The 144,179-nt window shown below is 42.1% G+C and overlaps 1 protein-coding gene across 3 annotated transcripts; it reads right to left on the bottom strand.

Annotated features, from left to right (window-relative positions):
• Nucleotides 1-56,218: 56,218 nt before the first annotated feature.
• NPR3 (natriuretic peptide receptor 3) lies at nt 56,219-143,161 on the bottom strand. Of its 3 annotated transcripts, none has more exons than XM_010588085.3 (8): nt 141,339-142,524; nt 129,815-129,937; nt 117,748-117,914; nt 74,750-74,885; nt 68,148-68,242; nt 64,817-64,952; nt 63,008-63,095; nt 56,219-61,990 (listed from the first exon to the last, which is right to left on the bottom strand). In XM_010588085.3, exons 1-8 carry the CDS (start codon nt 142,093-142,095, stop codon nt 61,879-61,881), a joined length of 1,614 nt encoding a protein of 537 aa, XP_010586387.1. In that variant the 5' UTR covers nt 142,096-142,524; the 3' UTR covers nt 56,219-61,878. The 3 variants fall into 3 exon arrangements, with proteins under 3 accessions (XP_010586387.1, XP_003407977.1, XP_064127161.1); XM_003407929.4 differs by having other exon boundaries at nt 63,008-63,092; XM_064271091.1 differs by lacking the exon at nt 141,339-142,524 and adding an exon at nt 143,082-143,161 and having other exon boundaries at nt 56,220-61,990.
• Nucleotides 143,162-144,179: the final 1,018 nt, after the last annotated feature.

The following is a 144,179-nucleotide window of genomic DNA, read 5'->3' as shown; positions in this document are numbered from 1 at the left end:
TCCCACAAATTTTAGCTTCTACAGAAAGTTGGAAAATTAAATTGCATCATATAGTGAATCTCCAGTTTCTTTTTCAATGAAGTTTTAAAGTAGCTGCAAAGTTACAATTATTTCTTAAAAACGTTAAGTAGCTAAACAATAAGCCCATGCTCCCTTGAATGTGACCGGCTGTCTGAGGATAATTAGAGAATTTGTGTTGAGGAGAGGATGAGAGATATGAGGATGGCAAAGAGAAGGTTCTCACAGGTCCAGGTATAAAACACAGACAACTGAGGCAGAGATTTGACTTTGAATTGAGGATGGGAAGACTGGACCTAGATGTGATTAATTGTATTTTGAAAAATCTCTGCTATTTCTGAGACCCTTCCTCAACAAACTCAATGGAGGATTTGTATGGTAGAAGAAAACGTGTTGCTAGCTGCCATTGTGTTGATTCCAACTCGTGGTGACCCCATGCACAATAGGATCGGACAGGTGTGATCCAAAGGAATTTCACTGGCTGATTTCTGGAAGTAGATGAGAGAAATCAAAAGCCATCGGCATAACCAAGCCAAGCCCGAGTTCATTGCCATCAAGTCAATTTCAACTCATAGTGTCCCTATAAGACAGAGTAGAACTGCTCTATGGGGTTTCCAAGGAGCAGCTGGTGGATTTGAACTGCTGACCTTTTGGTGAGCAGCTGTAGCTCTTAACCACTCCACCACCAATTCTCCCTATTCAGGATAACAGGGCTAAGAATTGGCTGAGCTGGATACCAAGAGTGAGACTGCTCAGAGGGAGGCTGTGAAAATGTGCTTACTGTTTGCTGCAACCCAGCAGTGACTTAGTTAGCCCCCTGGGGAGATGATAAATAGACATAGTCCTTTACAGAGCAATGGTCTCATTGTTCTCCTGCAGTACAAGGGTCCTCAGAGTCAGGGCCCTGGGCTATAACCACTAAATTCTTTTTAACATTCACAACTAAATAATGCTCACAGACAAAGGCTCCAGAGATACCGTGCTACTTTCTCAATGAAAACTAATTGAGACTATGCTAAATTCTGCCCCAATACAGAGCTGGTATAATACATTCCATTATGGATTTATTCTAATACAGGAATTGTCTGCACATGCGAATGCTCTCCTCCTCCATTTGTTTTTCTCCAATGCCCTCTCCTACCCTGCCTTCCTGCTTCAGTGCATTCCAGGCACCAACCAGCAAACATCCTATCCCTACCACCTCCATTTACACACTCCCACCCCACTGGACCTCAGCAGCAGCAGCATGGCTCTTACTGATGGATTCCTTGACTCTCTGCCTTACTACATTAAACCAGTAACCAGCTGCCCTCCAGTCAACTGCGACGCATGGCGACACCATGTGTGTCACAGTAAAACAGTACCCCATAGGGTTCTTAATGACTGACTGATTTTCTCAAAATAGATCACCAGGCCTTTCTTCTGAGGCACCTTTCAGTTAGCAGGCCAAGTGCATTTACCACTTGCACTACCCAAGGACTCCATCTTGCTCAGTTAGTTACCAATAAAAGTTCCTCTCCATGATTCTCCATTCATTCTCCCTTGCTTGTTTAGTTTGTGAGTTCTGTATGTGAAAAAGTAGTAAGAGGCAGGCATCTATCAAAGAAAACAATAGTTATGTCTTTAGAAGTAAAAGCAGATATAAAGAGCAGCAGTATTCACAGCTTGAGAGGTACCCAAAATTCCGTTCCAGAATTTCCATAGAAATTTCCTTCTCTAAGGAAATTATTTTTCCTTAATCATCAGCAGTGAAGGTAAGTTTTTAAAAACTGTTTTTCATTGGATTGCTGGTTTAGTTGTTAACATTATCTTTTTATTCCAAAATTACAATATTTCAGGCATATTACAGGTTAAAGGGAACTTGGCAGCCTGGCCTGGGAACCCAACCACCAAATATGATATGGTATTTCAGAAAATGAACTTTTCAAAATCTGTTTGTAGTTGGTGACAGTTTGTAGAGTGTGTAGAAATGTATCATATGGACATGTGTATGTATGCCTGAAATCTCCAGTCTAAGTCTGTGTAATCTCCTGTTCAAGGCAGGGCAGCAGCCTCCCCTTTCCTCTAGTCTCATGAACCAAAAGGTTCCTGCTTATTTTTTTCCATGAGCATAATTCTCTAAATGTGTTTATTCTCTCACCCCTTTCAGTGGCCTGACTGTTGATCAATGGCTGCACAGTTCATGCTCCTTCCCTTAGTTTTCTGTTCCTCCTCATAATTTCAGTCCCGCTCTGCCACTGACCAGCGTGTTCTCACTGTGTGAAGGGAGGTGCCTGATGTTACGTATAATTAATAGATGAGAGGAGGCCCAGAATTTCATTTCTGGCAACCTAGACTCATTTCTCCGGAGACATGTTTTGGTGTCCTTAGAAACTACATTTTGTCATGAACTCAGATCTTCTTTTGAGTGCCTTCTGTGTTTTATATTTCTCAAAACTGGAGTCCTGGGCTAGGATTTGGGAGAGCTAGATCCAATTCTGTGTCAATACCATTTGTGTGGCCTCAGGAAAATTATTTAATCTCTCTAGTCTCAATTTTCTCACCTGCGAAATAACTCTATAATACTCTCCTCAAGGAGAACCTAACACCATACGTTTGTAGTTATTTCAGCATCTGCCCCCATAAGGCAGCTGACACTGCATGTTGGGAGACCAGATGCACACACACAAAACATCAATGCAAAAATAATCAAATGTTAAAAATTGTCAAGTATCTAAAAATATGGTTGAAAGTCAGAAAAGTGTGTCCCTGTAGACTAACATAATGGGCAAAGACTTCACGGAGCAGTTGGGATTTAAGGCGTGCCTAAAAGCATGTGTTGTTGTTGTTGTTAGGTGCCATCGAGCCAGTTCTGACCCATAGCAGCAGCCCTATGTACAACAGAACAAAACACTACCGGTTCTGCACCATCCTCACAATTGTTATGCTTGAGCCCATTGTTGCAGCCACTGGGTCAATCCACCTTGTTGAGGGTCTTCCTCTTTTTTGCTGACCTTCTGCTTTACCAAACATTATGTCTTTCTCCAGGGATTGATCCCTCCTGACAACATGTCCCAAGTATGTAAGACGCAGTCTTGCCATCCTTGCTTCTAAGGAGCACTCTGGTTGTATTTCTTCTAAGACAGATTTGTTCGTTCTTTTGGCAGTTCATGGCATATTCAGTATTCTTCACCAACACCATAATTCAAAGGCATCAATTCTTCTTTGCTCTTCCTTATTCGTTGTCCAGCTTTCACATACATATGAAGCAATTGAAAACACCGTGGCTTGGGTCAGGCACACCTTAGTCTTCAAGGTGCCATCTTTGCTTTTCAACACTTTGAAGAGGTCTTTTGCAGCATATTTGCCCAATGCAATGCGTCCTTGGATTTTATGACTACTGCTTCCATGGGCGTTGATTGTGGATCTAGAGTAAAATGAAATCCTTGACAACTTCAGGCTTTTCTCCAGTTATCATGGTGTTGCTTATTGGTCCAGTTGTGAGGATTTTTACTTTCTTTATGTTGAGGTGTAATCCATACTGAATTCTGTGGTCTTTGATCTTCATCAGGGAGTGCCTCAATCCCTCTTCACTTTCAGCGAGCAAGGTTGTGTCAGCTGTATAAGGCAGGTTGTTAGTATGTCTTCCTCCAATCTTGATGCCCCGTTCCTCTTCACAGAGTCCAGTTTCTCCAAATATTTGCTCAGCATACAGATTGAATAGGTATGGTGAAAGGATACAATCATGACACACACCTTTCCTGACTTTAAACCATGCAATATCCGCTTGTTCTGTTCTAATGACTGTCTCTTGATCTGTGTACACATTCTTCATGAACACAATTAACTGTTCTGGAATTCCCCGTTCTTTGCAATGTTATCCATAATTTGTTATGATCCACACAGTCGAATGCCTTAATATAGTCGATAAAACACAGTAAACATCTTTCTGGTATTTTCTGCTTTCAGCCAGGATCCTTCTGACATCAGCAATGATATCCCTGGTTCTATGCCCTCTTCTTAATTTGGCTTGAATTTCTGGCAGTTCCCTGCCGATATACTACTGCAGCCACTTTTTAAATGATCTTCAGCAAAATTTTTCTTGCTCATGATAGAGAAAAATTTGAAGTTGTTAATGATTTCATTCTACTTGGATCAACAATCAGTGTCCAGGGAAGCAGCAGGCACAAAAACAATGTATTGCATTGGGCAAACCTGTTGCAAAAGACCTCTTTAAAGTTTTAGAAAGCAAAGATGTCACCTTGATGATTAAGGTGTTCCTCACTCAAACCACCATCTTCTCAATCGCCTCATATATATGTGAAAGCTGGACAATGAAAAAGGAAGACAATAAAGAAAAAAAAAAGAATCAATGAATTCAAACTGTGGGGTGGCAAAGAATATTGAATATACTGTGGACTGCCAGAAGAACAAACAAATCAACCTTAGAAGAAATACAACCAGAATGCTCATTAGGAGCGAGAACGGCAAGATTTTGACTTGCTTACTTTAGACACGTCATCAGGAAAGACCAGTCATTACAAAAGGGCATCATATTTGGTAAAGAAGAAGGCTAACAAAAATGAGGGAAACCCTCAAGGAGATGGAATGACACAATGAACATGACAATGGGCTCAAACATACCAACAATGATGAAGATGGCTCAAGACCAGGCAACGTTTTGTTCTGTTATACATAAAACCAAAAAAAAAAAAACTTGTTGCCATCAAGTCAATTCCAACTCATATCAACCCTACAGGACAGAGTAGAACTGCCACATAGAGTTTCCAAGGAGCACCTGGTGGGTTCAAACTGCCGACCTTTTCGTTAGCCACTGTAGCTCTTAACCACTGTGCCACCAGGGTTTCCATTATAGGTAAGGTGCCCATGAATCGGAGTCGACTGGACAGCAACTAATAACGGCAACAGTGCATCTGTATTGTTAAAAATGGACGTTCCTTGGTCACCCTTTTAAAAATTGCAACCCAACATTTCCTGTTTTCATTTTTTACTTTATTTTTCTCCAGAGCAACATCTAACATGCTATACATCTTGCTTATGCATCTTGTTCATTATCTATCTTCCTCCACTAGAATATAAACATAATTTTTTTCAATTTGTTCACTACTGTATCTCTAGTGCCTAGAAGAGTGCCTAGTGTGTGGTAGGTATTTAGGAAATATTTACTGGATAAATGCATGAAAAGTGAAATGAATGGAGGGAGCAAGGAAGGGGAAATGGAAGGAAGGAAAGGAAAAAAGAAGAAAAGAAAGAAGGAAAGATGAAACTTCTTTAGGAACACACATATCCATAGTGCACTTTACTGCTAAGGGACACAGGACATTCAAACTCTCCAGCCTTTTAGGCTTCATATATCAACACACATAGACACAGACAAAATCATAGAACAAAAATTAAATAAATTAAATGAAAGAACTGTTAATTTTAAAAAACTAAAATCAACTTTTATATATTTATTTCCCATAAATAGTATTGAGTCTGGGGTCATTTTCATTACCCTGGAAGAGTTGAAATCCCGCCAACTTCCCCCACAGGGGAGATAAAATCTACGGTAGAAGTTAGTGAAGCTATAATATAGATCTTTTCCAAATGATTATTAAGCAAATAGATCCAGTGACACCATTCTTCCAAAATATGCTAAACTGTTTCAACAGCATTTAACCAAACCCATTGCTGTCAAGTCAATTCTGACTCATAGTGACCCTACAGGACAGTTTCCAAGGGGTGGATTCAAACTGCCGACCTTTTGGTTACCACCCATAGCTCTTAACCACTATGCAACCAGGGTTTCCCAACAGCATTTAGTGGCTCATAATTCTGTGGCCCCTCACAGAAGAAAATGTGCTACGTGCTTATGTGTGAACTGAAGGAGAACTGGAACTTCAGAGCACAAGGTCGTGACTCAGAAAGCTGGCCTTTCCAACCTCTATATCTCATTAATCAGATGCACTATAGCCAGCAGGCATGACAATGATTTCTTGCTACTCAGTCAGCAACACTGTGTGAGGCAACTCTTCCTACATTTGGAAAGGAATTGAATTGTATGAAGACCCACCCTCAAAAACAACAAATGAATATTCTCAATTAAATCACATGTAACACAAATATTTTGGTTTTCAGCTTAGCTTAAAAGTATATTTTATGTATTTTGCATATCCAGTAGACTAGATGGAACTCCCAGATAAAAGGCAAATCACTTAATGAGTCTTTTTCAGGTCCCTGTGCTGGATATCTTCCATTTGCTACTACAGATCTCTTTTACCCGCTTCCCCACTGGATTCCCTAGAGGAGCAAAACCAGTGAAACATATATAGAAAAAATTTTTTTTTTTTTTTTTTTTATATAGAGAGAGAGGTTTAGTTCAACGAAACGGCTCACACGGTCGTGGAGGCCATTTCCACACAGTTGTGGAAAGTCCCAAAATCCATGGGTCAGGCATCAAGCTACAGGCTTCTCCTGGCTTATGTGGTTGCAAGGGCTGACAAACTCAAAATCAGCAGGTCAGACAGCAGACTACTGGCTCACAGGGCTGCATCCCAAAATCTGCAGGTCAGGAGATAGGCTGCTGGCTCACCTCCCAGGAACAGGAGGGCAGATGACAAGTCAGGTGCAGGAACCACAGGAAGAGTGAGTCTTTCCGGGACATCCACTTACATACTAGAGGCAGGCCATATCCCAAAAGAAACTCCTTTTTCAACTGATTGGCTGCTCATAGCAGGTTCCCCCCACATGTCTGTCAGTCTGTGGTACTGTGGGGGCTTGCGTGTTGCTGTGATACTGGAAGCTATGCCACCAGTATTCAGAGACCAGCAGGGCACCCATGGAGGACAGTATGCAGCTGAGCTTCCAGACTAAGACAGACTAGGGAGAAGGACCCAGCAGTCTACTTCTGAAAAGCATTAGCCAGTGAAAATCTTATGGATAGCAGCGGAACATTGTCTGAATCAGTGCTGGAAGATGAGATCCCCAGGTTGGAAGGCACTCAAAAGATGACTGGGAAAGAGCTGCCTCCTCAAGGTAGAGTTGACCTTAATGACGTGGATGGACTAAAGCTTTCAGGACTATCATTTGCTGATGTGGCATGACTCAAAATGAGAAGAAACAGCTGCAAACATCCGTTAACAATCAGAATCTGGAATGTACGAAGTATGAATCTAGGAAAATTGGAAATCATCAAAATGAAATGGAACACATAAACACCAATATCCTGGGCATTAGTGAGCTAAAATGGACTGGTATTGGCCATTTTGAATTGCACAATCACACAGTCTGTTATGCTGGGAATGACAACTCGAAGAGGAATGGTGTTACATTCTTCGTCAAAAAGAATGTTTCAAGATCTATCCTGAAGTACAACACTGCCAGTGATAGGATAATATCCATATGCCTACAAGGAAGACCAGTTAATACGATTATTATTCAAATTTACTCACCAACCACTAGGGCCAAAGATGAAGAAATAGAAGATTTTTATCAGCTGCTGCAGTGTGAAATTGATCGAACATGCAATCAAGATGCATTGAGATCTACTGGCAATTGGAATGCGAAAGTTGGAAACAAAGAAGAAGGATCAGTAGTTGGAAAATATGGCATTGGTGATAGAAACAATGCCAGAGATCAAATAATAGAATTTTGCAAGACCAACGACTTCTTCATTGCAAATACCTTCTTTCACCAACATAAACGGCGACTTTACACATGGACCTTGCCAGATGGAATGCACAGAAATCAAATTGACTACATCTGTGGAAAGACCCATTGCCATCAAGTCGATTCCGACTCATAGCAACCCAATAGGGCAGAGTAGAACTGCCCCATAGAGTTTCCAAGGAGCACCTGGTGGATTCAAACTGCTCACCTCTTGCATTGGGTAAATCTGCTGCAAAGGACGTCTTTAAAGTGCTGAAAAGCAAAGATGTCCCTTGAAGACATAGGTGCAACTGACCCAAGCCATGGTATTTTCAATCGCATCATATGCATATGAAAGCTGGACAGTGAATAAGGGAGCCCAAAGAAGAATTGATGCCTTTGAATTGTGGTGTTGGCAAAGAATATTGAATACACTATGGGCCACCAAAAGAATGAACAAATCTGTCTTGGAAGAAGTATAACAAGTATGCTCCTTAGAAGCAAGGATGGCGAGACTGCGTCTTACATACTTTGGACATGTTGTCAGGAGGGATCAGTCCCTGGAGAAGGACATCATGCTTGGCAGAGTACAGGGTCAGCGGAAAAGAAGAAGACCCTCAACGAGGTGGATTGACACAGTGGCCGCAACAATGAGCTCAAGCATCACAACGATTATAAGGATGGAGCAGGACCGGGCAGTGTTTTGTTCTATTGTGCATAGGGTCTCTATGAGATGGAATTGACTCGACGGCACCTAACAACAACAACAAGCAGATCTCATCACGGAGGTAATTACATTATATCAGATCTCATCATCGAGGTGATTACATTATATAACATTATGGAAGAGCAATTAGCCCAATGTCTGCCAAACCACTGAGAATCACAGCCTAGCCAATTTGACATATAATATTAACCATTGCACCCACCTTCTCTACCTGATCCAGCCTGCTCTGTGCCTAGGGGATGGCTCTGTTGGCCTGGATCAAGGATTCCCTGGACTTCTGGTTTCTCACTGAACTCTGCCAATGGGCACACTGGTAGAAGTGTAGAGGTCAATGGATAGTAAGACCTGGGTGTTTATCCCTCTGCTCCTTTCCTACCAGGTTTCAGAGCACAGCTGCATCGCCCTAGGCCAGGTCACTGTTCCTTTCTGGTGGCCCCTCTGGGTTCCAGGCACAGCTTGCTCTCCTTGCCCCTTCAGGCCTGGAAGTGGTTACACTGTCAATAGCCCCAAGTACTACACTCTTACTTGTTGGCTTCCTTAAACTCTGCCTTCACTTGGTAAATACACCTGGTTTGGGTGCACCATCTGTTTTCTGCTAGGACTCAGCAATACACACAATTAATAAGTATGGGGAAGAGGAGGACTTGAACCTAGATTAGTTAAGTCCAAGTCCAGGGCTCTTCCCTTATTTAATAGTTGAGGTTATTAGAAGCTTATTTGGAAACTATGTGGGGCAGTTCCACTCTGTCCTATAGGGTCGCTATGAGTCAGAATCGACTCGACGGTACTGGGATTAGAAGCTTTATCCCTTCTAAACGAAACCTGATTGCATCCTTCCTTTTTTAAAAAACAATAATAAACCCTTCTCTCACTTTGAATCTCATTCTTTCAATTTCCCCACCAACGGTTGATGTAAACATATTCTGTGCCGGTCACTTTGCTGAGTGCTAGAAATACAAAGATGAAGGCACAGTTCTTATCCTCAATTGCTCAGATAAGCTGAAGGTGGATATCGCCCTTTGGGACACGGGAAACCCAACTCTGGGATGGAGAGCAGCATGCAGGAGGTTTACTGGGAAACTCTTGGTATCAACACTGATGGTAGACAGGGAGGAAGCAAGGCCCCTCTACCCCCTCAGGACACCAGCTATAAGGTCAAGGGGCCCCCAACCCCCTCAATTCTGGCCTGCTGGCTCCCACTACTCCTTATACCAACTTACGGTACTTGTAGAAAGTGCTATACTTATGATTTTGATTATAAGAAAAAGGATACAAATAAAGAGACGCGTAAGACAGAGGCTGAGAGGGTTCCAAATGCGGAGCTTCCATGTCCCCAAAAAGGCATGCAGAACCTTCCCTTTCACCAACCAGGAAGCCCGTGGAGCTTCCATATCTAGAGCCTTTATTGGGGCCTCATTTTAAAGGCATGCCTGATTGAATCATGCCCCTCTTCTTCGCTTCCCTGAGATCAGCTGACACATGCAGGTCTTTCTGGCCTGGCCAGCCTCCACCCAAGTGGTACCTTATTAGTATAAACCCCCAGGTCTGGCCTGGAAGCCCCATCAAAACACTTCAATCACAGGGAAAATTCCAAGGTTTTGGAGGTTATCTCTCAGGAACAAGGACAAAGAACAAATTATTTGGGTAAAGTTAATGTTAACCCCACATTAGTCATTGGATGCTGACCACCCCAGAAAGGGATTATGACCTTAAATCAAGCAGATCTCTTCAACAAAGACAATCCCTGAAGGGGGTTGACAACTGAGGGCTTTTCCAGTGGCACTTGCGGCAAGTGTTGGAATACATTCTTTACTCCTAAAAGGGGATCAGTGTTTCTCATGGTAGGGGAAGGAGGAGAGATAGATAATTATACAAAAATTTTCAAGTCAGCCAAGGAGATATGCACAGGGTATTATGGGGGCCCAGAAAGGGAACCTAATACAGTCTTGGGAGTTTTGAAGAAACCTCCGAGAAGAGATTATGCTTAACTTGAATCCTAAAAGCTAAAGACGACATTAGCCAGACGACAAAGGTGTGGCGTGGGGTGCAAGGGCTTTTTGGGCAGAGGGTACAGCTTGAACAAAGGCAGAGGCTGAATGAGGCATGCTTCTTTGTGGGTAAAGATTGAGGCTAGAAAAACAAAAAATTAAGCTGGAGAAGTAAACAAGACCATATCAGGGAAGCTTTGAATGCTGTGTCAAAAATGTCTCCTCTAGAATATATAGGCAAAGAGGAGCCAACCGTGGAGTGAGAGAAAGTGGTCCCTCAGGACATTGTCTTCCTTTTAAGGGTTTGTAGTGGCAGGGAATGCCCTGGGGTGGGTGGGTTTCACACTCAGCATGGACCGTGTTTATGCTATGAACCCACACAGCTATGTCCGTCTTGCTGAGCTCCCTTTTCTCCACTTTGAAGAAATGTTCTCATTGAGAAAGTATCTTCAGAATGGAGAACAGTTCTCTATATCATTCATCACCAAAGACAGATCTAGTTTTAGCCCTAGGAGGTAGATGTGGGATGAGGCACAAATACAGAGTAGCAAAAGCTCAGAGAAACTGATCATTCCGGAGGAACCATCATTCCATTGTCTTCAGTTTTGTGGGTGTGAATTAATCCATCCAAGATGCCCAGAAGGAAAGAACCCCTGATTTCATTCTTTTGCTCCCCCACCATACCAGCCAAGCTCAACAAGCTATAATCTTTTCTATATGATGTACAAACGGGTGAGATCATTTAATCTGCCTTTGAGGAATCAGAAGCATGTTAGGATTCTGTAGTAGTAACAGTCAAACACGAAAAGATCTCCCAGTAGACCAGGTGTTAGAGCACAATCCTGGGCTATGACAAATCTAATCACAGCAGTGAAGCAGACAACTGAACATGTTCATGCCTGACATGAATTTAGTTCCTTGATAAATGTTCCTGTCACGTCAGGTTGGCCTGTGGAAAAGCATTACTCTCGATAACTGTGTCTTCTTACAAGTGTATTTAAATGACAGCTTAGAAATACAAGAGATAATCTGATTGTGACCTTTAATTTTGGTTAACAAGCTTGATTTTAGTTGAACTGTATGGTATTTGTGTTTTGTATCGTGATTCTTTTTCCAGGTTTAGCAGAGCCTCTAAGTTTAATTTGCTCAATTGATAGCATTAAAGTGTTAAAAAATAAAAGGCTATGAAAAAGAAGAGGCTGCCCTCTCAGATCCTTCCATTTTCCTAAGACATGCACTTGAGTTCCTCTCCTTACTAGCCATAGAAATTTGAAGATACAATTCCATGCAGAACATGTTGTTCTTTTCCAGGGAGTAAAATGAGAGCACCAAGGAGAAAGAAAGAAAGAAAGAAAGAAAGAAAAGCAACCTTGGCCAGGGAGGAGACTTGTGAGGGTCAGAGTTGAGAAAAACTTCAATTTGTCCCAGCCTTTGCTATAGATTTGAAATATGTAGCCGTGCAGCATTTTTGGCTGATTTCCCAAGGGCATATATGCTCTGAATTCCTGGCTCATCTGTCAAGTGCTGTAAGTTGTTTAATGTTGCTTAAGCCACTTTGGGTGTTGCCAATATATCCTTCGGGGAGCATTTTCTCTTTGAATGTTTTCATCTTGGCTTGATTGAGGCAGAGGCTTTAAAAACACATCAATTGCTTTGCTCTGGGTATCACCACTCCCTGACTGCCCCTCCTCATTCTATAGCTCACAACATATAGAAACGAGCCTTTTCATTCCTTCTTTCATCCGCTAAGCCTTTAAGGGTTGTATTTATTCCGGGTACTAAGCATAGGGAGCTTAGGGAAGTGGGAGAGATCAACAAGTCAACACAAAACCATAATACAAGGTGATTATTACTAAGAGACTTTGGACAAAGCGCTTTTGGAATATTTTTCAACAATCTTGTCCTCATCTCAATTATGGGCTCATCTCTGTGATTTTACCTTGTTAGACTCTTCATTGTGCCCCAAATATAAATATCTATGTTTTAACTCAGCCCTTTCAAGAAGAGAGCATTACTCTCTATTCTTTCTAACAGATGGGCCTAGAAAGTCTAAACATGTTTTACATAAAGGTATTATTCGTTATTCTATTATAGTTCTATTATCACATCCCAGATGGAATACACAGGAATCAAATCAACTACATCTGTGGAAAGAGAAGATGGAAAAGCCGACTGTGGATCAGATCATTAATTACTCATATGCAAGTTCAAGTTGAAACTGAAGAAATTTAGAACAAGTCCGAGAGACCCAAAGTGCAACTTCGAGTATACCCCACCCGAATTTAGAGACCATCTCAAGAATAGATTTGACGTGTTGAACACTATTGACCAAAGATCATGTGAGTTGTGGAACGACATCGAGGGCATCATACGTAAAGAAAGAGGTCATTAAAAAGACAAGAGAAAAAGAAAAGACCTAACTGGATGTCAGAAGAGACTCTGAAACTTGCTTTTGAACGTCGAGTAGCTAAAGCAAAAGGAAAAAATGACGAAGAAGAGCTGAACAGAAGATTTCAAAGGGCGGCTCCAGAAGACAAAGTAAAGTATTATGATGACATGTGCAAAGACCTGGAGACAGAAAACCAAAAAGGAAGAACACGCTCGGCGTTTCTCAAGCTGAAAGAACTGAAGTAAAAATTCAAGCCTCGAGTTGCAACACTGAAGGATTCTAAAGGCAAAATATTAAATGAGGCAGGAAGCATCCAAAGAAGGTGGAAGGAATACACAGAGTCACTATACTAAAAAGAATTGGTCGCTGTTCACCCATTTCAGGAAGTAGCATATGATCAGGAACTGATGGTACTGAAGGAAGAAGTCCAAGCTACACTGAAGGCATTGGCAAAAAACAAGGCTCCAGGAATTGACAGAATACCAACTGAGTCAGGTGTTTCAACAAACAGATGCAGTGCTGGAAGTACGCATTTGTCTATGCCAAGAAATTTGGAAGACAGCTACCTGGCCAACCTATGGGAAGAGATCCATATTTATGCCTATTCCCAAGAAAGGTGATCCAAACAAATGTGGAAATTATTGAACAATATCATTAATATCACATGCAAGCAAAATTTTGCTGAAGATCATTCCAAAGCGGCTGCAGCAGTATATCAACAGGGAACTGCCAGAAATTCAAGCCTGATTTAGAAGAGGATGTGGAACCAGTGATAGCATTGCTGATGTCAGGTCGATCCTGGCTGAAAGCAGAGAATACCAGAAAGATGTTTACCTGTATCGTATTGACTATGCAAAGGCATTCAACTGTGTGGATCATAACAAACTACGGGTAACGTTTCAGAGAATGGGAATTCCAGAACATTTTAATTGTGCTCATGAGGAATCTGTATATGAATCAAGAGGCAGTGATTGGAACAGAACAAGTGGATGTTGCATGGTTTAAAGTCAGGAAAGGTGTGTGTCAGGGTCGTATTCTTTCACTATACCTATTCAATCTGTATGCTGAGCAAATAACCCAGGAAGCCAGACTATATGAAGAAGAATGGGGCATCACGATTGGAGGAAGACTCAATAACAACCTGCGTTATGCAGATGACACAACCTTGCTTGCTGAAAGTGAAGAGGAATTGAAGCACACGCTGATGAAGATCAAAGACCACAGCCTTCAGTATGGATTATGCCTCAACATAAAGAAAACAAAAATCCTCACAACTGGACCAATAAGCAACATCATGATAAACAGGGAAAAGATTGTAAGTTGTCAAAGATTTCATTTTACCTGGATCCACAATCAACACCCATGGAAGCAGCAGTCAAGAAATCAAGAGACTGATCGCATTAGGCAAATTGGCTGCAAGAGATCTCTTTAAAGTATTAAAAAGCAAAGATGTTACCTTGAGAACTTGAGAACCTGACCCAAGCCATGGTGTTTTCAATTGCCACATATGCATGAGAAAGCTAGACAATGAATAAGGAAGACCAAAGAAGAAGTGACACCTTTGAATTATGGTGTTGAAGAATATTTAATACACCATGGACTGCCAAAAGAACAAACAGCTCTATCTTGGAAGAAGTACAAGCAGAATGCTCCTCGGAAGCAAGGATGGGGAGACTACATCTCACATACTTTGGACATGTTATCAGGAGGGATCAATTCCTGGAGAAGGACATCATACTTGGTAGAGGGTCAGCAAAAAAGAGGAAGACCCTCAACAAGATGAATTGACACAGTGGCTGCAACAACGGGCTCGAGCATAGCAACAATTGTGAGGATGGCGCAGGACAGGGCAGTGTTTCATTCTGTTCTGTGTAGGGTCTATGAGTGGGAATCAGCTCTACAGCACCTAACAACATCATATCCCATATCATAAAGATCATTGGGAGATTCTTTACTCTCTCCTCCAAGGGGACAAAACTTTCCAAACAGTTACCAAGAGGCATATGGGCTTTTGTGCCATGGGATTGTCGTTCAAGTGAAAGAGGCCTTCCTCTTGGAGGATTTTATGCAGAATATTAAAAATGTCATCTCAGTCATTGGCCTTTTAAGCAGAGGGTACTTTCAGAACAGGAAGGAATGACAGCTAAATGTTCTGAGTTAAATCATCTGGAAGCATAGACACAGGAATTCCCCTTCCTTATCAATTTATCTCCAATGCCTCCGAAGAATAAAAGAAGGGATCTCACGCTGTTGATTTGGATGGGTATCTATTTTACTTGAGCTTTCTTGCAGCAAGGCTTTATCTCAAGTATGTTAGAGGAAATAAGAAGGAATGCCAGTTCTTTAGAACAATTATGGAGAAACTGCCAACGGAGCTGACATTTTTTAATAAACAGTTGGCTTCCAATGACCCAGAGATTAATTGACTGGAAGCAGGAATGGCCTCATCAGCTTTCACCTTGACGTCATGAAACAACTGTGGCTTGCTCTTCCTTCCATCAAACAAAGGGACTCAAAGCCCTTGGTGAGCCCATATCCCTATTCCTGTCACCAAAAGCCCTCACGAGTTTAAATGTCAATGCCTCTCTAAAGGGACCCCAGCCTGCAGGACCAGGAAGAGGAAGTGCCAATTGACGCTTATCTGCAGGGCCAGAGGAACAAGCTGCTTCTCGGTCTGAGCCTGAGCGCATAGAGAGCCAGGCACCATGAGGATACTGTCTGGCAGGAGGCCATTGTGTGGCCCTCTGTGGAGGAGCAGAGCCCTGAAAGAGTTCATTCACTCCACATGGGTGAGCAATTTCCTCCCAAGTGGCTACTCACCAATGGCAGGCCCAATTACAGGCAAGATTGATGGGTCTGCCTGGCTGGCTGAGTCTACCTTAGGTTTTCCCCACCACCACCCCCTCCTTTTGGAAAAAAAAAAAAAATTCTCACGCACAAGACCTGAAACTCTGGGACAAATCTTGTCTCAAATAATAGGATGATTTCTTTAAATGGAGGGGAAAAAAAGGAGAAAGCCACAAGAAATATTGTAGAAAGTGACCCAGGAAGCACTGATTTCCACACCTCCCTCCTACACTCCCCCCCACACACACACCCCAAAGGCAATAATTCTCAGGGCTAAGAGTTGAAGATTCTTTCTTAGCAGTGTGGGAAAAGCTGTCAGCTCTGCCCACTGGAAGGTTTTCGGCTCTGTGAGCATTCTCTCTCTTCCTGGCTGAGCTCCTGCAGCCTGAGTCTGAGGCTACGGGGGAGAGTGTGCCTTTGTCTCATTTTATCTAGAAGTTCTTGGTGACGCTGCATCTCTATTGGGATCCCAAGGCCTCTGAATTTCATCTGCTAGCACTTTTCTTCCAGGGCTGAGTATGGAATTTGTGGGCCCAGTGTAAAAGGAAAAGGCAGACCTCTATTTAAAAGAGCAGAGAAAAGAAGTTTTCCCTTCTTTCGTGGTTTTTCTCAGCCTGTCAGGTTGTTTTTTGTTTTGTTTTTGTGTGTGTGTGTTTTTGTGCTATTTGATGTTGCTCTCCCTTAGGTACAGGAAACTTGCAGGGTGAGTGCAGACCCTCACAAGGGCCCTCCCTATACCCATGCCCAGGCCACTACCAGGGAAAAGGTGACAGCAGACTCTGGCCAGTCTCAGAGAACCAGAAGGCAGGAGCAAATCACAAGCAAATCACAACTCCAGATCTCCTGCGGCTTAGTCATCTAGTGCTGCTGTAACAGAAATACAACAAGTGGACGGCTTTAACAAAGAGAAGTTTATTCTCTCGCAGTTCAGTAGGCTAGAAGTCCAAATTCAGGGCGCCAGCTCCAGCGGAAGGCTTTCTCTCTCTGTTGGCTCTGGAGGAAGGTCCTTGTGATGTATCAGTCTTCCCTTGGTCTGGGGGCATCTCAGCGCAGGAACCTCAGGTCCAAAGGACACGCTCTGCTCCTATCACTGCTTTCTTGGTGGTATAAGGTCCTCACATCTCTTTGCTCACCTCTCTCTTTTATATCTCAAAAGAGACTGGCTTAAGACACTACCTAATCTTGTAGATCTCATCAGTATAATTGCTGCTAATCCATCCCATTATAGCGTAGTGACAGGATTTACAACACTTACGGAAATCACATCAGGTGATAAAATGGTAGACAATCACACAAGGAAATCATGACCCAGCCAAGCTGACAGGCATTTTGAGGGGACACAATTCAATCCATGACACCCTGTAGTGCTGCACTGTCCCATCAGATTCACTTGCAAAGTATAAAGTGAAGATAAAATTATTAAGAATTTAAAGATGACAACCATAAAGCATTAGGCCCCAAGCACAGGGTCCCCTCCTGAGTTCAGAACCCTGTGCAGCTGCACTGGGCCCCAAGCCAGGAAGCCAGCCCTATTTTCTTCTAATAAAGGAAGTGAGGGTTTAAAAGGAAAAGAGTGCCCCCAAACATATAGATTTATATAAACAGACAGATGCACAAATGTGTTTACGTGCATGTGTACATGACTCTTTCCTGTCATGTATTCTTAGACCAGAAGCTCAGATGTAGGATTATTAAGACAAAGGTATAAACATTGTTGGGGTTCTTGATGCATAGGGACAGATTACTTTACTGAAGGGTGTGGTGACTTCCTGTGCCGCCAGCAAAGCCCAACAGGACAGGTTGATTACATTCCCCTGGGCACTGGGTAAGTACCGTGTGCTGGTAAATAAGTCCGCTGATTTGATATTTTTGAAAAGTTACTGTCATGGATTGAATTGTGTCCCCCCAAAATATCTGTCAACTTAGGTGGGCCATGAGTCTCAGTATTGTACAATTGTCCCTATATGTTGTAAATCCTATCACTATGGTGAGATGGATTAGTGGCAGTTATATTGATGAGATAGACAAGATTAGATAGTGTCTTAAGCCAATCTCTTTGAGATATAAAAGAGAGAGGTAAGCAGAGAGAAAGGGGGCCCTCATACCACCGAGAAAGCAGTGCCAGGAGCAGAGCACATCCTTTGGACCTGAGGTTCCTGCGCTGAGTTGCTCCCAGACCAAGGGAAGATGGATGATGAGGCCCTTCCTCCAGAGCCAACAGAGAGAAGAAGCCTTCCCCTGGAGCTGGGGCCCTGAATTTGAACTTCTAGCCTACTGGACTGTGAGGGAGTGAACTTCTCTTTGTTAAAGCCATCCATTTGTGGCATTTCTCTTATAGCAGCACTAGATAACCAAGATAGTTACCTAATTCCATTTTCATTTAGGTTAAATATTGTTTCTATACTTTCTGTATATAACTGGTGACTACAAATTATGAACATGAAATATTTTGCTATTTTTAAAAACCCTCAATTTAAAAAAATAACGACATATGTTATCTGGTGATACACACAGTTGTCGTTAGTTGCCATGGAGTCAGTTTCAACTCATGGCAACCCTATGTATGATATAACAAAACATTGCCCAAACCCAGGCCATCTTCATGACCATTGGTATGTCCGAGTCCATTGTTTCGACCATTGTGTCAATCCGTTTCCCTGAGGGTTTCCCTTGCCTTTGATGGCCTTCACTTTCCCAGACAGGATGTTATTCTCCAGTGATTGGTTCCTCCTAATGACATGTCCAAGGTAAACAAGTCTCAGACAATATTCTGTGTGGTCCATAGGGCTTTTGTTAGCTAATTTTCAGAAGTAGATCACCAGGCATTTCTTCCTAGTCTGTCTTAGTGTAGAAGCTCCCTTGACACCTGTCCATCATGGGTGATGCTGCTGATGTTTGAAATGCTGATGGCATAGATTCCAGCATCATAGCAATATGCAACTACTACTGCTACTAGATTTATGAGTTTTGGGTAGAATCGTACGGTAACCGTGGATACTTGGATTAAATAAAGTCTCTTTCTCATTTAATCCAAGAATCCTCAAATTGCTCACCTTTTGGTTAGTAGCCGAGTTCTTAAGCACTGTGCCATCAGGGCTCCATAATTCTATCTAAAACCCTAGTAAAAAAAAAGAAAAACCTGATCAATGACTCAGTTAGAGTTAAAGGATTTATTGAGTAAGAAAATTGTTCACAAACAGGAAGCTCCCAAACTGAGGGTTCACATAGTTATAATACTTTTTTTTTTTTAACCCTTCAGCAAAATTTGGGTATTTATTGTTAATTAGCTTGATACAATCTGGTTTGTGTTTGCCCTCTGCTATAAATGAGTAAGTATCTTGCCTTTTGCTTTGATTGGCTAATCACATCTAATATTTCGTTTTGGGCACTGAACGCTAAACTGGCTTATTTTGATTAGGTGAGTGTTGCTAACTCATGCTGATAGATAAGTATTGTTAATTAATGTTAATTCATGTTGATAAGCAAAAACTTGCTTAGGTTTTTATTCTGTTTCTTGTAAATGACCTTATGTCTAATTTTTGTTTGGCTCTTGGCCCAGGGAAGCCGTTTTGCTCAACTATATTTAAAAAAAAAGTTTTTAACACTAGTAACAGCTAAACTATATTAACAAGGAGCAGTTGTTTTGTTCTGTTGTACAGGGTCACTATGAGTCAGAACTGACTGTACGGCACCTAACAACTATATACACAAAGAGAGAGAATATTATGTTTTGTAAAACTGCAATCCCTGCACTATTCAAACTACACAGTGGTTGCATTTTTATGTAAATTATTTTCCTAATCAACACCTAGATTCAGGAAATTAACGCTGTAAAGCAGCAATACTTAGTTTCTAACTTGGCCAAAAAACAAAACTATGGAGCCCTGGTGGTGCAGTGGTTAAGAGCTCAGCTGTTCACCAAAAGGTCAGCAGTTCTAATCCACCTTGGAAACCCTATGGGGAAGTTCTACTCTGTCCTGTAGCGTCTCTATACGTTGGAATCGACCCGGTGGCAATGAGTTTGGTTTGGTTTGGCTTATGCTTTCTTTTATGTTTATATTGAAAGTTTACAAATAAATTCAGAGAATATTACTATGAAGCTAACAAAAAATAAACATTCCTATATTCAAATATCTAAAAATTGAAGGCAATACACTTCTCATATCCATGACCTAGAGTTGAAATCAATAATAATAAATGTGGACAACTTAATAGAAAACACTCTACACATGGAGAAATATATTTTTAAAGAAAATTCCCCAGACATTGCAGTTACTGGACACAAGTGTTTGCCCAGTTAAGCAATTCCTGTTATGATACGAAAATAATACAGGTAGTTCAAAGGATTATCATCACTGTGTTTTCTGTGAAGACGAGACACCATGTGAAAAAAGCTAATACGAAAACAAAGTTTATTGAGTTTTACCATGTGATACGTATCCTGGATTCTTGTATTTAATTCTTACAATTCTAAGGAAATGGAGGCTGCTGTTACCTCCTGTTTGCAGATGAGGGGACTGAGACTCAGCAAAGTGAAGTAAGTTAGTAAGCAGTGAAACCAGGAGATGAACCCAAGCAGCGGAGTCCAACGCTTCACCTCTACGTTTCTCTGCCTCCCACAGCGTTACTGGTGGATTCATCATCCTTAAAGTTTGGCCCAGGCCACCGACTGCTTCTTGCCCAGGAAGACAACTTGTAGGGTTACCAAATTTAGTAAATAAAAATACAGGACTCAGAGTTAAATTCAAATTTCAGATAAGCAATGAATAATTTTTTTAGGGTAAGTATTTTTTTTTTATGTCCCAATATTGCACGGGACATACTTATATTTTAATGAAATATTTGTTTATCTGAAATTCACATTTAATTGGGTGTCAAGTATTTTATTTGGCAATTCTATCAGTCTGCCATCTCTCAGTCACTCTGAGGGACTGTCACAGTTTCTGAAATTAAAGCAATGTGGCTTTTTGAGAAAGATAGAAGAATAATTCTAGGTTGAAACTGGCATCAGGGACAAGGATAGGCTCTGTTTCCATAGACAAAATCTCCACTTAGCAGCAGCCAAAATGAACATCCCTCTTAAGCTTACAGATTGGGCCAAAAGTTCCCGTTGAACTCAACTTCCTCTCCTAGGCCCTGTAAGCCTTAATCAATATTTGCTGAATGGGGGCCTTCTGACCTTCAGACTTCTCACCTTGTAAATAATGATAATCTTTCGCTGGGTTGTTCTGAAGATCAAGTGAGGTTAGATACATAATCATACACTGTAAATGCTATTTGGGGACTCCTGTTTTGGGACATAGGAAATTAAGAAGTTGTGTCATTTTTTCCCTAAGAACTAAGAATAAATACGGTTTATTCAAGCCACTTGCAGTGAACATATAAACTGAGAAGTCTAATATTTAAACAGATTAAGATAAAAATGAGTGTACTTGAAAATGTATAAAAAAGAAATATTTGGATTTTGAAATCAGATGAAAAAATCGCTTAGTATCTGTTCAAATAGTATTTTCAAGTAAAAACAGCCCTTTACGTATGTTCTACTTATTCATTATTTCTACTATTAATGCAATGTCAACTCTTTAAGAATGATTTGAATATAAAAGCAAGTAATATTCAAGTAATATTATTGAAGATCATTTTTTTCTTTTTGTTTTGTTTTAACTGAAATGCTATCAAAAATAATTACATACAACAGAGATTATATAAAGCTGCTAGTAGCCAAAAGTAATATGGGGATGGAAAAGTACACGTAAAATACATACACACACATACAAAATAATAAAACAATTTTTGAGTGAATAGTTTAATTACCAACATTTTTCAGATATTTGCTTAAGTTCTTTAGGAAAAGAAAGTCTTGTTTTTTAAAAACACCCTCCCCCCTCACCTCCCCCCCCCCCCCCCCGCCAATCACACAAATGAGAATTTCAGATTCTTTTCTGCTCAGAAGGAAACTTTTTTCTTTAGAAAAAGGAAAAATACCTCTGAGGAAAAGTTCATTGAACAGAAGTCTCAAATATTCAGTTGGGTTGATCAGCCAAAGCAATTTGTTCCCCAAAATTCCTTTGTAGACTGTCAGCCCTCAGGCTGATCAGGGACTTGAAATATAACTCTACTGCTAGAAACTCGAAACTTGAAGAAAAATGATGGAGACAGAAATATTTGAGGCTGGTGGCCCTGAATGTAATTCCATGGCTTCAGAGAGCAGACACGAAAGAGACTGGGTTTGTAAGGAAAAGAATACACTCCTTACAAGTCAGAAAAAGCTAAATTCTTGTCCTGGCTCCACTACTAACTTGCTATGTGACCCTGAGCAAATAACCCCTCTGAGTCTTCATATTCCCACCTTTAAAATGGAGACAATGATACCTCACAGGGATATTGGAGGAGTAAATGAGAAAATGTGGTGAAAAATGCATTTGTTTACAAACCGTTGTTATAAATGATGTCCTTGCAATATTTGTAAAGAAATAAAACCTAGGGGCTAGATGCTTAGGAGAGAAGAAATTTGGTGCTGGGAGATGTTATAGGCAGAATTCAGGAGCTTTATACTGTGGTATTCGATTGGGTACAAAGAGAAGAAACTGAGGATGGAAAGATAGACATGGAGTTCGGGAAAGGAATTGTAGTTCCAGAAAGTTCTAATGTTAACTAAGACATAGACATGGAAATTACTCTAAAGGCTTCCACAGTCTGGACATGCATAAATTAAGTCATTGTACATGCAGCTTATCCTACATAATTACTTCACATGATTACATAACCTCAGTTGTGCTCCACCTGAGTCTGCTCTGTGGAGAGGGCACAGGATGGAAGCAGTGACTCAGAAGAAGTGTAATAGAAAGGTTTGAAGGAGAAATCTACAACTGGTGTAAAGGAGGAAGGTTTCCCAAATGTCAACCAAACCAGATAGATGCATTCTGCCTGGGTGATTTCATGTTTTGCAACCATTCCAAATTCGAAAGAGTTGGCAAGCAGGCAAAGGAGAAATCAAGTCAAATCAAATAAAATTCCAAGGTCAGCTTCATCTCTTTCCTCTCCTGCTCTTCAGGCAGTAGCAGCCAGTCTTAGGTATGAATGAGATACCAGTCACTGCATCCTCCAAATTCCAGTGGGTTCACACGAGATTCTCTGAGCGGTTTTCTTGAAGCCCCCTACCCCTTTCCCAGGACGGAGGTTATTTCCATCACGCTGAAAATTGTCAGCAACTGACCTTGTCGACCACTTCACCAATTCCTAGCTTTTCCTTCTCTTTGTTATTGTTGTTAGCTGCCTTTGAGTCTGACTCCTGGTGACCCCATGCACAGTGGAACAAATGCTGCCCTGTCCTGTCCCATCTTCACAATTGTTGGTATGTTCAAGCCTGTTGTTTAAGCCGCTGTGTATTTTGAGTGCCTTCTAACTTTAGGGGCTCATCCTCCAGCACTATACTGGGCAATATTTTGTTGGGATCCATAGGGTTTTCAGTGGCTTATTTTCGGAAGCAGGTTGCCTAGGCCTTTCTTCCCAGTCTGTCTTAGTCTGAAAACTCTGCTGAAACCTGTTTAGCATTGTAGCAGCACGTGAGCCTCCATTGACGGGTAGGTGGTGGCTGTGCGGAAGGTGCATTGGCCAGGAATTGAACCCAGGTTTCCTGCATGGAAGGTGGAAATTCTACCACTGAACCACCACTGTCTCCCCCCACCTTTTTTTATATACCCTTTTATATATATATATTTTTTTTTTACATGAGCTGATAAATGGCTGACCTGATTTTGGGTCACTCACTTTGCAAATCCTGCGTAAATGGTCTGATAGCTCATTCTAGAATGTAGGTGTTAACACCTATTGCTTTGTTCTTGACTTCAGGAACCTCTAACAAAACTGTAAACATCACGGAAAAAAATCTCAATTAGCATCCTATTTCATTAGTATATTGATAGAAAAACCTGAAGGACTATGTACAAAACTATATACAGTCATTTCCGGGGAAGGGGAAGTGATCACAAGGGACTTTAACTTTGCACATGCTACAGTGCTACTAGGTTCAAATTTGTATGTGTAGTTCTTACTTGTGCAATCAGGAAAAGAACTGTTAATACGAATACCCCTAGGATTCTAAGTTAAGGTGTTTCTTGGAAATGTTAAACTGAATATAACATCCAGAGGAGAAGAGATCTGGCTTTGGCTTCAAGGCATGGTGAATCTGTAGGTTCAAATGATGACATCAGCTTCCTGCCTCTTCCTTCCACTCTTGGCTTTGTCTTACTCCAGTCCAGCTTTGTTCCCAGGTGGATCCTCTTCACATGGTAGCAAATATGTTTCCCAGAAGTTCAAAGTTCATCTGGTCTCTTGATGCTCACAAAGTCAGGAATAAGAACAGTTTCTCCTTTAGAGAGTTCATATCAATCTCTCCTACCCCCAAAACTCTCAGTGGCTCTGCTGGGCTCTCTGGACAAATCACTGTGTCCAGAGAGTGGGGCACTTTGATTGGCCAGCCTAGGTTATGTGGCTACCCAAGTACCAGGTGAGATAAGATTCACTCTATTGTTGGCCATCTTAAACTCATGTAAAATGAGAGAGAGTGTTCTCTAAAGTGATGTATGACAGACAGACAGATGGCTGGATGGATAGAAAGAAGAGAAGAAAAAATGAAGGAATGAACAGATGAATGAAAGAACAAAGAAAGAAAAGAAGGGAGAGAAAAAAGAGGAGAGAAGGAGGGAGGGAAAGAAAGGAAGAAAGGTAAAATATGTCTACCACACCAGAGATTGAGCACTTATTGGGAGCATTTATTGACTTCCTTGGTACTAAAGACCCATTATATGCATAGTACTAAAGACCCTTTGAAATCTAGAATTTAACATTAAAATTCTTAACTTTCAAGACCTCAACGATCCATGATGTGATGACATAAAATGAATTTTAATGATGATAATATTTCTACGTTAGTGGTTCCCAAACTTCAGTGTGTATCAGAATCACCAGAAGGAAGGGCTTACTAAAACACCATTGTTGGGCCTCAGCCCTAGAACTTCTGATTCAGCAAGCCATGAGGTAGGGCCCAAGAATTTACATTTCTAGCAACTTCTCAGGTAATACTGTTGCTGTGAGGACCATACTCTGAGGGCCAATGTCCTACACCAAAGAGTTTCATGAAGACAAATTAGATAAGTAAAGTGGCTACAACTAATTTGAACCTCTGGTTCACAAGGGTGGTGATCTTATTTAGTGAACAAGTCAATTGAACTTCTCTACATCTCGACTCGACAGCAGTGGGTGGGTTACATGTCAATTAATGGTATTCTTAAGTCTCGGGATATCTCAAAGTCTTTGGATATATTCTTCACAATTATCAAGGGCTTCACGTACAAACAAGTTTAGCCAAGGGTCTACCTTGAAGAATAGTGAGATTTGATGACAGATGTCAGTGCTCCGGCGAAGGCTAAAGCCTGAAGCAAATGACCCATGCTGACCTTTCCCCTCTGCTATCCTATGCAAAACCATGCAAGGCATGGCCAAGTCAAGGACACAACAGAAAGAAGCCAGCAAACAGGCAGGAAAGACATCAAGTACTTTAAACTCAAGATGCTTTCGTCTCCAAAACAACATGTTCTTTCTCTTTGGTTCACCCAGTGTTTCTGATGGAAATGAAATTTTTCTCTGGCGTCCAAAAAAGATTTATGACTGAAAAAGAACAGATTTACCTGGCAGCGGGTACGTGAAAGGTTTGTTCTCTTTCATACCGGGCCCAATTGCTCTTTATTTTGTAGATGCTAATATTAGACCCAGTTAATCACTGCACATTCCTTTTATTAGGTGAGGAGCTACATTCTTGAAACCGCCCTCAGGAAAATAATTCTTCGCTTCCAGACCACCCTGAGTTGTAGACTTGGGTTTTCGGCAGTGGTAGCACTGTCGGGCCATGTGGTAGGTGTCTGGGCAGCGCACAGTCATCTGCTCTTCAGCCTCAACACTTTGGAAGGGGTTCGGGAACTTCCTCTTTTCTTATTCACTTGGCCCAAGTTTGGGTCTTCTACAAACATCATGAAGGTGTTTGCACTACCAGAGTATTGGACTTTATTTCCTCTTTCCCTATGGGCAAAGCTGCCTGTAAGGAAAGCAAAGATGCTGGATTAGGATGTATTCAATATACTTTATTTGAAGACTTTAGATAAGTTAGAGGCATGTGATTAGTGAAAAACCTAAAATATAGAATTGTTAGACCATAGTTCTGCTAATTTTAAATGAATATGACTTGATTCTAGCAGTCATTTCTAAGTTGATTATTGGCAAATTAGTAGCTAATTTGCCATAGAAACTTTGTGGTTAGACTCTGAGCCAACGTCCAGGTGCTCCTTAGTTCATTTTATGTCTGAAGTATAATACTACCTTAATAGTACCATAAAATCTCATCATCACTTACAACTTTGCTTTTGAAATAAAAACATCTCAAGTTCCATCTGAGAACTTCAGGGAGTGGTTGCTGGGACTCCTCTTCTTTCCCTTCTGTTTCAGCCATGGTAGTGAACAGAGCTCCCGACAGTGAGATGGGGATCCCAGAAAACAGAAATGGGGCTCTAGGAGGAGATTTTGGGTGATGGTAGCAGTACAAGTCTAAGTTCTCAATGAACTTCAGCAACCAGAAGAGCTGTCCACATTTAACATGGTGGTCCCAGTCCTTACAGGTGGAACTGGGAAGTGAGAAATCAGAAGGAAAAGGTGGCCCCTCACAGAAGTAGTGATGCCAGCAAGTTGATGAGCCTCTGGCTTGGCTTCCAATTCACAATAAGAAAACCCTTATGAGTCTTGAATTAGTAAGTGGTCCATATGATGACCACAGCTGGACAAAAAACATATTGCCAACAAGATTCTTTGAGGATCTGCTTCACCAAACAAATAAAATAATTTATAATGGGCACATCAGTGAAAACATCAGTGCTTCCAATATGCTTGAAAGCCATTTATTTCCTTGAGTCTTTTAGCACCTACTTTTTCTCTGCCCACCTGGAGGTCCATTCTTAGACCTCTTCCAACAGTTATTTATTGAGCTCTTTATGCCAAGACCAACTGCATATATCTTACTGTATTAGTTTGCACAACATGCAAAACCTTTGCTGTGTATCAGAAATAAACTCACTTGCCTCTTTATTTCCCATTTAATATCTGCTAGATCCCCTCCTTCTCTCCTCATTTGCTCTTTCTCTTCTTTTGTTAGATTCACTGGTTCTGACTGGTCTCCCTAGAGACCCCCGTGGACATTGCTCATGTAGAATCCAGCCCTGATAATAGACCCAAGAGCCGAATAGACAGATCTCCACTGGTCCCAGGACAAGGAAGCAGACAGCAGCCCTGACTATAGCCTGACCATGAGATGGGGGATGAGAATCCTGACTATATTTGTCTGAGTTCTAGTTTCCCAGATCTAGTGGGAATTGTTTCTCTTTCTTCTTTCTTTCTTTTCTTTCTCTCTTTCTTCTTTTTCCCTCTCTCTGTCTTTTCCATCCTTCCATTCTCCCTCTTACATCCTTTCCTTTTTCTTTTCTTTCCTTCTCTCCTTTCTTCCATCATTCATCTCTGAAACCCTTGTGTTTTACTAAGCAGTGTGGAGGCCTGGGGGAGGCATTGAGTACACTCAACCCGCACAGAGGGAGATGCACATATCAGGCTGCAATGATGAATACTAGAATCCAAAATTACATTCCCAAAGGAATCCTACTTGGGAAAGACTCTGTACAGGCATTCGTGGAAGGCTCCAGCCTCTTAGACTTCGTTTACATTTCATAGCTTTTACTGAATTTTCTTCAACTGTCTCTCCAAACATACTTCTGTGCTCCATAAACCGTTTCCAGTGAAACTTGGATCATATTTGGTCTAATTCCTGTAACTATGAGAATCTGAGTCAGGCCATTCATTTCTCAGCAAACCTCTCTATTTAAATGATCACGTGTGCCATTTCTGTCAGCATTCTCAATAGCGCCACACCCTCTTTCTCTTAATCGTGGTGGTCTGTATCTTCCTAGAGGAGCAGTTACTGAGACCCTGCTTGCTGCTTTTAATTTCACGGCTTCTTTACAGAAACATATTTATTAAACTATGTGCAATCAACTCTAGTTACCTGGGACCAAACGTGAGAGAAATGTTGATAACATTTGTATTCCCAGTTTACCCCACCTATTTCTTTATAAGTAAAAATCTCCCGTCCTAAAATTTAGATAATGGATAAGGCTTAGAGGTGACTTCTTCCAGCATGTTGTATTTTAGTTGGGGCTAAAATAATGTGGAATTGCAAGGAGGAAGCATCGCAGGTATCTTCTGAAGCTCTTGAAATATTATTAAGCTAACCACTTACTACAGTGGACCTGAGGGCTCCAAGTAGAAAGAGGAAATACTCACTGGACCACTGCTTCCTGGATTTTCAGGATGTAGTTAGGAGGCAGCCAGGCCCATAAAGACAATTTAAGACAGGCAACTTTACCTTTAGGAGAGGTATTTTCTCTGCCTTTCCTCTCCTGAAACATGGAGAGCACAAAGACAAGCTCCTCTTTAAAGCTACCTAGGAGAAACAAAGACTTTCTCCCGGGAGCCTAGCCAACGGAAAGAACAGTTTGTTAATCATCACTCATTATCAGTTTGGCCAGAGAATTGTGGGTTTATTTTTTGTGTTTGGGTGGCACAGACTCAGGGCAAATTTCATCACATAAACAACGAGTTTATAATTCTGGGTGGTTTTGCTGAGGCAGAAACTCTCAAGCCTGTCCTGAACTTCCAGTGGGGTATATTTTACCTTGAACCTAATAACTTCCAGCATTTTCAGTCATCCCCTTGTCTTGGTGAAATAGAATTCTCCATGCACCTCCACAGAGCTCAGGAGGCTTTAGTGGCAAACAGTTGTTTGCCTATCACCGTCGAATCATAGTGACCCTATAGGACAGAGCAGAACTGCCCCACAGGGTTCCAAGGCTCTATCTTTATGGAAGCAGACTGCCACATCTTTTTCCCCACGGAGTGGCTGATGGGTTCAAATCGCTGACCTTTCAGTTAGCAGCCAAGCGCTTTAACCACAACATCACCAGGGCTTCTATCTTCATGTACACTTATCTGAAAATGGAATTATCATTAAAAACACTTCTGTGTATTTGTCTACTCCCACCTGGTGTCCCGGACTCAAGGTGTCAATTTACCTCTTGGGAGAGGGTAATGCTTTGCAATACTAGCAGTGGCTCTGCTTTTTCTTCTTTGTTCTTTTGCCTTCAGCAAATGGAAAAGTCCAGTAAAAAATTCACGTTCACTCTTGTGGAAGGCAGAGATACTTTATTAATTACTCTAATCCTGAAAGCCGCCACCCATCTGTCAGTTTCTATACTGTGGTGACTTGTGCATTGCTGTGCCACTGGTATTTCAAATATTAACAGGGTTACTCATGGTAGACAGTTTTCAGCACAGCTTCCAAACTAAGACACACTAGGAAGAAAGTCCTGGCAATTTACTTCTGAAAATTAGTCAATGAAAACCTTATGGATCACAACAGAATATTGGCTGACTCCCTTTCTTTGAACACATCATCAGGAGGGATCAATTGCTGGGGGAAGACATTGCAGTGAGATGGATTGGTACAGTAGCCTCAATGATGGACTCAAACAGGCCAGTGATGATGAGGATGGCACCAGACCAGGCATTGTTTCATTTCATTGTACACAAGGTCGCCATGAGTGAGTACTGACAGCAGCTATCTTTATCTAGCTAACCCTCAAAGGTGCTTAGAAACACAAAGTCAATTTCTTATCTCCTATATGGTCCCTGGGGAGATCTCAGGAAGAAATAATTTGCATAGGTAGACAGGAAACAAATGTTAGTACTTCATTTTGTTTTATTTCCTGAGAGGATTTGGAAAAACTGAGAGACTTCCATTCTCTTGATATTGGAACAGGAAAAATCAAAATATCCTGCTTAGAACCCACCACAGCGCAAGCTAGACTAGTCAAAGTTGTCCTTCCAATTTTAAGAGAAAAACAATTTATTTAGGTCAAAATCAAATTGTGCTTTTTTAGGAATAAATTTAAGACAGTATTTTTTTTCAAGCTTTTGTTTTTACTCACCCAAAACAAGAAATATATTTTATACCATGATCCAGTACATCAAAAACTAAACCCACTGCCATCGAGTTGATTCTGACTCATAGTAAGTAACCCTAGAGGACAGAGTAGAACTGCCCCATAGAGTTTTTCCAAGGAGTGGCTGGTAGATTCAAACTGCCAGCCTTTTGGTTAGCAGTCCAACTCTTAACCACTGCACCACCAGGATGCTGTATATTAACTTGTTTACACTACCTTTTGGTATGTTCATATCCAAAACCAAGCCCACTACTGTCAAGTTGATTCTGACTCATACAGGCTGGTAGGGTTTCCAAGGTTGCAAACCTCTACAGAAGCAGACTGCCACATCTTTCTCCTGAGAAATTGCTAGTGGTTTCAAACTACCGACCTTTCGGTTAGCAGTGGATCATTTTGACCACAGTGCCACCAGGGCTTACACACATACAAATACCTTTTATAACACGTAACTTTTTCTTACTACATGCTGTGAACTCTGTTTTCTTTTGTTATATTCCATCCTGTTCCATTTTATTCTCTCCCAGTCCACTCCACTCTACTCTGTTCCATTTTATTCTTTAAAAAAATGCTAGTTGTGACCCTCAAAATTGACTTCTCAATTCTTGACCCACATTGTGAAAAACACATGAATCCTCTATTTGAGACTATACCAAGAACTCCAAAGACAATAGAGATACACGCCCAAAATAAAATCCTCATCCAACAAACCATAAACAAAACATGTTGTTAACTCTCGCTTTCCAGTGGCACTTTTTGCAGGCCTCACTTACAGAAAATATAGTTTTGACTGATAAGAAAACCTGGTTTCTCTTTTGTTTAAGCTCAGTCTGGTTTAGTAGAAAGAGTATGGGTTCTAGAGTGAAACAGAACTAGATTTAAATCCTATTGTCTAGGTGTGTGATCTTAGGTAAATTATTTATTCTTCTTGTTGTTGTTAGTTGCTGTGAGAACATGAATCCTCTAAATTCTTGGTCTTCTATTAGAGATGACCAGAACTTCCCATTAAGGATGCTATTGCTTTGGTTATCTCATTAAAATGCAAAAGAATCCTGAATGGGTGTCAGATTAAACCTGGTCCATCATTTACACCTTTATGAACTTGAGTATATTACATTATGTCACATCCATCACAGTAGAAAAAAGGAGGTCAGGTTGGATAAGGGAAGGGATGAGAGTGAGAACATGAAAGGTCTGAGGAAGAGTGGATCAAGGGGTTCTCCTGAGGAGGTTAGGGCACCTTGTGACCCAAAGCTTTGCCCTCTCCTTCTATGTAGGCAGAGAGAATACAGGCTGAAGTCTCCCTCAGAACACTCAGAGCTCCCTGGCTGCCCTTTTCCACTTCAGCATGTAGGTGGGGCAGGAATGGGACAAGCAGCATGGAAATGGAAGAAACAGAGCCAGAGCACCATGAGAACTGCAGGGGGTGCTTCCACGAGGCAGGGGAGTCACAAAGGAGCAGGAATCCCTACCTGGCCCCACCTCCTTCCCTTTGCTGCAGTTCCACTCTCTGGGGCTGCTCTTGCCATTCGCTTTGCCTTGCTCACAGTTTCCAGTAAGAGGTCTTCAACTATGCCAGCCCTTCTCTGAACTCCAGGAACACTTTCTGCCAATGCCACTCCTCCGACCTTCAAAGCAACCTCCAAGTGTGTCTATCAGAGCATCTCATGCAAAGCATCGTCATCTCTTGATCGGCTGCCTAGTGTCATGGCTTGAATTATGTCCCCCCCAAAATGCATGTATCAATTTGTTTAGGCCATGATTCCCAGTATTCTGTGGTTGTCCTCCATTTTGTGAATGTAGTTTTATGTTAGAGAGGGTTAGGGTGGGATTGTAACACCCTTACCAGGTCATATCCCTGATCCAACGTAAAGGGAGTTTCCCCGGGGTGTGGCCTGCACCAGCTTTTATCTCTCAAGAGATAAAAGGAAAAGGAAGTAAGCAGAGAGTTAGGGGACCTCATACCACCAAGAAAGCAGCACCTTTGGTCATGGGATCACTGCACCTGAGAAACTCCTTGACCAGGGGAGGATTGAGGACAAGAACCTTCCTCCAGAGCCGACAGAGAGAGAAAGCCTTCCCCTGGAGCCAACGCCCTGAATTTGGACTTGTAACTTACTACACTGTGAGAAAATTAATTTCTCTTTGTTAAAGCCATCCACTTGTGGTACTTCTGTTATGGCAGCACTAGATGACTAAGACGGTAGGTATCAGACACTATGCCAGGTATAGGGAGTACTTGTCTATTTGCTAATGAGTAAGTATTTGCTGAATAAATGAAAAGATGAGGGAGTAAATAAATGAATACTGTAATGTCGTATATTTTTGTGTCACTGCTTCAGAATACACACCCATCTATTCCAGGACAACTTTAATTGTGAGAAAGTCCTTGTATTGAATTAGTCTATTGCTCTGAAGCATCTATGTATTAGTGCATATAGAATAGAAGCTGCTGACAACAGTTGTATGTCCTAGGCCTTCTCCCCTCCCATCTAAATAGCCCCAGTTCTTTCAGGAGTTCCTCAAAGTAGCAACATTAACAATAATATGGAATAATTTTGAGTTGTTCTGCCACTCTGGTTGCTTTCCTTGCAAAACCCTCCATTTGGTCTATAAGTTGTTATTCCATTCTATTCTCCAAATGTAATGACTAGATTTGACAACCAAAATGAAAACTCAGCCTCCAGGTGTGCTAACCTCTGTTCTCTAAACTCTATACACCCATGGATGCAGACTTCCACCATATTAGCTTCTCTGAGAACCACATTCTACCACTGCCGTAATATTAAAAGCATTGGCCACATACTTATACTCGGATTTGATGGAGTCATTTACTCAGAAGCCCCTTTTACTTCTTAAAATTTTCGGGCACCATCTTCCTTCTTCCCTGCCCCTCCCCCCTGCCATTTGCTTGTTTTAAAATGGCTGTTTTTTATAACCGCCATTTTTTTGGCTCGACTCTGTCTCCCTGACTACAGAAGACCTCTTACCAGATTTTCTGTTAGAATTCTTCCACAGAATTATTTTGGTTATATCTGAGCTAGCCAGCCTTTACCAAGTCTAGTATTAAAAGTCATAAGATGTGAGACCCAGAAGGATGGTCTGTAGTGAGAGAGAATAAAACTCCCACCCAAAGAGAAGCTGAGACTAGAAATGGAGAAAGTTCTAGGGCTTTTGTGTCCCTCACCCCGTTTATTCCCTGAGGCCCCAAGGCCTCTTTTCCCTTCCCTTAGTCTGGTTGTTCTTGGATTCTGAGCATCAATAAATTCCCTTTTTGCCCTTTTGCCTAATTCCAATTGGGTGTCTGTAAGTTGCAACCAAAAAATTCCTGACTAATACAACCCCTAATTTTTTCTTCCTGAGTGCTGCTGTGCTGTTCCTAAACCAAATATTCGCATCCTGTACTTACATGTTTTTGAACTCAGAGGCAGGATCTTACATTTACTGCTATTGAGTATCATCTTGTTTTATTTAATTCATAATTCTAGTGTAGCTGGTCACAAAATTGCCATCACTACTGTCAGCTGTGCTAAGAAAATGTAGCTTTTGTAAGTTCTTGGTAACAGAGCTAGTCACCCTCATAAGTCCCTGCCGGGTGGCAAGAAAAAAACAAATTTTCAGTAACTGTGTCTCATTGAAAGAAGGCTTTTGAGCTTGAAGAAACAGACGCGGTTTCTTTTGAGTAAATTTTCAGTCCTTTAGAGCAGTCCAACCCCTACTCTCTAAAAGGATGAGCGGATGAAAGAGAAAATCATGAGACCTCACAATGACAGGAAAAGGTACCAAATCCAAATGACATCCTCTGGTCCTCCCCAGTCTATATAAGGGGCAACTTGTCTTACCTCAATCCTGGACTGGCTTCCCTGAGTACCAATGGCCCATCTCAGCCTTGGGGGCATTGTACTTGCATCTACAGCTGGAGTCAGTGACCCTGAGCCTTTGCTTCTGGTCACAAATTTACCATATGCTGTGAACCTTTATTTTGATTCTGAACCATCTCAGCATCTGCACAAGTACTTCCAAGTAAGACAGGGAACAGAGGGCCCCCTAAATCTACAAACAAAGTAACAAGAAATGGGCCAAGGTTCAGAAACAAAGCCATTCCCCAGAACAATGGGGCAGGGTATCTAAAATAGCCCGCAAACTTCTTTAAAGTTGTCTTTCAGAAGCAGCTGGAGAAAACCAGCCCCATGGACATGCGCAGAACATCCACCTGTGACCGCTGTGTGACCACCCACCAGGGACAGTGAGGGGCTGCAGAAGAAGCCAGGGAATCGAACCCAGGGAGCAAGAAACTGCGCAGGTGCAACACCCCATAATAAGTCCTGCTATGAATCCCAGAGGCCTCCGGGACAGGAACCATCTTGGAAAGCTGCTGCGCAGGCACGGTAGTTAACATATCCCCACCTGTGCCTATGAATAAACGTGAATCTTTTCCCTCCCAAGAACTTTTAAAAACCCAGGCCCGTCTTGTGTTCTGTGAGACAGGGGTATGCATTGCTTTAGGCCCTCCTTGTCTCTGCTTTAAGCCTCTTCAATAAAGCTTTGCTCATGTGGGAAACTCTATGTGCCCTACCTGCTCATTCTTGACCAGTGAGGGGGAAGAACCTTATTCCGGTAACGCAAGGACCTGTGAGATTGTCTGGGGTCTGAGAATGACATAGAGAGCTAATTTGAAGCAGAGAGTGATGACTAGCATCCATCGATCAGTGATAGACCATTTTGGAATTATGGGTGACCAGCCAATTGTAAGGCCAGTCCTAGAAGGGTGCAGCTTACCTCAGACTACACCTAAGGAAACTGACCAATCATGCCAAATACCTATCTGGATGTTTTTGCAGTCCTTAAACTTCTGACCTTGAATAAGTCCCCTAAGTACCCTAGCATCTGACTTCCATACCCTACTATGTCTCCTTTCTTTTTCCCACAGTCCACTGGGATAGAAAGGCATAACCTTTTCTCCTTCCTTGGTAAAAGGAGCTTTTCTGCCATCATACCTAAATTCCTTCTGCCCTGTTACTTTTATTAAAATTAAATAATCAAAAATGTTGTTGAGAACTAAAGAAGTTTAGAAAATCTATTTTCTCTTACCCAAGCAAAATATTGTCAGGCTGTAGACTCAAAATTGCCACCATAGAATTTAAAAGGTGAGCATTATCTTTGTGTTTGTATTCCTGCTTTGATAATTCTAATTTTCTCCAAGGTACATGAAAGTCTGTGGCTGGATAGGACAAGGTCACACACAAGAAAATTCAAATATGAAAAGCATTTTAACATACATCAAAAATATCATAGCATAGAAAGAAAATTGAAATTTAGTTGTGTATCCAAATTATTTGCTAACACTCTGATTTCATTAACCCATAAATTAGAAAAACCTCTCTTTTGTATTTTCATAGACATTGATAAAAATGTTGAACAATATAGAGGATAGAGTTCTAGAAACATGTTTGCATGCTGGCTGTCACCCACCATAAAAATATTGTTTGCTTGTAATGTATTCCTTTGTTGTTGTTGTTGTTTTTAATTGCTGTTGAGTTGACTCTGACTCTTGGTAACCTTATGTATAACAGAACAAAACACTGCCTCATCCTGTGCCATCTTCGTGATCGTTGGTATATTCCTGTGTTAGTCCAAGTAAATCATTGTTTGGGGTTGTTGTGGAGAGACCCTAAGGTGACCCCAATGAAAGAAAAAAGAACTTACTCTTAGCCCAATGATTCCTGTTTCCTGGTATTCACACCTGTATAATTCCCTTTTCTTGACTGTGGATGGGACTTGTGAGTTGCTTGTAACCAATTCAATGTGGCAAAGGTGATGAGAAGTCTCTCCACAATTACATTATTTGAGACTGCCTTGCTAGAGACTTCCTTCCCAGCTTGCTTTGACAAAATGTCAGCAGCCATGTTAGGAGACACACATGGCAAGGAGGTACCCCACAAAAATTGTGAGACAGCAAATGTGTATTGTTTTAAGCCACTAAGTTTGTGGCAATTTGTTACATAGCATAGGAAACTAATACACTATCTAATACAGTGGGGAAATAAACCCTTCAGGCGTGTGCCTTCATTCTGATCCCTGCTTCACATTATATTGCCTCCTTGGGCAGGTGGATGAATCAGTACTAAGAAGACCTAGGGTCTAAGGTAAATCCCCATTTGTTGTTGTTGTTAGGGGCCGTCGAGTTGGTTCCGACTCATACCGACCCTATGCAAACAGAGCAAAACACTGCCCAGTCCTGCACCATCCTTATAATCGTTGTTATGCTTGAGCTTATTGTAGCAGCCACTGTGTCAATCCACCTCGTTGAGGGTCTTCCTCTTTTCCACTGACCCTCTACTCTGCCAAGCATGATGTCCTTCTCCAGGGACTGATCCTTCCTGACAACATGTCCAAAGTATGTAAGACGCAGTCTCGCCATCCTTGCTTCTAAGGAGCACTCTGGTTGTACTTCTTCTAAGACAGATTTGTTCATTCTTTTGGCAGTCCATGGTATATTCAATATTCTTTGCCAACACCACAATCCAAAGGTGTCAATTCTTCTTCTGTCTTCCTTATTCACTGTCCAGCTTTCACATGCATATGATGTGATTGAAAATACCATGGCTTGGGTCAAGCGCACCTTAGCCTTCAGGGTGACGTCTTTGCTCTTCAACACTTTGAAGAGGTCCTTTGCAGCAGATTTGCCCAATGCAATGCATCTTTTGATTTCTTGACTGCTGCTTCCATGCCTGTTGATTGTGGATCCAAGTAAAATGAAATCCTTGACAACTTCAATCTTTTCTCCATTTATCATGATGTTGCTCATTGGTCCAGTTGTGAGGATTTTTGTTTTCTTTAAGTTGAGGTGCAATCTAAACTGGTCTTTGATCTTCATTAGTAAGTGCTTCAAATCCTCTTCACTTTCAGCAAGCGAGGTTGTGTCATCTGCATAACACAAGTTGTTAATGAGTCTTCCTCCAGTCCTGATGCCCTGTTCTTCTTCATATAGTCCAGCTTCTCAGATTATTTGCTCAGCATACAGATTGAATAGGTATGGTGAAAGAATACAACCCTGACACACACCTTTCCTGACTTTAAACCAATCGCTATCCGCTTGTTCTGCCCAAACAACTGCCGCTTGATCTATGTAAAGGTTCCTCATGAGCACAATTAAGTGTTCTGGAATTACCATTCTTTGCAGTTATCCATAGTTCGTTATGATCCACACAGTCGAATGCCTTTGCATAGTCAAGAAAACACAGGTAAACATCCTTCTGATATTCTCTGCTTTCAGCCAGGATCCATCTGACATCAGCAGTGATATCCCTGGTTCCACGTCCGCTTCTGAAACCGGCCTGAATTTCTGGCAGTTCCCCGTCGATATACTGCTGCAGCCGTTTTTGAATGATCTTCAGTAAAATTTTGCTCGTATGTGATAATATTGATATCGTTCTATAATTTCCACATTTGGTTGGATCACCTTTCTTGGGAATAGGCATAAATATGGATCTCTTCCAGTCAGTTGGCCAGGAAGCTGTCTTTCATATTTCTTGGCATAGATGAGTGAGCACCTCCAGTGCTACATCTGTTTGTTGAAACATCTCAATTGATATTCCATCAAATCCTGGAGCCTTGTTTTTTGCCAATGCCTTCAGACCAGCTTGGACTTCTTCCTTCAGTACCACATGTCTGTCAATTTGTCGTACTGTGGGGGCTTGAGTGTTGCTGTGAAGCTGGAAGCTATGCCACCGGTATTAAGATACCAGCAGGGTCACCCATGAAGGACAGGTTGCAGCTGAGCTTCCAGACTAAGACAGACTAGGAAGAAGGACCCGGAAGTCTACTTCTGAAAAGCACTAACCAGTGAAAACCTTATGAATAGCAGCGGAACATAGTCTGATATAGTGCTGGAAGATGAGCCCCCCAGGTTGGAAGGCACTCAAAGTACAACTGGGGAAGGGTTGCCTCCTCAAAGTAGAGTCGACCTTAATGACATGGGTGGAGTAAAGCTTTTGGGACCATCATTTGCTGATATGGCACGACTCAAAATGAGAAGAAACAGCTGCAAACATCCAGTAATAATCAGAACCTAGAATGTACGATGTATGAATCTAGTAAAATTGGAAATTGTCAAAAATGAAATGGAATGCATAAGCATTGATATCCAAGGCATTAGTGAGCTGAAATGGACTGGTATCAGCCATTTTGAATCGGACAATCACACAGTCTACTATGCTGGGAATGACAACTCGAAGAGGAATGGTGTTGCATTCATCATCAAAAAGAATGTTTCAAGATGTATCCTGAAGTATAACGCTGTCAGTGATAGGATAATATCCATACGCCTACAAGGAAGACCAGTTAATACGACTATTATTCAAATTTATGCAGCAACTACTAGGTCCAAAGATGAAGAAATAGAAGATTTTTATCAGTTGCTGCAGTGGGAAATTGATCGAACATGCAATCAAGATGCATTGATAATTACTGGAGATTGGAATGTGAAAGTTGGAAACAAAGAAGAAGGATCACTAGTTGGGAAATATGACCATGGCGATAGAAACAATGCTGGAGATCGAATGATAGAATTTTGCAAGACCAATGACTTCTTCATTGCAAATACCTTCTTTCACCAACATAAACAGCGACTAAACACATGAACCTCGCCAGATGGAACACACAGAAATCAAATTGACTACATCTGTGGAAAGAGACGATGGAAAAGCTCAATATCATCAGTCAAAACATGGCCAGGGGCCAAATGTGGAACAGACCATCAACTGCTCATATGCAAGTTCAAGCTGAAATGGAAGAAAATCAGAGCAAGTCCACAAGAGCCAAAATATGACCTTGAGTATATCCCACCTGAATTTAGAGACCATCTGAAGAACAGATTTGACGCATTGAACACTAGTGACCGAAGACCAGACGAGTTGTGGAATGACATCAAGGACATCATCCGTGAAGAAAGCAAGAGGTCATTGAAAAGACAGGAAAGAAAGAAAAGTCCAAGATGGATGTCAGAGGAGACTCTGAAATTTGCTCTCAGATATCGAGCAGCTAAAGCAAAAGGAAGAATGATGAAGTGAAAGACCCGAACAGAAGATTTCAAAGGGTGGCTAGAGAAGACAAATTATTATAATGACATGTGCAAAGAGCTGGAGATGGAAAACCAAAAGGGAAGAACACGTTCGGCGTTTCTCAAGCTGAAAGAATTGAAGAAAAAATTCAAGCCCTGAGTTGCAGTAGTGAAGGATTCCATGGGGAAAATATTAAACGGCGCAGGAAGCATCAAAAGAAGAAATCCCCATTACGGAGTTTCATGTCCAGCAATTCCCTTTCCTTATCTGTGCCTCAGTTTTCTCATCTGTAAATTGAAGACATTATACTAAGTAAACTCTAAGGGAACTTTCAGCTCAAAGATTTTATGCCCTATGGTCCAAAAAGAGGAAGATACTCTTAAAATATACTTGAACTGAGGTGAAGCAGAAAAGAACAAAGTTTGGAAATAATGGAACAGAAATGAGTAAGTGCTGAAGACTACAAGAAAATTCAGCTCTGCATAGAAAGTAAAGAGATCCCATATATTGAGAACCCCATAGAAGTCAAGGAAACGAAATGACCCAAACCAGCTTCAGACATGATGCTGGCACATTTACTAAGTGGACATTACAACCATTAGCACTTTCCAACTTGTTTTATAGACTTTTATTCTTAAAGACATCTTATTGTTAAAAAATAAAAAATTGACTGAAGTCTTTTACAATGAAAGAAAAAAAAGAACTTACCTGCAGCCCAACTTTGAGAAACTTCTCATGGAAATCCTCTTCATATTCTCCACCTCTAATAACAGACATTGCTCATTTATTAGACCACTGTCTTAAACTTCTGGTTTGTCGGTAGAGTGGAGCCAATGTTCTTAGAAGTAAACCAGGGCAACAAACTCAAAGTGAAATAGTTTTGTGGGTCTCCATTTTCTAATGCTACATAAAGAAAGGCTTTGAATAGAGCTGGATTCTGGGAAGAACCATGGTGAGTATTTTCTAAGATTTCAAAGTCAATGGGGGACATAACTGAGAACATAAATTCTAAAACCATCATAAGCTGAATGTTGGAAAAAGAGAAGCAAGTGTTCTTTTCAGTGTGAGGGAAAAAAAAAAAGTCTGCTCATTAGAGCCTTAGAATGAATCTACTCTTACAAGTCTAATCCATAAATAAACTAAGAAATAGAACTTTGCTGAAAAATTCCTCATGGATTTACAAGTTGCTATAAGTCCCCAAGGAGTAGGGTTTGAGCTATAAAGTTGCCTGAGGTACACAGGTCTGTACAGTGTAGTGAGAATTTGGGAACTGACATCTTTCCACAACAAAGACACTACTGATACCAAAAACCAGACCTATCTGGCTTTCTGTCCCCTGTGTTAAATAGTACTTAGTGTGGGTTTAAGAGTAACTTAATGGTTGCTGGCTTAAGAAAGTAGGAATTCTGAGGACTGTTGGATATATGAAAACAGAAAAGTCAATCTGGATTTCTTAAAAACTTGGGAGTTGAAGTCATTGAACTTAATTTTTTTTCTCAATTTTAAATTGATTATTGTAAATAGTCTAATAATATTCAAAACAATTACTTAGAAGCATAAAGTTAAATGAGAAAATATGTGCACATGCATCTCTATTACCTTAGAATAGAGGGTCTCAGAAGAATTCTGAGAAATTAAGTCCAATCTTCTATCCTATAGGTTCTTAAGTAGAAACCCATGGACTGACCGCAGGTGTTCAGAACTTTCTGTCATTGTCTCTCATTCTCTGTCTGCTTTGGAGACTCACCCCCTCTTATCCAGCCGTTAAGTATTGAAGTTCTTCAAGGATTCATCCCAGGCCCATCTATCCACATCCATGACTTCAAAGACACTTAAATGCATCTCCCCAACCTAGGTCTCACTTCTAAGTTCCAGACCCATGTATTTCACTGTCTACTTGGCATCTCCAAGGAGCAAAGTTAAAGGCAGCTTACACTGAACATGTCCAAGATCTATCTCAAAATCTTCCCCCTCGACCCTAGTCCTCTTTTACTCTTCCACCTTACATCCACCCTTAAATCTCTAAAACCCAATCTCCACACATCAAAACTAGAGCCCTTTTTAAAACCCACATCTGACCATGTCACACCTTCTCTAGAACTCTTCAGTGACTCCCCTCTGCTCACAGCGTAAAGACCAAGTTCTATGCATGGCTACATCGTTTAGGATTCTTTGTCTTCAAATAACAGAAAACCCCACTCAACTAACTTCAACAGTAATTATGTCACTGAGCAAGAAGCCTTTAAAAATGGTAGCTCCAGATGGATCGTGGACATCTTTCTTCTCTGCCGTTGAATTTTAAAAGATTTCTGGTCTGTGTTCACCATAGTCTAGGTGAAGAAAATACTTTCTTTCCATATGAATCTCTCAGTCGTATTGGACTGAAAGTGTTTAATGGTGTTTGGTCAAGCATAGGTCAGCACGCTGCATTGCCTTAAAGCTACCTTCCAATAAAATAAAATATTCATCAATCATGAGTCATACTTTCTCCTCTCCCCATGTACTTTGCAGTGTTGAATGGGTAGAGGGCTACAAGTCAAGAGATAATAGGGAAACAAAAACAAATATAAAAAGTGTGATTTCTTATGTTAGAGCCATGCGCTTGAGGAGAGGCACACTGGGCAAATGAGCAACATGAGATACCCAAGGGTGTGACTCTTTCCCTCATTGGGAATGGCATGACGTTGACAGGAACACAAAGCTGCCAAGCCATATAATCTGGGTTCTGAGTCTGTATCAACTCCAAATAAAATGTGATGAACAAAAAAGTAGTTTGTAGTGAAAACAATACGTTGCTTGTTTTCCTTAGAAGTTCCTTAGAGGTGGCCAATGTGACCTTTGTGATTTCCAAAAGAAGCCATCCACCTCATTTTGTGGAGAGATGAATATTTAAGATGAGGAAGGACTGAACCCCTATAGTTCTACCCCAAGCATATAAAAGGTGGCACACAATGACCTACGATGAGTTCGAAGGAGAATAGCAGAAGCCAAAATGAAATAGTCTTTTCATCATTAAGAAAACAGCACAAAAGTCTTGTAAGGAGAGCTCTATAAAGTCTAAATTAATGAAACAAGGTGATATTTTGCAGTGAATGTTAGTCGAATGACAATTTTGGGTGAAAACAAAACATGAATGTTCTGAATGTTTTTCATTCTTAATTCGTCATAACTTTTTTGAATTTTGAAGATCATTTGAATCTCTATCTGCCTTTGACAGCTGAACAGAAAAGAGATTGACTGAATATTTTCAAAATGTCCATACTTCCAAGAATCTTTTGGAGAACTATAAGACATTGTCCGTGGCCGTGTGGAGCTATTAACTCCAGAAGAGATTTGTTGGGAGGCTTCCTCACAGATACAGAAAAATAGGTGGGAGAAAGAATACAGAGAGTTTCTAGGGGTCAGGACTTATTTGTCCTTCCTAGTAACTTGAGAATTATTGAGAGTATGGAGTGTAAACAGAGATAGAACTGAGATAATAACCTTGGAGTCACAAGAGTGACTGAAGAGGCTCATGCAAGACCTCCTTTCTGCTAACTTCATGTCTCCTCAATTCCGAATGTCTTCCATAGATCTGAATCTTTTGAAACCACAGACCCACCGTCTCCTCCTTACAATCTATATAGTGCTTAAACTTTCAAGGCAGAGTCTTCATATGGTTTGCCTCCATCAGTGGTGCAGAGAAGACTAGGGCAAAGTGCTACATCCCAGGATCTAAAGCACAACAGTCGGTAGGGCCTGGGGAAAAACCTGAGGACCAGGTGAGCCATTTAAAGGTGAATATACATGGTTCAGAGCAAGGCAATAGTTTAAAGCAATCAGACAGTGAGAAACCACAAGGATAACACAGAACAAAAAACAAGTTAGTGGGTCAGGGTCTGGGCACATAATAAGAAACAGAGACCAGCAGTCTGGACTGTAGGTATAAAAAGGGGCCCAGATGGGAAGTATGACCAGCAGAGATTTAGAGACTCAGGTGGTCCAGCAGCAGAATGTGACCTGATGCCCCTTTCAGAAAACTGCTTCCAGAAGGAACCCAGTGTGCTGTGCAGAAACTCACCTCACCTAGCAGACCACAATTGAGGATTGCACCAAGGCCTGACACATCTAGGGCATCCACTGTTGATCTGAAGGCATCTATTGTTGACCTACTTCCATCTATACATCAGATAAAGAGCACAATGGTTAAGCATTTGGCGGCTAACCGAAAGGGTTGACGGTTCAAACCCACCCAGTAGCTCTACAAGAGAAAGACCTGGTGATTTGTTCCCATAAAGATTGCAGTCAAGAAAACCCTATGCGGAAGTTCTACTCTGTCACATGGGGTCGTAATGAGTTGAAATCAACTCGACTGCACTTAAAAACAAAAATATACACCAGATTGCAAAGACTTCATTTCTGGCATTATGGAGGTTACAAGTACCTAGAAACTGCCTGTCTTAGTCATCTAGTGCTGCTATAATAGAAATACCACAAGTGGATGGCTTCAACAAAGAGAAATTTATTTTCACAGTTAGTAGGCTAGAAGTCCAAATCCAGGGCATCAAGTCCAGGAGAAGGCTTTCTGTCTGTGTTGGCTCTGGAAGAAGTTCCTTCTTGTCAATCTTCCCCAGGACTAGGAGCATCTCTGTGCAGGAAACCGGAGTCCAAAGGACACGTCTTGCTCCCGGCACTGCTTTCTTAGTGGTATGAGGTCCCCAACTCTCTGCTTGTTTCCCTTTCCTTTTATCTCTCGTAAAATAAAAGGTGGAGCAGGCCATACTCCAAAGAAACTCCCTTTACATTGAGTCAGGGCTGTGATCTGAGTAAGGGTGTTACATCCCACCCTAATTGTCTTTAACCACAGGCAGAGATAACAATTTATAACACTTAGGAAAATCATAAAGTGGAGGACAACGACACAATACTGGGAATCATGGCCTGAGTTGACACATATTTTGGGGGGATACAATTCAGTCTGTGACACTGCCCATTACAGAATTGCTAGAAATACTGGATAAATATAACATTCTTTTAAATGCTTAACTGAGTTCACCAAAAAAAATTAAGGGAAAGCCCTGTTGTTGTTATTAGTTACCGCTGAGTCAATTCTGACTCATGGCAACCCCGCATGTACAGAGTCGAACTGCTCCATACGGTTTTCAAGGCTGCGGACTTTTCAGAACCAGATCACCAGGCCTGTCTCCCCAGACTCCTCTAGGTAGATTCAAACTGCCAACCTTTCGGCTAGTAGTCAACGCCTAACCATTTGTGCTATACAGGAACTCTTAAAGAAAGCCCTAGGGGCCCAAATTGCAAAAGGAACTGAAGGAACACCAGAGCAGTAAGAGCATACACCAAATTGCTACAGCCCTTGGTACAAAGTGGGGAGACTTTGCAAGTTTGTAGAAACCAGAACTTGGGTTTTGACAACCATGTGGGAATAGAAGAATGAATGTTTCAGAGAAAAGTTGCCATGAATTGGAGTCTAGCCACCTGGTTGGAACCAGTCCCCTCTTTCTTCCCATTGGTTGGTCCTTAGTGAGAGCCTGATAAACTTACCTCAGTGTTTAGCTCTATCAGAAAGCAGAAAACTTTAAACCCAACTACCTACAATGACAACCTTGGAGAACTTTAGAGTTCAGGAAACATGAGTCTTTAAGCTCAATTACTCATCCAGACTCACAAAGTTTAGAGACACATTTCCCACTCTCCCTTCTCACCCCATTTCAAGGCTTCTAGATTCTAGAATCTGCAGCCCAGAGGACCCTAAGCCCCAGGACTTACCTTGCCTAATTAAGGACAGTAAAGCCTACAATATTCTTTCAGAAAAAAATTCAGTATTTTTTCCTTTTAGAAAGAAGAAGCGTGCCTGTTATTAAAGCCAAATATGATGTCTTTCCTTTAATAAATCTCCATAGTGAGAGCTTTGGCCATGGCCACCTGAAGTCGGGGACCAACACCCGGGAGAATTGGAGCTCTCAGAAAATGGCACCAAACTATAAAGTCGGGAAACCAACAGGCATCTGGAAGTAAAAAAAAAGGAGCACATAGATACAGTGAAAGCAAAGATCACTACCTGTGGTGCTCATTCTCCTCAAACAAGGAATTCCGTGTTTTCCTGAGAAAGTCAGTTAGCTCTGAGATGACTCACTGCTATCCACCCAGAGTAGCTCTATGTTCACTGGGAGACCCCCATTGGCATTGCAGGCTGTAAATTATGGTCATTCCTAAGAGGTAACAAGAGAGGTTCTGTCAGCTGTGCAATTACTTTGTTTTGGCAGGACACTTTGGAGTCAAGAAAACATTGGCTAGAGTTCAAGGCCAAGATTTTGGATCAGCTGCCACCATAATTTTTCAGAAATGTGATGGCTGTTCCTCAAGAAATAGTTTCCTAAGTAGGCTGTAGGAATGTCTCCTGTACATGTTCAAAAGTGATTTAAAGAATGAACCCCTTGGAGACCTATCAGTACAGCTGAATTGCCATGAGCTCCTCAAGCAGAGGGCAAGAAGTCTGGGTCCCATGAGGAATCCTCCTCACCAAATGTAGGCAAGGAATTAGAGAATGGATACCATTGAGATAGGACATGCTTGAACTCTATATCTTCAACTCGATGCATGAATGTATCAATATAAAATTTGTCTAGCTTACGTACAGAGATCTTTCTTCATTGCAAGTCCTAAGGTAACTTCCTACACTGCTTGGTATACGAGCTGGATGTGATGACAGCGAGGAGGAGGAATATGTTAACATCTAAATGACGACCTCCTCCCACACACTCCAGAGGGCTATTAAAGTCCTAGACACACTCAGTTTCCCTTTCTTGCCTATTCACAATCCGTCATTTATATGTTAGAAAGCATAATTTAGACTTAAAAGATCCAGGTGATATTTGCAATTTGAATGTTGTTGTTGTTGTTAGCTGCTGTTAAGTTGGCCTGAATCATGGAGACTCCATGCACAAAGGAACAAAATGCTGTCTTGGGCCATCCCAGTTATCGGTTGGGGATCAGACTGTTGTGATCCACAGAGTTTTCATTGACTGATTTTTAGAAGTAGGTTACCAGGCCTTTCTTCCTAGTCTGTTTTAGTCTGAAAGCTCTGCTGAAACCTGTTCAGCATCATAGCAACACTGAGAATGAATGCCTGGTGCCTGAACATGGGGTGCTTTGACCAGAAATCGAACCCAGGTCTCCTTCATTGAAGGCAAGAATTCTACCACTGAACCCCTACTGCCCTCGCACAATTTGAATACCCCAGTCTAGCTGTGGTTTGGCATGGAGAATACTCTCTGCCTTTTTTTTAAGCCATGACATTGGACTCTGTATCTGAACACTCTCTTACTAACACTATATACTGTGGTTGTCAAGGGAAACATTGCAATGTGCCTGAGTTCCTAAGATAGAAAAGAAGATAAAGTTTGGGTGGTGGGAGGGAATGTACTGAGTCAGAAATATCGTCATGGAAGAATAGATATGATGCCCACAGAACATGCTTGGCCAACGAGGGCACTCAGAGAAACGTCAGTCCTTTGAGGGCAGTAGCTGGGCCATGCAGATAATATCGTGAGAAGATGAGGTGGCTATTAATTTATTATCAATTATTACATTTGTTTTATTAATTTAAGGAATTAAGTATACTCAAAACATTTTTGCTCTATAAGAGATTTTTGAAAAGACAGTAGCTCACATCTGAGAATTTACACAGTTTATGCAAATGGTTTCTACCGTGGAGGCTGACGATGGAGTCCTCATTCTTTTTAGGAACTTGTACTCATTACTCCTGTGGACGCCTGTAAAAATTTCTCTGCTTTAATACGAATGTGCTTAAATTGGTTCTACGTTATAAATAAAATATTAAAAATATCACAGAAGCTAATGTTATACAAATAATATGGACTGAAGCCTTGGGTCAAACATTTTTTATCATGTTTGAACTTTGCCATGTCCATCTGTGTATGCCATGTGTGAGTATATGGTATGTGGGGGTGGAAGCTGCAGATTTAGGAGGAGGTGGCAGGTCTAGAAGGTTCAACAGCAAAATTTCCAATTGTCAGATTCCTAATGATTCTCATCCTTTTGTGTTACCCTCCTCTCTCTATTCCCCAACTGGTAACGTACACACAAACCTCAGCAAAATACTAAGGGTTTCTGGGGAGGCAATTTAAGACAATTAGCTGAGACCGTGGACATGTTTTTTTTGTTTGTTTGTTTTGTTTTTTAAGATTTATGCTACAGGAATCAAGACTGTTGATCTTTTGGTAGTCTCTCAGGCCAGAACTTTCTCCAGAGCCATTATTAAGCTGAGAAGTTGGTCCTACAATTCAAGGTTCCTTTTTAGGCTCAGAGGTGTCCTTTATGCTCTGGCATAAAAAGAGCACCAAATCGGCTTTTGAAGCTCAGGGTCCTAGTCCTGGAATTTACTGTTTATCAGTTGTGAGACTTTGAACAGATTTCTTAACTTCTAAAACGTCAATTTGTTTATCATGAAAGGGAAGTATTGATGAGGGATTGAGCTCTGAGTCACCCCGTAGGAAGAAGGAAGTGGTACTCAGTGGTGTGCCGGTAAGTACTTAATAACCAGATGTCTGAAGGAAAAGTGCCCTGATTTTGTTGCTTGCCAATTTCAATGGTGTAACTATCCACACCATGGCCAATTTCAAGCAGAAATGTGACGTCACTCAAAGTGGAGTTGGGAAAAGCTGCACAGAGGCACTTCATTTTTTAGTATTCCCACTGTACAGATACAATAGACATAAATAACTTCAAGAGCATAGATAATACTAAAACGTAATAAAATAATTAGGAATTGAGGTCTTTTGAATATTTATTATCTTTGTGTTTAATACAATTTATTTAATTGTAAGCTTATATAATTTAGTTTCTAATAATGCGTTTGTTTACCAACTGCCTCCAAAAATTTCTGAAAATTTAATAGTTGGGCACATGAGCCTGAGAAAGCCAGCTCCAGCACAGGTTGGTGGGTGGAATGGTTAATCAGACATGTCAGCTTGCCTGGGCTATGATTCCCAGGGGTTTGGCCAAACACTAGATGAGTTGCTGTTCCATAATTTAATCTAATGTAATGTAATCATTACATAAAATAATCTAATGTGATCAATCAATTGAAAGGGGAGTTCCTTAGGGTGTGGTCTGCCTTCAGACTATAAATAGATATTTTGACAGAACTTGCTCTCTCTCTCCACTTTGCACTTTTTCCAGAGACTGACCTATGGATCTTGGAACATGAGTCTGCAGAAGAATCCAACCTGTAGCTTCAGCTATGGATTTTGGACCTGCCAACCCCTACTTTGGCCTGCCTGAGCCAATCCCCTGAAGTAAATCTCTCTCTATATATACATATATATGTCTCACAGAGATCTGGTGGCGCAGTGGTTAAGTGCTATGGCTGCTAACCAAAAGGTCAGCTGTTCAAATCCACCAGCCACTCCTTGGAAACACTATGGGGCAGTTCTACTCTGTTCTATAGGGTCGCTATGAGTTGAAATTGACTGGATGGCAACAGGTTTGGTTTTTGGTATATGTCTCACTGGTTTTTCTCCAGAACCCTAACTAAGACAGTGGGTTTCTTTTATGTGGTAGAGATAAGCCAGAGGAGGACAATTAATTCTTAAACAAAACCTAAGAGTAGCTTTGAGCCAAGGATTTCATCGAATGAGAAGATAAAGGATCTTGAATGGGTAGATAGAAATGAGAACAAATGAGTAAAGCATTCACACTGGTATGTAGGGATTCAAGCAAGAAGAAAATATTTCAGTGTCATAATTTGGAGCAATACACTAAGTAAAAACTCTTTAATGTGTTTTCACATTATTATTACTATCATTATCATTTTTATTACATGTAGTTCCCGACTTATGACAGGCTTCCATTAAGAGGACTCTGTTGTAAGTCATTTTTGACGTAAGGTAGACCCTCAAGGAGATGGACTGACCATGGCTGAAACAATGGATTCAAACACAGCAACAATTGTGAGGATGACGCAGGACCAGGCAGTGTTTCATTCTGTTTTCAAAGGGTCCCTATGAGTTGGAACCAACTCAATGGCACCTAACAACAAAAATCTTTATAAATACAGCAGTGTTTTGCACAGTAAATCATAAAACTGAGGATCTTCAAGTGAACATCTGAGAATGACAGCATCAGCAAATTTCATGCTGCAACATATTACTAACAATAAGATGTACAAAAAAAAGAATGATTAAAAAAAAGTTCCATTTGTTGTAACTCAAATACGTCTTAAGTCGGGGACTACCTGTATTATAAGCTGATAAGTAGCGGTCTGTTTCACTATAGAAGCTGCTTGTAAGTATAACTAAAATTTCAACATTGAGGACTGGTTTTGAGAAATAGCTATAAAAACCTTTGCAGAAAAGAGCAATAGTCTGAAATGTTTGTTTTGCCAAAAGCTCTGGTTTGTTAGTCCCTCTTACTGTAGTCAGAATGTGAGCATTCTTGAAGCAGGACAAAGATAAACTATTAGGAAACTGGGCCAGGACACAGACTCTATGTGGCCCTCAAAGAATCAGCTGACAGGGATTTACTGAATAGAAATCCCTAAATCTCCAGGGATAAAAAAAAAAAAGGTGGGGAGGGGGGAGGCCGAGTCCTGGTGCCCAGAAGACAAGATACTCACGTTACAATGACTAAACAAGAGAACATTATGAAATACCATAACAGACTAAAGCAATGTTTTTCGATTCACAGATTTCATGAATTTCAACCATTTCAAAAGGAAAACTTAGAGTTGCCAACTTTTTATTTTGTCAAGCAGAGACATTTAAAAAAACACTATTATCACTATACTTTTATAAAATATAGGGCATTTTCACAACTAACACACCAAATCACAAAGTTGTAGTCTCAGGAAGAAAGTCAATACTTCAAATAGTGAATCAATTTATGTTTGTGAAAAGTTCCCTGTATTGTCCTAGTTTTTTCTGATTTCAGCACAAACACTGGATTGGCACCAGTCTGCAGATGGGCGTATGGGAACCTCTGAACTACAGTACTAAATTCTGCTGTAAAGTTTTCTTTTTCTTCTCATTGCAACTGCTATGGAAGTGGGTACCAGTGATTGAAGGTAGAAATACTTAGGGTGTGAGGGACAGACTGACGGTGCTGAGCCATATTTCACAGTGGACAAGAGTATGGGCTCTGAAGACAGATTCCCCTTTCCCAACCAGGGCAAGTTTTTTAACTCCTCCTCTCTCGGTTTCGTCATCTGTGAAAGGAGATAACTGTGTGTGGCATGAGGATTGGAGGAAGACTCATTAACAACCTGCATTATGCAGATGACACAACCTTGCTTGTTTAAAGTGAAGAGGACTGGAAGCATTTACTTATAAAGATCAAAGACCACAACCTTCAGTATGGATTATACCTCAACATAAAGAAAACAAAAATCCTCACAACTGCACCAATAAGCAACATCATGATAAATGGCGAAGAAATTAAATTTGTCAAGGACTTCCCTCTTCTTGGATCAACAATCAATGTCCATGGAAGGAGCAGTCAAGAAACCAAACGATGCATTACATTGAGCAAAAGCTGCTGCAAAAGACCTCTACGAAGTGTTAAAAAGCAAGGACTCCACTTTAAGGACTAAGATGCTCCTGACCCAAGCCGTGGTGTATTCAATCACCTCATATGCATTTAAAAGCTGGGCAATGAATAAGAAGACCAAATAAAAATTGACACATTTGAATTTTGGTATTGGCAAAGAATGTTGAATATACCATGGTCTGTCATAAGAACAAACAAATCCACCTTGGAGAAACTACAGCCAGATTTCTTCTTAGAAACAAGGATGGCAAGACTTTGTCTCACTTACTTTGGACCAATCCCCGGAGAAGGACATCATGCTTGGTAAAGTAGAAGATCAGCAAAAAAAAGGAAAACCTCAACAAGATGGATTGACACAGTGGCTACAACAATGAGCTCAAACATAGCAACAATTGTGAGGATGGCGCAGAACCAGGCAATGTTTCATTCTGTTATACACAGGGTCACTATGAGTCGGAGCTGACTGGACAGCACGTAACAACGTGCATCTGCCACATTGGGCTGTGGTGAGGACTTCGTGAGTGACAGGGTGTAGACCAGTGCCAGACAGAGGGTGGGTGACCACATGTGTGAGCCAGCATCGTTGTTCTGTGCCAGGAACTTCATACACACAATCTCTCTTGGTGTCCTTGTCTATGAAATGAGGATAAAGTCACATGTAAGAAAGGCCCTGGGGCCCCCATATTGGGCAGCCTTGATACCAGAACCCAAGAACTTTAGGAAGTAAGTAAGGCCGCCTTGAAGAAATAGTACTAGCTTCCATTTGTTGAGCTTCTAGTGTTTTAAAACCCTACAAGACAGCATTTTTTAAAACATACAAAAGGGGAAACTGAGGCTCAGGACTGTCCATGGCTTGCTAAGACGTCACACAGCTCATATATAGAGAAGCAGAAATTTAAGCTCTAGAGTCTTGTTTGTGGGGATGCCATTTAAGAGTGTCCCAGCTTTAAGTCACGAAGCAGAAATATTACAGAGTGAGTATTTGCATTACAAAAACTCTATGGAGTTTTTCTAAGAAGGAATTCCCCTAGAGCAGAAAATATTTTCTTTTCGGATCACATAGTGCTTGACAAAGTAGCTAAAGGGAGCAAGGCTTAAATCTAAAGTGTCACGGAATCCTTCAAAGACCAGTGATTCTGAAGTTATGATGTTAAAAGGATAAATAAAGCGGCAGTAGAAGAGTTGCAAAGCTTTACGTGATTTTCCCATGAATTGTGCAGACAGGATTTGCAAGCTCCAGAGCATTAATACATATTAGCAAAGAGAGCTGGATGTAAGAACATTGGGAGTGTCAGATTGTGGGAAACATAAGCATATATGCTTATGTTTTTTTAAACACTGACTGGCCAAACACAACACATCTGCAGGCCACCCATTCATCATCCCCTAGACAATTAACGCACAAAGAAAAGGTAGAGCACTTTTGAATTTAAGGTGGACAGGGAGGCATTGTGGAGGAAGTGAGATTCAAACTGCAGATTAAGGATGGACTTGTTTAGAAAGAGAAGGGTTTTCCAGGCAGGAAAGTATGGGAAGTGTTTACTGGGTGATAAGTAAATCCATATGAGTAAGTCAAATCCAGCCCAATTTGACTGAATCAAGAGAATAGTAAATAATAAATCTATAAGGCAAGATTGGGGTGGTTCTCTGTAGGACTCTGAACACTGCATATGGACTACGGAATCCGACCTGTGAGAGACAGGAGTCATTAAAGGCTATTAAGCAGGAGAGGTTAACATTATCATAACACTATTTTAGGAACACTGATGTGGCAGTTACATGAAAAATCAGTGAAAGAGGAGAGCTTGGAAACAAGGAGAAGAGTTAGGACACTGCTCCCTGATAATTTCAGGGTAAGGCGATAAAGACCTTGTTCCATGGTAGTGAGCATGGAAGAAATGGATGGTATCCTGATTGGATACGGAAGGTGGTGAAAAGGAAGCGAGGTCTACTTAAAAAATGCTGAGGAATAACCACCATCTGCTGGATTAAGTAGTTTAGCATCGCCATTGTCTAAGTGCCAGCAGGGCAGCTTCAAATCCCAGCTCTGCCGCGTACTAGCTATGAGATCTTGGGCGAGTCACTTAACCTTTCTGTGCCTCAGGTGACACATATCCAAAGTGAGGAGGATAGCCATGGTTCCTACCTCATAACAGTGCTGTGGGAGTCCCTGGGGGGTGCAAATGCTTAACACTCTCAGCTGCTAACCAATAGGTTGGAGGTTTGAGTCCACCCAGAGGTACCCTGGAAGAAAGGCCTGGCGATCTACTTCTGAAAAATCAGCCATTGAAAATCCTATGGAGCACAGTTCTCCTCTGACGCACATGGGGTCACCATGAGCCAGAGTGGATGTGATGGCAACTGCTAAGGGGTGTTGTGAGGGTTAAATAAACAAACACATTTAAGGTGTTTAGTGCAATCTTGGAAACTCTGGTGGCATAGTGGTTAAGCATTATGGCTGCTAACCAGAAGGTTGGCAGTTTGAAACCACCAGGCACTCTTCGAAAACTCTATGGGGCAGTTCTCCCCTGTCCTATAGGGTCACTATGAGCCAGAATTAACTTGATGGCAAGGGGTTAGTGCAGTCTCAGCATGTAGAAAGCTCCCAATAAGTAGCTACTGTTATTAAATTGAGAAGGGCATACACTATTCATTCTTCATTTTCCTCTTGAATAAAAAGCTAAGAATAGTCATAATGGAGTCCACGGTTAAGACACCAGGTGGCAAGCTCTATTCAGGTTCAGTTTCTTGTTGGATTTTTGCCATAAAGCATAAAATACCTTTGACACTACCAAGCCATCCCTGCTGGGGAACACAGATCTCCTTGAGCACAGCTGGTTCTCCTCAAGCATTCCACGAAGCCCGTTATGTTCTGCCAGAGGGTACCTGGCACTAGCTGCTGCGCTCAGGGATGTGGGGGTATAGCAAGGCCTGGAATGCAGCCTCCCAGATCTGCTTATCCACTCCTCATTCTGAACCGTCGGAGGCCCTTTTGGAAGAGTGAGCCTCGTCTCTAGCTTGGTATGGGGAGCCGCTAAGCCTGGAAGAAGGAGCTCTGGTGGCACAGTGGTTCACCGAAAGGTAGGCAGTTCGAGCCCGTCAGCAGCTCTGTAGGACAAAAGACCTGGCAATCTGCTGCAGTAAAGATGACAGCCTAGGAAACCCAATTTTCTAGTTCTACTCTGTCTTATAGGGTCACTATGAGTTGAAATCAACTCAACAGTACACAACAGGGAGGAGCAGGCCTCTATAAGCTGACCCAGGGAGCTCATGGCCTCTAGTTCAGAGGCATCACTTTAATGCAGACATTCTCTACCAGCCTGTATGATGCCTGGTCTCTCTCGGCCTTTTGGAGTAGCAGGAGAACAAGAACCCCCTTTGTCTACCCTGGAGTCCCTGGGTGATGCAAATGGTTAACACGCTTGACTGCTAACCAAAATCTTGCAGGTTTGAATCCAGCCAGAGGTGCCTCAGAAGAGAGCCCTAGCCATCTACTTGAAAAACTCAGCCATTGAAAACCCGATGGAGCACAGTTCTACTCTGACACACACGGTGCTGCCGTGAGTTGGAATCAGCTCAGCACCAACTGGTTGGGTTTGTCTACCCTGGGAAATTCACTCACAGACTACAACTTTCGTGAGATAACGCTGTTGCATTTGGGGCAAATTGCCAGCACTTCTGCTGTACAACTCATAGTCACGATTAGCCGGAACCCTCTCAATGGCATCTAACACCACCACCACCAGCAGCATTCTTGGGGACCCCTGGGACTGAGGGCAGCCACTGGTGGGAAAGATGTTCCGTAGGTCATGTGGGGGTCCTCCATGTTTTGGGCCGAGCAGTGCAGCTCTAACTCATCACAGCTGCTGGCTTCCTTGTCCCAAAGGGATGAATTCCAGGGAGCCTTCCTTGGACTTCTCAGCCAGGGGGAGAAAACAGGAAGTATATGGCAGGTGTACAACAGCTGGCCCAGGTGTGGCACCTCATACAAGAGTCAGAGGAGAAAATGCCGATTTGAGCGAAGCTGTGTTGGCGCTCTGAGAGCTTCAAATAAACTATGGCCATCGCTGTCTCCCTCTTGGCCCTCGTCCCAACCCTTTTGGTGAGGGATGGTGTGCAGAAAAGGGACTTCTTCCTTCTCTTTGTCTCTCAGCCTCCAAGAGAGTCAGGCTAATTGGCATCAAGGCAACTTAGAATTTTGAGGGGCCTAATAATATTCAATGAAGGATCCCTGGTGGCACAGTGGTTAAAGCAATTGACTGCTAACCAGAAGGTCGGCAGTTCAAAGCCACCAGCGGCTCCGAGGGAGAAAGATGTGGCAGTCTGCTTCCATAGAGATGTACAGCCTTGGAAACCCTATGGAGTCGCTATGAGTCAGAATCAATTCAACTGCAGTGGGTTGGGTTTTTTCTTTTTCTTTTTTAGCTTTCAATGGACGGAGCCCTGGTGATATGAGAAAGTAGTGGGAATACCCTGTGTTTCCTGCCACACTCCTCCTCCAGTCAGCATCCTGCTACAGAATCTTCTCGAACACAGCACCGAGTGGGAATGGCATTTGTGGTATTGCCAGGAGGCCTCACTGATAGTGGTAGCAGAACAAGGGAACATTGCTGCAACCCTGAGAATCACTGTGTGTTTCTCAGACTTGGAATAAATCAAGAGTAACTTCCCAGAATGGGGGCATTGGTATTTCAGTGGCAGAATTGCCACCTTCCATGTGGGAAACCCAGATTCAATTCCCAGCCAATGCACGTCAAACACAGCCACCTCCCATCTGTCAGTGGAGGCTTGCGTTTTGCTATGATGCTGAACGGGTTCAGAGGGGATTCCAGAGTAAGACTAGGAAGAAAGGCCTGGAAATCTACTTCTGAAAATCAGCCAATGAAAACCCTATGGATCACAACAGTCTGATCCACAGCTGACCACAGGGTGGTGCAGGAACAGGCAGTGTTACGCTCCATTGTACATGGGGTCTCTGTGAGTCAGGGTGGAGTAAATGGCAGCTAACAGCTTCCCAGAGTGTGAAGCAGGTTTTTACAACCCAGAGGCAACTTGAGGTTGGTGCATCAGCTTAGCGTGCTGGAAACTGGGGGGCTCTTTCGTGTGACAAAACTGACTTAGGATCTCCTTAAAGTGGGCAAGGAGAAAAAATCTTGAGTTAATGAGGCCAATGCTCTGTCACCATGTGGTGGTCTCCAGCTATAGAGACTTGGGATAATCTTTATTACTTGTGGGAGAGCTCTTCTCTTACCTGACACTTCAAGGCTCACCCCTCATTTGGTAGTACTGAGGAGCCCTGGTGGTGCAGTGGTTAAGTGCTCAGCTACTAACCAAAACGTCCAAACCCATTAGCCACTCCACAGGAGAAAGATGGGGCAGTCTGCTTCTGTCAAGATTTCAGCCTTGGTATGGGCCCTGAGAGTATGGCCCCCAGATACCCTTTCAGGTCAGTAATGAAGTCACTCCTGAGGTTCACCCTTCAGCCAAAGATCGGACAGGCCCATAAAACAAAATGAGACTAAAGGGGCACACCAGCCCAAGGGCAAGAACTACAAGGCAGAAGAGAACAGGAAAGCTGGTAATACGGAACCCAAGTTTGAGAACGGAGAGTGTCGTCTTGTCATGGGATTGTTAACCAATGTCATAAAACAATATATGTACTGACTGTTTAATAAGAAACTAGTTTGTTCTGTAAACCTTCATCTAAAGTATAAAAAAAAAAAAGATTTCAGCCTTGGAAACCTTACGGGGCAGTTCTACTCTGTCCTATAGGGTCACTATGAGTCAGAACTGACAGCAGTGGGTTTTTTTTTTTTTTTTTTTTTTTGGTAGTATATTCATTTATTTTTTCAGGTTTTCCCTTGCTTGCAGAATGTCTTGAGTCCTTTCGTGGATACCATTTGAACACTACAATTCATCACTTTTACTAATTTTAGTCAAAAGAGTTCTAGGAGAACAGAAAGTCCTCAAAGAATATTGAGATGTGCGGTGTACGGTGGCTGAATTATAAACAGGAAAAGGTTTCTGTGGGATGTATTTTTTTAATGAGAACACATTGTAATAGTCTGGGTATGTGGCATCCTTGCTTAATAGAAACATTTACAAGAACACGTACACATTTAGATCCAAACACCAAATTAAGTCGATATTTTAAATGACCAGTTTGCACCAGAAATAAAATATATTGTACAAAACAGGGGTTATATCCACAGTCATGAATTCTCGTTTTCTACACAAAACAACAATAAATTAAATCACATTATATGCAGATAGTTCTACTTTACATTAGAATAATAAACTGCACGCAGCTTATACAACTTTTACTTTCTTTCTTCTACCAGACTAACGGTAGGGTGTGTATTGTTTGGTAATTCTGTACTTAAATTAACAATGAATCACGTGACCCAGAATTACACCTCCACAGTGTCTGTCCCATGTCCCCTCAATTTCAATTACTCACCATTCGCAAGGAACAAATCTGAGTCCCAGGACCCAATGCTAAGCTCTGCAAACTCACCACATGTCCAGGCCATCAAAGAACGCCTCATTGCTGTCTTAGAAGTAAGACACACCACAGTGAAGATTTTCAGATCTTGGCACCGAATAATAAATAGGACACGCTGTTTCAAAATCCAAATTGTCCTCCTTCTCAGCCTTCTCTGCCCAATTATGTGCTATGATAGCTTTGCTCTCCTCGCACATAAAAAATACCTTGGTACCTACGTTGTAATTTTACAGTTGGTAAGTGGTCCCTTTATTCCTTGTGCATAGAAATTTAGGTCTTTAAAAATCGGAATCCACACCATCCGGCATTTTGGCTAACCCTGAACTCTGCTTGTTCCAATCTCTCTCCAAGGAATCATTCCATGCCTGATACGTCAGAGTCATTACGACCTATGGATTTTTACTTCTAAGACTCGGTTTAAAGTAGCTTAAAACATGAACATTAACACCATTGGCTAGCTCAGAATGTTTGGCCTTTGGAGTGAATTAACATTAGTGGTTAATGAGAAATTTGAAAGAACTCCAAACCAGCACCTTTTGGAAATCATTTTAAAGCCTGCCTCGGGCTGTGGGGTCCACCAGCAAGGAGCCTTTGTGAACTCTACATGCTGAAAACCAAAGTCAGGCTGGTGGGAGCAGACGGACATCACAGGCTCACACTGACCCCGAGGGCATGTGTGGTCAAGTTCACGAAGGGGTTCTGATCAAAAGCCAGCTGCATCCTGACAGATAGCACCCATGTGCCTTTCTTCCCTCAGAGGAAGTATGGCAGTCCTACTCACAGGTTTCTACCTGGGTGGGCAAGATGCTAACATATCTCTGAAGACACAGGTGGATGGGGTGGGGTAGGTGGCAAAGTCAGTGACCATCTGCAATTGGCCCCTTTTCCATTCCTATTTGAGGATCATACTTCTGATTCTTTGTGCTGGGCATGCCCTACGCTTCTTGTTGAGTCTGGCATATAAAAGAGCTGTTGACAAGGGACTAAATTACCGGTTATCCATTAGCTCTAAAGACCAAGTAAAAAAGAAACAGATCCCTTTGAGCAGCATCTCATTCTCTCTGCTTCCACACTGCCCCTGAAACAGATTCCGTATTTCTAGACAGTCAAGGTCTTTTCCACTGAACAAGAAACTCATTACCAGCTTCCTCATGAAGCACCGAACCACAGGGTGTAACTAAACAAAACCCGTGACACACAGATCAGGGGCCTAACTTTGGTTGGCATTTGATTTTATGACTGCATTCACTCAGGATCTTAGTTCTTTGTATCCCAAGAAACATAGGTAGCGTTCTTTCCAGTATATAAATGTTCCCTTGATACCAGTGGCTTAATATTCTGTTTGGTCTCCTAAAGAGACATCTGCAAGTAGCCAATGTATACTCATTGACATGAAGGCCATAATGCTACTGGAGCCTACTTTCTGAATTTTTGTCACTGTGTGTATGAAGTCTATACAAAGGTCACTGCTGACAGAGTATCTTACTGCGCACAAAAGTCAGCCACTACCAGAAAGAAGGTGTAAGTTAAAGGCAGAGAGCACATCTGCATGAGTAAATTAACGATACTAAACCAAAAAAAAAACAAACCTGTTGCCATCGAGTCGATTCCGACTCATAGCGACCCTATAGGACAGAGTACAACCGCCCCATAGGGTTTCCAAGGAGAAAAGAAAACCTTCCCCTCCCATAAGCTTCTCTCTTCCCCCATTAAAGGTAGCTTCTAAAATTTAAAGAATTATTTTAAGGGCTATGTCACTGCATCTGTGACCCAGGACATCACAAGCTGATGGCTTTTCAGAGAAATGGAATTATCACAGGGGTGCTAGAACCTTGTGGAACCTGTGGTCAGTCTGGAGGGAAATATGGACTATGCAAAGAAAATCCTTTCCAAATAAAAGTGATCATCGAGGAAAGCTTTTATTTCTTAGTCCAAAAAAAAAAATCTAAGAAGGTAACAATGATAATCAGAACACCAAAATTTATTTCCAACACCAAATAGTCTATACTCACTTTGATCTGTATCAATGTCAGCTTATGTTTGGCCAGATGGGAAAATACTAATAAAGCACCCCTGTGAAATCTAGACCCAGCAAGTACAGTAAAAATGTATAGAATGAATTTCAGAACTAAAGCCCTGTTTATCTCACTGTATGGTATGTGGCTACTGGCAATGTATGCGTGACTAACTGTCCGAGATGTTGCTTAGCAAGTTAGGAGCTTAAATACCAAATTACGGTCTCAAGCAGTCTTAACCCAAAAAAAAATTGAAAAAAAACACCTGTACTTTTAGGTTTCTCAACTTAATGGAGTTTGTAAAACTTACTGGAGTCTTGGTAACTCGTATGAAGATTTCAAGGCAACAGAAAGGTACACAAGAGATCAACGTTAAAAACAGTGGATTCAAATTAAGATTTGAAAAGGATGGCATCACACACCAGAAACCTCAGAATTTGTTCTGCCGTTTTTGAAAAGCTACGCTTGCACTCGTTTTAAGATTTTATCTAGGCATATAATACTAGTTTTAGGACTATTCTTCCCCCTGAAGTAGAAATAAAATATAATCATTTTTTAAGTGTTAGGCTTAATGGGCCCTATAAATTCTATAAAGGTTAGAAATGTTTATGCCCCAGACTGCAACCAGGTAGAGTGTTTTTCCCTCCCATAGTAGGCACATGGGCTCAAAATTTCATTTTTTTTTTTAAAAAACACTAGATAATAGAAAACGAATACCTCTAAAATAGATGGAAAGCATCTGTGAAAAATAAAAATGAGAAAGAAAGAAGCTCTACAATTTTGGTAAAGACGGATGCACTCTTTCCATTCTGCTCTCATTTTGGGGAGTCCCAAGCTGTCAAAGGCTTTGCTGTCCTGGATTTTACTTCCCAATCTCTCTTCTGCATTAGTCTGGAATTTCTGGAGTTTCCTTTTCTTCTTTTCCTTTTTCATCCTTTTTCCAACTTAGCACTTTTTCCTTTGCATCCAGCGTGGAAGACTATAACATAGCTGCTCCAGTTGATCATGGTTAATTCTTTTCATTCGTTTTGGAGCCCTGGTGGCACAGTGCTTAAGGGCTATAGCTGCTTACCAAAAGGTCAGCAGTTCAAATCCACCAGCCGCTCCTTGGAAACCCTATGGGGCAGTTCTACTCTGTCCTATAGGGTTGCTACAAGTAGGATTTGACTGGATGGCAAAAGATTTGCTTTTCTTTCTTTCTTTCTTTTGGTTAATTCTTTTATTAGGCCCTCCAGCAGCCAGTATTCCATTTTTTAAACTATAGAGGGAAAATGTGCCTCATGCAGAAGTAATCCATCCACAAGGGCTGAAGTGGTGGCAGCAGAGGCAGATTCCTCCAGAGAAGCAGGCATGGCCGAATCCCAGGCTAGCAGCTCTCAGTCACACTGCCTTGCCCGGGACCTTGGGGAGCCGTGGCCTCCATCACTACAGGGAATCGCTCAAGCTCGGCCATTGCCCTCCCTAATGTGGGGCTTTTACAGATATTAAGATAATTTTTAAATCTACTCTTCAGATGCTCAAAATGCTATGAAGGAAAGGCCCTAGTGACCTGTTACGAGGTGGTACACTCGTCTGGCAACTCCTCTCTCTCCCCTCACTGTCTAGTTTCCCCCACAGATTACAAGGAAAAAAGGCAACCTGAGTTCAAACCCCTGTGTGGAGTACTAGGCCCAAAGCAGATATTCAGTAAGCACTTAATCAACGTAGTTCAAACTCCTCATCCCCACACCCAACCCAGTGTTACACAGGCTATTAGTGGATGACCGTAACGCTCTGCGGAGTTGGCTAAAAGAGAATATAGTAAGATGTTGATATTCCCTCTTTTAACCAAAAACATCACCGTGGATTTTGGTAAAATGCCATGCATGCATTTTTTAAATTTATCAACTCTGTGCCTACTGTCATGTTCTGAAGTTGCCCTTGAAGAAAAAGGGAGGCCTCACTTTATAAAACCTGCTGAATTCTAGTAACTTTTCACCCCTAATCATGAATATCTTCATTTTGCCTTAATTGGCGCGGTGTGTCTATCCCTAAAATAACTTGCATTTAAATCAGGTAAAATGAAGGCTAGAACTCTAACTCCTTGAGAGTTTGTAATGTGAATACATTTCCAGATCTCTGTAAGTCAAGCAGCACTTAGCATTTGGCGGTGGCCAAGGAGAAGAGGGAAACAGAGAGACGAAGAGAAGCATCTCTCTTCATTGTTGGTTTGTGGTACACATTACCCATGCTTTTAAAATAGAAGTGAAATTTAATCTTCAAAATGAAAAAATAGACACATTTTCTAATAGCAAAATATAAGATTAAAATACTTAAAATGTTAGCGTGACATAGGGCCTTTTTTTTTACATTAAAAAAGGAAACACTTTAGACTAGCTTTTTATATATGTATATATATATATAAATCCTCTTGTCTCACTAATATTTACAACTTTCCAGAGCAGCTTTGTTAAGCCACTGGAGGAGACAGGGAGAAAATCAATCCCCTTTTGAGATATAAAGTCAGAACCTGAACGTCCACGTTGGCTAGGGCAGTCCTTCACCTCAAATCCATCCACCAACTCTAAAGAGAGGACAGCTGCATTTCCAACCTTGCCATTTCTCATTACATTTTTTTCTTCCTGGGTATTAAATCCTTTCCAAGAATATTCTACCTGTAAAACGATTTTATTCTAGCTATTATTCATTTCATTTAAGAGAACCACATTTTATATGCTTCTGTGAAATACCCCCAAAAGCCATCAAGATATATGGAGACACCAGATTTTAAAACCATAAACCTAATTGTCTACCCTTGAAACAGTATGAACAACTAACAGAGTGACATTATATCCTTATATTTGTTTGTCATGAGATGAAAGGCCATGAGGCATATGGTGATTATTAATTGTTCCTGAGCTTCTAAAGAAATTTTAAAACAAAATGACTAAATGCATAAAAGAATGAGTTCTTCAAGAGTGTCCCTTCTGTTCCATTGATGTCTTTCATCCCATCTATCTCCTTAAAGAACCTCGAGCAGAAAAAAAAAAAAAGTCTTCCTTTAAGCCACTGAAAAATGGGACCTGATGGAATCTTCCCGTAATTCCCGATGTTTTCCAATGTTACTTTCTTCTTGCTGGTTTCGTCTCTCAATGGTTATTCTGTATTTTTTCCTGGGTAAAGAGAAACTGAATGTAGTAATAAAACCTCACTTGGCTACAACATACTATGGTTTCTCTTACAAAGAGTGCCCTCAAGGGACATCTGGGTTTGAGTTGATAAATGAGAAGTGACAGAATATGAAGCCATAGTCAGAGATTAAAGTAGTGTGCCGCAAGGCATTATGCCCTTATTCAAGGAGAAAAATTGGCATTCTTTCCAAAATAGCATAGAACAATCCTCCCCCTTCTTCCTTGGGCGCCTTGCGGGTTAAGTCTTGTCTATTCTGCCACAGAAGCGCTCCCCAACTCCCAGGATATGCCCTTGATAAAGATCAGGTTTAGTGTACTGTGACCAAAGGAACAGGAATACAATTGTTCCCAAAGAGCCACACACACCCAGAGTGACATTTTCATGCAGAAATAAAGAAATCTTGGTCTAATGACTTATGAATAAGCCATAAACTCAACCACCAAAGATTACAAAGGAATGGACCGCCCTCGTGGTGTAGAACAATCAGGATCTTGAGCACATGAAGATATTACAATTTTGCAAGCTTGGGGCTTAACCACAGGAGCAACTAAGCATTTGGGTTTTCCAAATACTAAGCACAAACCAGCCTGAGAGCACGTACTCAGACTTACTTCTTCCTCCTTAGAGGTGAGTCAAGGTACTTATTTGGAATTGGAGGAAATCTGAGGACTGAGAAGTTGATTTCCACCTTTGTCCAGATTCCCCCACCACTTATGCACTTGGTGGGTGATAGGAATTCGGGTCAGGATTACTGGCATCAAGGAATAGTAGCAGCTCTCTGTCCCACAGGGGATGCAATAGAAATCTCTGATCCTACTACACAGTATGCTAACCCACTGACCACCAAGCCTGGGGTCACCCCAGAAGACAGCTTAGGTTTTTTAATCACCGTGCTTCTTAGGTAGGACAAATGGACAAATCACAAGGAGGATTGTGCAAAGGCAAACGACGAAGGCAGTAAAGGAGGGTCCATTTCAAACTTTATAAGCAGTACTAACCTGAAAAAGTAGAAGGCCATTAGCAAACCAGCTCCTAATAAGGCCCCCACAATGATGCCTGTCACTGCAGATTCTTCTAGGCCACCTGCTTGAAAATGAAATGTAAATAATCAGAGTTCCTTCTGAGAAAGAGTTAGAAATGAATGCCTCAAGTTTCATTCTTTCGGAAGGTGCTTCTCAATTTCCCACTTGAGGTAAATTTCCTTTTCTTTTTAAGAAAATTTTTCTTGGGGCTCCTGCACTTTCCTTTTTGCCAAGTACAAAACTTAGGAAGCTTTTGAGAAAGTATTAAACAAACATGCTGTTACAAGGGAAGGAGCACAATGGGAATATAAGCAGATTCAAGAAGGATTTGAGGAAAACAGGAAATAGAAATTTCCAAACTTATCCATGCTCTTTTTTAAAAAAAAAAAAAATTTGAGGTAAATATACACCTAACAAAACATTTGCTGTTTCAACATTCTTCACACATACAATTCAACAACATTAACTGTATTTATTGTGTTGAGCAACCATCACCATTATGTTTCCATTTTTTTTCTGCCACTCTTAACAGATACTCAGTGTCCCCTAAGCAATGAGTCCTTCTTTCTCCCTCCCTTCCTTCTGCCCCTGGTAACTACTAATAAACAGGTCTGTATACATTTGCCTATTCTAGATATTTCATATAAGCGGGGTCATACAATATTTGTCCTTTTGTGGCTGACATATTTCACTCAGCATGATGTTTTCAAGGCTCATCAATGTTGTAGCATATATCGGGACTTCATTTCTCTTTACGGCTGAGCAATACTCCACTGTACGCATACACTATATTTTGTTTATCCATTCTCCTGTTGACGGACACTTGAACTGTTTCCATCTTTTGGCTATTGTAAATAATGCTGTAATGAACATTGGTGTACAAATATTTGTTTGTGTTCCTGCTTTTAATTATGTGGGGTATATACCTAGAAGGAAAACCCTAGTGGCATAGTGGTTAAGAGCTACAGCTGCTGACCAAAAGGTCAGCAGTTCAAACCCACTGGGTACTCCTTAGAAACCATATGGAGCAGTTCTACTCTGTCCTATAGGGTGGCTATGAGTCTACGGCAATGGATTTGGTTTGTTTTTTTAATACCTAGACTTGGAATTGCTGGATCATATGGTAATTCTGTGTTTAACTTTTTAGAGTTTATCCTCAGAGAAGACAACCAGACGGGCCATGGGATTGACCCAGCACTTATTTTCACAGATAGGTGGTGACACTTCACAGTGCTAGAAGATTTGGTGAAAATTTTATTGGGTTCTATTTTTAGATGTTCTCTCACCGAAGCCAGAGTTTCATGTCAAAATGTCCTACATAGCTTTGTGAAAATGTGAATAACAATTTGAAACAATCAAGTTCAGTAGTGTCCCAGTTCTTACGTAAAAATGAGAGATAGGTAGCTTGTATGTAAAGAATTTAGTGTACAGCCTTCAGTGCATTCTCTCACTTTACCACCAAAACAATCATTAAGAGTTGGGTATATTCTTCTCATTTTACATATGGGGAAAATGAGTCTTAATGAGGTTAAGGACCTCTCATACTGTCTACTTTAGGAGAAAGTGAAGGGTAAAAGAGCTGTAAGCCTCTGATAAAGACAATGCCTCTTCGTGAATTTTTTTCCACATGTTTTACTACCCATCAGAAAAGGACATCTGAACTTTCAGAACCTGAGCTCCTGAAGAACACTTACTTTTTAAACTTGCATTATACCAGTGCTATAGATAATGAATTTTTTTTTTATAGATGATGAAATACATAGCAAATTAAGCCTCTAAACTTACATGATTTGCAAGGAGAGGTGTTTGTGTGCTCGACAGTTCTGGTTTCATCTATTCTCAGCTTTAAAGGTCCCCAAGGATATTTGACATTCGGCCGCATTTCAAAACGACCTTCTTTCCCAAAGTAATCACCAATAACCTATATAAAACGTTAAGAAAAAAAAAAATGATACACACACACACACAAACTAAAAAGCCAAGCTATCTGTTTCCAAAGAAGGAAGCTCCCAGCCTTGCACTGTTACTTCCCAAAACCTCAAGGCCTGACCTAAAGGACCTGCCTCTGCATGCTAAGGACACCTGACACCCACCCACCATCACTCACCTCTTGCAGGCAGGAAACAGCAAGTGCCTCCGGAGAACACAAAGCAAAGCTGAGGAGATGTCGCAGAGGAGGGTTCCCTACCGTACACGCTAATTATAGTGGTGTGTTTCTGAAGACTTTGTAAGCCAAGATTTGGAGTCGCCAATGGTGCTGTTGAGGTGGCATTATTTAGTGAGGCAGGGAAAGTGGTTAAAGGGAAACAGAAGGACGTGGGCAGTGGTCAAAGCAAAGCTGCCTGGGGCATGCCCCCACTGAAGGCTGAATCCTGCCACTGTTCTCCCTGGGTCTACCTCAGTCGCGACTACTGAGCAGAAAGGGAGGATTTTCCCTACAGAACAATAACCCAGAAATTCACACTTTTTCCCTTGCTCGTTGGATACTGTACTGCCCCACCATCTACCACAGAGCAGCACGCAGTCAGTCATTTGTGAGTGACCAAGTCACTTCCACTGACATGTGAGAGAGGGACAGCGAGGTACTCGTGTGAGAGATGAGGGAACGAGAGTCAGGGTCCTTTCTATATCAGGTTATACATGTTACAGGTACACTGGCTCATATCACTCAATTAGCTCACGTATAATTTTTTTTTTTTATAAGTAAAGCGTTGCTGTTGTTTGCCATCGAGTCGATTCCGACTCATAGTGACCCTATGTGACAGAGTAGAACTGCCCCATAGTGTTTCCTAGGCTGTAATCTTTATGGGAGTAGATGGCCAAGTCTTTTCTTCCCCGGGAGCTGCTGGTGGGTTTGAACTGCTGACCTTTCAGTTAGCAGCCGAGTGCTTAGCCATTGAACCACCAGGGCTCCATTAGTGAGTATCTTTTAGGAACTTTCTGTTTCACCCTCTCCAGGTTGGTGGACTACTCCTTTTATCCTGACTTCCGGGGTTACACTCTCTTCTCTGATGATTTTACCCTGTTTCCACCCCACTGTCAGGCTGAACTGTCTCTTTAGTTGGCTCCTATGGCCCCTGGAAGCCAGTATTCTTTTCTACCACAGTTCAAGGTTCACCCTCAATTTCTGGTTAAAACAACTGTTCTATCAGCTACCTGGAATCCCTGGGTGGTACAAACGGTTAACAGGCTTAGCTGCTAGCCATAAAAGTTGGAGGTTCGTGTCTACCCAGAGGCACCACCAAAGAAAGGCCTGGCAATTCACTTCTGAAAAATTAGCCATTGAAAGCTCTATGGAGCACAGTTCTACTCTGACACACGTGGGTCGCCGCAAGTCTGAGTCAACTCGACAGCAACAGGTTTGTTTTTTAAATCAGCTCCCTGGGCTCTGATCTAGAAGGATCTTCCCACCCAAGTTCTTAGGATTTGTCTCTCATTTGTGAGAGTGGCCTGTGACAACTCCTTACCTGTGTCTTTCCTGAAGGAAGCCTCCTAGGCTCCCACAGACTATTTTATGTCATAGTAAAAAGAATTCCAGATAATTACCAAAACACAACAGTAGCTGGTGTGTACGGAGCGCTCACCAAGTGCTTGGCGTACATTCACTCCTGAGTCCTCACCTCGACCCCGTGACGACTATGATGACCTCCCTTTTACACATGGGGAAACTGGAATGTGGACGAGACCCAGACCACTCAATAAACAGAGTGAGTGCCAGGTCCTCCTGGCACAGCCCCTCCCACAGAGTCCGTGTACTCCATCAGGCAGGCATGTGTGTTCACTAGGAAAACAGCGAGCACCACAGGCGAGGTCAGATAACGTGCTAGGGGAGCAATGAAAGAGTCATCAAGGAAGCACTCAAAGAGGAAGCGGCACTGTTTTAGTTGAAACGCTGCATATTTGTTTTATATATATACACACATATATATGTTGGAAACCCTAGTGGCATAGTAGTTAAGAGCTACGGCTGCTAACCAAAAGGTCAGCAGTTCGAACCCACCAGGCACTCCTTGGAAACTCTATGGGGCAGTACTACTCTGTCCTATAGGGTCGTTATAAGTCAGAATCGACTCAATGGCAATAGGTATATATATATATGTTTGTTGTTGTGTGCCATCGAGTCGATTCCAAGTCATATCCACTCCATGTGAGAGAGTAGAGCTGCCCCATAGGGCTTCCTAGACTGTAGTCTTTACAGAAGCAAATCACCAGGTCTTTCTCCCAAGGAGTGGCTGGTGAGTTCAAACTGCTGACCTTTTGTTTAGCAGCCAAGCGCTTAACCACTGTACCACCAGAGCTCCAGATATATATGTATGTGTGTGTATAGGTATGGAATATATAATATTAAGTTTATACAGTGCTTTGCTAGGTCTGATTTTAACTGTTCCTCACAATAATCACATGAGGTCAGCAAGGAAGACATGATTTCCATGTTACAGCTGAGGAAACTAAGGCAAAGAGCGTGCACCCAGTAAGTGACAGAGACTCATCTTTGTGTCCAAGGCACTCTTTTCTCTTCATGATGCTCTCCTGAAACTACGTCATCTCCTGAAATGTTAACACACATCTAGGTTGTACCTCCTGCCACACACACAAACACACGAAACCCAGTTTAAAAAGGGAAATAAAATTTCACTTCACATCTTTCATCCAGATGAGCCTCTCTTGCCACTTAGGACTGGAGTATGGTTCTTGGCCACTTAAAAGTTGAGATTCCCCCATTTAAGATAAACGTGGCACTATTTCCTGAAGTTTTCCCTGAAGTGAGCTGTCCCTATGTGGAATCTCCAGTGTTTTCAACTTATTTTTATTTACAGGCTGCTTTGGGACAGCTGGAGCCCTGGTGGTGTGTGGTTAGGAGCTCAGCTGCTAACGAAAAGGTCAGCAGTTTGGATCCATCAGCTGCTCCCTGGAAACGCAATGGGGCAGTTCTACTCTGTCCTGTAGGGTCACTATGAGCTGGAAAAGACTTGACAACAATGGTTTTTTGTTTTCTTTTTTGGGGGCGGGGGGGTGGGAGGGAGATAGCTACTTTGAGGTCAGGACAAATACATTCATTCCTTGGGATCTCAGCAAGCAGGAGGAGCAATTGGTTCAGAAATCCTGGGGTGCTTACCGCCTGGGTGCCTGCCTCCGTGTCAGTCATGGCAATCACAGAGAAATCCCCATACCGGTCTCCATTGGCGTCTATGGACACCTGCCCAGCAATACCTAGAGGAAGATACACGATGAACTAGAAATTAGTTACTTAAAATACCTCTCTCTGCCAATAAAAACAAGAAAATGAATTGACAGGATTTTTTAAACAAACTCATGCCACAGAAAATCTCATCAGACTGAGCATTTTTGTTGGCCTTTGGAAGACATTGTAATTTCATCTGTGTCTGCATTCCTAAATTCTTAGCATTTCTCCATTTAGAAAAGAAAAGAAAAAGAAGTAAGTGACCTTCTTTGGGGAATATGTTTTTTGTTTTTTAAATTACGGCAAATTCTGAAACTAATATGCCTATCCCAGAGTTTTGCATTTAAAAAAAAAAAGTAAAGAATGGGAAGTAAATGTGCTTTCATATGCTCGTCATGCATTCACATGATCATTGGACAAACATGACGAAATACAAAAACATTGTAAGGCTCAAGACTCAGGAAATGTTCTTAAGTATAAAAAAAAAAATAGTCCCCTTTAATGCACAGGAAACAGAAGGATTTGGTTTCATGGGTAATGGTTGCCAATAGCTGAAGGAGAGTTATTTCTCTTTATCCCTATTGTTTTCTTCTTTCATTCTTTACACAGATAATTCCTGAGTGATTTCTAGGTGTTGAATCTGGTGTTATAGCTGAGGCAAATATGAATCAGACAAATTCTCTGTTCAAGAGAAGGGTAGCCTGGACTACAGATTTAGCATGTTCACATCGGAATCCTACTGCTCACACTCAAATCTCAGCTTTCACATTTACAAGCTCTGTGACCTGAGGCAAGGTACATGACCCTCTGAGCCTCAGTCTCCACGTCTGTAAAATAGGCATAATAGGACCTCTTTACCAAGATGTTGGAGGCCTGGTGGCAGAGTGGTTAAGTGCTCAGCTGCTAACCAAAAAAGGTCAGCAGTTTGAATCCACCAGCCACTCCTTAGAAACCCTATGGGGACAGCTCTACTCTGTCCTATAGGGCTGCTATGAATTGGAATCAACTTATTGGCAATAGGTTTGGTTTTTCACCAAGAGGTTCTATCTACTTCTGAAAGATCACAGTCATTGAAAACCCTACGGAGTGCAGTTCTACTCTGAAACACATGGGTCGCCATGAGTCAGAATCAACTCAATGGTAACTGGTTTGGTTTTGGTTTTACTAAGATGATATTGGAGCCCTGGTGGGAAGTGGTTAAGAGGTCAGGCTGCTAACCAAAACGTCAGCAGTTCAAATCCACCAGCTGCTCCTTGGAAACCCTATGGGGCAGTTCTACTGTGTCCTAAAGGGTCACTATGAATTAGAATCAACTCAACAGCACACAACAACAAAAACAAGATGATGCTGAGAAGATTAAATGAGCTAAAACATGTAAAGCATTTTCAACACGTGTTTAAGAGATGTTAGTTTTTTTCTTCTATTGTTATTATTACTATTGTTATACTTAAAATCTGGTCCTGGACACCTGACCATGCCCACACCACTCAGAGGAGGAGCTATCTCATCTTGTTGGAGAATCAGGGAGGACTCAATAAAAGAGAAAGTATCTTATAGGGACTTTAGAGGAAGTCTATGATTTGGACAAGTAGCAATCAGAGAGTGGGAAGATTCTAGGTGTTGGCAAAGAATATTGAATATACCATGAACTTCCAAAAGAATAAACAAATCGGTCTTAGAAAAAGTAAAAGCAGAATGTTCCTTAGAGGCAAAGATGGTGAGATTTCGAATCACCTACTTTGGACGCGTCATCAGGAAAGTCCGATCTCTAGGAAAGGAACATGATATGTGGTAAAGTAGAGGGTCAATGAAAACTAGGGAAACCCTCAGTGAGATCAACTGACACAACACCCTAACAGTGGGCTCAAACATATCAACCATCACGAAGATGGTGCAGGAATGGGCAACATTTCATTCTGTTATATATAAAGTCACTACGAGTTGGATCCAACTCAACAGCAACTGACAACAACAGTTAGTATTTAGGAACACATAGAGGCTGAAAAGAGCCAGAGGGAATGTGAGGTTTCTGGGCGAGAGGAGCCCACATGTGTGAGAGGGAACACTAAGATGCAAGGCTGGGGCAGTGTGGCCAGAGCGTAGAAGGCCCTGAGTGTCCACATGACGGATTTGAACTTACTTGGGCTACTGTCTTAGTTATCTAGTACTACTATAAGAAATTTATTCTCTCAGAGTCTAGGAGGATAGATGTCCAAATTCAGGATGCCAGCTCCAGGGGGAGGCTTTCTCTCTGTCGGCTCTGGGGGAAGGTCCCTGTCATCAATCTTCCCCTGCTTAGGAGCTTATCAGTGCAAGGACCCTGGGTTCAAAGGACATGTTCCACTGGCAGCTCTTCATTCTTAGTGGAAGGAGGTCCCTCTCCTCTCTGCTCAATTCTCTCTTTTATATCTCAAGAGAGATTGACTCAAGATACAATCTAATCCTGTAGATTAAGTCCTGCTTCATAAACATAACTGCCTCTACTCCTGCCTCATTAACATCATAGATGTTAGGATTTACAACACATAGGATAATCACATCAGATCACAAAATGGTGGACAACCACACAATACTGGGAATCATGGCCTAGTCAAGTTGACACATTTTGAGGGGACACGATTCAATCCCTAATAGCTAGCAATGAGAGTTTAGAACACTTAACCAATCAAAGGAAATATGCATCATTAAAAAAAAAAAAGCTGACATTAAATATGTCTAGATCATAATTTTCATGCACTAAATAAGACAATGTGCCTATCTGCCACACTCTAACTATAGCTATTTGTTTTCTTTCATATTGAACTGTGGTAGAGCTCAGTATAATTCTCAATTGGTGTTTCTATTGATTTGGTTCTCGCAGTAAGTACTGATTCCTGTAGTAAAATGGATGTCTGGGAAAAAGGATCCCAAGGGAAAGTTCCATCCTCTAGTGTGGCTTGGAGAGGGCAGGTATTTGGGTTTACTGTCCTTTGGGCTGCGGTTTGAGGGCCCACTGATTTTTTCAGACTTTTGTCTACTTTGCCAGAAACAGAATGGAGCTACCATTCATCTTGGTTTTTTTGTGCCTTAATATAGACTAGTTATTACAAAAGATATACATATCTCAAACATATGTATCCTTGACTCCCTGCAAAACTTTAAGGTGATAAATATCTTTTTTTTTTTTTAATGTATTTTATCTCCAAACCACCCTTTGCCATTCTGTTGAGAGGTGTTTATGAGGGTGTGTCCTGCTAAGTGTTTTGCAGAATATTTTATAAAACGAGGTAGCCCTAGTAATCCAAGACCTCATTACACCTTTAAGCTATTACAATTCTGCCAAGAAGTGGGGTGAGAACTCTTAGGGGGGCTGATTAGCAGAGTGAGACTTCACCTGTGAGTACTGAACATAAGGTGAGATCATCAGGCTGAGAGCAGAATTTTCCTGTGTAAGTTATCCTTATTACCTGGTAAGCAGTGAGGCTCTCCACGCTCATTTCATTTATATGGGCCTGTAGTGGAGCTCAAGGTTTGAACCGGAGTCTTTTTTACCTTGTCACTCTGACCTCACACACAGAGAAGAAATTCAGCTTCTTCCTAGGCCATTTATTGAGAGCTGGTGAAAGGTTTCAAGGTAATAAAATCCAAATTTGTCAAATAACATCCCGAGTATTTTTCCCCTGACAACTTAGTGGTCACTTACAGGCCACTTGTTTTTAATTTTGGGAAGGTTAGAGTTTCTCTTTATACAGATGTCTTAGAGTTCCCCTGGGCCCACCCTCAGATGGGACATTGTTTAGCAAATAAATTTGGCTCTCCAAACAATTCAAACCCAAAACTGACTTTGGCTTTAACTATCGCTACATCTGGACAAATGAAATTCTCATTGTAAACTGGACTATACAGTTGATTGTTTCAGGACTCTTTTCAGATTGCTGGCCCTAAAAAGGACACTCCCAGATCAAGGAAAGATTGATGCATCACAAGGACCTCCTCCAGAGCCGAAAGGGAGAGAGAGAGCCTTCCCCTGGAGCCGGCGCCCTGAATTCGGACTTCTAGCCTACTGGACTGTGAGAGAATAAACTTCTCTTTCTTAAAGCCATCCACTTGTGGTATTTCTGTTATAGCAGCACTGGATAGCTAAGACAGCCCCTTTGCTCTTCAAGGAAAGCTCAGCACTCTCCCATCAAATACACTCAGTGTCTTTGCATTTACTGTTCCCTCTGGAATGCTCTCCCCTCAGTATCTACAGTACTTACCCCCTCACTCTGTTCAACTGCCATATATCAGAGAGGTCTTCCCTAACCACCCTATCTATAAACAGCAATCCCTCCTGTGACTTTCTATCTCCCTGTTTGTTACGGATTGAATTGTATCCCCCCCAAAATTTGTGTTGTAAATCCTAGCCTGTGCCTATAATCCCATTTGGGAATGGGTTGCTTGTCTTTATTATGTTAATGAGACAGGATTAATGTAGGGTGTGTCTTAAGTCAATTTCTTCTGAGATATGAAAGAGATTAAACAAGCAAGTGAGAGAGATGGAGAAGAGAGCTGCAAAGCCACACAGATGACTAAGACACTGTTGTATTGTTAGCTGCCGACTCATGGCACACTCACACATGGTGGCATCAGAACATTGGGATCCACAGGTTTTCATTGGCTGGTTTTTGGAAGTAGGTCACCAGGCCTTTCGTGTCTGTCTTAATTTGGAAGCTCTGCTGAAACCTGCTCAGCGTCGTGGCAGCACACATACCTCCATGGACAGATGGGCAGTGGCTGCACACAAAGTGCACTGGATAAGAACTGAACCCAGGTCTCCCACATGGAAGATGAGAATTCTGCCACCGAACCACCGCCACTGCCTTCTTTCATCTCCTTAAACCAAAAAACCAAACCCACTGCCATCAAGTCAATTCTTACTTATAGAGAACTTATAGGACAGAGTAGAACTGCCCCATAGGGTTTCCAAGGCTGTAATCTTTACGGAAGCAGGCTGCCACATCTTTCTCCCTTAGAGCAGCTGGTGGGTTCAAACTGTTGATCTTCTGGTTAGCAGCCAAGTGCTTAACACCACTGCACCACCAGGGCCTCCTACCCTGTTTTAATTTTATCTCCTTACGCTGCTTTAATTTTCTTCATAGCACTAATAATCCCTGGTGTGTTTATTTGTTTATTGTCAGTTGCCCCCACTAGTATGTAAGCTCATTTTATAGCAAGAATGTCTTTAGTTCACTGGGGAGTCCCGAGCGCCTTGAACAGTGTCTGGCGCATCACAGGCGCTCCGTGAATATTTATTGAACAAATGAATAAATATAAAGTTGGTATCTGCAGGCCTCCAGCCACTAGATCATTCCTATATTGAATCTTATGTTAGCTTTTTTTTAGTGTTGGTGAGGTAAGAGGAAACCAGAGCCTTTTTACGCTGTTGGCAGGAATATAAACTAGTGGACTTTCTGGAAGACATTTGGCAATATCCAATGCACTTTAACAAGCACCAACATTTTAGGAATCCCAGAAATCCCATAACTAAGAATCTTCCCTGTTGGGTGTACTCACAAAAATTCACCAAGATGTGCAAGATAGTCATGGCAACATTTTGCTTAATAGTGAAAACTGTAAACAATAAAGTGTCCATCAGTAGGAGGCTGGTTACAGAAATTATTGTAGAGCCAAGATACATTGGATCTATAAGTGCTGATATGGAAAATTCTTCTACTTGACTATGAAGTAGAAAACCTAAGGTGAAGAATGGCATTCATGGTATGACCCCTTTTGTGTAAATTTTTTTAGATAAGATACACAAATGCACATGTGCTGGCAAAAGGTATAAAATATTTTCAGGAAACTGCTCATAGTGATTATGTTGGGGAGAAGGGGCTAGGGTGGGAAAGAAAGCTTTCACTTTTCATTTTGTACAATTTTGTACTGTTTAAATTTTCCAGCCAAGAATAGTCATCCTTGGGCAATTTTTAAATATCAACAGAGGTTGCCTGAGTGATGAGATTATGAGCTATTTTTTGTTGTTGTTGTTCTTACACTTTTGTATTTAAGAAAACAACTAATATACACTAGTTTAAAAATAAAATAAAAACAGCAGAGGTCTCTAATCACCCAGGTTTATCCATGACAACTGATAACTTCCTGAGTTTGACAAAGATCAACACAGTCAGAATTTAGGAGGGTAAATCTGGGATTACTACTTGTTTTAAAGCTTATCACAGAACTCCACAAACTGATTATTCTTTTGTGAATTAGACTTGTCATAAATTTGATTTCAAGAAGCATGAAGTTGTTAACTCAATAATCAGAAGGAGAACAAGGCATTTTCTGTTTTAGTAAGACTTTTTAAAAGCACATTCACATGGGTTATCTCATTTAACCTTCACAATAAGCCTGTGAGGTGGGTAGATCTTGAATAATTATCCTGACTTTACAGCTGAGAAAAGCAAGATGTCAGCAAGGTCCCACAGTAGTAATAAAAAAAAAAAAATCAGAACAGGGAAATATGCAACTCAACTGTCAGCAAAGTGCCATTGCCTTACAGTGTGAATTCTCACCTTCAAAGGTTCTGTTCCGTGTCTGCTGGATTATTTTCCCTCCATCCTTCTTGCTGTAACCAGCTCTGAGCACTTCATGTAAAGCCAGGACATAGAGGAGGATGGCATCATGGAATCCTTCAACAAACATGTTAACCTGTAAAGGAAATCCCAGTGAAGTGACTCTAAACACTAGGAATAATGGAAGCAATCAGACAGGGTCTGTAAGCAATGTGGGCCAAAAGGTAGTTCTCATAAATTATACTATGGTTTTGAAGGCACTGGCTTAGTGAGGAAAATCCTTTTCTAGTTTGGGAATCTGGAGAGCAGACAAGATATAATAGAAGTCAAGAACATGCTCATTTAAGTATTATAGGTACGTCAGCTTTAGCCTGTAGTTCCTTCAGCTCCATTCCCTCCTTCTCACCACCCTGTCCTCTACCTCAAGCCAGCCTGCCCCTTGAGGCGTTTTCCACCTTCCACAGCCCCCATGATCTGGCCAGACTCTGAATGAGGGACCTGACTAAAAGGACAGAGGGAATCCATTCATTCATATTCAAATGTTTATTGAATGCTTACTAGGTACTTTGAAGGTGCTCATCCTAAGGCTACGAAGAGGAGGGGATCCTTCTTCTATTAGCAGTAACATCTCAGTTTCCCTTTCCAGTGTACGTTTGAGCAGTTCTAATGCATCTAACCACTCCCCATCCCCAAGCTCCAAGGACAGGAACGGGAAACTAGCTTGGACTGTTGGTATATCCCAGTTGAATCTTGACTCAAGTAAGACAGCCCTCAAAAAACTTACAGTCTCTTGAAGGTGTATTCTGGCCCTGCATACCTGTGGAGGAGACCCTGAGTGGTGTAAATGGTTAATGCACTCAGCCACTAACTAAAAGGTTGGAGGTTCAAGTCCACCCAAAAGCATCCTGGAAGAAAGGACTGACAATCTACTTTCAAAAGTAGCCGTTGAAAACCCTATGGAGCACCGTTCTGCTCTGAAACACATGGCGTCACCATACAGCATACATGGTTGGCTGGTACTTGGGGAACCCATTTAGTCTCTTCAAGCCTTGTTTTCTTCATCTGTATATTGACAATAAGACTAGTACCTACTTCAAGAGGTAGTTGCAAGAATTATACGGCATAAGCAGTATAAAGTGTTCAGTATTATAGTGTCTGACACATATCAAGTTTTCAACAAACGTAAGCCAATACTATTATTACTATCTTATGGACTCTCAAGTGTCACTGGTGCTATATTAGAGGTCTGTTCAAGATACAGTAAGGACCACACACACAAAAAAAGAAGTGCTCAGCATTATGGGTAGAGGAAAAGCAGACAGAAGAGGCTTAAGAGTGATGGCAAAAGTTGAACTGAGTTTTGACAGAATAAAGAGGTGTTTCCCAGGGTGGGAAGCTGAGGGAAGTACTGTGGGTGGGGGAGTGAGGGCAGAAGCAGAGTCACAGCACAGCCTGGCAGCAGGAGACCTGCAAAATATTTGGCTAGGCTGGGAGCAGGTAGGGGCAGGAAGGGGCAGGGTACACCATGAGACTTGGCTACAGATGGAAGGAGAGCCAGATCATCGAGAACCAGAATGCCATACTGAGGAACATGGACTCTCCTGCAGGCATTCGTTGTTGTTTTTGTTAGGTGCTGTCAAGCTGGTTCCGACTCACAGCAACCCTATGTACAACAGAACAAAACACTGCCCGGTCCTGTGCCATCCTCGTGGTCACTGTTATGCTTGAGCCCATTGTTGCAGCCACTGTGTCAATCCATCTCCTTGAGGGTCTTCCTGTTTTTCACCATCCCTCTACTTTACCAGGCATGATGTCCTTCTCCAGGGACTGATCCCTCCAGATAACACGTCCAAAGTATGTGAGACGTAGTCTCACCGTCCTTGCTTCTAAGGAGCATTCTCTGGTTGTACTTCTTCCAAGGCAGATTTGTTCATTCTTTTGGCAAACCCCTTTGCCATCGAGTCGATTCAAACTCATAGCGACCCTATAGAATGGAGTAGAACTGCCCCATAGAGTTTCCAAGGAGCATCTGGTAGATTCAAACTGCCAACCTTTTGGTTAGCAGCTGTAGCACTTAGCCACTACAGCACCAGAGTTTCCATTTTTTTGGCAGTCCATAGTATATTCAATATTCTTTGCCGACATCACAATTCAAAGGCATCAATTCTTCTTCAGTCTTCCTTACTCATCGTCCAGCTTTCACATGCATATGAGGCATGTGAAAACACCATGACTTGGGTTAGACGCACCTTAGTCTTCAAGGTGACATCTTTCCTTTTCAACACTCTGAAGAGGTCTTTTGCACCAGATTTGCCCAATGCAATGCATTGTTCGATTTCTTGGTTGCTGCTTCCATGGGTGTTTATTGTGAATCCAAGTAAAATGAACTCTTTGACAATTTCAGTCTTTTCTCCATTTACCATGATGCTGCTTATTGGTCCAATTGTGAGGATTTTTGTTTTCCTTATGTGTTGAGGTGTAATGCATACCAAAGGCTGTAGTCTTTGATCTTCATCAGTAAGTGCTCAAGTCCTCTTCACTTTCAGTAAGCAAGGTTGTGTTATCTGCATATCACAGTTTGTTAATGAGTCTTCCTCCAATCCTGATGCCTCATTCTTCTTCATACAGTCCAGCTTCTGGGATTATTTGCTCAGGCATTTAATTACTTTAATTGACTTTAGTTTGCCTCATAGCTAGATTATAAGTGACCTTTGGCAAGTTCCAATACCACATTTAAACCCATTAAAACATTCATGGAACATGCAGTGAGTAAATACAATCTTGAAACGCTTGAGTAATTTACAACTAAACTTTGTATAAAAAGTACCAAAATGTTCAAGTCTTCTTATTCCAGGAAAAAGTGTCAACAAAGGAATGCCAGTGCAGCAAAATCAATGGGGCATCCTGCAGACGACACTGTGAAGTTTCATGTCAGGCAGCCCTTTCCCCATTCTTAGAAAGAAATCCTGTAGGAAGAGAACTACCTGGTTCAAATGCAAAGATTAATGAACAGTGCAGCTCAAAATCCACTTCTACTTGGCCTCCTCCCACCCCTAAGGATGAGGAGTCCTCTTTGTGTCAGAGAGCAAGTATTTCTGGATTTGCTGAATTTTTTTCATGCTGAGAGGCAGTTGAGCACTGTCATGGATTGAACTGTGTCCACCAAAAATATGTGTCAACTTGTCTAGGCCATGATCCCAGTATTGTGCAGTTGTCCTCCATTTTGTGATCTGATGTTAATTATCCTCCATTCTGTGACGTGCTGTAAATCCTAAACTATGATGTTAATGAGGCAGGATTAGGGTGAAATGTACCTTAACCTTTTTATGAACCAGTTATCTTCTGCTTTGAATTTTTTGTTGATACCACGTATTTTCATTAATGGAAGCATGCTGAATTATTAAGTGTGTCTGAATTTTTGGTAGGTAGTATGAATTTTTTTTCTTGCCCCTTCCCACAAGCCTACCCTAAGTGTTTAGTGGTACATATGAAGTATCACCAATTATACACCAGAGTCCCCACCTCAGTCTATTGGTACATATGTTTAACAAAACTTTTCAAAATTTCTATTTTTTTCCTACCAAAACTTCAGACAATACCCTATAAAAACAGCAATTTGTGGCATACTCTTCATTCTTCAGTTTCAAGCAGTCGTAAAGTCCCCTGCCTCGCCGCAGCAAGCACTGTCAGTGATGCGGCAGCTTCCAATAAACCTCCAAAGGCAGGAAAAGTACTTGGTCCCTAGAGGTACCCGGGAGCATGAAAGGATTCAAGTCACTACTCTTATTCAAGTCACCACCTTTACCCAAGTCACCACCCTTGCTTGAGTCACACCTTTTATCTTACAAGAGATAAAAGGAGAGGGAAGAAAAGAGAGAGGGAGGGAACTCCTACCACCAAGAAGGAAAAGCCAGGAGCGGAGTACATCCTTTGGATCCAGGGTCCCTGCACTGAGAATCTCCTAGACCCAGGGGAAGACTGATGCCAAGACACATGGAGATCTGCAAGGAACACCAGCCCACAGATGCTGAAGGGAGATAAGACTTTCCCCCAGAGACTAAAAAGGAGAGAAAGCCTTCCCCTAGAGCTGGAGCCCTGAATTAGGACTTCCAGCCTCCTAAACTGTGAGGGAATAAACTTGTTTGTTAAAGCCATCCAACTGTGGCATTTCTGTTACAGTAGCACTAGATAACTAAGACGAGCATCATGGGTAAAGAGTTGGGCTCACATCTGAGCTCTGCCACTTTTTAGCTGTGTTTCTGCACCACTCTGGCCTTCATTGTCCTCACCTGGAAAATGAGGATAATAACACTACTGCCAAAAGAATGAGCAAATCAATCTGAAAAGAAATAAAATCAGAATGCTCATTAGAAGGGAGGATGGCGAGACTTCAACTTGCCTACTTTGGACACATCATCAGAAAAGACTAATCTCTAGAAAATGACATCATGGTTGGTCAGCAAAAATGATGGAAACCCTCAACGAGATGGGCTGACACAACAGTCACAACAATGGACTCAAACATACCAATCATCATGAAGATGGCACAGGACCAGGCAACATTTAGTTCTTAAGGTCACTTTGAGTCAGAGCCGACTCGATGGCAATTAATAATAACAACCTCATAGGACTGCTGTTAGGTTCAAATGAGTTAATAAATGTAAAAGACTTCTAACTGGCCTGGCACAGAGTCAGCACTCACTGTTAGCTTTTGTTGTTTTATTGTCTAGAGATGGAAAATTATAAACCTGAAGTTCATGTTCAGCTTCTAACTCTAGTAGCAGTATTCAGAAAAAACATACGAGTATAACCTATCTTATCGCTCCATTTTAAATTTAGTGGAAACGAAGGTTCTTCATTCATGCTTTGGTGCCCCAGGTAGGTCTCTTACCTGCCCAATACCATGCCTTCAATTCCACCAAAGTGTGAAGGGTGCAGCCTAAGCTGGTGAATTCTTTCAAACCTTTGGGAGAGGTAGGAAGCAGAGAGAGTGCTGGCTCCCGGAAGAGCTCTGAGTTAGCAGGCTGGGCCCATAGTCCAATCCTAGCCCTGACACATTACTTACTCTCTCTAATCCTCAGTTTCCTCACCTGTTAAATAGAGCTTTAGTACCTCCTAGGAGATGAGTAAGGTACTAAAACTCGTACACTAGTATGTGTAAAACATCTAAAATAGTTCCTGGGACTATAAAAGCAACTGGAAGATGTTAGCTTTTACTCTCAGCCATTATTTTCACAGGCAAAGAAGAACTGTGTAGAAAAAACATCTACCAGTCAAGGATAATTTCTGCTCATTTGGCTAAGCTAATTCAATTTTGCCCAGGAATATGAAATTTTCACTTAAGCCATGAAGTAATCATGGTTTGAGAAAGCATGCATGTTGTTGAGTCAGTAGGTTTTAATAAATGGACTTTAGTTGTGTGATTTAATTCTTCGGCCACAATTAAAAAAAAAAAAAAAATCAGAAGGTCTATTTTCTTTTTAACGGTTGTATAAAAACCACCTTGCTACAGAGGAAGTCACAGAATCACAGAGCAGTGGACTGGAAGAGAAAGCTCTGGCCTACTCCCCTCCTTCCTCTGAGGACCAGCAGAGCATCCCTCTCCCCAGTCTTCCTGCTCTCTGTAATTGAGGACTACACACCATGCTCCTGTTCTTGTTCTCAAGACAGTCCCTGCTTAACTTGTGAAACACAAGCTGTCCTGTCCACATCCTTCATCCACTGCTCTGCCTCCTCCTCCTTCTGACTCCTCCCAAAATTCCAATGCAGGGCCACCATGCTGACCTTGGCTGCCCAAAACGCTGGCCATGACCTCCAGCACCAGCCCCTGCTGGCCCTTCCCCTTCCTTCCTTCTTCCTGTGCCTCTGAGCTGTCCCTCCATAACCCAGTATGGGAATAATGCTTACCAGGCCCAGAAGGATGAACCTGGATTACTTTTGTCCTAACAGGCTTGAAGAGATGGGCTCTGAACACATGCATAGGTATCAAATCTCATTCTATCTTACTTTGCAAATGGATCACAAAATTCACCTCCTTTCCTCTTAAAGTGGCTGAGTGTCTCCCTCTCCTGCCAAAATTAGCAGAAGAACTGCTGGCCCCCCCCAAGGTTCATGGCACCCCAGCCTGCTGCGGGGGAGGCTTCATAACACCTCCCACCTCATAGCACCTCAAGCCATAAGCAAAACCCTAGAGACCATCTTTTCCCGAGGAGAACATTCACACATCCACACGTGTTTTTTAATAGGAGGAAAGCCCGTTAGCACATTACAGATACTGAAACCTGGAAGTGCAAATTTAAAAAAAAGAGAGAGAGAAAGAGGCAAAAAAATCCAGAGTATTAAGTTGTATTTAAAATACTCTCTACTGGACTTCTGCCTGGAAGGACCTGAGGTCATCTGGTCTGTCCACTTGCCTCTGGTCAGAACAACACTTGAGCCTCAAGATGCTGACAGAGATCTTGCTGCTGTTATTGATCATAGAAAATGGGATTCCCCAGCCTGAGCGGCCTGTACTCGTTGTCACCAGTCTTCCCAGCCGGAAAGCTCTTCCTGACTGTCATTAGCCAGATGTGATGGCTAATTTCATGTGTCAACTTGGCTAGCTATGGTGCCCAGTTGTTTGGCCAAACATTAATCTAGATGCTGTTATGAAGTAGATAAAAATTTTTAAAACATTGCTTGACTCAATTCAATTTGGACTCATGATGACCCCATGTGTGTCAGAGTACAACTGTGCTCCCTAGGGCTTTCAATGGCTGGTTTTTCAGGAGATTGCCAGGTCTTTCTTTTGAGGCACCTCTGGTTGGACTCAAACTTCCAACTTCTTGGTGAGCAGCTAAGTGCTTTCACTGCTTTGCACCACTCAGGGATTCCTTATGAAGTAGCTACATGTGATTAAATCAGCTGGCCTTAAGTACAGCAGATTATCCTCCATAAAGTGGGTGGGCCTCATGCAATCAGTTGATGGCCTTAAGACCGAAAAGGGAGGTTCCCTAGGGTGAATTCTGCCTCTTAAATAGACATCTTGCCAGAACTCCCTCACTCTTCACTCTTGCCATCACTGGACCTATGGATTTTGGGACACTGTTCTTAGGTGCCGTCGAGTCACTTCCGACTCATAGCGACCCTGTGCACAATAGAACGAAACACTGCCATCCTTACAATCATTGTTATGCTTGAGCCCACCATTGCAACTACTGTGTCAATCCACCCCGTTGAGGGTCTTCCTCTTTTCTGCTGACCCTGTACTTTATCAAGCATGATGTCCTCTCCAAGGACTGATCCCTCCTGACAACATGTCCAAAGTATATAAGACACAGTCTCGCCATCCTTGCTTCTAAGGAGCACTCTGGTTGTACTTCTTCCAAGACAGATTTATTTGTTCTTTTGGCAGTCCATGGTATATTCTATTTTCTTCGCCAACACCACAACTCAAAGGCTTCAACTCTTCTTCAGTCTTCTTTATTCGTTGTCCAGCTTTCACATGCGTATGATACAATTGAAAATACCATGGCTTGGGTCAGGCACACCTTAGTCTTCAAGGTGACATCTTTGCTTTCTGACACTTTAAAGAGGTCCTTTGCAGCAGATTTGTCCAGTGCAATGCGTCTTTTGATTTCTTGACTGCTACTTTCTCACAACTGGACCAATGAGCAACATCATGATAAACGGAGAAAAGATTGAAGTTGTCAAGGATTTCATTTTACTTGGATGCACAATCAACAGCCATGGAAGCAGACCAAAGAATTGACGCCTTTGAATTGTGGCGCTGGTGAAGAATATTGGATATACCATGGACTGCCAGAAGACAGAACAAATCTGTCTCGGAAGAAGTATAGCCAGAGTCCTCCTTGGAAGCAAGGATGGCGAGACTGCATCTTACATACCTTGGACATGTTGTCAGGAGGGATCAGTCCCTGGAGAAGGACATCATGCTTGGCAGAGTACAGGGTCAGCAGAAAAGAGGAAGACCCTCAATGAGGTGGATTGACACAATGGCTACAACAATGACCTCAAACATAACAACGATTGTAAGGATGGCGCAGGACTGGGCAGTGTTTCATTCTGATGTGTATAAGGTCATTATGAGTCAGAACTGACTCGACGGCACCTAACAACAACAACAACACTTCCATGGGTGTTGTGGATCCAAGTAAAATGAAATCCTTGACAACTTCAATCCTTTCTCCATTTATCATGATGTTGCTTATTGGTCCAGTTGTGAGGATTTTTGTTTTCTTTAGGTTGAGGTACAATCCATACTGAAGACTATGGTCTTTGACATTTATCAGTAAGTTCTTCAAGTCTTCTTCGTTTTCAGCAAGCAAGGTTGTGTCATCTGCATAATGCAGGTTGTTAATGAGTCTTCCTCCAATTCTACATCCTGTTCTTCTTCATAAAGTGCAGCTTCTCAGATTATTTGCTCAGCATACAGATTGAATAGGTATGGTGAAAGGATACAACACTGACACATACCTTTCCTGTCTTTAAACCACTCAGTATCCACTTGTTCTGTCCAACATAAGACTTACGTGGGACATAAGACTGATGAAATCTCCAGCCTGTTGCCTGAACTACAGATTTTGGACTTTCCAGCCTCCAACAATCACATGAGACAATTCCTTCAAATAAATCTCTCTCTCTCTCTCATTCTCTCTCTCTCTCTCTCGTTTTGTGCGTGCGTGTGTGTGTGTGTGTGTGTGTGTGCGCTTTACTGGTTCTGTTTCTCAAGAGAACCCTGACTAAGACACTATAAGTCTTTGTTAAATTCCTCAATGCATCCGTTCCCATGCTAGATTCTGAACAAGCTGAGTTAAGAGAGCAATACAGGTCATGAGCTCTAGGAGTCTATAATCTAGACCAGACGGCACTGCTGCTCCAGAAGAACAAGCAGATGAACTCTAGGCACAGAAGTTGTGGACAACATTGAGGATAAGCCCCAGAGTAATAATTATTTGTCCTGTGTACCAAATAGAAGAGCTTATCATTCAAATGAGATGGAAATCATTTGCCATCTTCCATCCTGGAAAGTTTATCAGGAAAAGATAGTATGTCAGCATTAACTTTCCCATCATTTAATCTCAATTCTCTTGATCTTGTCCTCTGTCTACACAAAGAACAGCTGGCCAGTGGCAGGTATTCTAAAGGAAAGAATGCCATTTTGCCACTGGCTTTCCTCTCTGAGAGCACCTGTCAGCTTGCCTATTTATTAATGTTTTTTTAAGTCCTTCGTCATGGGTGTTGTGACTTGAGTTGTGTTCCTCTAACAGTTATGTTAAAGTCCTGATGCCCAGTACCTGTGACTGTGACCTTGTTTGGAAAACAGGGTCACTGAAAATATTAGATAACATGAGTTCATGCTGAAGTAGGGTAGATTCTGATCCAATATGAATAGCATCCATATGAAAAGAGAAGAGACACAGAGAGACGCACGCAGAGGGAAGACTGCCACGTGAAGATGGAGGTAGAGATTGGGGTAATACATCTACAAACCAAGGACTGCCAGGTGTCTTAGTCATCCACAGCTGCTGTAAAAGAAACACCACAAGTGGATGGGTTTAACAAAGACAGATTTATTCTCTCACAGTTTGGGAGGCTAGAAATCCATATTCAGGGTGCCAGCTCCAGGGGAAGGTTTTCTCTCTCTGTCGGCTCTGGGGAAGGTCCTCAATCTTCCTCTGGTATAGGAGCTTCTCAGTGCAGTGACCCCAGATCCAAAGGACACATTATTCTCCTGGCTTTTGTTTCTCGGTGGTATGAGGTTCCCAATCTCTCTGCTCACTTCTGTCTTTTATAGGTCAAAAGAGACTGATTTAAGACACAAACTAATCTTGTAGATTGAGTCCTGCCTCATTAACATGGTTTAACATAACTGCCTCTAATCCTGCTTCATTAACATCAGAGAGGTAGGATTTACAACACAAAGGAAAATCACATCAGATCACAAAATGGTGGGCAACTACACAATACTGGGAAGCATGGCCTAGCCAAGTTGACACACATTTTGGGTGGACACAATTCAACTCATAACATCAGGAAATACTAAAAGCTAGGAAGAGAGAAGGAAGGCTCTTCCCCTAGAACCTTCAGAGAGAGCATGGCCCTGCTGATACTTGATTTCAGACCTCTGGCCTGCAGAACCATGAGAAAATTAATTTCTGTTATTTTTAGCCATCCAGTTTGCTGTACTTTGTTATGGTAGCTCTAGGAAACTAACAGAATGGGGAAAGCTGAGTAGAAATCTTGTTATATTTTAGCTGAGCATAAAGAGTTGTCATTCATGACATGGCTCCTATCTGTGATTGTGAGTGGCATGCTTCTCACTTCTCTCTGGGGAGGCAGATTCATATTTAGATGAATTCCTCAATGCTTGGATTACCAACAAGTAAGCAAAGAGTGCTGCGTGCCTCAGCTGTCTGTAAAGTGAGAGTGAGTAACACACAGTCATCTAGCTCCAGGGACGTCTGGATATCTGAGAAAGCCTGTAAAGCTCTCAGATGGAAGCTGCTGGAAGAAAGCTACCAAAGTTAATGCAAGGTTAGGCTGTCTTGGGGTTTTGCTTGTGGTAATCAAACGAACTCAAGCATACCTTATGCTGGTTCTATCTTCCTTACCACAAACCAGTGATTCCCAATGCAGATGAGGAAGCCCAAGGTGTTGGGAAGGATTTCTCAAGAGTCCTTTGAAAAAGACTCCCATTTGTTTAAAGGGGTTCTGGAGGCTGGGGGAATTCTGATGGAGGGCAGGTAAGAGGAGACTGTGGGTCCAGGACCAAGTGCTTATCCAACATAGTATTAACAATAGCAATATTGACTAGTCCCATTAGTGATAAACCAAACACATTGCCATTCATTCATAGCAACCCTGTAGGTCAGAGTAGAAACTGCCCCATAGGGTTTCCAAGGAGTGGCTAGTAGATTCGAACAGCTGACCTTTTGGTTAGCAGCCAAGCTCTTAGCCACTGCACCACCAAGGCTCCGCCATTAGTAACAACCAAAAACCAAACCCTTACCCACTGAGTCAATTCCAACTCTTAGAGACCCTATAGTAATAAACCCCTGAAAATGAGCCTTGTCCAGCCTCCTGGGCTGATAGAGATGACAGACAGCAGGAGGAAGTTCAGGACATGCTGCGTGGGTTGTTGTTGTTGTTGTTAGTGACAGACAGCAGGAGGAAGTTCAGGACATGCTGCATAGGTTATTGTTGTTGTTAGTGACCATCGTGTCAGCTCCGACTCATATGACCCCGTGTACAACATAATGAAACATTTGTCAGTCCTGCAATGTCTTCATGATCATTGGCATGTTTAAGCCCTTTGTTACAGCTGGCGTGTTGTGTCTTCCAACCTAGAGGATTCATCTTCCAGCACTATATCAGACAATATTTTGTTGTGATCCATAAGGTTTTCATTGGCTAATTTTCAGAAGTAGATGGTCAAGCTTTTTTCCTAGTCTGTCTTAGCCTGGAAGCTCTACTGAAACCTGACCACCATGGGTGACCTTGCTGGTACTTGAAATACCAGTGGCACAGCTTCCAGCATCACAGCAACACACAAGCAATGACAGTACAACAAACTGACAGATGGGTGGTGGTTGAATGAGTAGCCCAAAGGTAAAAGAGTATTTTGCACCTGATGAACACTATTCCAAGTGACTGCCATACTTTAAAATGAAGACAGTATCTTATTTTAGTTCAATTTATCTTTAAGTCATAAAGTTAAAGTAAACAATTTAGAGTAACAACAGAAACTACCATAAACCAGGTGACACCCAACCTCTTCTCCCGCTTAGCGGACAGACCCTTCAACATCTGCCTTCCTATGCTGGGCCTGCCTCCGTGGAATTCACACCCGGTCAGCTGGCTGATTTAATTTAGCCCTGAGGAAAGTTAAGCTGAAAATCTGTGTCCTTATCCTACTTGAACTCTGAGGAAAGTTAAAGGGCGAGTGGCTTCCTAACAGTCAGGCAGCACATGGGGAGGGAGCTGGGGTCTAGGTCTGCAGCTCTGTGCTCGGCTGAAACATCACTGCTCCATCTGGCAGGCTTCTGTCTCCCTGGACTTAAGCTAGGACTTATCTGAGGCAGAGGGTTTGTCCTAAACTGCCCAAATGACTGTCTACATCCCAGGCTCGGCTCTGCCTTAGAGCAATGCCCTAGAGTGGCAAATTAATTTAGATCTTCTCGCCTGAAGTGGAGGAGCCCTTCTACCGCAGTGTTTAAGCACTCAGCTGCTAACCGAAAGGCTCTGCAGGAGAAAGATGTGGCAATCTGCTTCCATTGGAATCAACTCAACGGCACACAATAAGAATAGCAGCCTGAACTGGAGACCCTATGTGTGTCAGAGTAGAACTGTGCTCCATAGGGTTTTCAAAAGCTGATTTTTCAGAAGTACATTGCCAGGCCTTTCTTCCAAGGTGCCTCTGGGTTGATTCAAACATTCAACTTTTCAGTTAGCAGCCTAGCACGTTAACTGTTTGCACCAACCAGGGACTCCATGAATCAGAATCAACTCAACAGCAACTGGAATTGGAACTTGCAGTGTGGCTGCCAGCAAATCGAAGCACATTTTTTTCTGTCTCTCGTCACCTGAAACTGAGTGGATGGATAAACAAAAGCAGTCCTGGGAAGATGAGTAAGTAAGGTTGTTGTTAGGCGCCGTTGGGTCAATTCTGACTCAAAGCAACCCCACGTGACAGAGTAGAGCTGCCCCATAGGGTTTTCTAGGCTGTATCTTCAAAAAAAGCGGATCGCCAGATCTTTCTCCCACGGAGCTGCTGGGTGGGTTTGAGCCACCAATGTTCCAGTTAGCAGTCAAGTGCTTCATCTTGTGCCACCAGGGCTCCTTTTTAAGTTACGAACCTCATTCATCTCCCTTGCTACGGCAACAGGCTGCCCTTTTAGTGACTGGAACGGCAGCGGAGGCTGAGCATGGTGCCATAAGAAAAAAAAAAACAAACACATTGCTGCCAAGTCAGTTCCGACTCATAGTGACCCTACAGGACAGAGTAGAACTGCCCCATAGGGTTTCCAAGGAGCACCTGGTGGATTATAACTGACGACCTTTTGGTTAGAAGCCACAACTGTAAACCACTATGCCACCAGGGTCACTGTGAGCTGGAATTGACTCGACAGCAATGGGAAAGCTAGGGCTGGCATAGGGAATCCATTTACAGCAAGAAACCTTGGCAGGGAAAGCTACTGGGGGCCCTGTTTGTGGGTAGCAGCGAGGAGGAGGAGGATCCACAGGCTTCACTTTTGGAACTCATGGGTATGGAGCGCAAGCAAACAAGAATGACTTTTAAAAGCCTCCCCTTGCACACGCAGGGTGTTCAGTCTCTGATATACTTGCCCGTTGAATGGGTCACACGTATGTGATATAGGGATGTTCTCATCACCCTTCATCTTTGAAAGGTCAGTCAGGAAATGCATAAACACGATGACGTCAGTCATTCCTGGCTCTCAGATGAACAGGTGAGTGATGTCCATCCTTGGCCTGGACGCCCGACCCGGCATCAGTGCCTGGCCAGATGTTGCTCTGCGAAGGCTGGTGATTACATGCTGGTCTCTCTTCCCAGGGGTCTGTGCTCTTGTCAAAGGCACTGTGGTCAAGGTGGCCAAAGGCATAAACCAAAAACCAGCAGAAGGGCAGGAGCAGGCGGCAGGTGCCCTGGCACAGCGGGCTCAGAGATGCTGCTGGGTGGTGGCGCAGACCCATGATAGGATAGGAGGGTAGCCAAAGGGAGATGGAGAGGGAGAAGGGGGACCATTTCTTGTCTCGTTATTTCTGAAAGGCCAGAATTGGAAGAAGCATGTAAATTCTAAGTTATCAAACTTGACACCTTTAAAACTGGTCCTGAAACTTTAGACAGCTCATTCTGAACGCCTTGAGGCACTTAGAGATGTGACTGCAGAGAAAAGATGAGCAGATATCCAGGTTTTGCATCTGGGAGACTTTCTTAATTTTGTTTAGTTCTTAATTCAGGGTCTCCCAAACTGTATTCCTTGAATTCAGAGTTCCCCAAACAGTAGCATTCCTTGAAATGTTAAGAGATCATTCTAGAAATACCAGTATTGTGGTTAAACAGGTTTGCAAAAGGCTAAATTAAATAAGATCAAACAAGTCTCTTTACTATCAGAAAATAATTATAATAGCTAACTTTTATTGAACATCTAGTGTATACTACTATATGCCAAAATCAAAACCAAACCCATAGCCATCACGTTGATTCCAACTCATAACGACCCTATAGGACAGAGTGGAACTGCCCCATAGGGTTTCCAAGGAGCAGTCGGTTAGCAGCAAACCTTTTGGTTAGCAGCAAACCTTTTAGTTAGCAGCCGAGCTCTTACATAGTGCTATATAGTATTTATTATATACTAAGACATCTACTATATACTAAGACCTGTGTAAAACTTAACAAGCTTGACTGCATTTAGTCTTCATGAAACTTTCATAGATGAGTACTATTGCTATCCTGTGAGAGAGACTTTGATGAACATCCTGGCTGGAAGAAGAGATCTTAGTCAACGGATGGGATCAAAACTTCAGAAAACTTTGGGTAGACAAGTTCTTAAATAGGGACCCAATCCTGGTCTACCCAAATGTAACATTTGTCCTATTGACTGCTGTCACATATTTTTGGCGTGGTAACATGGGAAACATCTTTATGCTCTAGTTAATGGTTCTAATTGACAAATACTTGGGCAGTTCTACAAAGTTGAATACGTAGGCTGGAGAGACAAGTTATAGTCTATAAAAGAAAAAAAAAGTGAAATGAGTGTACCTAAAATCTCAGTACCGCAAAGAAAACCGACGCAGGCAAGAAAAGAAGGAGCGTCAGGTGGCAAAGTACAAAATACCTGGAAAAAAAGGTGTAAATGGCGGTATAGTCAATGAAACAGAGGTTAGCCTCCATCCCATCGTCAGGGTAAGGGAGGCACTGAACCTATGCCTGAGAGGGAATGAGAGGCCAGAAGGTGGAAGAAGAAGAAAGAAGGCAGGATGTGAGGCTGCAACAATGGGCTCAAGCACAACAGCGATTGTGAGGACAGTGCAGGACCGGGCAGTGTTTTGTTCCATTGTACAGTGTCACTGTGAGTCAGAAACAACTCGTTGGCACCTAACAACAACGATGATATTAATGGTTATGTCTTTAAAAACAGAGTTCTAGTAGTGACAAAGTAGCCTGTATCAGATTAACTCTCCCACAGATAACAACTGTGTACTCCGAACAAAATTTTTAAAAAGAATGATTTGAGGGCATTGGAAAGCGACCAAAAGCAGACAGAAGCTGGAGGAGCTTTGGCCCCTGAAAGAAGGGACCACAATGCAGGAGAACTAAATTAATATAGGAGCCTTGGTAGCACAGTGGTTAAGTGCTGGGCTCTAACCAAACAATAGGTGGTTTGAACCCACCAGCCCTCCAAGGGAGAAAGATGTGGCAGTCTGCTTCTGTATGGCTTTTCCCCTGAACCACCTGGTTCAGAAGGCATGGATCATTTAGAACTCATGCAGAAAGTCACAGGTTTCTTGGCTTTAGGGGTCATAGTTCACTTTAGAGCTGCCAGCATGGTCAGAAATTGAGGAGGTAAATCCTGGAGAGAGATGCAGAAAATGGAGCACCCAAATTTGTCTATAAACTTCTGCCATCCTCAGTTTCATGGGACATCCCAGTTACTTGGCCTTATAACATGTTTAGTGCTTCTGTTCTGCCTCCTAGTTCATTGCATAGTGCCTGGGATCTTAAAAGCTTGCAAGCTGCCACCCAAGGCATAACAATTGGTCTTTATTTACCTGGAGGAACAGAGGAAGAGGGAGAGTCAGGAATAGAAGGAGGACATGGAATGTGTGGCTAACTGCCTCCATGAACAACTGCCTCCTTTGCCTTTGTACAGCTACCATTACTGAACATTTTGATCAAAGATCCCGTAGATGAATCTTGATCAAAAGGGGGAAAATGCAGAACAGAATTGAAAATTCTCATGGACTCCAGACTTCCTGGAGCAATGGAGGGTAGATGAACCGCTGAAACTACTGTCCTGTGATAATCTTTAAATCTTAAACCGAAAATAACCAAAAACACTTTAGCTTAATTAGTAAAAAATGTCTGCCTTGAGCATTATGCTCTTTTAAGAGCTATCTGTATGGGATCTATACGGTAGACAGTGAAAAAGGGGGAGATCCTCAATGAGATGGATTGACACCGTGGCTGCAAAAATGGGCTCAAGCATAACAGTAGTTGTGAGGATGGTGCAGGACCAGGCAGTGTTTCCTTCTGTTGTACATAGGGTAATTATGAATGAGAACCGACTTCGCGGCACCTAACAACAATAAGAACATGGGATCAAAGTGACAACAACAACTTGAAAGATTAGATAGGAACCTTAGGAGGCAGTGAATTTATATTAATGGGGAGGAACAACTCAGAAAAGGAGAGTGAGAATGGTTGCGCAACTCAAAGAGTGTAATCAATGTCACTGAATTGTACGTATAGAAACTGTTGCGTTGGTGTATGCTTTGCTGTGTATATTCTCAACAACAACAACAAAATAAATTTCAAAAAAAGAGCTAAATCACAGGGGGAAAATGCTTCTGCCATCCCTGGTTGATCCCTAAAGTACACACACACAGGAGAGACACTGAGGAGTCCAGTAGAGAGCAACAGCTGGAAGGCTGAAAAGGCTGAGGGACATTTGAAATGTCTTCTGCAGAGAAGAGTTTAGAGTTTGAATACAGCCAAGTTTGAGAAACTTGGTAAATACCTCAGGCTTTCCAGTAAAACCCTATACTGACCACACGTTAAGAGTAAAACTATGTTCAAAGACTAATGATTCACCACAAGACTAAACGCAAAACCAAAACATTAGCCACCCTAAGCTCTCAAAATGTCAAAGTGATCAGTCAGTAATTTAACTGCCTCTTAAAACAAACATTAAGACGAACAGAACCGGATGCAGATTCTTGATAACATATCACCCGCTACATCCAATATAAAATCAAAAAATATTGGGGAGGAAAATCTGACCTGTAGTTAAGTGAAAAAATAATAACAATAATAGAAAGAGATTCTGAGATGATCCAAATGTTGGAATTAGCAGATTAGGACTTTAAAGCAGCTACTGCAAATATGTTCAAGGACTTAAACTTAATAAACACAACTGAAGAGTTGGGGAATCTCAGCAGAGAAATGGAGGCTATAAAAAAGAACCAATGGAAATTCTAGAACTGAAAAGTATAATATTGAAAAAAAGAAAAATTCACTGGATACGCTTAAAAACTGATTGGAGACAGCAGGAGAGTCAGAGATCTTGAAGATTTATCAACAGTAAATATCCAGTCTAAAGAACAGAAATAAGGTCAATTGTATTTCTATATACTAGCAAAAAACAAGCAGAAAATGAATATTTTTCATTTGGTTTACAACGCCATCAAAGGCAAAAAATCATTAACAATAAATTTAATCAAAAGTATGCAGGACTTCTACACAGAAAACTACAAAACATTGCTGAGATACATTAAAGAAGACCAAAATAAATGGAGAGGTATACTGTGTTCATAGACTGAACGACTCAATTTTATTTTAATTTTATTTTGTTGTTGTTGAGAATATGCACAACAAAACATACACCAATTCAATTGTTTCTACATATACCATTTAGTGACGTTGATTACATTCTTTGAGTGCAACCATTCTCACCCTCCTTTTCTGAGTTGTTCCTTCCCCATTAACATAAACTCACTGCCCACTAAGGTTCCTATCTAATCTTTCAAGTTGCTTTTATCAATTTGATCACATATAGATAGTTCTTAAAGGAGTATAATACTCAAGGCAGACATTTGTACTAATTAAGCTAAACTATTATTTTTTTTATTATTAGGTTTTAGGAAGACTTCAGGTGATATTTTCAGTTAAAGGTTTAAAGGTTATCTCAGGGCAATAGTTGCCAGAGTTCGTCCAATCTTCATGGCTTCAGGAAGTCTGGAGTCCTTGAGAATTTTTAATTCTGTTCTACATTCTCCCCTTTGGATCAGGATTTGTCTATGGAATCTTTGATCAAAATGTTCAGTAATAGTACCCAGGCACCATCTAGTTCTTCTGAATACTTGATATTTTATATTTTGAAGATGTCAATTTTCCCCTAAATTGGTCTACAGATTCAGTACAATCCAAATCAAAAACCTCAGGAGGCTTTCTTGTACACATTGACACGTTGATTCTAAAATTTATACAGAAAAAGGGAACAACTTAAAATAGGCAAAACTTTATTGAAAGAGAGGAACAAATTAGAGGACTCACATTACTAGACTTTAAGACTTACTATTAAGCTACAGTAATCAAGACAGAATGGAATTGATATAAGAATAGACAAATAGATCAATGGAACAGAATAAGGGGGTCTGAAACCACACTTAGAGAGTCAGTTGAGTTTTGATCTAGGCACCTGGGCAATTCAATGAGAAAAATAAAGTCTTTTCAACACATGATACTGGAACAAATGGATAAACATATGAGAAAAAAAATAAAACTGACCCCTACCTCAAGCCATACACAAAAATTAATTTGAGATGGATCACAAACCTAAACATTAAAGCTCTGGAAGAAAAGAGGAGAATATCTTTGTGACTTGGGGGTTGTTTGCGGGTTGGCAAATTTTTCTGAAAGAGGATACAAAAAAGTACTAAACATAAAAAAAATATAAAAAACTGTGCTCATCAAAAAGCACCTGTCTTAGGCTGGGTTCTCTAGAGAAGCAAAACCAGTAAAGCCTACAAATACATGTAGAGAGAGATTTATATCAAGGAAATGGCTCACACGGTTGTAGAGGCTGAAATCTCCCAAGTCCATGGGTCTGAATAGAGGTGTCTCCTGAATCATGTAGCCACAGGTGCCAACGAACCCAAAAACAGCAGGTCAGAGAGCAAGACTGTTGTTCACAGGCTGCGAATATCGACAAATCCCAAGATCGGCAGGCTACACTGCAGATAAGCTGGTAGTTCAAGTCCCAAGAACCAGAGGTCAGATGAACAGGAGCCAGCTGCAAGATCCAAAGCAAGCAAAAGCCCACGAGCCTTGCCAGAATGTCCATTTATATTTGATGCAGACCACACACCCAAGGAAACTCCCTTTCAACTGGCTGGCTACTCACAGCAGATCCCATCATGGAGGTGATCACATTATATTCAAATCACATTATGGAAGTGATCACAACATCATGTTGTTGTTGTTAGGTGCCATCCAGTCAGTTACAACTCATAGCAACCCTATGTACCACAGAAGGAAACACTGACCAGTCCTGCACCACTATGACAATCATTGTTATGCTTGAGCCCGTTGTTGCAGTCACTGTGTCAATCCATCTCGTTGGGGGTCTTCCTTTTTTCCACTGACCAAGCATGATATCCTTCTCCAGGGACTGATTCCTCCTGACAACATGTCCAAAGTATGTAAGACACAGTCTCGCCATCCTTGCTTCTAAGGAGCATTCTGGTTATACTTCTTCCAAGACAGATTCGTTTGTTCTTTTGGCAGTCCATGGTGTATTCAATATTCTTCGCCAACACCACAATTCAAAGGCATCAATTCTTCTTTGGTCTTCCTTATTCATTGTCCAGCTTTCACATACATATGATACAATTGAAAATACCATGGCTTGGGTCAGGCGCACCTTAGTCTTCAAGGTAACATCTTTGTCCTTTGCAGCAGATTTGCCCAATGCAATGCATCTTTTGATTTCTTGACAGCTGCTTCAATGGGAGTTGATTGTGGATACAAGTAAAATGAAATCCTTGACAACATCAATCTTTTCTCCGTTTATCTTAAAGTGGCTTATTGGTCCAGTTGTGAGGGTTTTTGTTTTCTTTATGTTGAGGTGTAATCCATACTGAAGGCTGGCGTCTTTGATGTTCATCAGTAAGTGCTTCAAATCCTCTTCACTTTCAACAAGCAAGGTTTGTGTCATCTGCCTAACACAGGTTGTTAATGAGTCTTCCTCCTATCCTGATGCCCCGTTCTTCTTCATATAGTCCAGCTTCTCAGATTATTTGCTCAGCATACACACAACATCATATGACTGCCAAACTACATCATAACTGCCAAACCACTGGAATCATGCCCCAGCCAAGTTGACACACAACTTTAAGCATCACAACACCATTAAAAATATTAAAAAGCAAGTCAAAGTGAAAGATTAGGGGAAAATATTCATTATACATGTATCTGACATATACCTAGAATATAAGAAGGAACTCTTTAAAATCAGTAACAAAAAAACAAACAACTCCATTTAAAAGTGGGCAGAGTGCTTAAGGAGATAGGCGAAGTAGCCAATAAGCACATGAAAAGGGGTTCAACATCTCCAGTCATCAGAGGAATACAACTTAAAACCCCAATGTGATACCATTTTACGTCCGTCAGAATAGCTAAAATTCAAAAGCTGACAACATTAAATGTAGCCAAGGTTGTGGAACAACTTGAACTCTCACACATGGCTGGTGGGAGTGTAAAATGATACGACTAACTTGGAGTTTCTTATAAAATCAAACATATATCATTCTATGACTTGGCAATCCCATTCCTACGTATCTGCTCAGTAGAAATAAAAACATACGTCCACGAAAAGGCTTATACAAGAATGTTCATTGCAGCTTTCGTCATTATAATAGCACCAAACTGGAAAGAACCCAAATGTTCATCAATGGGAGAATAAATAAACAGATTTTGACATATTTGTACAATGAATCGTACTCAACAATTTTTTAAAAAAAGAATGATTGAGCTACTGATAAATGCAGCATCATGCTGCAAAATCTCAAAAACACTATATTGAATGAAAGAAGCCAGACACAAAAGTAGTACATACTGTATGATTCCACTCATACAGTATGTGCTCTATGAATTTTAAAATGGGCAAAACTAAAATATGGTAATAGAAATCAGAAGACTGGTTGCTTATGAGCCTGGGAAATGATTGGAAGAGGACATGAGGGAACTGTATGTGATGATGCAGGTTTCCTATATCGTGGCTAAGGTGGCAGCTACATGGACATACATATACAATCATCAAAGATGATCAAATTGTATGATGAAGACCTGTGAATTTCACTGTATTTAATTTTTTTTTTGGATCACGGATCTGATTTATTTTAGTAGTTCTTATATTTCTTTTTTTTAAACAATATTTTACTCCTTTTCAATGAAAGTTTATACAGCAAATTCGGTTTCCATTTGACAATTTCTATACAAATTGTTCATATAAATCATATTTTAATGAAGAGCCTTCTCTATTGAAATATTTACAGATGAAATGATTATGTCTTAGATTTACTTCAAGATTACCAAGGATTGCGGGTGAGTGTGGGGAAAAGGCTGTAGGTGAAATTCAGCTGATTGGTAACTGCTGAAGCTGGGTGACAGCAACACAAAGTTGCACTATACTGCCCCCTCTACTTTTCATTATATTTGAAGTTTTTCACAATAAAAAGCTTTTTGTTAATCATTTTTCTAAATGGACCACCCCAGCCTAGAATACTGCAGAAGCTTTTCCAGAATGGATGCATCTGAATATATAAAAATATATAATAATGTCAACATACATGTTTTCTCTAGTCCAATACCACGTTTTCTTATCATTGAACCAAATATTTTTTAAAAAGACATTTGTAGATCTCAAATGTCACCCTAAAAGAATAGAGCAACACACCAAACCATCAACACTCCCTCAATTCCATTAAGTACCCATCAAAATGACCTGACCTAACTCATTATAGGTCATATATTTAAAATCCATTTTAAAACAGCTTTAGAAACTACACAAACAATGAGTTTCATATGCTTATTAACTACCAGGAAAAACAGTAATTCCTTGTAATTATCCTAAAAGTACTCCTTCAGGTCTATAGTTTAAGAATTCGGTCTTCAAATTTCAGGACAGGCCCCATAATCTTCACAAGGTTGGATCATACTACATCTTATTACATAATTTGAAGAGACTGATTATCTAGTGCTACTCTGACAGAAAAACCACAAGTGGGTGGCTTTAAGAAACAGAAATTTATTTTCCCACAGTTTGTTGCTGTTATTAGGTGCCGTCGAGTCGGTCCTGACTCATAGCAATCCTATGTTGGCCCCTGCCCTGTTCTCACAGTTTAGGAGACTAGAAGTCTGAATTCAGGGTGCTGGCTCTAGGACAAGACTTTTTCTCTCTGTTGACTCTGGAGGAAGGTCCTTGTCTCTTCTGAGCTTCTGCTCCTGGGCAGTCTTCATGTGGCTTGGCATGTCTTTTTCCCATCTCTCTTCTGTCCACTTGTTTAATCTCTTTTATATCTCAAAAGAGATTGATTCAAGATAACATACACTAATCCTGCCTCACTGACATAATAAAGACAACCCTCTCCCAAATGGGGTTATAACCACAGGCATAGGTTAGGATTTACAACACATATTTTTGGGTGACACAATTCAATCCATAGCACTGATTTTTCTAGTCTACTTCAAAAGAAAATTGTTTCAGTCCCTTAGGTAATTAAAAGATACTCTATTAACAACGTGTAACATGCAGATGACACAACCTTGCTTGCTGAAAGTGAATAGCACTTACTGACGAAGATCAAAGACTACAGCCTTCAGTATGGATTACACCTCAACATAGCAGAAACAAAAATCCTCACAACTGGACGAATAAGCTACTTCATGATAAACAGAGAAAAAAATGAAGTTGTCAAGAACTTCATTTTACTTGGATCCACAATCAACACCCATGGAAGGAGCCGTTAATAAATCAAATGATGCACTGCATTGGGCAAATCTGCTACAAAAGACCTCTTTGAAGTGTTAAAAAGCAGAGGTGTCGCCTTGAAGACTAAAGTGCGCCTGACCCATGAAATAGTGTTTTTCAATCTTCTCATATGTACGCAAAAGCTGGACAATGAATAAGGAAGAACGAAGAACTGATGCCTTTGAATTATGGTGTTGGCAAAGAATACTGACTATGCCATGGACTGCCAGAAGAATGAACAAATCTGTCTTAGAAGAAATACAACCAGAATGCTCCTTAGAAGCAAGGATGGTGAGACTATATCTCACATACTTTGGACATGTTACTGGGAGGGACCAGTCCCTTGAGAAGTGCTTCATGCTTGGTAAAGTAGAGGGTCAGTGAAAAAGAGGAAGAACCTCAATGAGATGAATTGACACAATGGCTGCAACAATGTGCTTAAGCATAACAACTATTGTGAGAATGGCACAGGACCAGGCAGTGTTTCGTTCTGTTGTACATAGGACCGCTGTGAGTCGGAACTGACTTGATAGCACCTAACAACAACAACTATAGGTACTCTATATCTTTTTTGAAATCATTATGGCTAATATACTCTACTAAGGTGAGAAGACTCATTTCTCTTAAGAAAGCTACCAAAACTATCCACAGTATTCTAGATGAGATGTGTCATGATTTTGAATCATGGAGATATTCCCAATATGTTGAAAGGTAGGCTAACACTGGGCTTAATAACTAAGAGATTGTCCACAGTACAAGAGAGACTCCTGGGTACATACCTTAGGGAAATACCTCACCAGAGAAACAGAGGAAGACCCTCAATGAGATGGACTGACCCAGTGGCTGCAACAATGGGCTCAAGCATAACAATCATGAGGATGGCACAGGACGGGGCAGTATTTCATTCTGTTGTACATAAGGTCGCCATGAGTCAGAACCAACATGACAGTACTTAACAATAACAACATGGTTCAACAGTATATTGTGTAAATAAGTAACTGAAACCCAACTTCACACAGATAATAAGTATAGAGCTGCGACTGGAACCCAGGTTTCCTGACTCCAAGTAAGCACCTTCACTGTCAGTGTTAATTTGTTTATTGAGCAAAACACTTCCCTGAACACCTAGTTCACCCCCAGGGATAAAGCACCAAGTATATCAGCCTTTTCTTTAGAAAACTTAGCATGACTTTTCTAGCATGCATAAGGTTTTCAAGATGTTATCTGCATCTCGGACAGGAGAAAAAAAGAATGAGGGAATTCGCCTTAGCAGATACACTTTTTAATTAAATGTCAGGAAAACAGGATTAGAATTTTTAAGAAAAGAAAAGGTAATATTGGATACTAGATTGTTAAAGTCAGCTCCGCTCCAGGAATGCTGGGAAAAAATTATAAATTGGCGTAAAGCCAGGAAAAAAAGGGTTAGTCTCCTTAAATCCACTGCTCATAAAGTCAATTCATCATTATTTAAGGATCTGTTACTTTTTTTAAGAGCTGAGACACAGAAATTAAAGGGGAAAAAAATCTTAATCAGAGTCTCTGTTCTCTAAGAACTGGGATGTCAAAAATTCTATGTAAAATATCACTATCATCTGATATAAGTCCCCCGCCTCCCGGGTACAATGAATGCATTAAGGAGGTTGGCAGTCAGCTCACATTCTTCCTCCCCACCCACATTATTGCATTCACACTGGGCCGTTTCAATGTCCCTGTGCATTATCCATTCATTCAACACCCTAGGCTCTTGATTCCTTGACCACCATTATTATGATGAATTTCCTTTCCGCTCAATTTCATCAACTCATTCTCGTGCACGTACCCTCAACTAATGCTTCTTAGACTTTAACAGGCATACCGTTCACCTGGGGATCTTGCTAAAATGCAGATTCAGACTGAGTAGGTCTGGAGACTTGGAGTCTGAGATTCCTCATTTCTACAATCTTCCATTGCTGATGGTTCATAGAATACCCTTTGAGTAGCAAAGCCGTAGACTTGTCATTACCTGAAACTGCTCTACTTTCAAAATCCTTGGAAAACTCATTTTTTACTACAATCTCATAGCCTTCCACTCCCTTATGTGTGCACAACAAGCTCTTGGAACTCAGACTTCTATCTTCCTTGGCTTCCTCTCTACACTTGGTCCAGCAGAGCTCAGAATGGGGCAGTCCCCAATGACAGGCTGAGGGCAGGGAAACACATTGTTATCCAGGAGAGGCACTGAATGGGAAGCTGGCAGTGGGGTGTCTGCCACTGGAGAGGGTGGAGTTGGAGGTATAAATTTGGGTGTTATTCAGAAACAGGTGAGCATCTTACATAGGCAAATGGATGTGTTGCCCAGAAGTAGTGTTTAGAGAGAAGTCCAAGGAAAGCACCTTGGGAAACACTAACATTTGTGGAGCAAATAGAAAAGAGGAGTTATTAGAGATGACTAATAAAGACACAAAAAAATTTTTTTTTTTTTTAATAAAGACACAGCAACTCAGGTAGAGAATTTGGAGACAGTGGTGTTTGGCAACCTAGGCAGGTGTGATGGTTAATGTTATGGGTCACCATGGCTAGGCCATGAATCCCAGTATTGTATAACTGTCCTCCATTTTGTGGCATCGTGTAATTAAGTGTTGTAAATCCTAAACCTCTATGTTAATGAGGCAAGATTAGTCTGGGGTGTATCTTAAGTCATGCCCTTTATTAAGTAAGTCTCAAGCCACAGCCTTACTCAAGTCATACCTTTATTCAAGTCATGCACTTACTCCAGTCAAACCCTTTCTCAAGTCACCACCTTGCTCAAGTAAGGGGAGTTTCCTTGAGGGTGTGACCTGCATCCAATATATATGAATCCTCTGGCAAAGCTCTCTCTTACTATGGATCCTGCATCTAGCTTATCATTATCTGACCTCTGGTTCTTGGAACTTGAACCAGCAGCCTGCCATCTGACCTGCTGATTCTGGATTCACTAGCTTCCATAGCACTGTGAGCTAGTAGTCTATCATATGACCTGATTTGCCATCTTCAGCAGCCCTATGAGCTGGCAGCCTACTGTCTAACCTGATTTGCCAGTTTATGCAGTCCTGTGGGCCAGCAGCCTGTCATCTGAGTTGCCAGATTTTGTTCATCAGCCTTTGCAACCACATGAGTCAGGAGAAGTCACCAGACCCACAGATTTGGGACTTGCCAGCCTCCACCATCCTGTGAGCCATTTCCTTGAGATAAATCTCTTTATACACACACACATCAGAACACTTAATTGTGCTCATGAGAAACCAGTACACAGACCAAGAAGCAGTCATTCAAACAGAACAAGGGGTTACTGCATGGTTTAAAATCAGGTAAGTATGTGTCAGAGTTGTATCCTTTCACCATACTTATTCAATCTGTATGCTGAGCAGATAATCTGAGAAGCTGGACTTTACGAAGAAGAACACAACATCAGGATTGAAGGAATTCATTAACAACCTGTGATGTGCAGATGACACAACCTTACTTGCTGAAAGTAAAGAGAACTTGAAGCACTTACTGATGAAGATCAAAGGCTACAGGACTAAGGTGCACCTGACCCAAGCCATAGTGTTTTCAATCAGCTAATATGCATGTGAAAGCTGGGCGACAAATAAGAAAAACCAAAGAAGAATTGATGCTTTGGAATTATGGTGTTGGCGAAGAATACTGAATATGCCATGGACTGCCAGAAGAACAAACCAACACGTCTTGGAAGAAGAACAGCCAGAATGCTCCTTAGAAGCAAGGATGGCAAGGCTTCGTCTCACATACTTTGGACCTGTTGTCAGGAGGGACCAGTGCCTGGAGAAGGACGTCATGCTCAGTAACTTCCAAGAGCAACTCAGCGAAAAAGGGGAAGACCATCAGTGAGATGGACTGACACAGTGGCTGCAACAATGGGCTCAAGCATAACAACAATTAAGAGGATGGCGCAGGACGAGGCAGTGTTCCATCCTCTCGTACATAGTGTCGCCGTGAGTAGGAACTGACTCGAGGGCACCTACAACAACATATATACATATGCATGTATAGAGAGAGAGAGAGAGAGAGATGGGTAGATAGACAGACAGACAGACAGATATAGATATAGATATACCAAAAGCCCCCACAGTACAATAAACTGACAGACGTATGGGGGATAGATAGATATATACATATATACCCAGTGCCATGTAGGTATATATATACATAGATAGATAGATTTCATTTGTTTTGCTTCTGTAGAGAACCCAGCCTAAGACAGGAGGAGAGAGAGACCTTTTCGAACTACCCCTCTCCACAACCCCTCCATTCAAACCAGGTTATTTTACTCACTATTCCCTAAATATTGGGGTAATAGTGGTTCAGCAGTAGAATCCTCACCTTCCATGCAGGAGATTCAGGTTCCATTCCTAGCCAATGCGCCTCCTGCATTGTGGCCACTACCTGTTGTTCAGCATCGCTATGACACTGAACAGGTTTCAGTGGAGCTTCTAGACTAAGATAGATAAGGAAGAATGGCCTGGCAATCTACTTCAAAATTAGGCAAGAAAAACCCTATGGATCACAACTCTCAGATCTGCAGCCAATCATGGGGATGGTGCAGGACCAGATGGCATTTCGTTCCATCACACATGGGATTGCCATGAGTCAAAAGCTGACTCAAGAGCAGCTTATAACAACATTCCCTAAGTGTGTCTAATGCACTCCTGCTTCTAAGCTTGGGTTCCCTCTGTTTATCTCACTTAGAAGGCTCATCTGTACCTATTTATTCTTATTCATCCTCCAAGAGCCACCTACACAGGTGCTGACTTGTCCTTGGAGAACCTAGCACAGTGCCTTGCCCAAAGTAAGGGCTCAGCAAGTGCATGATGGAATGCATCCTGGTTCCATCAACAATCACCCTTCAGGTTGAGCTGCCTGCATTGTGACACATCGGCTCAAGTGGTCAACAAAAATACATGCATACTTAGAGGGAAATGAACTATATCTGAAATCAGCTCAAGAAATTAGTGAATACTATATGTATTTATGGACATATGGTTACTATAAATATAGATCATGGCTAAATACAAAAAAAAAGAGAAAATGGCCAAAAATTGAAAAGAAATAATTTGTGTGGCAACCATAGGCAAACTGGGGTGCCAACCTGATGCAGGGCTATTTACTAATTCAGAGATTAAAGCTCTTTAGGATCTTTAAGGATAGGGTAGAAACAGCTATCTGCTGCCAGTGATTTAGTGATTATCTCACAAAGAGATAACTGGGTAGAAGAAATAATTCATAAAAGTCCCCAAGTTCAGTTCAATGGTCACGCTGTTTATGGTATACACACACACACACACACACACACACAAATCCTCTGTTCATCTCTTCCCTACCTCCAAATCACAGCATTCAAGGGCAAGGTTTTTAGATCTTTCCAAAATGAAGCAAGTTCCTACCGGGTGGGAAAAAAATCAGACAATAACGACTAATCCAGGGTGTCCGATTTTCATATTATGCCAGCTTAATAACATTTTTTCCAATTAATAAATCCACACCTGCTAATTCGTGGAAATCACAAGCAAATGGATACTTAATGTTTTGCCATCAAACAAAAAAACAATTTAATCAGGAGATGCTCAAGTCCTTAAAATACTCCAATTTAGTACAACTAAAGTAGGTGGGAACCCTGGTTGTGCAGTGGTTAAGAGCTACGGCTGCTAACGAAAAGGTCAGCAGTTCGAATCCACCAGGGGTTCCTTGGAAACTCTATGGGAGCAGTTCTACTCGGTCCTGTAGGGTCACTATGAGTCAGAATCTGCTCGATGGCAATGGGTTTGGTTTTTTTTGTTGCTGTGTTTTTTGTTTTTTTGATTTAAGGTAGAAGGCCAGTGAAAAAGGAGATGCATTGACACCGTGGCTGCAACAATGGGCTCAAACATAGCAACGATTGTAAAGATGGCGCAACAGCAAGGCCGGGTGGTGTTTTGTTCTCTTGTACATAAGGTGGCTATGAGTCGGAACCGATTCGACAGCACCTAACAACAACAGCAAAGCTCTTAAAAGCTATGAAAACAAACCATTTTAGAGCAAATTTCCCTTTTATTTCAAGAAAATGAAAGTGATGTATTTTTTAGATTTCAGTATATCTTCATTTAAGTAGGTTTGGAAAATCAATTGATGTTTCTTTGGCTGAAGAAAATGACTGGATTTCAATAAGTCCTTCCTCTTGCAGTGCCTTGGTCCTCCTGATTACATTTGACTAATAAAACTAATCTTATTAATATGCTGGCATGTGAATTCATTATTTTTCTGTTGTTAAAAGCCAACTTGTGGTTTGCTTTTATTCTTTCAAACACAATTAGTAAAGCCCTCCAGTGCCTGAAAGGGCCTTTTCATTTGGACAAATTATTCCCTGGCTGACTTTGAAGAAAGGGGGGAAGGGTTAAGAAGGGGAGGGAAACAGAGGAGGGAGGGGAAGGCCTCGTCTATTCTGATGCAGCTTTAGGGGACACAAAAGCCTGCCTGTGCCTCATCTCTCCACAAGTGGACAAATAGGGCGTGCAGACGCTGCAATTTTTTTGTTTTTCACTTTAATGAACAGTGAACTTAAAATCTTCAGTCAGAGTATACAGTTCCAATTAAACTCTATCATGTAAAACAAGAGGGAGGGAAGTGTCTGGCCAAGATTTTATCTGATGATCTGATAACTTTACAGTCGATGTCACCTCCCACATTGCTTCTCTGCAAAATGAGTGGCTAAATGCAAGCTGGTTTAGACAGCTTTACTGCTGGGCCTTCTTCCTTCGTTTAAGGAAATGACAGCGTTGTTTTTCAACAGTTTGGACTTTCCGAAATGTAATGTCTGGCCTACCTAAACAATTATTTATTAAACGCTGTCTCTGTTCAAACACCTTGGCTAGATAAATCGCCTGCTCCACAGCCTCCCATTTTCTGTGCGTTAGACGGGGACCTGGGAGAGAGGGAATGCCCTGGTACACACCCATCTCACTAACAATATTACTGTGCAGCCGCACTGCTGGGATATTTGTTTAATTAGTTAAATTTTCACCTTTTAAATAGGGAGGAAAAACAAGCTATGGGTGGCCCGCTAACCTCAAATGAGCAAATACCCAAGGTTATAAAATCACCCCCTGCTCAGAATACCTGGTTAGAAATGAAAACAGCATTTACCAAATTCTACCCTAAGTCAAGAACAGAAGTCGCATTAACAAGTACGAAATTGAATTTGAAAGCCAAAGTACTAAGGATACAGCATTATTTCATTTAAAAAAAAATAAGAGAGACCCTACCCGTTCTTTCAAACTAAAACACCTTTCTTAGACCAAAAACAAGGCCATCTCTGAGATTAACCAGGGAAATGCTAAAACAATCCTGGTCCACTCTTCAAAGCTAGGCTCTGATTTTGTGTTTGCCAAACTATACTTGCAGCTGTGTCTTTGTAAACGCAAACAGGACACACGACATTGCAATTACTCAATTTGTATACACGAGGCAGGGTTCTGCATGTACAAAACTTACACGCCATAGAGTGGTGACTAATTGAAGCTGAAAAAAAGCTGGTCTTTTGTATTCAAAAAAAAAAAAAAAAATTTTTTTTTTAAAGCTGGAGTAAAACAAATTTCCAAGAGATTTTCTGATGCAATATTACAAGCAGCAGAATATTTTATTGTAAGACAATTCCCCTAAAATGCCAGGGAGAGGAAGTTGTGAAAATTGTTACACTGTGATCTTTCAATACAGGATAAGTAAATTCCACCCCCAGGTAATGACAATGAAATGCAGTCTCTAAATTAAGACTAAACTTAGAAAATACTCTTAACGTGTAATAACAAAAAAAAAAAAGTTGTCGAGTCAATTCTGACTCATGGTAACTCTGCGTGTGTAAGGGTAGAACTCTGCTCCATAGGGTTTTCAATGGCTGATTTTGGGGAAGAGTAGATTATAAGGCCTTTCTTCCCCAGTGTCTCTGGGTAGACTCGAACATCCAACCTTTCAGTTAGTACCTGAGCTCTTAAAGCTTTGCGACACCCAGGGACTCATATAATAACAGAAACCTGGAAATGGAAAAGCCCCTTGAAGTGGTGGTCCAAATCTCTGGTTTTGAAGTTCTAAGAAGAAACTGGCCACGGGCCTGTTCAGCCAAAGCCCACCAGGCAAGTCCCCAGCAGTCCATGGTCAAGAGCTCTGCTTCCCTACAGCTCCTTTCAGGCTGGTTAGCCTTTGGCCCTAGAATGTTGCTGTCTGCACCATCAGAGCTTATGAGGGAGTGGATCGTAGGCAGAGGAATGCTCTCTGCTCTGGAAGGTTACGTTGGAAGGCAACTGGACCCCATGTTGGGGCTTTCTAAAAGAGCTCAAGTCCTAAATGTTATTCCAAGTTTTTTGTTTGTTTGTTTGTTTGTTTTACACTAAAAGAGTTCTAACAGATTATAGGAAGGGTGTAAAATTGCTACCATTGCATTAAGGTCAATTACAAATATTCTGCCAGGGCCCAAACATCTTCTACAATTATTTTTATGCAAATATCCCATTTTTTAAATCTTAAAACCAACCAACTTGGCTTTAAAAAATCTACTTTAAAACCTAAAATTCTACTTACACTGGCCGCAGGTTTCGTAGATGATTTTCCTACATATGTACAAAAGAATAGTTTTTAAATGAAGTTGGTGAAGAGCTATATTAAAGAAAACCATTTAACCCTGGACACAAAGTAAACCAGTCTTCATGTGTTCTGTTGTTAGGTGCTATTGAGTCAGTTTCAATGGACAGCAACCCCATGTGATAGAGTGGAACTGCCCTACAGGTTTTCTAGGTTATAGGGTCTGTATGAGTCGGAATCAACATGAAGGTCATGGGTTTTTTGGTTTTAATCTTTACAGAAGCAGATCACCTGTGGAGCCACTAGGTAGGTTTGAGCCACCAGCTTTCGGTTAGCAGCTGAGCACTTAACCATTGCACCTCGAACTTGTAAAAGAACAACTCTTTTCTTAATGTGTGTGTTATTGTTACCGTACTTTGCCTGTGTGCAATGGTTTCTAAACAATCACAGAAGACAGGCGTGTCTGTGGGGGTAAGAAGATAGGCACTGACCTAGTAAATCAAGACAAAGTAGCCCCAAGAAGGAAAACTGGAACCAAATGGGGACTTTTAAAGAAGCTAGCACATTTGGGACTCGCACACACTCTCTCTGTCTTTGCCCCTCCATTCCTTGTTTTAAAGATAAGAAGATGATCTCTCACCTACAAAAGATGGCACTGCCATCTTTGGACACATGCCTGATATTGAGATTCAACAATCCAGAAGAGACTTCCCTTCCAGTAAATCACAACCATTTAAACACATTAAAAAACAAAACAAAAACAGTTGCCATTGAATCAATTCCAACTCATGGCAACCCCATGTGTTTCAGAGTAGAACTGTGCTCTATAGAGTTTTCAATGGCTATGATCTCTCAGAAGCAGATCACCCAGTCTTTCTTTCAAGGCGCTTCTGAGAAGATTTGAACCACCTATCTTTCAGTTCGTAGCCAAGAGCTTAACCATTTGTACCACCCAGAGGCTCCATATTTAAACACGTAAAACCCACTGCCATTGAGATTTAAACACATACTCTCTCTAAAATTTAAAAATCTTAACCGACAATAAGGGAATCTTTTTTTATGTAAACCTACAAGTGGAAAGAGCATATATTGGAAGGAAATAATAGATAAGAAATGTCAACAAAATCCTGGAAGTTAGAAAGGGGTAACCGACTCAACAGACATGAGAAACTAAAACCTAAGTGTCCACAAGAGACAGGCAGGGAACACCAACAAGAAGCAAAGTCCTTCAAGTCTGGAGGCTCAAGAAATGAAGACACATGTTACTTCTGGAGGTGAGGATGCAGTGGGATTAACAGTAAGAAGATTAGCTGAAAGTCTGTAAATAGAGCACTTAAAAGTCAGATCTCCTCCCCAACCTTACACAAACAAGAAACTGCCCCTTTCCATCAAGGCAGAAGACCAGAGATTTATTGTCTGAAGATCTTGAAGCAAAGACCAGGAGGGTACCAGGCACAGCTGGAGACTGGATGAAGCATAAACCTGAAGATGATGTTTAAGTGAAAAGTCTGCAATTCTAAAGGTGAGACTCCTCCTCTCTGGGCTCCCAGAATATAGGGTAGCCTTTTGACTCTCGGAATTGACTCAACAGCAACGGGTTTGGTGTTTTGGTTTTATGACTCTCAAGAAGGGAACTGAAGGATAATTCTTTAGTGAAACTGACCAACCTGGAAGAAACAACCTACAGATAATCATATTTGGCATCCTCCATTGAAAAAGCTAGCTGGACAACTTATTAACTTACAGTAAAATCCACCACTAGGTAAGTTTACTCATAAGCACATTTTCTAGAGAGCTCTTTAATGTCTCACTCTTAAACAGGCACCTAAGGATTACCAAAAATTATTTAAGAGAAGTCTTTAATATGAACGAGAAAGAGATCAAAATTGATAGTCCCCCTCCCCCCCAAAAAGGGAACTTGGAAGAAATAGGCAATGCAGGAAATAGAAGAAAACAGAAAAAAAAATTTTTCAACGTATGTAAGATACCAGGATTATAAGATGCACCTTTGTTTTACGTATCCTTATAAAGAAAAGATTCTACCTCTTAAATTATGACAACCCACCAGTCATAACATAAATTTCAATTTTAGAGGTGTTACAATGTGACAAAAGCATATTCTAAAATCAGTGAAGGGGTATACTCTGAGAGATAAGTTATTGCATCCAGGAAACAAGATCGTGCTTCTATTTTTAAAAAGGGGGCATTCATAGAACAAGAGTGAGTTCTTATAAATTAAAAATACAGTAGCAGAAATTAAAAATTCAATAGACAGTTTGGAAGATAAAGTTGAGGCAATCCCTGAGAAAATAAAACAAAAAGGCAGAGCTGGAAGATATGAGAGAAAACTAGAGGACAACTGAGGAAAGTGAACATCAACTTAAAAATTTCCAGAAAGAGAAAACTAAAAGTCCAGTGCAAAGACTAAAAATGACCTAGACCAAGGCACATCATTGTCAAATTTCAGAATATTGGTAAGCCAATTGTCTGGCTACTTGGTCTTCAATTCATCTCCTTCCCTACCTCTGATCTGCTCTGCTCTTTATCATAGCAGGATGACTCCTGAAGGCTGCATCTCCATGTCAGCTGACTTCTGGCTAATTCGGCCAACAAGAAGCACTGGCAAAGGGTTGGATGCAGCAGGAGGAGAAGTCAGAACATTTCTCCCCCTCTCTCTTTACCTTGGGTAGTATCTCTAGTAGAGACAGCATTTTCTCCATGCTTCTAGCTCCTGTAGCCAGCCCTTGCTTCTGGACACTGGTAAAACTACCTCTTCCCTGGTCCTTCCAGCTCATAGGGTGGTAATAGTTTTTTGCCGTTTCTAATCTCTGGCTCACCTTACTGCTCCATTTGGCATTTCAGCTCTTCCCACACTTTAAAGTTTATTTCTCCTATTAAATTCCTTCTGTTGAATTACCTGGTGTAGGCTCTGTTTTCCTGACTAGACCCTGACTGATACAATCTGGAATAAGGAGAAAAAACTAAAATCTTCTAGAGATAGAGAAAAATTAAGTAACATGAAAAAGATGGACAATCAGAGTGGCAATACCCAAAGCTACAAAACAACAGAGCAATGAAAACAAAATTTTGAGGGGAAATAATCTTCCAACTAAAATTTTATACCCAGCTAAATTAATACAAGGATAAAACAAAGTGCTTTCTGATATGCAATGTCTCAAAAGATTTTCCACTCGTGTCCTCTTCCTCCTTTGAAATGAAGATAAAATTCAAGAAGAAGATCTCATATCTGTGAAAAAGGGGATTTAACACAGGAGAGAACTGTGGAAATTTCCAGGCTGAAGTTGAAGAAAGCAACTACTCAAACTGGAGCAGAAAGACAAAGGGCTCAAAAAAAAATTTTTTTTAACATCATTACCTAAAATGTTTGACTGAGAGAATGAGAGTGAAACGATGAGAACTACATGAAAGCAAATAAAAAACCAAAGCAATTATCGACTTCAGAGACACAAAAGCTACACAGGAAAAGAAGTATCATAGAACAATACATGATTCAGTTGTAAATAATATTCCTATGACCATAATAACAAAAGCTATGAACAGGAGTTTTGTTTTGCTTTTCTTCAATTTTTTTTTTTTTTTTTTAATGTATCTTCAACCAAAAACTATGTTAGAAAAATACTGGGAGGATGGAGAAAAAGGAAGTATTGGCAGAGGAAGAGGATGTAAAAGAGTTAAATCTTTTTCTACTTAAAAAAATCAAGAGGTAACATCAAAAGTTTTAATATTAAAAGCAGCAATAGAAATAAACTATTTTAGGAATTGTAGGCACAGAACTGGGCAGTGTTTCGTTCTTTTACACATAGAGTCGCTATGGGTCTTAACTAACTCAACGGCACCTAACAACAACAACATTTTAGGAATATGGAGGGAAACAGCAGAAGAAGCAGACAAAAAATGACGGTTGCTTCTAAGGAACGAGAGTCAGGAGCAGAGAAGGGCAGAACAGCAAATTCATCTTTGTCTATAACTCTTAGAGTACTATGAATATTTTTAATTCAGTGTGACTTTTTTTCATTCATCGTATTGGGCCCTTTCGCTCTAAAAAGCCATGTATTGTTTTGATTTCTACAACAATAACGTCAGGGAAAGAAGGTGAGCTTCACTCAAGGTCAGAGCCAACTGTTAAAGAGCCAGGCAGTGAATGGGTCTCAGAAGTGCCAAACACAATAGGAAGAATGGGTCAAGGCCAAGAGTGGGAATTACAGGGCCCAGAAGCCAGAGAGACTGCCAGGAGTGAAAAGATGTCTCCAATGTTGGCTCAGACTAACCTGAGAAACAGTAGTAGGGTCAAATTTAAATCTACCTCTCAAACACATAATGTGAAAATACTAGGAATTGGAAAGGCTGGGCTGGATCCCTAGTCCAGAATGAGTGAATGAATACATGAACATCTCTTTCTTCTCAGGAATAAATCGAGTGACTTTAGAATGTAAGATAATAAGGCAATATTAGAGCTGTTAGATGTTTCTCCAGTTTCTTCCAGAGGAATGATTTTTCAATGCAACCCTTATGCACCATGTTGTATCTTATCCATGTGAATAAACAGGGCTCGGGACGATAACTGGGCAAATGGTACACCGGCCTGTCATGGTCTAGTTCAATGGTCTTCACGTTTTACTCCACTGACACTATTAAGAATCAGAGGAGGGGTTATGACCCTTCTCTCCAGAAATATACACGTGTGCATTTACACAAAAAATTTGTACACAATTATAAAGTTAATGGACTATGGGTCAAGAAACCCTCACCTACTCAAATAGACAAGGAAATCACAGACATTTGGATATATTTGAAAAAAGCTTCCTACTAAAAAAGAACTAATATATGTGATTTCACTCCATTTGATGTCATTTCTCTGGGAACATGAGTATTTTCCCATTATGTGCCACCTTTGGTCTTCTATAAGTTGTCCAGACTCTGTCAGTACCATCAACAGCAGAGTGCTTTAGACCAAGCTGCCTGATATTTTATGTCCATGTGGTACAGAAATTCAGCAGCCTTGGGCTCCCCAAAGCTCGTGGACATGGATATTTATGTATCTACTTGAGTATTTTTAGGTGATGAGGATCCCACCCCAGATGGGATCACTCCGTTGTCCAAGATCAAGTTCACAGTCATGCTCCCTGCTGCACTCAACCAACAGCATCTGACAATCAAGGAAATGATGGCTTATACTTCAGAAAAAAACAGGGAGAACAGGTTGCTGCAGAGGAAGAGGAAACAGAGCCCTGGCTAGCCTTTGTCAAGTGTGTGAAACAGTAAAGAGACACAAAAGTGTGCATTTGGGCTGCAGAGGTACAGGGAAAGGAAGAAAACACTTCAGCCTTTGCTGCCTGCCAGGCTCACTTGTAAAACCTAAGACACTTAATCTCAGGGTCATGGGTTCGCCCCCATACTGGGCACTTTGTTATTAAAAAAGGGTCAGACTGATGTAGTGGAAAAAGAAAGTCACTGAACCAGGAGTCAGGGGATGCATCTAATCTTGGCTTGGCCGCCACACAGTGCATTCTCAAACCAAATGCCAGTGCTCTGGAATTGGACGCACTCGCGGGGTAGAAGCCAACCACCTCCGTAAGATGCCCTTGAGTGAGAGCCACCGCACCTGTGGGTGACCCAGTAAAAACCACCAGAGAAGGCCAGGCAGGCACTTGGCAAAAATTTGCCTGAGCCGTGCTAGCGTCCACTGATACTTCAGGGACCCTCCTCAGTGATGCTTTACTTCTAAACTTTAGATTTCTGATGACCTCCAAGTAATCTTCAGAACCCCATTGTAAAACACCACTACTATTCCCCAACACCATCTCCCACAATATAAGTGAAACCAAACACCTGGTCTTATGTATCTGAAAAGGTCAAGGCACCTCCATCTTCACCCAATCTTCTTGTACTGACTTCAATCTACAAGTAACATTTGACGGGCCTCCTCTCCCTGCCGACCTCAGTTTCCACCACTGTTCATAAAGGGGGTTGGATTCAATGTCCTTGTAATTCAATAATAACAAGAATAAAAAGCACAATAATAATACCAGTTGTCATCAAGTTAACTCTAAGTCATGGTGATCCTATATGTGTTGGAGTAGAACCGTGCTCCATGGGTTTTTCAATGGCTGATTTTGCGGAGGAAATTGCCTGACCTTTCTTTCAAGGTGCCTCTGGGTGGACTCGAGCACCAACCTTTTGGTTCCCAGCCGAACTCATTAACCAATCTGCACCACTCAGGGACGCCACAATAATAATAACTTGCTTTTATTGAGTGTTTCCTATGAGCCAAGCACACATTAAAGGGATACAACAGCAAGCAGAAACAGACGTGGTTCTACTCACAGAGTTTAGAGCCTAGGGGAGGAAAAAAAAACCAAATTAATTAGGAAATCCCCACGTGGATGTGTAATTACTACCTGAGAGATGTGCTCTGATGGAAAGGAGCAGAGTGCCTCAAGATAGTCTGGGATTTCAGGAGAGGGTGTCCTGAGGAAGTGCTATTTAATGCCTGAGAAATGAGTAGGGGCATGAGGGGCGTTATGCATGCAGTCATACACGCTGGTCTGCAGTATAAGAAACAACAGTAAGGGAAATAATAGCTACCACCCATTAAATACTTAATAAGCGCCTGGCACTGTGTTAAATAGTATTTATGTGCAATTCTTAAATTCTTTCAACAATCTGTTGCTTAAAAATTATCATCCCCATTTTATAGTCAGTAAACTAAGGCACAGAGTTTCAGAAACATGCCTAAGATAAGAATAGTAAGAGGCAGTCAGGTCTTGGAAACCCAAGCCTGCATATTTCACTACTAGGCTATTGCTATGGATTGAATTGTATCCCCTGAAAAGTTATGTTTAAGTCCTAACCGCTGTACCTGTTTGAAAATAGGGGTTTTCTTTTATTACTTAATGAGGTCATACCAGATTAGGGTGGGACCTAAACCTAACCTTCTGAATGGTATCCTATAAAAAGAGCAGAATAGACATGGAAACAGACATAACGGGAAGGTGGACACCAAATGAAGATTCTTCTACAAGCCAAAGGCTGCCAAGGGACACCCTGGCTACGGGCAAGAAGGGACCCTCCCATAGAGCCAATGCCCCAATTTGGACTTCTAGCCTCCAAAACTGTGAGACAATAAATTTTTGTACTTTAAACGCACCCACTTGTGGTATTTTTTGTTATAGCAGTAGCAGGTAAGTAAGACAGTTATGCTGCCTCCAATGGTGGCCATTACCAAAACCATTCCGGCCTTTAACAAACAAACCAAAAAAAACATCACTGCCATCAAGTCAATTTCAACTCATAGTGGTCCTACAGAACAGAGTAGAACTGTCCCATAGGGTTTCTACAGAGCGGCTGCTGGATTTGAATTGCTGACCTTTTGATTAGTAGCTGAGCTCTTAACCACTGTGCCACCAGGGATCCACTTGGCCATTAGGCCCCATTAAAAACATGATGGATCAGAAAGACATGGACTTCCACTAAGTTCAAGAGTAAGAGGACAAATGTATTTATAAAAGTATTATTATATTACTCATGGGAATGGAGGAGACACTGTCATAAGATATATATACTAATAACCAGACAAGTACAAGTCATGCAACACCCATAGCTACAATGATAGCATACCTCCGTTGTTGTTAGTTGCCATCATGTCAGTTCTGACTCATGGCAAGCCCATGTACAACAGAATGAAACATCGTCTAGTTGTGAACCATCCTCACAAGCGTTGGTATGTTTGAGCCTACTATTGCACCTATTGTGTCATAGAAAGTTTCCCTTGTTTTCACAGCACAGCTCTCAGTAACCCTATCTTCTATCACACCACACACATGCACATGAAATAGGAGTGAAGAGTTGACCCAAGAAAAGCTATTACACAGGATACCAATAACCTTTGAGACAACCCAGCCTGAAAAGCTCCACCAAGGCAAGTGTGGGTAGGTTCAACCATGATTACATTCTCCAAATATGAGCTGGGGATCGAGAAGCTCGAAAGTCTTGAGACAGAGACAGGCCGAGTTAATCCAGACATACGGAGATGGCTAAAATTAGAAAAATCTAGCAATACAGATCACATTATAACAGACTTTTTAAATCTGATTATCTCAAGAGATATAGAAAAAGTATTTGACAAAATTCAACACCCAAACCTACATGGGTGATAAAATTAACACACACACAATTACAAGTAAAACTGGGGCAATCTAAGTAAGTTTGGCGGATTACATCAGTGTCAGTATCCTGGCTGTGACATTGTCTAATCATTTGCCAAAATGTTACCACTGGGGGAAGCTGAGCAAAGTATACAAGGATCTCTCCATATTCTATTTTAAAACTGCATGTAAATATGCAATTATCTCAATGAAAATTTCATTTAAAAAAAAGAGATGGGGCAAGGGATAGAGAGGGAGAGGAGAAAGAGGGGAGATCAATTTTGTAGAAACAAAGTTATGTTAATTCGTCAAAGCTTGGTAAGTTAAAAATGAAAAAGAATAAATTTCCTGAAAAACATCATTGCCATCCCATCAGTATAACTTTGTAAAAAATTTAAAGTTTTAAACTTTTTGCATTTGGAGCAGATCATAAATTTCCAAGGCTGCTGACAATATGCTAAGGTGATTTTGACTACTAACATATATGAAATGGAATAGGGCTATCATGCAATTTGTAATGCCTACAATAAAAATCTGTGTCCAACTCCTTCCCTTAACTTCTATCGTGGAGATCATGATGCTTGTTATGCTATTTTTGCTTCAGCTATCCTAGTAAAAGGTGTCACTTTGCCCCCCCAAAAAAGTTCCAAACAAAGAATAAAAGGGAACTTCCATAATTTAATAGACTCCCTCCCAAGAACCCCGCAGCAAACAACATGCTTAAAACGTAAAATGTTAGATGCTCTCCATTAAGAACAAGGCAAGGATGCCCACGACCACTGCTTATATTCAATGTTGTACTGGGGTTCTAGCCAGTACAAAATGGATTCATTAATTAATTAGAAGTATTAAGAATTGAAAAGATAGAATTGTTACTCTTCACAGGTCATGTGATTGTTTAGAAAGTGCATGATAAATTTTATGCAATAAATAAATTTTAGAACTAGTAAGAGAATACACCAGTGTTTCTGGATTTGAGATCAATAGCAGAGGTTAAAGAGGTCATGACCGATTTCTTGGGCTGAAGTTCTAAGCAGATAGATGAGACAATCCATTAGTAGAAATAAGAGAAGCAGAAAGACCTAGAAAAGAGATGAGCCCCAGAGTGTAGACTATAAGCCATTGCTGCTCTTGCTAAGCATCTCCTATATTAGATCTAGGTCTAGCATCTACAGTCTGGAGCCCTGGTGGCATAGTGGTTAAGAACTTGGCTGCTAACCAAAAGGTCAGTAGTTCAAATCCAACAGCCACTGGTTGGAAACTCTACGGGGCAGTTCTACTCTGTCCTATACGGTAGCTATGAGTTGGAATCAACTCGAAGGTAACGGGTTTGTTTGTTTTCTAGTACCTGCAAGGCCCAGCCACACCTGGCTCCTTGTTCCTTGATTACCTTTTTTTGCTCTTCTATACTCATCACGACCACATGTCTAAACTTACCTGATAAACACTCATGAATATTAAAGACAGACACATCTTCAGAACTAGATTAAGTAATTATTACAAGCTCTAATTTCTACTTGATTCAACAATGATTAAATGTTGAGATAACATTTTTATATATTGAGTTAAATAAAGTATATTATTAATATTAATTTCAACTGCGTGGTTTTGTGTTTTGTTTTGGTTTGGTTTTTCACTTTTTCAATATGCCAACTAGAAAATTTTAAATTACATACGTGACTCACACTTGTGACTTGCATTATATTTTTATTGGATTGTTACTGATTTAGAATGCCAAAAGGCATTTAAATGATGTGTATATAATATATACACATATGTTTTTATGTATATGTATATATTGAAAACATTAATAAGTATGTTTTAAGACTCTGTATGTCATCTGATAGAAAATTCCTATAAAAAAGATAGATATAATTTCATAACAGGAGCCCTGGTGGTACAGTGGTCAAAGCACTTGGCTGCTAACTGAAAGGTCAGCAGATCGGACCCACCAGCTGCTCCGTGGGAGAAAGATGTGGTGGTCTGCTTCTGTAAAGATTACAGTCTTGGAAACCCTGTGGGGCGGTTCTGCTCTGTCCTTCAGATTGCTGTGAGTCAGAATCAACTTGATGGAAGCGGGTTTGGTTTTGGGGTTAATCTAGCAACAATAATACAAGAGAGGTACCACTTGTTGAGTTCCAAATATATGACAGGGCAAGAGCTAAATGCTTCAGACAGATTATCTATAATCCTTCCAACAACGCCACACTGGGTCAGGGAGACTGAGTGATTTGCCCAGGATCACACAGCTAGGAAGCGCTGGACCCAGGCTCTGAAGGCAGGTCGTCTGAGGGCAATGCTAGTACTCTGAGGTACTTTAAGTGAAAAAATTGGAAGAAGCCCTGTTTGGAAGTAACCATATCTTAGGAAGCTGGTCATCATCTACCTTGGGCAGGGACCGTCCAAGCCATATACCCATCATGAAAAAGGTGCCCCCTTTTCTGTGTTAGACACTGTGGAGTGAACAGTTTCAAAAACCAGTGCACCCACCCACCTGGTCCAAGTGCCTCGCCACTCGTCTTGCTTGGAAAAAGGATTTGCAGAAGTGAGAAGCAGCAACACAGCAAAGGGTACCAGAGGCAGCTGGAATGATGGAACAATGGCACCAAGTGAGATGTGGTCAGCTGCCTTTGCTGCCACTTGTAGATGAGTACCTCTGTTTAAAGAAATATCCTTAGCCTCATCTATGCTTCTGATTCTAGTCCACTCTTAGAAAATGTATCAGTAACAATAGCACTAATGGTATGGAAAGCCCTGGAATACTTGAGTAGGAAGCAACTTGAAGCAGAAGGGGATAACATCAGCGACGACAACAAGGAATAGGCCAGTCATTAAACTAGGTTGCCAAAAGAAAAACCCATTGCCATCAAGTCAATTCTTACTCACAATGACCCTATAGGGCAGAGTAGAACTACCCCATAGGGTTTCCAAGGCAGTAATCTTTACGGAAGCAGACTACCACATCTTTTTCTCTCAGAACACCTGGTGGGTTTGAACCGCCAGCCTTTCGGTTAGCAACCAAGCGCTTAACCACTGCTCCAGCAGCACTTCTTAATTAAAGAAAGAGCCTTCTAAAAACCAAAATACTTTCTGCCATCAAGCTTTGGAAAAAATAGGCATGCAAAATGTTGACACTCCTTTATCCATCTTCTACCCCAACAGCCTCCTAGCCAGATAGGCAGATGGAAGTATACAGACATCATCGCAGTGTTCCCCCAAGTACCCACAAAATGCACTTTTCCTTCCTGCAGCAGCTGGAGAAGAGTAAGTAAAGGGTGCGGGTGGATGGGAGTGGGGGAGGGAGGAAGAAAAACTGGTCAGAAAAAAAACACACACACACAGAGAAGGCAACAGCAACATGCAGACCTGAACCTAGGAATTTTTGAATGGTTCAGAATGGGACACGTTGTCACCTTTGATTTAATTAGAAGACTGTTTTCAGGATGCTGAAGGTCTAGGCTCATAATCAAGCACTTACGTAATCCTCCTCATTGAGTCCTTGTTTCTCAACAGAACTTTTCACCTCCATGGAAAACTTCTCAAACTCAGGTTTCACTGTCCTCAGTAGAGTGACTGTTTGGAGGGATGAGTATGCCTGCTTAGCTTCAAAGTCGTGTTTGTCTCCTCGCTTCCACGAGCCATCTCCTACAGGAGAAATAAAAATATTTATAATTCCAAGCCAGTCGCTGTAAAGGGACAATTATCCCTTTTCAACTGCAATATGTCCCTGCATGTTACTTTTGGCAGCCGGGGCAAGAGGTATTGTCATAGTTTTGCACTTGGGTGTAATGTGACAATGTCAAGATCCTTAAAGGAGAAGAGGGCTCTTTGGACATGTGTCCTTTGAAATGCGAGAGTGAAAGAAAAGCGCTATTGAGGTAATTGCCTCCTAACAACCACATAACTGCAATTTTCAGCCCGCTAGAACTGCAGCAGCACAGGAAGAGGAAGTATGTGTTTATTTCGTTCTATTCAAGCTTACTTTTTAATGCCTACAATCAATTGTAGATGTGAACCACATTGTTCCTGGGGCACATAATAAGCCTGATTGATGTAGCTGTTGAATGGCAGGATACAGTTACCTACTGCAACGGGTATACACAAATATTATAAAGTTGGTGCTGTTAAAAAAGTTATAGATTATTGATCTTCTTCCAAGCTCTTCAAGGTGAAGGTAGTTTAGGTTAACTTGAGCATTTGTATCACTCTTGTGCAGGAAGCATCAGGAAAATTCTTCACTGGACAGTGTTCATCAGTGCATCAACAGTATAATACAAATTGCTCATACACTGAGCACATACATCATAGAATAATAATAGAAGTATTTCATTGAGCACATTCTATGTATAAACTCATTTAATCCTCCCAAGACCCAGTGACGCAGGTACTGTTACCTCTCTGTTTTACGACGAGGAAAGCCAGGCGTGGAGAAGTCGAGCGTCCCACTACTGCCCAGCCCTCCCTTTTACAAGAGCGAAGGCAAATCACATGCATGAGAATCATAACTTTCCTCTTTATTATTTTATTTTTGAGAAAACACAAGGCCTGTAGAGCCCAAAAAGGAAATAAAAAAACCAAACCCATTGCCGTCGAGTTGATTCCAACTCATAGTGACCCTATAGGACAGAGTAGAACTGCCCCATAGTTTCCAAGGAGCGCCTGGTGGATTTGAATTGCCGACCTTTTGGTTAGCAGCTGTAGCACTTAACCACTACACCACCAGGGTTTCCAAAAGAAAATACTGACCTCAAACTTTTGACCACGGAGCCCTGGTAGTGCAATTGTTAAAGTGCTCAGCTGCTAACGAAAAGGTCAGCGGTTTGAACCCACCAGCCCCTCTGTGGGAGAAAGATGTGGCAATCTTCCTCTGTCAAGATTTACAGCCTTGGAAACCCTGTGGGGGCACTTCTACTCTGTCCTATAGGGTGGCTATGAGTCAGAATCAACTCAACAGCAATGGATTTAACTTTTGACCCAAAAAAAAAAAAAGCAGTTTTTTCTATAAATTATCATTATGATTCCTGAATATCTCTGAAAATACAACAAGGAACTCACACTACTGAGTCATTTGTTCACTGGGAGCCCCCAGTTCGCAACAGACCCTTCAAGCTCAAAGAGCTTGCCCAGACCACGCAACACTCACCCTATTCTTACAGAAGTGAAGCGAAGGCCTGGTGGTTTTGAAACTTCTATCATAGCTTTAATCAGACAAACATCAACTCCTGTCAGCTGCTGTCCAGTCAGCCCCAACTCAGAGAGACCCCGTGCACAACAGAATAAAACACTGTCCAGTCCTGTACCAGCCCCATGATGGCTTGCAGATCGGACCATTGTAAGCCATGGGATTCTCATCGGCTGATTTTCAGAAGTAGATCACCAGGCCTTTCTTCCTTGTCCCTGTTAGTCTGGAAGTTCTGCTGATACCTGTTCAGCATCATAGCAACACACAACCCTCCACTGACAGATGGTTGGTAGATATGCATGAGGTGTACTGGCCAGGAATCGAACCTGGGTCTCTCACATAGAAGGCAACAACTCTACCACTGGACCACCAATGCCTCAATGTTAGTTAACTATGTACAACTATGCAAGGTTCTGTGATAGCCACAGTGGGCATCACAAATGCCGGAACAGCCTCCACCACCTTCAAGAGAGGGACTTGGACACAGACATGCAAACAACTGAAAAGTATTACAGGGTAGGATTAACAACTTACTTGGGGAGTGGGGCGGGGGGAGGAGGCTTCAAAGAAACTATGCAGAGTGTGGAGGAAGAAGAAATGAGCTTCAACGGGGGGAAAGATTTCATGTGAGGAGGAGACATTAACTGGTCCTAAATATGTGAATAGGATTTTAATACGAGAGGGGGTAGAAGCCATGCCTGGCAGAGCCCACAGCACAGGCAAAGGTGCAAATGTGTATGACAGCCAGTAGGCAGCTGGGAACCTCAGCCTGGACATGAGAAAGGACAGAGACAAAGGATTTGTCTGTGGAGGTGTCTATATAGTCAATAATAGCTACCATTTATTAATTGCTCACTGTGTGCCAGGGAGCTGTTAAAAGATAAACAAGATGGAGCTAAGGACAGAATTCATGAGGGACTAGATCAGCTCTTCAATGAGCACAAGATTAAATTTCAAGCCACCAAACAAAACCCGACAAAGTTCTCTTCCTCCCAGCTGAAGTCTCCCAGACACCAAGGCCACAGCATTAGCAGTCACCACGTCTACGTGCAGAGAATGAGTGAGCTAGGCGGTGCTGCCACCAGCCAGGGGCAATATGGCAGGGCGCTCCATGACCAGACAAGATAGTCTTTGATAGGAGACTGAATCCGTTTGACAGGAAGGCCCCAAATTCCAAGACCATCCAGAACATCTTCGTCCTGTGGAGGAACCCGTTCCTTATAAAAAAAAAAAAAAAAAAAAACCCAGTGCCATCGAGTCCTTATAGGCATGCAAAAATATATATTGATTCGTTTTTATTTGACGCAAGGAGTCAAGGCTCAGTGGGAACCATGTTTCTTTGGCAAAGAGGGTCCGAGTTTCTCAGCTCCAGGGAAGAGGTCTCTCCAGGGGCACAAGAGGAGAAATACTTAACCATGTAAGTTTTATGCTGTGTAACCAGAAAGTCCACCGCTCGTCTGTCAGTTTGTCATACTGTGGTGGCTTGCATGTTTTCGTGATGCTGAAAGCTATGCCACTGGTATTTCAAATACCAGCAGGGTCACCATGATGAACAAGTTTCAGTGGAGCTTCCAGACCAAGACTAGCAAGAAAGACCTGGAGATCTACTATTGAAAATTAGCCAATGAAAACACTATGGATCACAACAAACTCTTGTCCAATACAGTGCTGAAAGATGAGCACCCTTAGGTTGGAAAGCACCCAAAATACACGGTGACCACAACAATGGACTCAAGCATACCAACAATCGTGAAAATGACACAGGACTGGGCAATGTTTGGTCTGTTGTGCATGGGGTCACCATGAGTTAGAGCCAACTCAAGGGCAAATAACAACAACTAGGAAGAACATCTAGAACTAGAAATAGCAACTATCTCAGTTACTAAAATGGGGAAACAATTTTTTTTTTATTTGAAAAAGGTAAAATCCAATACAATAAATCTACCTACCATAGTCTAAAAGATTATAGCTTTGGAGTTTTATTTTCTAGAAAACTTCCCCTAGAAAAATAATGGAAATGATTTTGTTGTTGCCCCACAGGGTCTTCTAGGCTGTAATCTTTACGGGAGCAGATAGCCAGGTCTTTCTCTTACAGATCCACCGGATGAGTTCGAACCATTGACCTTTCAGTTAGTAGCCAAGCACTTAACCACTGCACCACCATGGCTCCTTAACAGAAATGATAGTGCTTAATAAATTTAAGTCAAGCTACATAGCTATCTATGCACAACCATAACAAATAGTGACATCCTGCTTTTATGGGCATCTCTTCTCTGCAGTGTGTCCTGTTGAATGCTAGGAAAGCAGAGATCGGCTTGGCATGATGTCCCATCAGCAAGGACAAATTTAATTCCGTAGACAACTGGGTGCCTCTGAAGATTTATGAGCGGAACAGCAGAGTGACATGATCAGAATCATGCCCTGGGAAATATTCATGGATTAGACTGGGGAGACACGGAAGGTTCACAGCCCGCACTAATCCAGGCAAAAGGTTATAAGAGGCTATCTGTGGGAAGTTATACACCAAAATTATTTAAATGATTCTCGGGGTGGTTAGACTCATGGGTGGAGTTTTGTTTTGGTTTTTTTTACTTTTTTTTTATATGTGTCTGAACTTAACAATTTTTCAATAATAGATATTTAATACTGTTTTAATCCTATGCAAGAGAAATCTCAAGACCCTACAGCAGTTAGAGAGTGAGGGAAAGCAGCGAGGGAGGCACAGCAAGGATGACACCAAAAAAGGAAGGAGAACGGGTTGTCATTAAAAGAAACAGTGTAGCTATATGCCGGGAGGATGTCAAGTGAACATGGAAATGGTCATCGTTTCAGTTTGAGTCACGGTAAATCGAAGGTGACTACAGAAGCTCAAATGACAACTCCCTGCTGGCAGTGGCTCTAGTGTTCTGAAGCCATAAAGAAGAAAGAGAGCTAGAGACAGCGTTAGAGTCATTTCTATGCAGCTTGCGGTTAGAGCCCAGGCCAGCTGGGTGGGAAAAGGGGATGCTATTTTTAGTGAGCAGGAAGAGTAAGAAGAGACAGAGGAGGAGCTAACAGAAAGGCCAAGGATGCTGGGTCACCAAACCTCAGTGTACCAAACCAAAACCATACCAAATCTGTTACCATCAAGTCAATTCTGACTCACAGTGACCCTATAGGACAGAGTAAAACCGCCTCTTAGGGTTTCCGAGGAGCAGCTGGTGGATTCAAACTGCCAACCTTTTGGTTAGCAGCCGTAGCTCTTAACCGCTGCACCACAAGGGCTCCTAAACTCACTGCTGTCGGGTTGATTCTAACTCATAGTAACCCTGTAAGACAGAGTGGAACTGCCCTATGTAAGTGCACAGGGTTCCCAGAAAAAGACAGATGTTTAATTCACAACCAAGGCATCTGACGTGCAGCCACCACTTGTCTATCAGGAGACTTGTGTGTTGCTGTGATGCTGAACAGGTTTCAGCAGAGCTTCCAGACTAAGACAGACTGGGAAGAAAGGCCTGGTGATCTTCTTCCAAAAATCAGCCAGTGAATACCGTATGGATCACAATGGTCCCATCCTGCTGTGCACGGGATCACCATGAGTCAGGGACTGACTCAATGGCAGCTTACTACAACAAACAATAGCCAATGCTCTAGAGTTGTGCTGTCTGGCACAATAGCTGCTAGAGACATGTGTAACTATTTAACTAAAATTAAATCAAATTTGCAACTCAGTTCCTCAAGTGGCTAGTGGCTACCATTTCGGACGATACAGAATAGAACATAGCCATCATCCTAGAAAGTTCCATTGGACAACACCGCTTTAAAGGAATAAAGGCACAGTCTGTGGTAAGTCTAGTGGATTTGGCAATGAAAACGTCCTTGGTGACCTTCAGAAGAGCACTTTCAGAGAAGTGCTAGATGCAGAATATTCTCACCACGGTCCTGAGTAAGGGATAAAGAAGTTTGCTAGTGAAAAGTAGGATAGAGAAGGTGACTTTCTGCAGTCGTTTTAGGACCAGGGGAAACAGATTTGTTCTGCTTCGCTTTGTTTTAAGCGTCATGGAGACTCAAGTTTGCGTTTAGAGTGAGGAAGGTACAGAGTATCTGTGAAAGTGGAAATAATCTGCTCAGCACCAAGCAGCGCGCTCAGCAATCCTGCGGCCAGGAAGCTGGTACTGGCAAGGGGTGCCTGCCTTAGCATAACTGTAGCTCCCAGCACTCATGGAGGACCCAGTACATATGACTCCTGTTAGTTTCCCTCGAGTCAGCTCCAACTCATGGCCATCCCACGTCCAACAGAACAAAACGCTGCCCAGTCCTGTGCCATCTTCACAATCATTGGTATTAAGTTCAAGTCTGTTGTTGCAGGCACTGTTGTGTTTTGCGTGCCTTCCAACCAAGCGGGCTTATCTTCCAGCACTATATCAGACAATATTCTGTTGTGATCCATAGGGTTTTCATTGGTTAATCTTCAAATTAGCTCTGCTGAAATCTGTCCACCACGGATGACCTTTCTGGTAATTGAAATATGGGCGGTGTAGCTTCCAGCATCACAGCAACATGCAAGCCACCACAGTACAACAAACTGACCTAAATGTGACGTAAATGAGTAACTGAGACATCATAGAACCCATCCAAGAAACCGAAGCCTAGTGTTCACCTACCTGTGCTGGCCACACAGCACTGTGCATCTTGACCTCTGGAGGTCGTTTAAGTACGAGAAAAGCACCGGTCCCGTTGCCTCACCCCATTCAAGTGGCCTGTGTTACACCTTGCCGCAGGCGAGGCTGGTCTGCTTCCACCCACGAGTGTATCAGGCGATGCCATTGTGCACAGCTCTGCATGGCAGCTTTGCCTTCGTTCTTTAATCCTCATAACAACTCTATGAGCAAGTTTTAAGTGTGATCCCCATCTTACAGATGAGGAAACTGAGGCTCAAGGAGATTAACGTGCTTAAAGTCCCTTAGCTAATCAGTGGTAAAAGCAGGATTCAAATGCAGGCCAGACTCCAAACACTAGTTAGGAGCTTGGGGCCTTCCAAGATTTAAAACCGCATGTACAATGGGGTGACAAAGCTGTTACAAGCAAAAGCAGCAGCGGAAAAAAGATTGGAAAGGAAAGTGCCTAGGTGCTGTTTAGCAACTGGTACAGTTGAAGGAGTATGAGAGAACTCTTTTTCTGTGCTCCAAATTGACCTAAATGGGCATACATCACTTTTATAGGCAAACATGATAAATTTCAATTCCTCTCCCAGCTTTTCTGTAATTTTTTCCATTGTTAGCCAGTCAACTAACTTAATTTGTGTCTATCACTTACTCTGCTATAGCTTTATTCTCACCTTCATTATTGCCCTCTGATTTCTCAGGAAGGCTGGAAAGCACTACAATAATCTTAAGAGTCCCAGAGAAGACTACCCAAATAACTTCCCACCTAACTTACATTTTTAGACAATAATGTCAATGGATAATGCCAATGACTAGTTGCCGTCAAGTCAATTCTGATTCATTTGAACCCCATGTGCCTCAGGATAGAACTGTGCTCCAGAGGGTTTTCAATGGTTGTGACCTTTCTTCCTGCAAGGAGATCACCAGGCCTTTCCTCAAGATGACCCTGGGTGGATTCAAACTGCTAACCTTTTGGTTAGCAGTCAAGCGCTTAACTATTTGCCCCATGCGGGGACTCCGATAATGCCCATAAAAAAAAACCCAGTGCCCATAGGTGCTATTAAAAACTCTAGAGAGCAATATATATCATCTTTAAATATTTTTAACCTATTCTTTCAATCATATTTCTATCACTTGAATTCCCCCATAATAACCACAGAATTTCTGCAGCAATATAATTTGGGAAAATCAGAATTTTTGTGAGTGTTTACCTACACCAAACAATCTAGTGAATAATAAAAATGGACACACTATCAAATATATACATATATTTTAATGTAATACTAAGTATTGATTAAAATAGAGGCCATTTTCTAGGATGGGTGTAGGGATTTGGTGTGAGGAGGCACAACGAGGGGAGGAGGTTTAAGGGTTTTCCTGAACATATATTTGATTCTTAGGGCACAAAATCTTAGTAAAGGCTCTTTGCTGATGACATGCACCAGAGCTTTGGTCTAGGTCACAGTGCTGCCACCTGATTCTGTTTACCATAGAGCACACACAGGAGAGGTGCTTCAGGGTCTGTGACAGATTCAAACAGTTTCCTCCCTCTGTCCATTCTCCCTTCTTTCTCAATAACAGATACTTGACTCAAGTCCACCTAAAAGTACCCACTGCCTGGCCTCTGTTGCAACTATGGTGTTGTTGCTGTTAGGCGCCATTGAGTCGGTTCTGACTTACAGTGACCCTATGTACAACAGAACAAAACGTTGCCTGATCCTGTGCCATCCTTACAATCATTACTATGTTTGAGCCCATTTGTGCAGCCACTGTGTCAATCCATCTCATTCAGGGTCTTCCTTTTTTTCACTGACCCTCTACTTTGCCAAGCATGATGTCCTTTTCCAGGGATTGGTCCCTCCTGATAACATGTTCAAAGTAAGTGAGATGAAGTCTCACCATCCTTAACTGTTTGTGCCACCCAGGGACCCCTACAAAAATAGTACAGGACATTGAAGAAAACTGCAAAACTTGACTTAGGTATGTAAAAAGAAATTCAAATAAATAATTAGAAAGACGATGCAGGGCTGACAAGAATGTAGGAAAACAGGCAATCAGATACATTGTTTTACAGGTATAAACTGCATAACCTCTTTACAGAGCAACTTGGCAATATTTATCAAAATCTTAAATACACATAACCTTTGACTCAGCGCAGTGTGATGAATCGTGATTGTGTGGGCTGTCTCACCATGTTTTTGTAACTCCCATCCAAGTGATTGTGACTGTGAAAATAGGGTACCTGTGGCCCACAAAGGGGACTGGTCAGTTTTGCCATCCTACTGGGCTTGAAATGAGCTATCCCAGAAGTGGAAAAGAGAGGCTCTCACCACCACCAAAGAAGAAAAGCCATGAGTGGAGTGTGTTCTTTGGACCCAGGATCTCTGCTCTGAGAGAGTCAGGAGACCAAGAAAGAGAGATAGAGCCATAACACTGAAGATGGCAAGAAGTGGGGTAAATGGCAGCAGGAGAGACAAGCAGGAGACAGCACAATGGGCTTCCCAGCCCATGGAGTGAGGAAACCGAGTGCCTTCGGCAGAGTAGGGTGCCTCTGGGCACTTGGTGGAGCTGGGTTTGCTGGCCCACAGAGCTAGAGCTGCACATCTTAGGGAGGAGGCTCTTTGGCATGGCGGAGTACCTCAGGTCACTTATCAGCAGAGTTAAAAGAGCTTTGTAACACTTGCATGAGCAAGGCAGAGGCTGAGGGGCCAGAGAGAGGTGTGCCTGCAGCCATGGCTGAGAAAAGGCTTTCCTGATGGAAGAACTGTATCCTGAGTGTTCCTAAACCTGAATTGTAATCTGTTCCTTCCCTAACAAACCCCATAATCATGAGTATTGTCTGTGAGTTCTGTGTGGCCATTGCAACAAATTACTAAACCCAGCAGAGAAGTAGAGAGTGCTGCGGGAGGGATGGTTGGTATCAGAATTGGTAAAGATGGTGGAGAGGGGAGGTATGTCTGACCTCCACCTCATAGGAATCAGCCTTGGGCTGTGGATCTTGATTCTCCTTTCCCCCTTGTGAAGTTAGAGGAAGTTAGACACTGCCCTCACGCCATTTTTACACCCAGAAAGTCTACTTCTAGAAATTTATCTTACAGGCAACATATATGTGTGTGTACAAGGCTACTCAGTACAGCATTTGCTTAATAGCAAAGAGTTGGGACCATCATAAATATCAAAAAATGGCTAAATATAAAAAAGCAGGACCCTGAATAAGATGGCATATCGGCATTATAAAATGGTATGCAGCCATTGGAAATCAAGTTGTAGGAGAATATATAAAGGGATAAGAAAATATTCATAATATATTTGGTAAAGACCAGGCTATATAACAATGGAAATAGTATGATTATTTATTGACAAATATTTTTGTAAAATATATTTTCATATAAAATAGATGAGATGTACATGAAAAAATTATCAATGTACTTTTATTCTAGGCAGCATAATTATGGTAACTTACTTTCTTTACCATGCTTTTCTGTTTTCCAAATTTTTCTGCAATACTTATGTACTGTAATTAGCAGGGAAAAGTAATGCAAGCTTTATCCATTTTGTTGAAAGGAATTCCAGTACCCAACATTTATATGGAAAACCTGGTGGCATAGTGGTTAAGAGCTATGGCTGCTAACCAAAAGGTCGGCAGTTTGAATCCACCAGGTGCTCCCTGGAAGCTCTGTGGGGCAGTTCTACTCTGTATCTGTATCTACTTTATATTGCACTTGTCCATCAATAGGCATTCACATGCCTTGCCAAAAAATCCAATATTTGCAGTTGCCAACTTGCAAAACTCAGAATAAATGTTTTTCATTTTTCTCCAGTTTCTACCACTATCTCAATGAACTAAATACCGCAGCCAATAACATAATTGCATTCTGAACTTGGGTCAAGAAGTGAAACTGCTACCCTGATTGTATAAAGAAGTGGAGAATAGATGGATATCATGGCCTCAAGAACAACAAAATATGGTGTTTATCCTGCCACCCTCCGATCTCCAATTTTATCCTCTCCAGGAACCCCTGGCTACTTTTGTTTCATCAATTCTTCTTTATCCACTTACACACAACGATCTACTGCTCAAGTAGCTGTCAGAGCAGGAAACTGGGGTGTATGCTTCAATGTTTGGATCCTGTCTAACTATATCTTGTCCATAAGAACTAGGAAGTAGAGCTCAGTACAAATGTGCCATTTGTGGTATGCACACTTATGCCGTTGTTAACTGCTGTGGAGCCTAATAGAACAAGATGTTGCCCAGTCCTGCATCACCTTATGACCGTTAGTATGTTTAAGTTCATTGTTGTGGCTACTATGTCAATCCATCTCATTGAAGGTTTTCCTCCATCCCTGAAAACCCTGTGGATGCATACCCACTCATCGTTCCCCTATAACTTCTCAGCTCTAAGAAGTCAATGTAGAGTGTTGGAGGAAATGTTCACAGCCTTATAGTGTCTACTTCAGAGACAGCCCTAATCACATTTTGACCAAAAATGTTTTGAACCTTTGATCTTTATGATCTCCTTAACCATTTTTCATCAGAAGGACCCCAGGAACTCCCCCAGATCCATTTTAAGGAATTTTAAAGAACGTTTTCAATCTTCTATGTTGGTAGCTCCTGAACCTCTATATAGGAGAGGTTTAAGGGGAAGTAATCTGGGTGAAGGGAGTCCCTAGGTGGCACAAACTGCTAAGTGCTCAACTACTAACTGAAAGGATGACAGTTTTAAACCACCCAGAGGTGCCTCAGATGAAAAGCCTGGCAATCTGCTTCTGAGAGATCACAGCCATTAAAAACTCCATGGAACGCATGGGGTCACCACGAGTCAGAATCAACTAGACTCTGGCTACTCTTTTTTTGTTTTATTTATTTATTTTTTTAAGCTAGGTGAAAGAAGTCCCTGGATAGTGCAGATAGTTAACTGAAAGGTTGGAAGTTTGAATCCACCCAGAGGCACCTCAGAAGAAAGGCTGGTGATCTACTTCCAAAAATTAGCCACTGAAAACCCTGTGGAGCACATATGTCCTCTGACACACATGGGGTTGCCACATAGGTGCAATCAGAATCGACTCCAAGGCAACCGGTAGGTGGTAAAATCTTGCTGGGACGGGGGCTGGGAGCAGCGGCTTTCAAGTTATTGTTGTTTTTTTTTTTTAACCTCAATTTGGAGTAAGAAATGTATTGTACATTGCAATTCATTCCACACATATGTGTACATGTGCATACATATATACATGAAAACATACAGTTCTATTACTAAGATAAAAGTTTTATGAAATCATACATATGCTATATGGGATGTGCTTTGACATGACCTAGTCTGTCATATTGATATGTTCTAGTATATTCCAATCTATTAAAAAAATATATATATATATATGCTGCCCAGAATCTCACTAAAATTATTCCAACAGTCCATTATGGTGGCAACCGGCAATTAGAAAAGCGCTGGGCAAGAGATCTCTTTGGCCTAGCTTTACGTTTACTTGGAGTGCTTGGCTCTGCTCACCCCCATACACACCCCTTGACATCACTGGAACACTGTATCTTTTTTACCATAATTTAATTCTCGGAGGAAGAAAGCATGAGAAATTATGAGAAGTCGCGGGAGTGTTCAGAATGACGAATTTATAAAATCTATTTGTGTAACCCAAATTAGTGACTCTTCCTCACAACCCCTCTTAGACGCCTTCACAGTGGGAGGAGAAACTGGAACGGGAGTTACCGTAGGAAGAACTGTTGAAGAGCTCAATGTTGAAGAAGGCGTAGTCTCCGCTGGTCATGCCATGCCTGTGCGCCGCCAGCATGATGCTCCGGATGGTGTTGCTGCTCGCGCACATGATCACAACTGCAGAGGAAGGACAAACAGCATGCGTGAAACAAAGCCACTGCACAGAGCACAGAGGGGACGCTAAGCCAGTAAGGGAAGTCTGACAAGGAACAGGTGTTTATATAGTCCCCCAAAATCTCCTCATAAGTTACTTACTCATTGTGTTGTTGTAGGTGTCGTCCAGTGAATATCAACTCACAACAATCCTACGTGACAGAGTAGAACTGCCCCGTAGGGTTTTCTGCTGTAATCTTTTTGGAAGCAAAGGTCTTTCTACCGTGGAGCCACTCAGTGGGTTTGAACTTATGACCTTTCAGTTAGCAGCCAAGTGCTTAACCTTTTTGCCACCAGTGCTCCTTACTTATTAATTACAAATGGGAAATGTTCTAACTTTACAATGGAGAAGCCTAGCAGACACCACCATAATGGTGTGATGGAAATTAACCTTGCCAACCGTGGGGAAAACAGACTCACAAGCCTCCTGCACTGAGGATTAAAAATGTCAACGTGGCTCACCTGAATCTAATCATGAAAAAGCAGCAACAAACCCAAATTAGGAGACAGTCTATCAAATAGTAGGCCTGAACTATTTTAAAATGTCAGTTTCATAAAAAAACCAAGACAGGTTGAGGAAGCACTCCAGACTAAAAGGGACCAAAGGGACACAAAACAAAATGCAATGTGTGATCCTGGATTGACCCTGGACTTAAAAAACAAAATAAAATAAAGCAATAACACACCTATGTGGATCAACCATGTATTTGAGACTAAATGGGCACACCAGCCCAGAGGCAAGGACAAAAAGGCAGGAGAGGACAGGAAAGCAGGGAGAATGGTAATGGGGAACCCAAGGTCAAGAAGGGGAGAGTGTTGACACGCCACAGGGTTGGCAACCAATGTCACAAAACAATGTGTGCATTAATTGTTTAATGAGAAACTAATTTGTTCTGTAAACCTTCACCTAAAGCACAATAAAATAAGAAAAAAAAATTTTTGCTGTAAAGGGCATTATTGGGACAACTGGTGAAATTTGAATAAGGTCTGTAAATTAGGTAATAGCATTGTGTTTGTGTTAAAGTTTTTGTTTTTCATAATTATACTGTGGTTACGTAAATGAATGCCCTTGTTCTTAGGAAACACGTTTAAGTATTTAGGGGTAAAGGGGTACGATGCTGGCAATGTACTCTGGTTTATAAAAAGATGGTAATATATGTGTGTGTGCATAGATAGAATTAATATGTATGTATATGTTTATGTGTGTGTATATATAGAGAGAGGAGAGGAGACTGAAAATCATAAACGAATGGAGCAAAATGTTAACAGTGGGTGAAAAAACCTGCCTGGAGGTTACACATGTTTTAAACTTTCAATGCTAACTGACTGCAAGAACTGGCAAGTGGACTTTGTACTTTTTTGCAGCTTTTTCAAAAGTTGAAAATTATTTCAAAATAAATATTGCTTATAAAATAATTCAAGCACAACTTGAAGAATGTAATCAATGTCACTGAATTGTCCACATAAAAATTGCCGAAATGATCTTTCTTTGGCTGTGTGTATTTCCACCAAAATTAAAACAAAATAATTTTTTTTCAATACTTCACATGACTCACCAGATTTGCCCAACATATGACAGCGAAGAGTATTGACTGTTTTTTATACTTAATAACATGGCAAACCTTTTTTCCCGAAAAAGCAAACTGAACAGTTTTGGAGAGGAAATTCATTTGGCAAACTAGAGGATACAGTGAGCACTATCACCTTTCTGTTGTCTGACTATTCAAACATTATTTTCAAGCTGTCTCAACATATACAGGGAACAGTTAACAAGATCTGAGGTCCATCCCCCATGTCCTATCAGTTTATAGCCACACTGATGGATTTAAGAGCCAGTAAACAGTTCCAGACTATTGTTGACTGCCCAGAAGAGCTTCACAGGCTGGAGAGAAGTGGGGATTTGGCCCATTATCCGGGTAACTCCAGCACTAATGATGGCCAAACTGATAATGCGTGTGTCCCTTTCCTGCTACCCAAGACGGGGTCACTGTTTTTCTGCACGCGCTGCGCAGAGGATAGACCCTGACAGGCCTGGGTGCTGTAACCGCATTATCACACCTCATGCCAGTGCCCGAGATGTGTATGTTCTTTGTAAAAGCATGGGTGCTGAAAAACGTAAAACTTCGGGCTGTGCCAAAGCTGCTTTGGCAACCTGCATTGAGGGCTCGGCTCTTATTGATATTAGTTTACTGCACATGCTAATTCAAGAGTGTTAGATCATGGGTTTGACATTTCTTACTACAAAAGGGCTTGGTGTACAGAGTAAAATCTCTGGAGAACAAGTTTTAAAAACAATGCAAAAAATCTCTGCCTCTGGGAGTAGGTGTTGTTTATTTCTAGAGGGATAGTTACATACTAGGAATAGTTAAGTTCCAAGATGCCTTAGTAAGAAACCTTTACAACAAACTTCTAATTATTATCACCTGGATCCTTGTTTTAGTTCTGCTTCTATTCTAGCCTCTTAAATTTAAAAGAAAAAAAAAAGAGCCCAGGTCTCCCATACAGCCGCCAACACAGAAAAGACAAAAGGCTGAGGTTGGGGAATTTTAAAGAGTATAGATTCTGAGAGTAGAATCTTCAGGAGGAGATTTGTGGTTGTATTTTTACATTCCTGGCCAATCTTACTTTTTTACGCCCATTGCCACCAACAACTCTTTCTGATAGATGCATCCCTTCTTTAGATGTTAGTGCCAAAATTCAAAACCAAACCCGCTGCTATGGAGTCAATTCCAACTCATAGCAACCCTATAGGATTGAGTAGAACTGCTCCATAGGGTTTTCAAGGAGCAGCTGGCAGATTCGAACTGCTGACCATTGGGCTAGCAGCCAAGCTCTTAACCACTGCGTCACCAGGGCTCCAGTACCTGCTTAGACTGAGCAAAAGTGACCCAGAACAGCATTTCATCTAACTGAGCTGACTTGGATTATTTCAGACCTCATCCATTTCTGTGTTGATCACATGGTTTAAGTCTCAAAAGAAAACCCTTACTTCCAAATTCCTAGGCCCAGTATTGTCTGTATTGTCTTCCTTGAATTAATCAAATCCATAATGCACATTACCATCCAGTTTCAGTTTAGGGGCAAGAACTTCACGACACTAGCAAAGGGGTCAGAGTACAAATTTTTTAAATGTTCCCCAACCTTTCATGGTTATCTCATTCACATCTAATTCAATAGCAAGTATTTTTAACAATTTATCTTATATACAATTTATCAAAACGTTTAAAATAACTTGGAGCAAAGGAGAATGAAGAAAACCAAAGACACAAGGAAAATACTAGTCAAAGGACTAAAAGGCCATATGAACCAGAGGCTCCACCAGTCTACGACCAGAAGAACGAGATGGTGCCCAGCTACCACCAATGACCAACCTGAAAGGGATCACGATAGAGTCCCAGACAAAGAGGAGAAAAATGTAGAACAGAATTCAAATTCATGCAAAAAGCCCAGACTTACTGGTCTGAAGGAGACTGGAGGAACCCCCAGAACTATGAACTCAAACCATTCCTAAAGCCCATTTTTCAGACAAAGATTAGACAGACCTAGAAAACAAAAAATAACACACTTGAGGAAAGTGCTTCTAAGTTCAACCAAATATACGAGACCAAATGGGCAGCTCCTGTCCAAAAGTAGGTTGAGACAGCAGGAAGGGACAGGAACTGGACGAATGGACACAAGGAAACAGGGGTTAGAAAAGGGGAGTGTGCTGTCACACATTGTGGAGACTGCAACCAATGTCACAAAAGAATACGTGTATAAAATTTTGAATGAAAAATTAACTTCGGCTATAAACTTTCACCTAAAGCACAATTTAAAAAAAAAAAAAGTTTAAAATAGTTTTCATCAAAACAACCTTCTCTTCCTACTCATGTTGCATCAGTTTACATAATAAGTTCTTAAATTACGTGCATATGACAATGAGTACAACTGACATAAACAGATTTGGGCACAAGTCTTAAAGAGCACACAGACGTGTGCAAAGTGTGTGGGCATACTCCAGGGGATACCATCAGCCATCAGGGCTCACCAAGAGTCAACAAGGTGTATAGAGGAAAAAAGAGTACCAGCTAACCCTGCAAGCTGCTAAAAAGGTCAATCAGAAGTTTATCACATAAATATTAAGGAGCCCTGGTAGTACAGTGGTTAAGTGCTCGGCTACTAACCAAAAGGCTGGCAGTTCCAACCCACCAGTGGCTCCTCGGGAGAAAAAACCTGTTCCAGTAAAGATTATAGCCTAGGAAACCCTAGGCAGCAGTTCTACTCTATCCTATAGGGTCACTATGAGTCAGAACCAACTCAACAGCACATAACCAACAATGCATAAATATTAATTTTTGGTCAAATTGTTGAACTTCTAAAAGAGGGGATGGTGGGGTAACTAAGTTTCTGGATAGACTCTTCTTCATTCTGCTCTATTTTCTCCTCTCTGCCAAAGGACTTGTGATGTTCCATGCTATGCTCCACCATCTCTATCCCGTGACTTCTTCTGTAAGTGGGTTCTCACTGTTGTAGTGTGTTTTTGCTATCACTCTGAGAACAGCAGAGAGACGTGCAATGGGGCAGCCATAGAAGTCAGTTCAGAGAACCAAACGCTTTCGTAGCATACCTGAGTTATCAGGACATCCTTTTCTCCCAGTCTCAGGTTTTCATCTGGAGCACCTTCTAATAGGGTAATGCTCCTCATCTCTCAGTATGCTCTCATTTATTCCTCCCCAGAGGAGAAGGAGTGAATTGTCTGATTAAACCAGTTGCCGTCAAGTCAATTCTGACTCATAACAATACTATAGGGCAGAGTGGAACATATGGGGCACATAGGGTTTCCAAGAAGTGGTTGGTGGATTCAAACTGCCCACCTTTTGGTTAGCAGCTGAGCTCTTAACCACTGCACCACCAGGGCTGTATTGTCTGATTGGTAAGCCTGAAAGAAAAAACTGGACATGCTCAGCTCAGCCCTTTCTTCCTTCCCCTTTGGGATGTGCCTGCTCGTAGAGAGCACACTGCAGGGGCTACTTTCGTCGTGTGGTAAGTGGCCTGCCCCCAGAAAAAGGTTTGCAGCTGAGCAGCACTACCGGTGATTTGATGCCCAACTCTGCCTAATTCTGGGGTGAAGTAATAGCAAGCAGGCTCTTTTGGCAACAGATCTAAATCTATGATCGCCAGTAAGTTTTATCAATTATAAAATAATGTCGTTGTTACACCAAAAAGTCGATGCCTACTCATGGCAACCCCATGTGTGCAGAGTAGAACTGTTCCATAGGGTTTTCAAGGCTGTGACCTTCCAGAAGCAGATTGCCAGACCTGTTTTCTGAGGTGCCTCTAAGTGGGTTCAAACTACCAATCTATTGGCTAGTGGTTGAGCATTTGCACCACCCATGGACACCTATAAAATAATAAATAAATTATATAAAAATTAAATAATTGATTAAAAAATAAAATTTTCATCTTCTACACCTGACTCCTAAACTTAGAAGGGAAAGTGGAATGTTACTGCATAGGAGCAAAGCAGGGTGTAATGTGTCCAGGAAATTGAAAATATGAGAGCAGTAATAAAATTTTTTTTTTTTTTTAGTAATAAAAAGTCAAAATTCATTCATTTTAGAAATGGTTAAAGAAATATCCAAGCCAGAGAAATTTTTAAAAAGAGAGGGCAAAAAGGAGAAAAGAGATAAGAAAATTACAGGATCAATCCTGGAGGTCTAACATCCAAATAAAACCAAATCTAGAGAGAGACAACAGAGAAAATGAAAGAAATAAAATTGTCAAAGAAGTAATTTAAGAAATTTTCCCAGAACTGAAAGACATGAGTTTCTGGATTAAAGGGGCCTGCTAAGTATATAAGGCAAAATACTAGCACAAAGCACATCATAATAAAATGTTAGAACATTGGGAGCTAAGAGAAGATGCTAAAGGTTCTCAGGAAAGAAGAAAAAAAAAAGGTTACAAACAATGGGTCAAGACTTCTAATCGATTCAAGCTTCTTAATGGCAACACTGAATGGAGGAATGCCTTCAAATTTGGAAAGAAAATTACTTCCAATCTAGAATTTCTATAAGTATGCACAAGGGTAGGATGAAGAAATTTTCAGTCAGTGAAAGGTCTCTCAAAATTTAACTTTCATCCATCCTTTCTCCAAAAGCTCCTGAAGGATATGCTCCACCAAAACAAGGGCATAGGCCAAGGAACATGAAAATGTGGAGATCTGGCCCAAAAGAGAGGTGACAGGAGTGATGGTGAAGAAAAAAAAAAAACAGAGTGACAGCAGTGCGGTATGCCTAGGAAATAACCAAACTCAAGTAGCTCAGGAGGCTGACCATAGAGAATTGCAGGGTGATTTAGTTATAAGTACATAGAAAACTAAGCAAGCAAACAAAAGCAGGTTTGCTTGTTTTTTAAAAACAGAAAAACAAGTAGGACAAGAAAGGAAATGCATCATAGTTAGCCTATATGGCTTAGCTGTAAATAGAATTTAGGAGCTAACGATAATATTAAAACTGAACACTGAGCTAACCGAAAATGTTGACACAATGAAGGATGATGGAAGGGTAGCTTGCGTTTGTTAATAGGTGGTGGATGAAGAGAACTAAAAGAAGAGATAAGGCATAAAACTGAAGAAAAAAAAAGTAGCATGTTGTTTAGTGAAGTGAAGGCAAACACCAACAAAACCAACCATAAGAGTTGAAAATGGTTGCCTCTGGGAAGCGAGAAATGGTGGGGCTGGCGGGAAGGAAACTTTTTCCTAATAAGACTTGCATAATTTCCTTACTTTTTCAACTATATACTTGTATAACTGACTTTGGTACAAATAAAATCTAAATTCAAAAAATAAATAAAGGTTTCTCTCTGGCTATTTTTACACTGTATAGCAATGGATATCATTTACAAAATAGAGACTGTACCTTTATTTTTGTAGTTTATAAAGCTCCATCTATTCCAAAGTCTTTCAGAATTTCTCCACTCCAGCCTAGATGTTTCTTTGTTTCCCCCACTGTGTTAGTTATTTTCCACTTATCATGAGTTCTTTGCTTAAAAATTCTGCTGATCAACCACTGGGTCATTTACCCCATACTAATTCTTAAAACAAATGACTCTTGTCCTGATTAAATACTATTATCTCTACAGTTGTTGTGCAAGCCCAGATGAATGATATATTCATAAATAATGGGATAAAACTCAGCTCTTCACACAGTTCTTGTGTGTAGAGCACCTCTAGCTCTGTATCTTATAAGGTGTAGAGACAAAGCAACCACATCATTTTATACTGGATTTTATTACTTGAAAAAATTATTGACTTTTAACTTGCCTTTTTAGAAACACATTTTCTGTCAAATGTGGAATATCAAAGACAGTAGTTGACTATATAAGCAGATCCGTTTTAAATAAACATCAGTCTTAAAAAATACATACATACATATATATACATATATATATACATATATATATATATATATACATGCTCAGGTGTGTGTATTTAGGTGATATTATACCTTGACTAAAGGAGCCCTGGTCGCACAGTAGTTAAGTGCTTGGCTGCTAACTGAAAGGTCGGAGGTTGGAATCCACCAGGAGCACATCAGGATAAAGATATGGCAGTCAGTTTCCATAAAGATTATGGCCTTGGAAACCCTATGGTGCAGTTTTACTCTGTACTATAGCTTCGCTAAGGGTCAGAATAGTCCCCATGGCAACGGGTTTGTGTTTTGTTTTGTTTTGTTTCGTTGGTGGGGAGGGTGTTATGCCTTGACTAAAGACATGAGAAGGAGCCCTGGTGACACAGTGGTTAAGAGTTCCACTGTGAACTGAAAGGTTAGTGGTTCAAACTCATCAGCTGCTCTGTGTGAGAAATCAGCTTCCGTAAAGATTACAGCCTTGGAACCCTATGGGACAGCTCTACTCTGCCCTGTAGGGTCGCTATGAGTCAGAAGCAACTCAATAGCAACAGATGTGTTTTTTTGTTAAAGACATGAGAAAATATTTTTATAATTATTGACTTAAATAGTAAATTCCTAAGATAAATTGATAAGGTCTCTTAGTTTTTCTTTCTACAGTACCGCATACAGCCAAATGAATACTATGCACAATACTTGAGATGGTGGCATTGTCACTTTTTACTCTTTAAGAGAGTCAAAGATTTTCCATCTTTTTAAAGAGATGAACTTAAGTCAAATGAAGTGCTAAAAATGTTATTTCCAGAAGAGGGGGTGGGTACCTTTCTGCCTTAGTTCCATGATGTTTAATACGAAATTTTCAAAGGCAAAATACAGTTATACTTTTATACTTGGGTGAGCACATACTGGGACTACCAAGCATCAGTTTGAAGAAGTTTGATTCTAACACAGCATCACTGTTTCACAGAGGAAGAAACTTAGACCCAAAGAAGTTAAGTGGCTTGCACAGGCCACACAGCTGCTAAGTAAAAAAGTGGAGACACCAAATCCAGGCATACCTTTCTCTCAGCCCAGGGTTCCTTCCTCACCTTCTGGGTAAAGATGGTTCTATATATGTGTGGTGGCACAATGGTTAAGCACTCGGCTCTTAACCAAAAGCTTAGAGATTCAAACCCACCCAGCTGCTCTTCCGGAGAAAGACTTGGAGATCTGCTCCTGTAAAGATTAACCAAACTCACTGTTGTTGATTCTGACTCATATTGGCCCTATAGGACAGAGTAGAACTGTCCCATAGGGTTTCCAAGAAGCTGCTGGTGGATTCAAACTGCCAACCTTTTGTTTAGCTGGTGAGCAGCCAAGCTCTTAATCACTGCACCACCAAGGCTCCCCGTAAAGATTACAGCCTAGGAAATCCTATGGGGCAGTTCTAGTCTGTAACATGAGGTCACTAGGATTTGGAAGTGACTGGACAGTACACAACATATACATACACATACACTAATGATAAAAAAAAATGATAGCTACAATAAACCTCACGTTTATTGAGCACTTGCATGCATCTGGCACTGCTTCTGTGCATTGGCCTGTGTTAGGTGATTTAATCCTCCCAGCATTCCAAAGATGTGGGTGCTCCTACCACCTGCACTTCACTGGAAGGAGCCTGAGGGTTAGCAGCAGCCTATGGAATGGAGTGGCTGAGCCAGGCCAGGCACTCTGAAGTCGAACTCATGTTCTGGACTCTCTTTAACACACGAACTACTTATGATGAAGTATGGGTGACTCCATGTGTTTGTAAAAGCGTCCCTGAGAGCTTGGTTATCAAGCAGTTTCCTCCCCACCAAGAGTAAGAAATTTCAGTGGTTTAAAAAAAAAAAAGACATCTCTTAGGGGAGAAACTATTTTGTTTCATATTTCTGAACATCTGCCAAGACACTGTTGGAAGTGTATGTTAAAGAATTGTAACTTATAAAATACACAAGTCAGCTGAGCAAATGTTCACCAGTAAATCCAAACTTGGGTTTAAAAAAAGCTAAGGGACCTGGGAACATCTACCATGCCTGCAGCCAAACCCTCTGAAGCCCGAGGGTCCTGCCAGGGCACTGGCGCCCTCCCTGGCCCTGACCTCAGCCTCTGTTGTGAGGCTGAGGGGCTCAGTGGCCAAGATCTGCCCCTATCTGGGCTGACAGATTCCGTCAGTCATCAATCCCCAGCCGCGTCCGCTGGGGTCACCGCCGGCAGTGGGGCTGTCAAGGCAGTGGCGATACAGGCGCATGGGCAAATCGCGGATCTCGCCGGTAGGGGGCTTAGGGCTGACACATCCCCACCCCCAGCCCGCCCCTGGGAACCTCCAACCTCCCAGCTTCCAGCCCCCGATAGCCAAGAGCTGAAGACGCCAGGTCCGAGGGCTAAAGCAGCGCCAAGTCTGCAGGCGCTGCGGTGACCTTGGTACCGGAATGGTGAAGGGAGTAGATGTGGGTTCCTCGCCCGGGCGTGGCGAGTTCCCAGCCGCCGGACACAAATGCCCTTTTTCATAATCAGTAAAGCCCGGCGCTCCGCCTGCTTGGCTGGCAGAGATTCGGCACAGACAGCCTGGAGTTCGAGTGCTCAAAACTTGGTGGTGCATCCCCAGTGTCCGCACCTCTCTCCTTCTCTGCTCTAAGGGCTGAGTTCACTCCGAGTTCGAGGTGGTCAAGTTGGGGACGGGGTGGCTGCAGCACCACCCTTGCTGGCGCCTCTGCCCACTCTCACGTATTCCTGAGGCCCCTGGTCTCAGATTGAGCTGTCCCCCAAGGCGAGTCCCCAGGTGCCTGGCCGTGCCACAGTGTGCACCAGGCCCGCGGCGTAACCCGCATGGGAACCGAACGCTGGGAGCCTTGCCGGGAATGTACCGACATTCCAGACGCGTGTGAGCTCCCAGGAAGGCAGAAGCGGGATTTCGCTAGCGCTGTGCTCCCAAACCCGGTTGCCCGGAACCAGAGAAATGCGTGAGGCGGAGGTCTCCACCGCCTTGCCGCAGTCTACTCTGCACTCAAACGGCCGCACTGGGGGCTTCCGCCGTTAAGGGTCCGCGACCACCCCCTTCCCCACCTGCTCCTCGTAGCCACAGCTATCAGCCCCGGTCTGGAGCTCTTGGTCATTGGTCAAGCTTGGGTATTATTCCAAACCCCCACGTACCCACCGATAAAACTTGAGGGGCACGTTGAAGGGAGGTTCAGCGCCCGCTTCTCCAGCAAGAGCTCCACAAAAAGGTTGCTACAGGCGTTTCAGAGCCGGCGACACAGAGCGCGCTGGGGCGGGGGAGGGGGGAGGCGGCGGGAAGCGAGCGTCTCCTGGGTCCAGACAGAGTAAGACATTTTTGGTGGAAACCACAGAAGCTCATTTATAAGGGGCTACAGGGGCCATGGAAAGGAATGAGGCAGGCGATACAATGAGCCTTTAAAAGAAACCTGGGGTCTGCAGAAAGAAAAAAAAAAAATCAGCCGAGAAAACCCGGAGATACCGTCTAGCTAAGTGTAGGAACGCGGGCTGCAGCGCGTCTCCCGACGCTGCCGCACTAGGAGGGGACGCACGCCGGCCAGGGGTTGGGTAGTAAGTTCTTTGGGCCTCGACATGTTTTCAGACCCTGGCTGTAGCGGGGTACGGGAGTGTCCCTCTAATCGCCAGCCCCACGCCAGAGAAGGGGGAGCGAGGAAGAAAACACCCAGGCGTTTTGACGGCACCTGTCGGACCTGGGCTGGCAGGAGTGACCGGCTCCCACGCCCGTCCCCCAGTCTCCGCGACCTCCCCGGGCCCTCAGCGTGCTCCCTTGGACTGCGGTGGGCGACAGTCAAAGGGCCCAGGGACCGGCCCCCACGCGAGTGCTCTCCGCGAGTCCACAGCCATGGAGCGGGCAGTGTGCCTGCCATGAAGGGTCGGGTGTGTGTGGAGAGCCGCGGAGAGCCGAAGGTTGGGGCCGGGGCTTGGGGCGCGCTCCCTCTCACCTCGCTCGCTGGCCTGGATGTAGCGCATCAGGTCGTCCAGGTCCAAATCTTTGGTCTCGTCAAAACTGTAGGCGGACGTGTGCAAGCCCTCCTCCTGAAAGACCTCGTGGACCCCCTCGAGGGTGAAATAGCAGTTCCGCTCCAGCTTGTCGTCGCTGTAAACCAGCGCCGCGCGGCTCCACTGGTGGTGGCGGAACAGAGCGAGCAACATCTCGCCCATCTTGGCGTAGGCGGGCGCCACACGCGTGAGGTGCGAGTACTCGGTGTCCTTGTGCTGGAAGCCAGCGGCCAGTGCCCCCGCCGACAGCATGGGTAGGTTCCAGTGCGACGCCAGCCGGGCTACAGGCGCCGCCGCGTACTCGCACACGGGCCCCAGGATGAGATCGGGCTTGGCGCCCTGCGCCGCTGCCACGCGGTCCACCAGGCTGAAGAGCGCGCGGTTACCGCAGTCCGAGTCCTCGTAGGCCACCTGGAAGCGGGTGCCGGGCGGCAATAGCCGCTGCCCGGTCCCGTTGCCCTCCACGCTGCGCAGCGCGTACTCGATGGCCGGTCGTACACGGGCCAGGGAGAACAGGTACGAATCGTCCTGCGGCAGCAGCACCAGCACCTCGATCTTCTGCGGGGGCAGCGCCTCTCCCTCCCGGCGCCCGGGGCCTGGGCCCGCGCCCCCGCGGTCACCGCCACCCGTGGCGCCGGCCAGCACCGCCCAGCCTAGCAGGACGCACGCGGAGAAAGTGAGCACCAGCAGAGACGGCATCGTGCCGCAAGCTAGCGCCTGCCCTGGCCGCCGACTCGCCCTCTGCCCCTCACCCACCCTGCCGCGCCCCTCCCCAATCTTCTCTCCGAGGTCCCTGCGCCCCCTTGGGCGCTATGAGAAAACAGAATTCCCCCCTTCGCTAGCTCGCCAGAAGATAAAGAGGAAGAGTCCTTCTCTGCAATGTCTGTAGTTTAAAAAAAAGAAAAAAGAAAAAGTTCACTAGGTGTAAACCTGTGCTCCTGTAATATCTTTATATACTTATTATAAATATATATATTCGCCCTCCCTGTATATATACTATTTTGCTTAGAAGTGGCTTCTTATTTGGGCGTTGCTGAGATTGCTTTTGAAAGCATATTTGTAAAAGAAAAAAAAGTTAGACTTGTCCAAGTGCTTGTAATTGACGGTGCATCTCCCTCGCGTTTGATCTCATTGATTCGCGCCGGTTCCTGGATCCATAGCCCGCGTTTAAATAGCGTGGCAGCGGCGGAGCATGTTGCCACACAGGGCGCGCCGAGGCCGGACTTGTATTTCCAGCGGGTGGGGTGTTGGGGGTGGGGAGAGGTGGGGGGCTGGGCTGGGGGAGCCTCTCATTAACATTCTTACATCAAGGCTCCTCCCCGCACCCCTACCCTTCTCACTGCCCTCCCCACTCCCCGACACAAACACGCCAGCGTCCTTACGCCCTGCTCCCCTGCAGCCCTGTTCTTTTCCTTAAAGCCGCAACCGCCCAAGTCTGCGCCGAGGGAAGCCCCCAACGCCGCGCGCGCGCGCTACCACGATCGCCACCTCTCCGCTGCCCCGCGTGCGGCAGCCCACTCTGCAGCTCCCTGCCTTAAAAAAGAAAATATGTTTGGAAGTAAAGAAATGTTCTCGCTGTACCCACACACACTGTGCCAAAAAAAAAAAAAAAAGGATTGGGGAAGGGGTGGTTCTAGAAATAGGTGGTTTCCGTGCAAAAATTCCTAAGTCCGGGTCGCTCTCACCTCTTTCTAGCTCTGACCACATTGGCTCCTGACGCGCCGACTCCGAACAGGCACCCGACCATCTCGGTCTCCCGGCGCAAGGTCAGCAAGCGGAGTCCAAGGTTCCAGTGCAGACGACTCACCGACCTGGGACACCGACCGCGCGGGGCTGACAAGGGCGGACCCCACACCCCCTTCTCTCCGGCTCCCGCCCCCTCCTTTCGGTCGCGGGGTTTCGCTCTGGATTGGCAGCGGTGCCAGGGTGCCGGGGCCCCTGCGAACAGACTCTCCGCTAGAGCAGTTGCAGCGGGAAAATGAAACTTGTTCCCAAAGGAGTGGCCGCTAGCGAGCGGTTCGGCTTCTGGAGGTGACAAAAAACTTGAAAGGTATCCCCAAGACATCTTTGGGACTTTGGTTGCTACATCAGGTAACTAAATAAAAGGACCGTCTCCCCACAAGTTTCCCCCTAGGGTCGCCTGGGTGCAGCGCAGCTTCTCTCCAGCCCGCGCCCTGGGAAATCCAACCGTTTCTCCCTCCTTAGGGACCCGCGAGACGCTGTGCTCGATGTTCGGCGATGCCAGGAAAGGTCCTGCCTCCGAGACCCAGTCCTGCCACTGGTCGCAGTCACAGCAGCAGTACAGACAAGGATAGAAACAGTCGCGGAAAAGCCTGTGGCCAGAGGCTCCTCGCCGGAATCCGCTGCGCGGTGGAGCAGGTCTTAATGGAACTTGACCGTCTCAGTGTGGTGATACACCGAGGCTATTTGCAATGTGAACGTGCTACATTGGACGGAAGAATTTACACACTTAAGTCTGGCAAATTAAAATAAATTGAAAATGTTTTAAAATGTTCTTTCCTTTGCCTGGGCTTCGGTGTCCACAAATTTCAAAAAGTCTTAGACCAACGCCCTCTTTCGGCAGAAACATGCACCCGACTCTTAACCCGGGTGCCACAGCCCCCAGGCGCTGCGTTTTTTAACTCAGGAGCCCTGAAGAGCTCTCGCTTTCATGTGTGACCTTAAGAAAGCAAATCGGGGTTTCGGGGGATGTGCGAGGTTCAGACATCAGCCCTCGCCGCTGTTACTAGCACCCTCCTCAGGTCTCTTTCTGGTACCGCAAA

Source organism: Loxodonta africana, chromosome 2 (genome assembly GCF_030014295.1).
Source record: "Loxodonta africana isolate mLoxAfr1 chromosome 2, mLoxAfr1.hap2, whole genome shotgun sequence".
Classification (NCBI taxonomy): domain Eukaryota; kingdom Metazoa; phylum Chordata; class Mammalia; order Proboscidea; family Elephantidae; genus Loxodonta; species Loxodonta africana.
The sequence above is the reverse complement of the archived record's forward strand: the minus strand, read 5'-3'. Positions and strand labels throughout refer to the sequence as shown.

What these genes read in the sequence shown, in the direction of transcription:
- NPR3 (XM_010588085.3), bottom strand. Translation starts at nt 142,095, where the DNA reads ATGCCGTCTCTGCTGGTGCTCACTTTCTCCGCGTGCGTCCTGCTAGGC. An exon ending in CTTCAACAGTTCTTCCTACG is followed by an intron (nt 117,915 to 129,814) that starts GTAACTCCCGTT and finishes TTTCTCCTGTAG; the next exon opens with GAGATGGCTCGTGGAAGCGA. An exon ending in CACCTCTCCTTGCAAATCAT is followed by an intron (nt 63,096 to 64,816) that starts GTAAGTTTAGAG and finishes TTCATTTTCAAG; the next exon opens with CAGGTGGCCTAGAAGAATCT.